This window comes from Crassostrea angulata, chromosome 10 (assembly GCF_025612915.1).
Source record: "Crassostrea angulata isolate pt1a10 chromosome 10, ASM2561291v2, whole genome shotgun sequence".
Classification (NCBI taxonomy): domain Eukaryota; kingdom Metazoa; phylum Mollusca; class Bivalvia; order Ostreida; family Ostreidae; genus Magallana; species Magallana angulata.
Window position 1 is genome coordinate 34,217,647 of NC_069120.1, and position 144,179 is coordinate 34,361,825.

General features: G+C 31.8%; 5 protein-coding genes and 2 long non-coding RNA genes across 16 annotated transcripts in view; 3 read left to right on the forward strand and 4 right to left on the reverse strand.

Annotated features, from left to right (window-relative positions):
* Positions 1-418: 418 nt before the first annotated feature.
* Positions 419-16,162, reverse strand: LOC128165392 (cytosolic endo-beta-N-acetylglucosaminidase-like). 3 transcript variants are annotated; one of them, XM_052829892.1, is made up of 12 exons: positions 16,013-16,162; positions 15,432-15,615; positions 14,242-14,390; positions 13,729-13,883; positions 10,927-11,075; positions 10,514-10,685; positions 8,950-9,053; positions 8,025-8,133; positions 6,593-6,783; positions 5,183-5,437; positions 4,935-5,049; positions 419-4,363 (listed from the first exon to the last, which is right to left on the reverse strand). In XM_052829892.1, exons 2-12 carry the CDS (start codon positions 15,599-15,601, stop codon positions 4,079-4,081), a joined length of 1,854 nt encoding a protein of 617 aa, XP_052685852.1. In that variant the 5' UTR covers positions 15,602-15,615; positions 16,013-16,162; the 3' UTR covers positions 419-4,078. The 3 variants fall into 3 exon arrangements, with proteins under 3 accessions (XP_052685852.1, XP_052685854.1, XP_052685853.1); XM_052829894.1 differs by having other exon boundaries at positions 16,084-16,101; XM_052829893.1 differs by having other exon boundaries at positions 15,432-15,626; positions 16,013-16,096.
* Positions 16,163-29,367: 13,205 nt separating this feature from the next.
* On the reverse strand, positions 29,368-38,025 carry LOC128164650 (uncharacterized). Its single transcript, XR_008240978.1, has 3 exons — positions 37,926-38,025; positions 31,868-31,994; positions 29,368-30,714 (listed from the first exon to the last, which is right to left on the reverse strand). It is a non-coding gene; the product is annotated as an uncharacterized LOC128164650 (long non-coding RNA).
* Positions 38,026-40,168: 2,143 nt separating this feature from the next.
* LOC128166742 (uncharacterized) lies at positions 40,169-55,745 on the forward strand. Its single transcript, XM_052832075.1, has 12 exons — positions 40,169-40,309; positions 40,472-40,549; positions 40,981-41,061; positions 44,267-44,461; positions 45,018-46,067; positions 46,187-46,334; positions 46,494-46,576; positions 47,457-47,627; positions 47,982-48,125; positions 48,451-48,528; positions 53,558-53,630; positions 54,029-55,745. Exons 1-12 carry the CDS (start codon positions 40,273-40,275, stop codon positions 54,261-54,263), a joined length of 2,373 nt encoding a protein of 790 aa, XP_052688035.1. The 5' UTR covers positions 40,169-40,272; the 3' UTR covers positions 54,264-55,745.
* A 116-nt stretch (positions 55,746-55,861) lies between these two features.
* Positions 55,862-66,320, reverse strand: LOC128164606 (uncharacterized). Of its 3 annotated transcripts, XR_008240973.1 has the most exons (6): positions 65,883-66,320; positions 61,529-61,719; positions 60,325-60,560; positions 59,747-59,897; positions 57,810-57,892; positions 55,862-56,930 (listed from the first exon to the last, which is right to left on the reverse strand). It is a non-coding gene; the product is annotated as an uncharacterized LOC128164606 (long non-coding RNA). The 3 variants fall into 3 exon arrangements; XR_008240971.1 differs by having other exon boundaries at positions 55,862-57,892; positions 65,883-66,317; XR_008240972.1 differs by lacking the exon at positions 57,810-57,892 and having other exon boundaries at positions 65,883-66,314.
* Positions 66,321-74,388: 8,068 nt separating this feature from the next.
* On the reverse strand, positions 74,389-82,414 carry LOC128167924 (poly(A)-specific ribonuclease PARN-like). Of its 2 annotated transcripts, XM_052833916.1 has the most exons (22): positions 82,348-82,414; positions 82,182-82,259; positions 81,896-81,969; positions 81,083-81,150; positions 80,898-80,979; positions 80,459-80,519; positions 79,943-80,126; positions 79,223-79,327; positions 78,805-78,931; positions 78,541-78,597; positions 78,301-78,378; positions 78,022-78,065; positions 77,796-77,838; positions 77,460-77,535; positions 77,130-77,240; positions 76,952-77,021; positions 76,750-76,805; positions 76,548-76,634; positions 76,374-76,448; positions 75,847-76,000; positions 75,432-75,523; positions 74,389-74,835 (listed from the first exon to the last, which is right to left on the reverse strand). In XM_052833916.1, exons 1-22 carry the CDS (start codon positions 82,364-82,366, stop codon positions 74,792-74,794), a joined length of 1,785 nt encoding a protein of 594 aa, XP_052689876.1. In that variant the 5' UTR covers positions 82,367-82,414; the 3' UTR covers positions 74,389-74,791. The 2 variants fall into 2 exon arrangements, with proteins under 2 accessions (XP_052689876.1, XP_052689877.1); XM_052833917.1 differs by lacking the exon at positions 74,389-74,835 and having other exon boundaries at positions 75,831-76,000.
* A 162-nt stretch (positions 82,415-82,576) lies between these two features.
* On the forward strand, positions 82,577-94,260 carry LOC128167612 (bifunctional apoptosis regulator-like). Of its 4 annotated transcripts, none has more exons than XM_052833419.1 (8): positions 82,577-82,666; positions 83,942-84,187; positions 85,284-85,509; positions 85,815-85,971; positions 87,791-87,939; positions 88,924-89,082; positions 91,617-91,813; positions 92,910-94,260. In XM_052833419.1, exons 2-8 carry the CDS (start codon positions 83,949-83,951, stop codon positions 93,076-93,078), a joined length of 1,296 nt encoding a protein of 431 aa, XP_052689379.1. In that variant the 5' UTR covers positions 82,577-82,666; positions 83,942-83,948; the 3' UTR covers positions 93,079-94,260. The 4 variants fall into 4 exon arrangements, with proteins under 4 accessions (XP_052689379.1, XP_052689381.1, XP_052689382.1 ...); XM_052833421.1 differs by having other exon boundaries at positions 82,588-82,697; XM_052833422.1 differs by having other exon boundaries at positions 82,605-82,666; positions 83,948-84,187.
* Positions 94,261-125,004: 30,744 nt separating this feature from the next.
* The window catches only part of LOC128167715 (neuronal acetylcholine receptor subunit alpha-10-like), a 21,425-nt gene continuing 2,250 nt past the window's right edge, over positions 125,005-144,179 (forward strand). The window contains exons 1-7 of one of the 2 annotated variants that reach the window (XM_052833590.1): positions 125,005-125,160; positions 130,595-130,824; positions 133,610-133,699; positions 136,849-137,042; positions 139,228-139,337; positions 139,602-140,062; positions 140,284-140,370. In XM_052833590.1, the coding sequence (XP_052689550.1) occupies positions 133,633-133,699; positions 136,849-137,042; positions 139,228-139,337; positions 139,602-140,062; positions 140,284-140,370 (919 nt within the window). In that variant the 5' untranslated portion in view covers positions 125,005-125,160; positions 130,595-130,824; positions 133,610-133,632. The remainder of the gene's footprint in view (positions 125,161-130,594; positions 130,825-133,609; positions 133,700-136,848; positions 137,043-139,227; positions 139,338-139,601; positions 140,063-140,283; positions 140,371-144,179) is intronic. The other variant, XM_052833591.1, reaches the window with a different exon arrangement.

A 144,179-nucleotide genomic window follows, 5' to 3' on the forward strand; every position in this document is an offset into this window, starting at 1 on the left:
GTCTATTTGTTTGCATGTCTTTTTATTCATTTGGAAGATTTAAAAAAAACTTCAATTTTTGTTCTGTTTGCAGGAGATTTTGCAATGGTTTTATTTGCTAGCTTTAATAGAACAAATATGATGCAACATGGTTTATTTAACCAAAGCATGTAGTTTTTTTCATGTTTTATTTACTTGTATAGAAATGGGCTTATGAGTCATGTATCAAGTGTCGTAAGTTTCTCCTCGATAGGTAATTTCCAATGGATAAGAGATTTTGCTGGAAGAAATCTCTTATCAAAAGGGATCTCTCTCTCTCTCTCTTTCATGGAAAATTATTATTTTTTTCTTTTTGCAAACAATATGTTTATCAGAAGTGCCATCATTTGATATATTTTAAATGATGTTGCTGTTAGTGAATGAAACAAAAAAAAAAAGCTTCCCAAATTAGTATGATGTGTAAATTAAGTTGTGTCATGGTATAGCCCAAGCAAATCAAGATGTCTCTCGATACATTGAGACTTTTCGATTCATGATACATTGATATCAAGATTTACAATGCAAATCCTTTCATAATTTTTCTTCACAAATTGAAATTGTACTAAAATAGAAAACAATCACATAAGGTCTTCTAATCATATAAATACATCCAATTCCCCCCCCCCCCCCCAGTATATTTTTTAAATACATCTACCACAATTTGCGAGGTATTTTATTAAAATCCATCAGAAATGGATATATTGGTCTAATGGATGTAATAATAATTATATGTTTAGTGCAGTATACAAGTAATTCACTGGTTGGATTATTGTTACACATATTAAACTATCGCAAATTCTTTATTTTTTACAGACACTGCTGAAACAACAATCAGAAATACATTTTAAATGTGTTAATATATAGTCTTCAAACATATATATATTGCTTAGCTGTTTATACAAGTAATTGATTTTATAAGGCACATTCATGTGAAAGAATCTTGCTGGTCAGGATCTGAACAATTTTTTTTTTCTTTAATTTTTTTTTCTCTTAGCTAGACTAATAAACTTTAAGAATCTTTGTTCACATTTATAATTGAATTTCTACTTCAAGATGGTCATTAATATGCTGTCCTTCTGTGTAAAAGAAACTTGCTAATAGGTATGTTCCAACACTTTACTTTACGTTGCCATTCAAAATCAAAATATCAAAGGCCAAAATTTAAATATCAACTAATAAATCAGGATTCTTATTGGGAAAGTATAAATTCACCAGATATTTGCAACACCTGCTTTATGAAAAAAACATCTTGAAGTGGCATGATTGGGCTGAGAAAAGACTGGGAGATAGAACAAGTGGTTGGAACCTCTAACTTGCTTTCATATAATTATACATTCATGGTATTTGAGATAAGAATGATCAAGATATTGTAGTTCCTGAAACTGTAAAAAAGCTACTGCTATAACTAGACCAACCTCTAGGTCAATTATACACTAACACCCTAAAAAGTCTTATTTTCAATTGGTTTCTTGCTTTTTCTTCTTCTTCTTTTTTTATCTATGAAGGAGAAAAATTACGCAAAATTATGTTGTTTTTGTAATTACAGTGCCTATTACATGTTTCATTTAGAGTTGTACGCATGAGTTTTTATTGGTCCATGGAAAAATTTTTGTGTTTGGTAGTTGTTTGTGATATTGATTTAATGAAAATATTGTTGAATGTATGATTTATCCATTGCTTTTTCTTCTTTCTTTTTTTTCATGAAAAAAATAAAAGTAAAAGAGATATTCATGTACCAGTAATATAATTTCCACATCCTAAAAAACAAAGATTTACTAGTATTTTTCAATGAAAAAAAATTTATTTGCGGATATAAATGACATGTATCATTGCAGCTTGCACCACTGGGGTACTGTAAATTCCTTATATATTACGCGAGTACTTAATTCGGCTGTTTTGTATCAAATCGCGAGAATATATAATAGCGAACGCAGAACATTTATCAATATTTCTTATAGTTCTCAACTCTCAGATTTTCAAATCTGCGAGGCATGCTTCTCGCGATTTTATGCGGATATAAATTCCTCACGTTTAATTAGGAATTTACAGTATCTTATCTGCTCTGCTCTCTATGATGTATATAAATAATACACTGCATCATTTATGTATATGTCATAGACAGCAGAGAGGACAAGATGCCCCTGTGCTTGCACATACTATAAACATAGTGATTTTTTTGGGGTAAAGTTTTCCTATTTCTATGTTTCATAAACCAGCCTAATATGTTTGGAGGCTATTTTTACTCAAATAAAGACATTAAAAATGTAAATCATACTGCATTAGAATGCATCTTTTTCAAATCTGTACAAAATTAAAGTGAAGCCAACTTTTGTTGTAATAGAATTTGCACATATTTTCCCGATGCAGACATATCAATGTTTGTGATAATCCTTAAGAAAAAAAATTGAGACAAGAAATTCTGATAAAAAAATCTTCAAAGAATTTTGGTTTAATATTAAATTTAACTTCAGTGCAGTTTCATACTTATATGATAAATTGTCTGGGAAATATAACTTCAGAAATACATGGTAACCGTTATGAATATTATACATGTACATCAGCTGTTGGTTTTTGAGACCAGGATGTGTTTACAAATTTGATAATTAATTAAAATTAACTAAATCCACTTGAAATGAAATCAATATTCAAAGTTGAAAGAATAAATAGCTGTTACTGAATGTGACCTCCATATGATATGTAGAAAGGCAATCTCAATTTCAGATACATTTTGTATTTTACTTGATAATTAGTTATGTAATGCAAAGAATAAATTATGTATTACAAATTACACTTCAGATACATGAAATGCACTTTTATATATGTATTTATATATGGTCCATCGATTGCACTGTAAAATGGGCCAGTTATTAAATGTTAAAATTTTAACGCATATTAGTGTGGCTTTTTTCCCCCTTAATTGCCGAGATTTTTTTGCCTGATATATATGTACAGAGTCAGGTTGCTTGATACTAAAAAGTATGATAAATGTTTGACAATATTTTTCATTAAAATGGTCGCAAAGTCATTCACAACTAAATAAATATTCAGGATTTGATTATTCAAATGCAATGTAATTATTTTTTGGTGAGTATAGGTGGTCAAAAACAAAATGTATACCCACACATATAAAAATGTTTAAATCTTTATTAAGTATTTTGTACATTTTTATGTCATGAACAATATAGGTAATAAATTGTTTTAAATACAAAAAACATATCAGTTTTCACTTCATCCATTATTTAGGATGCTTAAATGTACAACAAAAAGGTTGATTTTAACAAAAAAATAAACATCACATCGAAGTAGTCACAGAATAATAATGAGTTGTTTTAACTAAAAAAAATATACATATCCAATATAAAGGATATTGTTAAATGTACGAACAATAAAAAGTTGATTTTAATCAATTAAATATCACAATTCAAAAGTTAAAAAGTGCTACAAAACAGGTAAAGCGCTACACATCATTCAATTCATTCATATAAATACATGTATATTTATACTCAATAAGCATTTTCTCCACTACTTCATAAATCCATAAAGAAAATCGTGATCAAAAGTCTGTGGACTAGAATATGCATTCCTCCAACTTATCGTTATCAATTAAACTACTGTAAACTTATTAGGTACATTTGGCTGTGTATTTTAAATTCTTTTTAGAGTTTGAAGTAGAAAGCCACATCCTCTAATTCGAGCAGATGGCTGAATGCCATTCATATTACAGTAGAATGAGCACACTCAGAAAAATGCCAATTCAAGTTCACGCTAGCTTGCTGAAAAATCAAATGCTGCCAAATATTGTACCTGCTAAATATACCAGTAGTACGATTACAGCACTTTGGCTTATTAGATCATTGTTTATGTGAAAACCTATGATAAATAATGGTAATAAATAATGTTCATTGGTATCTACTGCACCCTAATGTATTATCACAATGAATAAATTATGCATCAGAAAGTTTTTGCTGCTAGAATTATTTGCAGCAGATGACGCTGCCTGAGTGCGAGGTAGCAGTATAAAGATAAACTGCTACAAATAGTTCTCTCTGTGACCAGAATGTCATTTAACAACTGTTGTCTTTCCTGGTATGGTGGAATAGAATACCGGCTGGATAGACACACTGCCCTTATACCTGGTCTCGGTGTAAAAGCAGTTTGTTTTGCTCCGCCCCAGCAGAGTTTTGCTCCCATTAGCTGTCGAGTACACGTTGTAGTATGAGACGGCCGCCTCTGAGGGGCACTGCCAGGTGATCCTGCACCTTCCCTCCTCGGACAACTCCTCTATCTTTACTTCCTCCACGTAATCTCTTGTAGCAAGAGACTCGAGATCTTTCTTTGGTATCATCTGTAATATGAAAATTTTTTATCAGCAGGTTGAGAATTCACAAGATAACTCTGATAAGAAATTTGATAAAAGATGTTCTTTTATACACTAACGCAAAGTACTTTTTTCTTACTGTATTGTAAAAAATTTAAATGGGTCAAAAAACTCTACATTCAGTTGTAAAACAAAGATTAGATAACTCTGAATGAATAAAGATTCCTTGGAATATGGAAGTGATAAGAATGCCTTTAATCATGCTATATGGAATTTTGATCAGAAATGTGTAATGCCCACTTGATATTGACATGCAATAGCTACATGTATAGTTAAATAAAAAAATCTGTTTCTATAGAAAAAACACCCAATTAATATGTACTGTAATAGTTTTGGCCAAGTAAGCGTTTTCTCTAGTCAAACAATACCCATGGGTATTAAATATGTGAATGCGTGATATACCACACTAAAGTTCTGATTTTTTTATTATACATGTGGGAGTATTTTAAGTGATTTAAAGCATAAGGCATATCTAGTGAAAATATCCCCCATGCGTAAATAACTACTTTTACAATACACGTGTAAGAGATATTCCCACCTGTAATTGCCCAATCTTGACTGACTGCCTGCCTTTGGCATTGGTGGATTCTAACCCAAAGCTAATGGACTTCACATGAACATCTACTTCTGCCGTACAATTGATACAGTAGTTCCTGAAATCAAATACATTAATTCATCAAAGAACAAATTACGTAATTTGCTTAACATAAAAAACGCATGCTGGTGATTCCATGTAAATTAATAATTCAAACTCTTTGTATATGTAGATAAAAATAAAAGGCATACCAGGTAGCCCAACCGTTGTTGGTAGATACAGTAGCATTTGGAAGGTCTTTCACCATTTCTGTGGGAGTGTATACAGTCATGTTTGGTTGCGGTTTGGATATTTCCTTCTCCCGTAGAATCCATACTTGATTTGATCCATCCTCTGCCTGGACCTCTAGCTTTAAGAACAAATCACAGTTTGTGTTGTCCGCCATTTTGCATGTGTAGGACACAATGACGTCTTCATGAGGTAGGGTAATGGATGTATCAAATAATCTGAAAATATACACAGATTCTTTGCCCTTAATAATACCATATACCGTATATATATTTTAAAATTTTTTAATGGTTTCAATTTGAAGGTACACAAAAATACACTTTAGTTTCAACAAGGCATTCTTTAAGAAAATCAGCAGGACCTTTGATTTCACAGACACTAAAATCATAAATATATAAGAAATAAGAAGAATTAATTATGAAATATAGTAACACATTTAAAATCCAAAGTTGACAGATTTCTAAATTAAGACACGAATGGGTTTTTTTTTTCAATTTTAAATATCAAACAGTATGTTCAAGAGAGAAAATTGATCAGAAAAATACATTGATAAAATCTTAGCTAGAAAATATTCCGACATAAAAAGTTCACACCTGAGGCCTATTCTGCACATCGAGCATTTGCAAGAATTCTCTATATTCTTAACACAGATTTTGGCAAGTGCTATCATGAATGCTGCTCTTTTAAGAAAAGATTTGGACAAAAAATGTATCTTAAAAAAAGGTTTAAGAGTCATTTTTACGAAATTCAGAACATGTAATCACTAACTACCGATTGAAACTTGATGGTGGAATAACATACTAGAAAGATGTGTTCTAATTAGTTCATTGTGTAATAAAAGTACATGGGTATGAATACCTGTAAGTTATGGATTTTAAGGCATTTTCTCATGTCTGCAACAAATCATTTGATGAAAAATATTCAACCAATGTTAAAGTTATACTAAAAATATTAAATTTGGGAATCTTATATAAATACCATAGATAGCTATTTATTGGAAAAGTTATCCATATTTGTTTGCTAAAAAATTTATTAGTTTAATTTATTTAATTCCTCTTATTTACTCTTCCTAACACGATCTTGCATTTGTTCATTAATTTGAAAATATTCTTGTTTTGTACCTCATGTACTATCAAATATGGCTTGAGAGAAAGAAAAATATATTATCCCATCAGACCATACATCAACTGTGCTGAACAGGCCTTGATAAAAATTCCAAGATCAATTAGTGTCTGTACAAATCTTTGAAACACAACATGTAATTTTGGGCGTAGCTATAGTGGTAAGAAACAAAAAAATTGTTTTTGTAATTAAAGATTTTCTCAGATGGGAACTGTTTTATGAGTACATGTATGGTTCCGAATTCTGCCTACCTAAACAGCAGAGGCTGGTCGACCCTAGGGAAGTTTCCACTGAGTTCTAAACATGCACCCCCACTGAATGGATCCTCTGTACAGGGCATAATGGAAGGCTGGTCCTCTGGTACTACGGGGAACTGTGCATTTGTACAGATGGGCTGTCTCTCCTGGAGGGACAAATTGTACCAGGACCCCTCATGGACCACCTATGGAGGTAGAAAAGAAGTGCAGGTGTGCTTTTGTCAAGATAGACTAAATCTCTTAAAGGGAGAGATTATAAAGTTGGCCTTCAGTGACTTTCTAGGGTAGTAGAGAAGAAGCTGTTTACATTTGTACAGAAAGACTTTTACTCATTTCTGGGAGGTTTACTAGTACCTGCATGTAAGAGAGAAGAAAAGGTGAGTTTTAGTTATGGACAGACTGGAAGGAGAAGTTATACCAAGGGCAGGGCAGGCTCTCAATGGCTACATGAACCTAGGAGAGTAGAACAAAAGGCCAACAGGCCTTAACAGTCACCTGAGTATCATAGCCTTATCTTAGTACACATGTTTTACCCACCCACCCCAAGGCCCAGACAGAAATTATTCTCCAAGAGCTATTTAAATGAAAAAGAAAAAAATTGGTCGACTGCCTTATTAACTCTTTAAAACTTTTAAGAATCTAAATCTTCCTTCAATGTCAGCATATTTATAGAACAGAATTCAGCCCTTGTTCACACCGTTTATTCTCTCCTCTAAATGTGTATTCATCTTTCATTCAAATAGTACACAGTTTCAGCACAAGTGACGAAGAATGTTTCATACATAATATGCATTAACACTATTATATATGACCATTTTGGCCCGCCCTGGAGTCAAATCCCCTCGCTACATGTACCTTGGGGGACATGTACATGGAATTTACAGTTCTAGTAAAGGGCTTCCTGTTCTACATGACTATGAATTCAGTTTTACTTTCAGATGTGCAGAAGTAGAGGAAATTTTAGAAAAAATTGTCAAATTTTGGCATTTTTGGCCCTGGCCCTTGGGTCTCTGTAAATCTGACAAGAGTCATGAAATTTACAATTACCCTAAGAATGCATCATACCGCATTGTGAAAACAATTGGCCATGTATTTTTTCAGAGGAAGTTAAAAATGTTAAATTGTTACGGTAACTCACGACGCACATCGACGGACTGATAGCAATTGCAATAGATCAGCCGAGTGACTCAGGTGACCTAAAAAGAGGTTTACTTTTGTACAGAATAATAACTTCCCTTGAAGGAAGAGATAATTGTGAGCTTATTTGTTTATATGGTACCTTTCTTTGGACAGCTGGTCAACAATCATTAGTACATAAAATATACTTTTGATTTAAATAAAATTAGTTTTGTTTTATGCTGTTGACAAAGAAATATCAATATCATGGTATTATCAAAACAACATTTAGCTTTTAATCATTCCTCACATCACCAAGTAAGTTATATTTCTTTCCGAATCCTTGGCAAAATGTGGTGGATAGTGGCAAGCTGATGATTTCGGTCGAAGGCAGATAACTATCAAGTAAACGCCAGAATCTACAATCAACCAACACAATGATTTTAAGGAGGGGACAACAAATTACATATAAAATTTATCTTTAAATTTTGATTATGATATTTTGTTTTGGCCATACACTATTATACAGTATGAAAGAAAAAACTTAAATTTTAAGCTGTGAATTTGAATGTTTTTTCTCTTTTTCTTCATCTAGCTCTTTATTTCAAGTAGATTAATGTAGTCTAAAGATGGCTTGAGCTGTCCAGTTCTCTTAACACTGATGCCACAAGTAAATGATTCCAGACTACCCTACAATCTGCCTAAAATCTTTCGATGCACATCTCGCGATTAAAATCTCGCTCTTATTTTTTGAATTTATCTATACAGCAAAATGTGCCAAATACGTATCACATACGTTAAACATGTGTGATACGTATGGGACCTCACGTACGTTTAACGTGATTTAAGTACCACGTGTGTTTAACGTACATTTTAAACCGTACGTGGTACATACGTTACACGTATGTATATCACACGTTGTAGATACCTTACGATTAACGTACGCGGTAAATACCATACGTTTCATATACGTTTCATTCATGTACGTGGATTATAACATGCGTTTAACATATGTATATCTTATATATGTATTTAATGTGACTCGAATCTCATGTGAACTACATGAAACTATGATAAAAATTCGGCATTTGTGATTTTATGTTCTCGCAAATTGATAAAAAATGGTTGAATGGTGGAATTAAGTAGTCGCATAATATAAGGAATCTACAGTAGTACCGTATGTTGATTACACATTTACAGGTACAATATATATAGGTATGTGTACTACCTCTAACCTGTTCTCATTTTCTATGAAATTTTCTTTTCCTTGTGTCTCCCAAACCCATCCTGGAGCGAAAATTGCAGCAGACATATTAAATTTTCTAATTGCTGCTAAGGCCTACAAGAACAATGCATAAACAGTTACACTGGGAACTACCACAGTAAAAGGCATGCATTTAATATAAGTATTACTTATTATTTTAGTCATCATTTAGTATCATGGCATGCCATGAAGTTAATTGTCTTAAATTGTTGGTGAATAATTCATGCTGCCTCTCAATTTTTTTTTAATAACAACACATGTTGTTTGATCAGAAGCGATTGTTGAATATGAAAGAGTATACACATGTACTATCCATTTTTATGACTTGCAGAGCTAATTGAACAACAACAATATATAAACTTAATTATTCGAATAACATACTAGAACATTTTTATACAGTTTTAGAGAGGTTGAAATTTCAAACGTGTACGGGTACGTGTACTAGGGGAATCACCTAAATTCTTCGTGTATTATGTCATCAGTTTTTGTGACTACAAGGTTTTTGCGCCTTCTCTCAAGTTGTTGAGTGTCACCTACACGTACGTAGAAACTTGTAGCTTTCGCAGCAAAAGTAATCTTTTTAATTGATGAGTGAATACTTGTATGTTCTTGTGATACATTATATAGATTTTTAAACTACATTTGCCTACAATTAATAAGATATTTAACATTTTTTCAGTTAATTAAGTCAATTCATCTCACAAAACTGCGTCGAAATTAACACGTTTATATCCTACAAGTTATGAAATCTCAACTGATAAATTACAAATACTTGTATGTGTAAGTGTAGTTTTAACAAATGTACGCATACCCAAATACGTTTTAAATCTCAACCTCTCTATTTTTGCATGTTTCAGTACTAGTACTTACAAATCAACAAAATATACAAAGGCAAAATTAAATTAATATATTAGTTCTCAGGGGAGAAACTTTAAACTGTAATGCAGCAAGCAGGTATTTTATTTTTATTGCAAGACTTGCTAAAGGGGGTTAACTCAATTTTCATATTTTAAATAACTTTTAAAAATTTAAAATTGAGTCGTTCCCCTTTTCAATATGGCAATAAAATTAAACTAATGCAACAGCATTTGATCTATTGCAGCAGTGTCTGAGAACCAATACATTTATTTTGCCTTGCAAATCATATCTAAACCCCTGCCCTCTTTGCTCTCTCCATCTAATTCTGCACACAACATGTACAATGAAAACAACCTTGTGTTAATAAGTAATTACAATGTGATCAAACCTCCTGTTTGTGGAATTGAAAGAGGACTCATTTAATATACTGTAGAAGCACATATTTTCGTTGGGTCAAAATTTTATTGTTTTTTAGCAAGTACAATTCCGTTGGCATTTGATTTCATTTATCGTTATCTCTTGTATTCATTAATACTTGGGTTAAAAATTCGTCATGGATTTGAATTTGTTGATTTATACTGCCAACAAAAAAAAACAAAATTAAATCCTCAACGAATATTTCTGCTTCTACAGTAACCCCATGAATAAATGTTCCTACTGCTATTTGTTACTCTCACCTCTAGAGTGTTGTATCCCCCACCTCCTAGACATCCTCTACCAAACACATCAATCCCCACATATACATCCATGTCTCTTCCTTTGTTCTTGGCCAACTCCAAGGAGTTTTGGAGTTTCCCATCATTCCAGTTGTAGTTCAAGAAAATTCCATCGCAAGCATCAAAAAAAATACTGGAATTCAAAATTACCAACATTTTAAAGATGGTTGAAGACTAATGCAAATGTACTTTGGATAAATAAAAACAACATGAAGCATTAGTATTAACTGTATTTTAATTAAATTATTCCTACAGATTGAAAAATATTTTTTGGAATTTGTTAAAATCTGAATACAACTATCACAGCAATCATATTGCCTAGATGTGTTTATAGTAATATAGTTTTGTTTTTTTAAAATTTCTTATCAAATTACCAATTTTTGTCATTGAGTTCATCTTGCCACTTCAGTTGACCCGTGTTCAAGACACTGTCATACCATATCACCTCTGACCCTGGAATGGCTTGGTGGATCTGGCTGGTCAAGTATTCCACAAACTTACGTAGGTTCTCCACTTTGTCTCCCTGCAATAGCATATCATAAATTTCATTTAGAAAGAAAATTTCCAGCAAATACAAATGGATCTAAACGAATGATTATTTCATAATACAATCTGGACAATGTACATTAATACATGTAGATCCTGTATAAATAAAATCCATTTTTCCCCCTTGGAACTCGGATAGCCCTGATTGCTGAAAAAATTTACAAGAACAGACTTTAATCACCGCTCCTGCACATATATAGGGACTCAACGTTATGCAGGCAGGGATGACCGCACACCTACGCAACTCAACAGGTACCAACGTTAATGCAAGCAGAGATAACGCAAGCAGGGATGACCTCACACTTGCGCCAACAGCTCAACCTAACGCAGGGAGTGCCGCACACTTGCGCTAGAAAGGCCAGAACACCAGCAGGGAAGTGCTCCGCCGCAACCACTACCAATACAAGCAGGTATGACCGCACATTTGTAATAATGCGATACAGGGCAGAAATGACCGCACATTATGTATTGTTGGTTAGAAAAACACGAAGAACAGAAAGAGCAGGGATGTCAACACCCTCAATCTCTCCGTCCCTGTTCAAGTTTAACCCCAGACAGTCGCTCATTGCAATGCAATAGACACTGTCCCTATATATGTGCCAGCCTAAAATAATTCATAGTATCTAAAAATTGGAAATCAAAAATAAACAAACTAATCCAGCCTAACCCAAAACTACTTATGCAGAACAACTTATATACATTGAATATTTATTATTGTATAAAAATAATCATCACATTAATTGGTTAACAGTGGATGCATTAATTAAAATAATCAAGAATCAATAAATCAAGGGCAATAACCCAAAACAGTAATACAAAAAGATTCTAATGAAAAAATAGCTGCCTGCTTCGATTTTATAGTCATATCACATGTTGAGTATTGCAGTTCTCAAAAAGATCCTTTACAATTGTTTATATATGGGATATCTAGCTACATCAAACTCTGAACCTTCTTGTGAGGCCGAAGAATTGTCCTGGAGCCAAAGTCTTAACAATTATAAAGAATCATCTTGCTGATTAGTTTCTGAGAAGAAGATTTTTAAAGATTTACTCTTTATTCCTATGTTAAACTTTAACACCCCCCTCCCCCCCCCCCCCATGTGGCCTCACCCTACCCCCAGGGGTCATGATTTTCATAACTTTGAATCTACACTACCTTAGGATACTTCCCACAAGTTTCAGCTTTCCTGGCTGATTAGTTTCTGAGAAGAAGATTTTTAAAGATTTATTCTATATATTCCTATGTAAAATTTTAACACCCCCCCCCCAATGTGGCCTCACCCTACCCCCAGGGATCATGATTTTCATAACTTTGAATCTACACTACCTGAGGATGCTTCCACACAAGTTTCAGCTTTCCTGGCGGATTAGTTTCTGAGAAGAAGATTTTTAAAGATTTACTCTATATATTCCTATGTAAAACTTCGACCGCCCATTGTGGCCCCAACCTAACCCCAGGGGTCATGATTTTCACAACTTTGAATCTACACTACCTGAGGATGCTTCCACACAAGTTTCAGCTTTCCTGGCTGATTAGTTTCTGAGAAGAAGATTTTTAAAGATTTATTCTATATATTCCTATGTAAAACTTCGACCCCCCATTGTGGCCCCACCCTACCCCCGGGGGTCATGATTTTCACAACTTTGAATCTTCACTACATGAGGATGCTTCAACACAAGTGTCAGCTTTCCTGGCTGTTTAGTTTCTGAGAAGAAGATTTTTAAAGATTTACTCTATATATTCCTATGTAAAACTTCGACTCCCCATTGTGGCCCCAACCTAACCCCAGGGGTAATGATTTTCACAACTTTGAATCTACACTACCTGAGAATGCTTCCACACAAGTTTCAGCTTTCCTGGCGGATTAGTTTCTGAGAAGAAGATTTTTAAAGATTTATTCTATATATTCCTATGTAAAACTTCGACCCCCCATTGTGGCCCCACCCTACCCCCAGGGGTCATGAATTTCACAACTTTGAATCTACACTACCTGAGGATGCTTCCACACAAGTTTCAGCTTTCCTGGCTGTTTAGTTTCTGAGAAGAAGATTTTCAAAGATTTACTCTATATATTCCTATGTAAAACTTCGACCCCCCATTGTGGCCCCACCCTACCCCCGGGGGTCATGAATTTCACAACTTTGAATCTACACTACCTGAGGATGCTTCCACACAAGTTTCAGCTTTCCTGGCTGATTAGTTTCTGAGAAGAAGATTTTTAAAGATTTATTCTATATATTCCTATGTAAAACTTCGACCCCCCATTGTGGCCCCACCCTACCCCAGGGGTCATGAATTTCACAACTTTGAATCTACACTACCTGAGGATGCTTCCACACAAGTTTCAGCTTTCCTGGCTTTCTGGTTCTTGAGAAGAAGATTTTTGAAAATTTCTCATTAATTTCTAATTATCTCCCCTTGAAAACGGGTGTGGCCCTTAATTTTCACAACTTTGAATCCCCTTTGCCTAAGGATGATTTGTGCCAAGTTTGGTTGAAATTGGCTTTGTAGTTCTTGAGAAGATGTTGAAAATGTGAAAAGTTTACGGACAGACGGACGACAGACAAAATGTGATCAGAATAGCTCACTTGAGCTTTCAGCTCAGGTGAGCTAAAAATATCCAACATACATCAACAACATTCTCAATGTTGATAAGCCAGCCATCAAACTGGTAGTATTTTGTTATCTCCACCAATTTATCGGCTGCCTTCTTCAACGACTCTTCAGATTCTATCACTTTATGACATCTAACTTTCCCTTCATCCCATTCCGTAATAAACGTTCCTGAAATTGAAAAGTAAAGATAAATACATGTCTATTACTGTATAAATACAAGTTTATTTAATGCTGGTGTAATTAACTGATTTTAAGAATAACATCTTTTCTTTCTGTGAAAGAATCCAATTCAATATATGTACATTCAATCAATTTCTGAAAAACCTTTAAATATTGAATGATAAAATCCTAAATATATATTTATGTTTTGAAAAATATTTGATAAATGGAGATTTGTGTAGAAATTCAGAAGGGTTTGAAACCACAAACTTCTAGCATGAAGGAGATGTCACCCAAACTGATTAAGTTTCAAAATCATTAAATGACCAGTTATGATTTTATGAATACCATTAAGAACATTGTATACCATAACATTTAACTCCGTGTTTGTGAGCTGCATTTATCCAAGTTACAGGTGGAATAGTGACAAAATGATGGCTAAAGTAGATAAACGAGTCAATGTACTGCCAGTGGTAAAAACCGAACGGCAGGGGATCCTCAGCACCTTGTACAAATCTGAAAATAAAAATATAAACCCATATTACTTAAAATGAATTTGATTTAAATTACTATTCAATTTAATCTTACATATTTCACACTTTTATATACAAATATACCAGTTAATTCATAAAAATTGTAATGGTTTGTGTGATTTGGGGAAAAAAATTGTATATTTAATATCATTGATAAAATGTAGATATGTCTTTGATCAGATATCAGATTTAAATTTTGTTTACAAGGTGTTGCAGGAATGTAAATATGTCTCTGTGTGGTGCATATATCAATAGTTTGGTGCATGTGTATTACCATATTATCAATTATTACCTATGCACTAATTATTAATTATTACCTATGCATTTAATATACAGGTATCAATTTTTTTTAATCACAGAAATAGTTTATAATGTTGACTTTTTGGCTATTTATAAAAAACTTTTGCAATATCTTAATGCTGCTTGGTCTGATTTAATATCAAATTTTATGTATGATTTTAAATGATGTTTTTTTTTAGTACATAGGCTTAAAAATAGTTTTCCCAGTCAATTAACCCATATTTTAATTATAAATGATAATATACAATTTTTTCTGTTTTTTCGCCCCTTATTAAGGCTCATATCTGACGCCAAGGCAGGTATGCTTGTAATACAACTTTGACACTCACTATAAATAAAGGATATAAAATTTCAGATATGTTTGGCAAATCAAGTATAAGCCTGTGTACATTATTTCACTAATCCATTGTTTGTTGTGTTTACAATCGATGCATAATATGTGGGCTAAATAAACTAAATCAATGTGGGTATGAAACAAAATGGTTCCCTTTTTTTAACACGTTTCACGATGTATTTGCTGTTTTTTTGTTTTCCCATACTTTGAATGTTTCTATCATTGAAAGGAAACCAATTCTGTTGGTGTAAATAGGTGAAAGTCTATAACTTTTTTAGATATTTATGGAAAAAACATTTGATACCGTAATAGCCAAAAAAAAAAAAAAAAAAACCCAAAAAAGGACCAAGCAGCTTTCAAGAAATGTAATATACCATTATACTGTTATACCTGTCTGTCAAATATCCTCCACACATGTCATGACATACTAGCGTCTTTGGTATTCCCTTTGGTCTCCCTTTTCTGTCTGCTAATGGAACTGTGCTAACCCTGCAGTCTATTAAATCGCCAGAACTCCAAGAATCTAGCTCTTCAAAGGTTTTAAGTGGCAAACACTCCATATCAAAAATCAATCCTACAAAGGCACTTATAGGAAATAAAATTGAAATGAAATTAATAGTTTAAATATCGTTTCGTCTAGTCCTACGTTTCCGATGGTCAACTTTCGTTGCATCATACTACCGGCATTGGATAGATATTAATTAAATACGTTTATTTTCATTAGTCAAATGCGACATCCATTTTATTTATCATGTGTATAGCTAGAAATTGCACTTTCTGATTCGGTATCGACTGTCGATGTTATATCTGAGGTAAAATAGTAATTTAGTCATTAGTAGAAGCGTTTATCGGAAACCCATAGCGACAGGATATTATTGAGAAATTAGCGATATCGGTGGTTGATGTACAAATCATTATGAAAATGCAAAAACGTTAAAGTGCTTTGGTTTTTTATACAATGGAGAACTTACGATTCCAATCTTAAATTAGAACAAACCACACACTATTTCTGATTGTGAAAAAAATAAAACATTAGTGTTACTTTTTGTTCAATGTAATTTCACATCTTCATGTGAGACTTATTTTATCATTTCATAATAAACTCACTTACGATGTAGATCAGATTGGGAAACGGTTTTTTAATAAGTTGTACGTTTATTAATTCGTGTTTTCAGGTTTACAAAGTCTGTAAATTTTTCTATGATGATCATAGATATTTTCAATAAAATTGATAAAATTCTCAGAAGTTTATGACATTCTGACAGGGAATAGAGGGAAAATGTATGAGCTCAAATGAGCTATACTCGTGAGCTTTCTTGATCACTTTTTTTGTGCGTAGTCCGGCCACCAGTCCGTCCACAGGGGCTCGTCACGAAGTTTTTTCAACCTTCTATATATACCACCTCTATACTATAAAATACACAAGGTGTATTTTATAGTATAGAGGTGGTATATATAGAAGGTTGAAAAAACTTCGTGACGAGCCCCTGTGGTCCGTCTGTAAATTTTTCACCATTTTTGACTTTTCCTCCAGAACTGAACCACTAAACTTGGTTCATACTATGAAAGTATCCACTTGTGAAAATACGGAAGCGTATTAGGGCCGCAGAATTATTTTTTTAATTAATTTGTTATAACAGATTATCAATTTATTATAACAGATTACATATTTGTTATAACAAATTATCAATTTGTTTAAACAGATTATTAATTTGTTAAAACAAATTGCTAATTTGTTATAATAGATTACTAATTTGTTGTAACAAATTATCAAATTGTTATAACAAATTATTAATTTGTTATAACAGATTATCATTTTGTTGAAACAGATTAATAATTTGTGATAACAGATTATCAATTTGTTTTTACAGATTACTGATATGTTTTTACAGATTACTGATATGTTTGAACAAATTGATAATTTGTTATAACAAATTGATAATTTGTTATAACAAATTAGTAATCTGTTTTTAACAGATTACTTATCTGTAAATTGATAATGTGTTAAACAAATTAGTAATCTCAATGGCGTAGCTACCATGTATGCTTATATGCCTGAGCATGCACATCATTTTGGAAAAAAGGAAGAAACTCAGTAAAAAAATAAAGAAGAAAGAATTTACAAAAAGAATTCAAGTATTAAGGTCCATAGTTAGTTATTCCAACAACCCGTCAACGGGGCATCGACAAATTTATCAATGCTAAACAAGGACGTCTTAAGTACCAAATATAGACACGCAATGTGGTCTTAGAGTACCATATTAAGGAAACAGTACACAATGCATGTACCTAATAAAGCAAAGATTTATTTTACATTTGAACTTAGTTTTACACATCATTTTAAATTTCCCCCATAGAATATCACAGTGATATTCATTACAATAAACTAGGTGAAAATGAACTTAAGAATAAAAGCTTTGAGTGGGTCAAAAACAAACGTCAAAAGTTTTTTTTCCTCTTTTAGCTTTTAATGAAGTTTTGTGATTTTATTTTATGCCTAAACTAAACCCAAAACAATTTTAACTGCCTAAAAATATGCTTAAATAGTGAGCATTCCCTCAATTTCTGCGATGATTTTTTAGTGTTAAAAATCGTCAGAATCCACAAATTAGTAATTTGTTATAACACATAAGTAATCTGTTTTAACAAATTGATAATCTGTTATAAGAAATTGATAACTTGTTATTATATAAATAGTGCCTGTTTGGGAGGGTAACAGTTGAAATTGACACCCCGAGAAAACCATTGTCAACCGACGCGAAGCGGAGGTTGACAATGGTTTTCGAGGGGTGTCAATTTCAACTGTTATCCTCCCAAACAGGCATTATTTATTTTGTTATACTGAATGTCTTTTTTAAAATTTTTAAGAAAATTTTACTGCTTTTATATAGGAATAACGTGAATTCTACAGCGAACCGTACGCGCATAATTTTCGCGCATGTAACATTTTTTAATGTTACCCGTTGCCAAGTGCGTTGCTAACGCTGAGGGTAATAGTAAATATTATTAACTGCGTCTTAACCAATCAGATTTCAGTATTTAACATGAAAGTATAACAAAACAAATTAGTAATCTGTTATAACAATTTACTAATCTGTTTTAACAAATTGTTAATTTTTTATAACAAATTGATAATTTTTATAACAAATTCATAATTTAACCTATGTCACCAAGATAAATAAATATAGCTGCAACCATTTTAACCGTTGTAACCAAATAAAATAAGACCCTCAGCTATATACAGAAACAGCCTTGTCACCTATGTTACCTTTTGTCACCAAGATAATATAGCTGTAACCATTGTAACCAAATAAAACAATACCCCCTGCTTCACAGAAAAAGCCTTGTCTCCTATGCTGCCTTTTGTGACCAAGAGAATATAGTTGTTACCATTGTAACCAAATTAAGGACTGAGGTTGGCACCTGAAATTCCAGTAATGACATTCATCCAAAAATCACTTTGATACAAAGATGTGGACCTAAAATTTTCATTTATTTTATTTTTGACCCATGTCACATGCCATTTTTTGGAAATATAAGGCCCCAAACAGAAATGATAATTTTCCTGAAATTTTTGCTAAAATTTAACGTGGAAATTGATAATTTGAAGAAATCTAACAAATATTCATAGTTTGACCTATTTTTTAATGATGATATTAATACAGTGTGAAGTTGAATACATGAAGTGACTATAAAAGTAAAATCTAAGTCAAAGTTTAAAATTCTTCTTTTACTGGTGGCTTCAACAGGCAGTACATAATGAACACAACAACAGATGTTACAAAATGTTGGAGTAATCAAATTATAACGCAAATAAATAAAATTATAGTAAAGTCATCTTTCCAAGCTTTGCATACAAATAGAAATACATTTAATGTCTCATTTAAAAGTAAAAAAAAAGGTAGGGGTAACGTCTCAAAAACTTGAGATATAGCATGAAATAAGCTAATTTTAGGCCAAAATTGGAGTTCATTTTTCTATAACTTCTATGAAATATAAGCTAAATATGCCAAAATATATCAATAGAAATATATAAATATTGTTTAAATATGTTTTTTAGAACTTCATGAATATATCGTAATACACAAACTATCTAGAAGTTTGGTCTGCGCTGAAAATTAGGAAGTTAAATTATCAATACTTTAAAACTAGTAAGCTATGAAAATTGTTAATTTCCTTCTTGAAAACCTCCCACCACAAAATATAGTCCCTTACTAAACTCTGTAAAAATGAAAAAAATTTGACAATTTTTTTCAATAAAGTTAATTTTGCATTGTAAAATATAAATATACTACTAGAATTAATATGTGATGCAGAATTTTCAGACTACAGGGGACCCAAAATGGCTACCCAAAACCTAAGGAGCGAACCTCTTTAAATAAGACCCCCTTGCTAAAAAGTTCAGTCACTCCTGTTACCCTTTGTCATCAAGAAAATCTAGCTGTAACCATTGTTACTGGATGAAATTATACCCTCTAGTGGAAAGAAAATAAACAATTATTTTATGTATGTTACTTTTGTCACCAGAAAACATTGCCTTGTTTCTGATTACAAATGAAATGGGGTGAAAGTCAGGACTAATTTCTGGCCGTATCTAGTCCAAAATTATGTAGACTAAGCGCATTACTCAAAATCTGTTCACTTGTCTAATTTATGTTCTTTGTTGCTTGAATTCCAATTTGCAAAATGTATTCATAATCAAGTTTGTTGCTTATATTTACCGAGTACTTTAAAATCGCTGCAAAAAACTACAATGTACTTCCCTGTAACAGCTTTTCGTCTAAAGTCCGCGAGGAACGCTGAGTGATGGTTGGCTTTTTCGAACACTAGATAAATTTAATGAGGAAAATGCCACACAACAACACCCGCCGCCTAAAATATTACTTTGTAAAACTAATTTGGCATTATATTGCCAGTTTTAGATGATAAAAATAACGTTTCCAATCACTGTGATGTTTTCTAGATTTTGTCATCAATATCACATGCATTTCAAATAATTTATCTATTTGATATATAAAGTAAATACATATAATAATACTCTATTTATTGGTCATTTTCTAAATCCTGTCATCCATTTCACCTGTTTTATTATTTCACCTGTGTTTTATTTTTGAAAACCATAAAATCATATGTGTTTAGATTGAAATAAACCGTGGTTGTATTCATAAACTGTACAAGTATTCAGATACGATCGCTGCAAAACTTGTTAATGTACACAAGTATGACATTATCTTTGCATTAAATAAACAAACAAATTATCAGAATTTAATTTGGAAGATACATTGTAATGGTTTGTCGCCCAAGTATGTTGGTGTATTAATAAGGAAAAGATCAAAAATTTAAATTAAATTAATTTTTTTGGACTAATTTTCCTATGTAAATGTTTAAATTCTCTAATGGAAAATCATGTTTATATTTAAATAAATACACTTACAGAGAACTAGTATATTTTTGCCAGTGTGGCTGCATAGTAAATGTAACACCTTGGTCTTAGTATCTGGTCCCTAACATAACCATAAAATACAAATTTTAAAAATCTACATTTTATTAAATTTCTGTAGCAGTTGTCATTAAAATATGATACGAAAATTAAGTTGCATAAAAAGGCTGAAAAGTAGATGAATTAGGACGAAAAAACAAACATATGAAAATAAAAACATAGAACGAGGAGCTATGAATGAGACTAAATCTTCCGCCAAGACATGGACTGGTGGTCATACATTTATATAGCTTATTCATAAGGAATAAGGAATCATTCTTTGAGTATTATGAGGTGTTAATTTTGGTCGGGGCGTGATCAAATCCAATAAAGCCCGACGGGCTTTATGATAGATTTGATCACGCCCCGACCGAAATGATCACCTCATAATATTCAAAGAATGATTCCTTATTACTTATATTTATATAATTTTAAGCCATCGTTTGATTGAATATTTTAAAAATAAATAAGCAAACCCCGCTGGCGCCTCAATTTGGCGTCATTTGTATTATGGATTATATAGTACAAAATCGATACGTAGTGTCATCACAGGCAAAGACACTGGAAAATGTAAATATATGAAAATATTCACAGACTACAAAAAGAGAAATGCTTATTCTGTAACATTTTCGCTAGCCAAGGGTTTTCGGTCCACTCTGCTTCCCACCTCCTGGACCGAAAATCCTTGGCTAGCGAAGATGATTCTGTAAAGACACCAGAAAATTACAAAAGTTGATCCATTTCATATGTGTTCTATTGAGATTTGGGACAAGTTCCAACTATGGATTTACAAACAAAAAGGTGTAAAAAATTTTTTAGGTATGTACATACCATGTATCATATGACAATAGTTATATAAAGAACACAAAAAAGAGGAAAAAAGGGAAATGCCTTGTGTGATAACATCATATGAAAAATCACTTGTGAAGAAAGAAGAAGAAGAAGAAGAAAAAGAAGAAGAAGAGGGGAAAATGAAAATGCTAGATAGATTTCAAATTATGAATATGTCTCTCTTGTAAATGTTTTATCTAAGGAAGGGGTCTTGTCTGGTTTTCGACTTATCTGACTATCAACAGTATATTTTAACCAAATGTCCATTAAATCAAAATGTAAGGAAATTAAAAGACCATCACATAGTTATATTGTTTGACTGTGTAAAATTTCATGCATATCTGAATAAAGAGGTATGAGTTGACTCCTTCCTTAAAGAGTAAATTGTTTGTTTTGACAAACTGAAACACAAGTAACATGGAGTCTGTTCGTTTAAAAAAAAACCACCTCCCCTTAGTTAATCAAAGTGCTCCACAAACCAGCATCGAGGTTCATTGAACATGACTTGTCTCTATTCTACTCTATTGTTCGTCTTCGTGGAAAAATGATAGCGTCACCACGCAAGGTGGATTATTTTCACCTAAGCATTCAAAAATCTTGCAATCACGCTTTATTTGAATAAGAAAAAATTCATTATTTAAAGAAAAATCGTAATTAACTATTAGTCACATTAATTTTTTTTTCAAAAGTTACATAGTTAATTTTTACACAGCACTTTTGTCACATTGAAAAATTTTTGTGTTTACACATCCGCACCGCTTCTCAGAAAACCTTGGTTGGCGAAGATGGTGTTTAGAGCGCTAGCCAGCCAGTACATATTAAGCTAAAAAGCTATTGGACAAGGTTATAAAATCAAATATAGGTATCTACAGACTGTTTCAGAGCTAGTCATTTCTGTAATGCGTTCTATTATTTTCTCCTCTACCATTCATAAAATGGTATACACCAAATTAAAAAAAAGTTTTATCTGTATAACAGAATTGGCAAAGGTTAGTGATGCAAAATTGGTTTACCAGATACATGTACTTTTTGTCATGGAGTTTCATAAACACCAGCCATCAGCTGTTTTCCTCCATATGCGTAATTCTTAATGCTTACTGCTACATGTAGAATTTTATTGCTTACTTTAAGCATGTTTTTGCTTCTGCATATATATCCGCGAAAAAGGTAGTAATTAATACTGTGTATTTAAACAGCAATTGGAGTTATGTTGATATACCACTGAAACAGCTGTGTGCACAAAAAACTATATAATTCAGCTATTGATATAAAACGATGATACAGAATCCTAACTTTAATATAATCTTAAATCTTACAGACACATAAAATTGGTATTATAACTGTAGTTCAGTCTCGACATGCAAATCAAAGCGTACGAAACTGTTTATTGATGAGCAAAAGTCAAGAAGAATTGATGTTGATTTATTTGATATGGGTTAAATTGAAACAACTCAGATATTTTTCATCCAATACTGTCTCCATATTTTTGAAAGGGGTTGTGGGTTAGAGGCAGCAATTCTAATTTAGACCTTAAAAAGGATGTTCCTTCTAATACCCAAAAGATTATAGTGAATGATTATGCTAAAATTGTACATACTCTAGGAAAAATGCACTGTTGTATATGGTTATTAACTTATCACAGTACTTGATATCGTTATTACGAGAAAAGACGTTATTACGAGAAAAGATTAGATCTATATTAAATGGTGCGTTTCATTGTTCTGTTGGTTTCTTTATTGTCCTTCAGCATATTTTTTATCTTTTTTTTTTTTTTTTTTTTTAACCATTGATGGATTTTAAATGTATTGGACCATTTTAACACACCTAACCCATATTTGATATACCAACTTCAATTCTTCGTGACATTTTGCTTAACAATAAACAGTTTTCATTGATTTGTATGTGCAGACTAAGTACAGTTTTACTATAATTTTATGTGTCTGTAAGATTTAAAATTAGGGTGATGTATCATCGATCTTAATCAAAGACTGAATTACTAGCATATACTAGTAGTTATTGAGCGCACAACTTCCGTGGTATATCAATATAACGTATAATTCCAGTTTGAATACCCATCCTAACTGTCTTTTTTGCGTCTGTGCAGAAGTAAAACACGCTTGGCAGTAAGCAGTAAACTACTACATGTAGAAGTAAGTATCAAGCGTAATGCAGACAAAAGAAAACAGCTGACAGTTAACTGCCGAGTATAGAATTCCTTGACAAATGCACTCTCTTCTCTTCGCTACGAGCCAAGTTGGATCCCCGTGATCGACAGCGGTTGCATGTGACATGGTATGGTGGTCGCCCGCTAGGACATATGGCTTTTCTCCGGCACACCGGCTTCCTCCCACATCAATGAACCCCTCGCGCTAACATCCGTGCCAACGAGAGATATTAATATAAGTTGTTGAACTTGTTTATCAATCTATGTAAAATACATAAAGTTCAGGGTTTTTTTTTCCCCAGACAAATAGTATCTGATAAGAAAAAATAATTTTGTATCATTACCCTTGCCAATACTGTTATACAAATTAAATATATGTCATATATTTTTGGGAGTTGATTTTAATCAACTCTCCTATGCAGTTACTCAGAGAAACCGAAAGTGAAACAGTGTTTGGACCTCATCACAAATCATTGCTGCCGACAAGACTTAGTTCTTGAAAATAATTGATAAATTCGATGTAATGTACATGTATGCTAATCATTGTTTTTCAAGGAAACTTATTTAAAAATACCTTGAAAATAGTTAGATTTTAAATGGTACGAACAATTTAAAATTTTTTTGTAGTCCTTATATATTCCTACGCCAGAATTCAATATAGTCTCGTTCAACTCGACGCTCGGCTGTTTCCGTAAATCCTTGTCGGAAATTTACGGTGTCAGCCGAGCGTTTGGTTGAACGAGACTAGAGTTCAATATTGCTTGGGTCCATACATTTTCGAGAAATATTTCTATTACTCATACATAATTTGATTGAATTAATTTTATCTTTAAATATTATTTAGCATGATTCATATGGGAGTTTCTCGACATTCTTGTCGGTAAAGTCCAAAAATTCATATTATAAAAATGTGCGTAATTCAAATTAGAAACTACATATACTTGTCATGCAAAATAACATATCATTGATTTTAAAATAAATAAACATCGATAAAATCAACTCCCGTCAGTTCTTCAGGACTTTGATTTATTTTGTGTATACCGTTGTGTGAATGGTAAAGAAGAATAAAAGAATGGAGCTGTAAAATAATAGAACGCATTACAGATATGAATAGTTTAAAATAGTCTGTAGGTATATTTATTTGATTCTATTAACTAGTCAAATAGCTATTTAGTTTAAAATGTACTGGCTGGATAGCGCTGTTAATACACACATTTTCAATGTGACAAAAGTGCCGTGTTAAAAATCGCTGTATAATTTTTTTTAATTAATGTGACTGATAGAAAATTACTATTTATATTCAGATAATATTTTTTTTATTAAAAAAATAATTGCAAAATTTTTGGATGCCAAGATAAAAATATTCCATCCTTGCGCCATGACGTTATAATATTTCAACGAAGATTTATTTTGAATTCATACAATAGTAAAATAGAGACAAGTGTTTTTAATTAATACTATGGTAATAAATGGAGTAATGATGTCACCAAAACTTTTGTCACATTCAGTGAACCTTGAGGCTGGTTTGTAAAGCACTTTAACTATTGGGGGGGGGGGGGGGGGGTGTTAAACAGTTAATTAATACGAACATGCACCAGCTCACCTGTGTTTCAGGTCGAAACAAACACGCTGTGCTCTTTAAGGAAAGGGTCTTCTTATACTTATATTCAGATGTGCATGGAGTTTTTAACAGAGTCAAACACAAAATATAACCTAGTGATGGCATCAGTTTAATCAAATTTGAACATCTTGTTTTTGCAGCAAGGTCATGCCAAGGTTATAATCTTTTCCTCAGCTAAGGGTGACAAAAATAGATGTAGTTACTCATGTGGCACTGATGTATATTATAAGATTTTGAGTTTCTTTCCTAATGAAATGAAATACAGTGTCTATTTTTAATAACAAGCTGAAATAAATGTTTGAAACTAAAATTGATATTGCTTATACCACATTTCTTTTATTGTTCTTGAATTATTTTTTTAAAATATAGATATATATTTTAGTTCTAGATATATAGATTATTTATCTGTACTTCCAATATTGATGTATTTTGATTTTTTACATATCATAAAGATTGATATAAATTGACAGAAAAGTTAATGTATTGACAAACTTGTAAGAGAGAAAATTTGGTTATGTGATTTTCTTGTTTACACAAAAGCATATCAAATGTAATTTGTTTTGAAAAATATATTTTTAAACACGTTCTCAAAACCATAGTTCCTTATTAGTTCTTATCTTAGTTCTTAATGTTTAAAATTGTTTCTTAAGTCAAACAATCTATACTGAGTAGTAATTTTAATTTAAAAACGTGATATTTTTCTACGCCAGTATTCCGTCAAAAATATAGTCCTTGTTAGATTCTAAAATTTGATTACTATTTCCATACCAAGCCGTACAAGTGTACGAAAATATATATGATCTTTAAATATCTTAATTTTGGATCCAATTAATCTACATGTAATTGGCAATTGGTAAAATAAACTGTTGATTGTTTGGGCAGTAAAAAACCAGACAAGACTCCTTCCTTAGGAGGGATTAATGGTTGTTGCCATTTTAAGACTCTTTCAAGAACAAACGTTCGGTATAAAGATATAAGAAAATGTTCAAATTCTAAAGCTAAAATAAATGGATTTTTTTCTTTATAAATAACAGTTTATAGGTTGAAAAATCATCTCTCATTACATGTATTAAAGGTAGATTTAATGACTAATTCATTGACTACACAGTCTCCTTAGATAACGCATTAACAAGGGAAACACATTTATAATTTGGAATCTAGCTAGCATTTTCTCCTTTTTATCTTCTTCTTAGATAGCATTCTCATTTTCTCCTCTTCATCTTCTGTTTCTTCTTTGATAAAATTATTTTCATATGATGTTATGGTATTTCTCCTGCCCTTTTTTTTTCTTTTTCTTGATTAAAAGATTTAAATAAATTTTCATATGATACATTCCTGAATGTTTATAACTAGCATACCTATTCGTTAGTAAATTTATATTTAAACCTGTCCTAAATAACAATAGAACACATGAAATGGATCAAAATTTATTATTTTCTAGGGTCAACCAATTTATATCTTGACGGAAGATTTTTTCTTACCCGCAGTTCTCGCTCTATATTTATTTTATGTCTGTGGGTGTAATTTTTTCGTCCCATTTCATTCACTTTTCAGCTTTCTTTATAAAACGTACGTTTTAAACATGTATCATTTTATTGACAGATGTTGCAGACTTACAGTAAAATGTAGCGTTTTAAATTTGTATTTTATGGGTTATGTTTGCAACCAGATACTTAGCCCGGGTGTTACATTTATTATACAGCTACTATGGCAAAAATATACACTATATGTAATATACTATGTTTATTTAAGATTTATGATGTACTCGGGAAAAGTAAAAAACAATGAATTTAATTTTCTGCCTTTTCCTTATCCATTATGAAACACAATCAACCATTATCTGCCAAATTAAATTCTGACAATTTGTTTATAGATTTCAGATTAGTGTGCCTTGACAAGTTTTGCAGTGATCCACACGATTTCATCGTTTTAAAAAATAATACACTTCAGTCAAATATGATATTTTGATTTTTGGGCGGGTTGTTTGTTGTATTTATATCAAATTGTATTTTTGTCTAGAAATTTTATCTCTTGTTCACTGCAATAAATGAACAAATAAGCATAAGAATGTAATTAAATAAACAATTTAATCATTAACGTAAAAATGTTAAATAAATTATATTGATGATTTACAATGGCAGTGACTTCGGTATTGATATATGAATACATTAACTGAGTAACTACTAGGCAAATAAATATGGTAAAGGTGATTTGAGAAATTTTAGAAAAGAAAAAATAGGGGATTTTCCCAATCTTTTATTTTACATATATACCTTAATAAGGTAAACTATTTGAAATGTAATGTTAATGACAGAACTTCGAAAATATCGCAGGATGGGAAACGTTATTTATTAACAACAACTGGCAATATAATGCCAATTTAGTTTTGCAAAGTAATACAATATTATGAGGTGTTTGGTTGTGTTGCTTTCCCCTCATTAGATTTATCTAGTGTTCGAAATAGACAATCATTACTCAGGTCCTCTCGGACTAAATGCTGTTTCAGGGAAGTGAACATAAGCTGAAACAGGGAAAAACAAAGTTCCCGGAAGGAAACGTTACATACATGTAGCAATTATTCCGGGAAATATATTGTTAGAATGTGCGGAGCCGGGTTAAACCGTGACGTTTCAATTAGCGAGGTAAGGTATTGCCTTGGTACGGAACGCTTAATGATTAAATTTAAAGTGAAAATAAATTTGGGAAATTCTTGATAAATTCGAAATTGAATATACTTTTTCATATGCTCTGCCGTTGGAGGTAAAATACTCTGAAAATTATTTTTCCCCTTTTACTTGGAAAAATGTCAGGCATAAATATTGTGTAATTCATAAAATTAAATCTAAATTCATATATATATAAACAAATTACAATTTTTAAAACGATATGTCAAAGCAAGAGTGAATATATCTCATTTTCAGTTTACTTCATTGGGTTTAATATCTACTCAACGCACAGCAATATCCCTATTTTCAATTATTTTTTTCCATACATGTCTACTCTTTTTAATATATCAACGGTCCTGCAACAGTGGTCTTTTGGGCATCCATTAGCAATAGATTATAAAATGTTATACATGCATTGTAAACGTATTCTCCCTTGCTTGTAATCTAAGAAACGTTTTGCAATTTTGTATTTTTACATTTTCAGTTTTGGTTCATTTTCTTCGTTCACAAAGGCCTATAACACGATTGCAAGGAAAACCATGATTAAAATTTCAAAATCCTTACACTCTTTTCAAGGGCTAGTCATTTATTTTATTAAAATTCATTCCAAATCAACATCTATTGCATTTTCATTTTTTTTTTAATATTGAGATTAATTATGCGCGGTTTGCATTTTTTAACATTAGCATAATATGTGAGAAGTTAAAGGACTAAAAGTAAAAAAAAAAAAAGGCAATTTGATAAGTGTCACGGAATTCAAGGGTGATATTTAGCAAAATAATTGTAGGTCATACAAAACAAAATAGAACTAGATATTTTCAGGTTATGAAGGAAATATGGTCTAAATATCAAGATAACATTTTAACAGAAACTCTTACGCTTATGCAAACCATTTGTGATTTGTTTTTGTTATTTTCTTTTGTAAAAAAAAAACAAAAAACAAACCCCACAACTTTAGGTAAAAGGAATAAAATGTTGTGTCTTTAAAAACTAAAAAATGCATGTTTCAACAAATCTTGTGTATCTGTTATGAATAAAATGTAATAAAAATATGCCAAATTTGCATAATTATGTCTGATTTTTTTTCTTGTCGGTCGTCTTTATCATCAAATTATTCCGATTGAGCTGTAAATAACTGAATACTAACAACACTTGGTATAAAATTGCTTTAACAACTAGCAGTTATTTAAAATCTTCACAATTATAGAGCTGTTTGTATTTGAATAATTAAATGCCTTTAGCATGACTTTGGCAAGTTAAAGTTTGTAGATCAATAGATTTTCAGAAAACGTTGTACAATGTACGACGTAATTTGCCACCAATCCCTTTATATTATTAGCATAACCCTCTATCACATTTCTTATCGCACGCTCTATGTACCAGCCAATGAAATTTAAATAAATTGACCAATCGGCGTTGTTGTATGGAAGTGGAACGCGGAAGTTTTAGTGGCGTACGTTTAACAGTGCTTCAGCACCTCAACAATTTTGCAGATTGCATAGTATGTCGATTTTTTTTTTATATCGGAGAGTAGAGCATAAAACTTGAGAAATAATTCAAGCCAATTTTAATTTAAGAAAATTTATTTTCATTCAGTCATTTGATATGTAAAAGTACATTTTTTGAAACGAAAAAATTGAAATTATTATCAATTATTTTTTCAATACATACCTTCCTTGAAATGCATATTTTGCATCACAAATTGTAAAGAAAATCCGAAGCCAAACCGAAATGAGATTGTAACTCACCTCCATTCATTACACGTTCAGTTTACGTCATGAATCCATTATTGAGCACATCAAGAGAGAACCAATCGAGAAAAGAAATAAAACCACAAGAAACGCCCATCACAGAAATTAATTAGATGACTTGGATACACAATTTTTAGGATTTCTGGGGGCATTTTCATAAACAATAGAAAATAATGCGCCTAGAAACCCACAAACTGCATACCCGATCGTCCTAATTCCACAGCCTAACAAGACCGGACATGCTGTTACGTAATCGTCGTTTTCTCCGAAAACCATGGACAGTTCAAAGAAAAACCACACACCCGTATAGAGAGCATGAATGAGCGTTATTTCAATCTACTACGAACCCAGTGAACTAGATAATAGATAAGCCAGAACGACCTTTAACAAAAATCATACTTGAACCCTTGTTTGCTAATCAAGAAAGGTGCATTTCTAAAGCAAGCTTAAGTGTTGTTTCATTTTACTCTGCAGTTCAAACAGAAATCGTTTGTGCATGCTATGTAAATAAAAAGCCTTTGGTTAGATAAAATGAAAATCAATCGGTTCGATAGAAGCTACCGAGAGCCGTATTTTAAACATGTGAGCTATTATACATGTATGTAAAAAGTGTCGATGAGTAAAATAAAATAAAATTTTAAAAAAATACATAGTGACTAAACTCAAGATTCAAACGAGACAATTTTCTTTAAAATGAAAGTACGTGTAAAATTGAGTCACATCAGTACATTTCAATTCTTGCGTGCAGAAACAACTACACATGTACTAAAAGCAAGGATCAATGAACATCCGGATAAGACAACAGCAGACGCAACAAAAAGGTCAAAGTTCATTCAAAACAAAGCATCTTCAAGAAAATTGCCTCTGTCTCACCGGAAATCTGCATATGAATGAAACAGTTGTAAAACAATTCATAATGTAAGTAAGTAACGGTATCTATTTGAAAAAGCTATAACGAGTCAGCAATCGTCGACGAACAAAAAACAAAGGGAAGGAAAAAAAATACAGACACAAGCAAAGAACAACTTAGTCAACACGCAGGCAAAACATACCGAAAAGAAGATATTTTAACAAAGTGATCCATTAGGACTAGGCAAACCGGTACGCGTTCCATATTCCACACTTGTTGGAGAGAACCTGGGCATCTGCAAAAGTCTGCATCTGAAATATATAAAAGGGAAATGCAGGCAAACTTCAGACTAAGGGTAATATAGGGAAGTATTTTTTGGTTTGTTGTAAACCAGGAAACTGAGCTAAAACGGACGTTGGTACATCGACTCTTATATGTGTGTCTATTTTTGGTTGTATGTAGGAAGATGTCTCTAAATCATCCATGATTTTATCGAGAGATTGAATGATTAGATTTGGTCACAATTTAAATAAGCATTTCCATCCCTGGGATGTAAAATAGTTTTGCTAGATAAAAGCTACACGATCCGAACTCTTTTTAAATCCCCCTCATATTCAGAGATGAATATATATGTTCTGTGTATATAAGTAGTCGAATACACTCACATTGTGAGTAACAATCACCTACACATGTATGCATATCAAGTGTATATTCTTGTGCAATCAATCACTTTTAAAAAAAAATTCACCATCCACAAGCTTACTAGTCTCATGCAAGCACGACACAAGACCCTGTCCCTTTCACTGTTAACCAGAATGTCACAGTTAAGATATTGCTTGAAATTATGTTCACTTAAATTATTTGTTTATTTAATCAGTATTTCATTCTTTCAGAAATTATAGCCAGTTAGAGAATATTATAATGCCAGTATGTTATGTTATAACGTTTTTAACAACAACCTCTATTTGTGATAAACAGCATACTACCCCCTTTTAATGTCTTCAAATGCGACGTTGCACTGTACATGTGAGCTAAAGAAATACTTGTATTTGGTTTAGCACCATATAGATTAAAGTTCTATTAGCTGCATTTTTGGTCGGAAAATATGAAAATGTGATTTGTAAACTTATTGTAGTTTTTGTTTGAAAGACAGTTATCACTGCCATCCTGTTCATAAAGTGGTTAGGTATATTCATAGCATAATCGCCATTTAATAACGCGTCAGCAAGGAAAAATTTTCAAAAATAAGCTCATGTTGCTATATTAACTTTCATGACAATTGCAAAAATTTTAAAAGAATCAAGGGAAATTTTAAAAAATTAAAAAAAAAAACAGCAAAAAAATAAAATTATTGCTTTAGCAAATTAATATATATAATTGTATTAGATTACTTAAATATTTTAAATATAGATATGCAATTATTTTGAATTCTAATGCGTTTCAAATATCAAAATATATACTTACACTCTTTGGCGATGTCGGTCTGTCTGCAGCATGTGGAACTGTCGGATAAATGCTTGCCAATCTGGACCTTTTATTCCTCGATGCGGAATTAGTTCAACTTAATGAGGATATGGGCAATACCATTTCCCTATTACAGAGGAAATATATTCGATATATAGTTTTCAAATAATTAATAGGCACTTCTAAATATTCACATAATTTAATGAGAATTCCGAATTTAGAATTGTTGGATTAAGTATGTTCAAAGCACATCCTTTAAGTACATGAACAGAGAGCCTGCTTTGGGTAATACTTCATGAAGTACTTTTTTGAAATTAAAATCATTTTTTTATTTCCCTTTTTTCTGTAATAACAATTCTCATTTAAAAACAAATTATGATTTATTTTTGAAATTTTTTTTGAAGTGTGTGCATATGTGTTTCGAGTTTACAATATATTCGATCATTTTCAAAATTTGGATATAATAAATTTCTCAAAAATATATAATAAGAAGAGTAAATGAATGAGCTTTTAAATATGTTGTGGTAACAGACTATTTTTAAATACACGTACAAATAACACTTTATCAAGCCAATGAAGGCAACTTCAATTTCAGGCAATATCAAGTACTTTCCTCCGTTGTAAGGTCTTTTTAATATGAAGTCATATGTAAGGATGCATCATGAATGAAAGAAGTGGTTGTTAATTGTTAACAACAGTCTAGTAATCGTTCTATGAGAAGGTATTGTTGAAATAACGAAATGAAGAGTGATTTAGAGTTGAAAGGGTTAATGGCAATGATCAACATTTCCGAAGACTGAATTCCACTTAATACAGCGTATGAGGTGGCCAGCTAGGTAGAATTGGACAACAACAACAAAAATAACAGCAACAACAATATTTTGTTATATTCTGTCTATTGCCCATACATCTAGGTGTATTTTATTGATGTAATTATTGTACTTGCAATAACAAGAATAATTGTAATGGAAAAACAACATCTTGTTATATTCAGTCGATTGGCCGTACATCTAGAGGTGTATTTTATTTGATGTAATTATTGTACTTGCGTTCATTGAGGAAGTTAACAAAATTATGCAGAAATTGTATTAATATCTAATTATTTGATGTTACTAGACAGAAAAATGTTGTACAGACCTTAGACAGCGCTCAACTAGATTAAAATCAAGTGGATTTTGATATTCATATTATCGAATCAAATAGAAGAATCAAGAGATCGCACTAATCTGATTTTGCAATTCTGTGTTAAGGTTAATCCCTTTAACTTTTTATGTTTAAATCTTCCTGAGGGTTGTGTAAAAATTAATTTGTATGTTGAATTATGATTTTTTTTTTGCAATTGTTACATAATGATATTGAGTATCATTAATGATTGACAAAGCTTATTAAGGGCACTTGCATAAGTTCAAAGTGGAAAAATAGTATCAATATGTTGTTCCGGGTGAATTCAATTTTTGATAATAAATATTGGAACGGATCAAGATTTGTCAAGATATGTTAGGCATTCCTGACAACATCAATATTCTCTTTCAAGTAAATTTTGTAGCTGTTATTTTTCTCCCTTCCCAATCTAGTTAAAGGTGTATTTAAATGTTTTCATATATGAATCTTAAACCAAAAATTAAGTCTTTGTAGTATAAAAAACTGAAGTATTGTGTAAGTTAGAATATCTTCCTACGTTTCACAGTTTCCTGTTGGGAATTCGACAAAATTGTAAAGCCTTGTTTGTTCAATGACATAACAGTTACAAGGACTTTATAAAGAAAGAGTTGACGTTGAAGTAATGTTAATATCAAAGTATTCAGTTAGAATGAAAAGCGGCTCAAATATTGTTAAAATAAATCGTCATTTCTAATTATAGATGTTAGTCAGGAGTTAAATGTCTATTTGAAGGTTTGATTTTCCTTCACATTATTTTTTTCTTTTTTTGTCACAGCTCCATTTTGAATTCCGTCCAAATTATCTTTAATTTCATTCAATAAAATTTATTCAAATTATTTGTGGTATTACTTTATTACGTTAGAAAAATGTGTATGGTGTTAAATTCAATCCATTTTGATAAGTATAATATGCAAAAATTTCAATTAATGTATACATGTACCTGTTATATATTATTTGAAAGTGATTTTATATATTAATGTCGATTTATTCAAATAAATGCAAGTAATAGTTAATAGAAATGATGATGAAAAAGAAGAAAGTCATAGAATATGTACATATCGTAAATTTTTTTAATATGAAGAATAGTTAGTTTGGTAAAATAAAAAAAGGGGTACACAAATGTAATTGAGGCATTTCCCTTTACCCTCACTCAACATTGGTACCGCTTTTCCCTCAAACATATGTTAGCTTTAAAGGATTTCGTGAATATTTCCTTGTGAAACAACTATATCTGATTTGCTCCGAGTATAATTACAAAGGGGAAATGGACTGACTTATTCTGATGTATGTACATGTAACACTTTAAAGCATTACATACATACACATATGCACAAAACACTATCCACTGACATGCCTACATTGAGGATTTGCAGAAATTAATTATTCAATTATTTGGAGACATCTCAATCGGACGATTCGTACCTCATTATAATGTAAGCCGAGGTTTGCCAAATCTGAGATATATGTCAAATCAGCCAAAATGTCAGGAAGAAAATGGTACAGCATTTTTGGAGATTTTAAAAGCACAATTCCTTCCTTCTATTCTTTTCTGAACGTCAAAGCGGCAATATCGTCGATGGAAATAGCTTGAGCTGATTTTTATGTACTTCCAAGTTAAGATTTCCTAGAACACACGTTATAATTATAATATCCGTTCCAGTTTAAGAAAAGAACTTGAAGAAGATTCTTTAATGGTTTTTTTTAAATCTAGTAACACTTTTTTATATTTATCAAAGAGTTTATCATTGAATCTTGGAAATCTAAAAAAATAACAGATTACTCTTGTGAAAGTTGGTTTTCTTTTTGTAAAGTATTTTCACACGTACTTATTTTTGACAAAAAATGAAATCAAATAGAGTTATACATATAAGATTGATTTATTGCGTTATTCGTGATATTTAAATCTATTATGATAAATAACTAAAGACTACAACATCATTTTGGGCATAACTTTCATCGAAAGAATGAGTTGTGTGATTTGGAGTAACTTACTTTGTATATGGAATTGATTTGTATCGGTCGACAACTTCATGTACATAATTTTGCTTTATGCACAGACAAACAATATTTGCGTACTTAAAAACTGATAACAGAAGATTATAAATTTAAACATTTCTTTCGCTGAAATAGTAAATTAAAATCTTGACAAAAATTTTAGACTCGAAAATTGGACAAAAGTGGTATATACCTGTTTGTGTAATGATCTCACTAAACCAACCAGGCCTTTTATTTCCCAGCGCATATTTCTCAAACAAAATAGATTTTTCTAAGAAAAATATACCTTCATGGAAATTTGTCATACCTTTTTGTATGGTATAATTGGAATGGTATGTATTCTTATATCTAAGAAACGGAGGGATGGCTGTATGATATTTAACAATTGTTTTATGGCGAAGCTCTCAAAATTCATCGTAAAATAACACGGGTCATAAAGGTTAATGGGGGGAATAAAGGAAGAAATGGGAAATGGGTGCGTTAGGTAATAAATTCTAGCTCCGAACTGCAAATTTGTCGAATGAATAAAAATGGATTAAGTATCCAACTGCTACTTTTAACAGAATCATCATTAGGAAATTAAACCTAACAGATACTTAAAGGAAGTGAACATGAAAAAATTATCTAGGGCTTAAATTTGTCTGTTTGATGTGTATAATGATATCTGAAAACCGTTTAGACAGAGCTTTCCTCAGTAAAAAGATATACCACTTAGAATAACTAATTCTTGCAATCAATGAGCGCTGCCATATTGTTAAAATCATTACCTCCCTGCTGGGTTATCTCTAAACATCTAAGAGAGGGCAGCACTGATGCTGCCGTCAGTGAGACACATTGCATTTTTACACATGTTTAGTAACAGAAATAAAATGCCATCATCAAAATGTGAATGGAAACTTGAAAGGAATGTAAAGAGTTGTCATTTTAAACAGTGTTTATGGAGGAAGATTTTGGATCTCAGAATGATGCATTCCCACCAGCAGTTAATGTGACATGTAACTGGAATGGAATGTCAGTGGATCAGTGTTATTGTGACCTATTTTTTCTTGCACTCGGGAATTTCTTGTTTATGAGTTTGAACATTATGTGTGCTACATAAATGAGCACACAAGGTGCATTGCACAGCATCCTGACTTTTAAAAAGTGACTTAGTCCTGTTATTCTTCTGACAGCATAAACAGAACCGGCGTACATATCATCAAGATCTTATGTATAAAAAAAGAACAAATCAGAAAAATTTCCAGGGCATTTAAATAAAAAGTAACGGTAAGAAACCCCACAAAGAAAATGAAATTACAATTTGATAATAATTTAAATTGAAATCTAAAAACAGCATTTTATTTATGTAAACACTGACTGCCACATCTCCGTACAAACATCTGGAATGCGATGGTCTTGTAATTTCACAAATTAATTTATCTATTCATTTTATGTACAAATCATAAATAGTTATCTGAGGTTCATTTATAGAAATGTACTAAATCCCTGTCTTCTCATGACAGTACACAAAATTTTTCTTCACATCAAGGCATATTTTTTCTCCGTAACTTTTATAAACTCTGTACATAAACACTGGCCTAGTTCCAACATTGACCCAGTCATCAGCAGCAATGTGGCTTATCTACGTCAGAGAACAGATGCATGCTGGGGAATAATGGATAACCTCCATAAACCTTTCACTGAGAGTGTTAAATTGATAAAATCTCTTGATAGAAATAAACAAAAAAGTAACAGACCTCATTTTTAAGTTTCAAAAGGCTTTTAAAATTTATTAAGCAACAATTATATTTTTCATGTTCACTTCCTTTAAAGAATTGTTCATATGATTTACACACGGTTATTTTCAATGATATACGATTTCGATGTTCATAATACAAAGGGGATGTGTTTATATGAATATATATGTATTTTATATTTCTATTACACCTTCAGCAGTGATAAATCTGTTTGAATATCTTCAATTTATGTGAACAGTCTAATTTGACCCGGCCATTCATAACCAGTTTATATTACATAGTTATAAACTTATTTACTTAACAACGGATTGTAGTAATATGTCACTTGAAAAATTAACTTGTTGATTTCATTGGTTTATATAGATCCTCCTATTAAAACAAGAAATAAATAGCGACTGGATTTCATTGGTTTCATGGTTTGGCGTTCTCAATTTGAAAATAATATAATTAAAATTCATATTCTTCCTGTATATACAACGAAATTTATGATAGGATACTAAAATATATACGAGTGTCTACATTTTATAGAGTGATTGTACCATGTTAATTGGCTTTTCTTCATTTCTGCTATGAAAATAAGAAAAAAATCCTAAATATAACCTATACACGGAAGATGAAATATTGCCATTTTGAAACTAAAGAATGCCATTTCGAAGAATCTGATTAATATATGACAAAACAATTTTTAGAATGCTATCGCTCTATGCAAAATGACTGAAATATATCGATTTTTCGTCCAAGTAAATTGTTCCATATATAACTATATTTATGTAGATATTTATTACAAGCAACTTTTATTACTATATAAACTTTATTGTACATTTGTAAAAGTCACAATATTTGATTATGTTTGTCCATGTTGTCCTTCAAACAGATATTTGATCCATTTCGCGCTTAAACGTGCACGTGATGTTCTTTCACTACTTATATTATAATAGTGATACTATAAAAATTAGAATGGGGATTATTTTCCATATTTTACCAATAAAATTTATTTAAACCGTGCACTAACTAAGATGAAAAAGAAGAGAGGATAAAACCGACCCCTTTCCTCACTCCACCCATTCAATCATGGACAGAATCGAAACCAAAACTTAATTAAAACTCGTGCACTCAGAAACGAAAGTTGCCACATGAAAGAAATAAATGAGAGACTTGGTACATACCGTATATGCTTTTTGTTCTATTACTTATTGATCGATGCATCAGTCAAAATGCTTCTCAGTCTGTAGCCCCCGATGATTTTTGCAAACGGGTTGATTTTTGTGTTTAAAATTGTCCTGAAACTAGCGGGAATTCCAGGGTCTCGCGGCTATATATTAGTATTTAAAAAAACCCACAATATATTACTTCCTAAAAAAATGCCTTACTAAAGTTGTGTCTATATAATCACATTGCGGTATATTTACACGCTTAAGGCACAAGAAGGGGTAAAAGCAAGGATACGTATCGGGGTGGATTGGGGGTTGGGGTGGTGGTGGTACGTGTACATGTAGCATGAGGGTGGTTGTGTGCTCTTTCTTATAATATATACTTAATTTTTTCATTTTTATTATTTTTTTTCGGTTGTTTCTCGGGTAGTCCTCTGTTATTTTTGTCTTTTGTTTTTTTATGTCTTTTTGGGAGTTGATTTTAATCAACTCTCCTATGCAGTTACTCTGGCAAACCGAAAGTGAAACAGTGTTTGGACCTATAAGCACAAAACATCACCTCTGACAAGACTTAGTTCTTGAAAATAATAGAAATGTTCAAAGTAATGTATGATGAACCATTGTTTTTCAAGGAAACTTATCAATAAACACTTTGAAAATAGTCAGATTTTATATAATACGATCAACTAAGATATTTTTATAGTCTCATGTATTCCTACGCCAGAGTTTAATATAGCCTCGTTCAACCAAACGCTCGGCTGTCTCCGTAAATCTCCGAGAAGCAGAAAGGCTCTCTTGCTTGTCGGAGATTAACGGAGCGTCTGGTTGAACGAGACATGAGTTCGATATCAATAGTGCTTGGATCCATAACATTTTTAAAATTGCTTCGATTACTTATACATAGTTTGAAATCTATCTTTAAATATTACACAACATGATTCATATGGGGTTTCTCGAAATTCTTGTCGGAAAAGTCTAAAATTCATATAATAAAAAACTGCGTAATTCAAATACAGACTAGAAACTAATTGCCATGCAAGATAAGTTGATTTTAAAATAAATGATAATCGATAAAATCAACTCCCGTCAGTACTTCAGTACTTTGATTTTTTTAGGTCTCTTATTTTCTTACCACACTTTTTGTTAATAAATTGTGGTCCTGTCCTCCCTTTAAAGTGTGTGTCCATTCTATCGTTGACTAATTTAGGTGTGTACATCTCACTTTTAATCCCTTCTCTCTTTTATAAATAGGTATGCAATCTATAGTGCACACTATCTAATGACAGTTGCACTATAAATGGCACTGGCGTCGGAAGCAAAATGAAAGGGGGGGGGGCTAGACTAATCCTCAGAAATATTGAGAAAAAAGTAATTCCCAAAATCATGGAAATCCTAATCCGGGGGGGGGGGGGGGGGGGGCTAGTATGCTTCTGAATCCAACTTATCAATCTTTCAAGGTAAATTTAGGAACAATAATCTTTCCTGCGAGAAAAAGTTGGGGGCTGAACCCTCTACCATGCTATGTTTCTAATGGTTAGGTATAACTTTGCAAAAAAAGTGGGGGGGGGGGGGGGGGGGGGCTAAGCCCCCCGTAGCCCCCCCCCCCCCCCGGTTCCGACGCCTATGAATGGAATAAAACTAAGAATAAGAATGCATTGATGTATCTAAACAATTTGGCCTTGATAATTTTATTTTACCTAATTATCGTATATATAACTTATATTGTAATGGGGAAGAGAAAGTTTTACATAAAATATAGAATTAGAGTTATATTTTTTTTCTTAGAGGTCAAAACACCCCTTGCCTTAAAATTACGCGAGCATGTGTCTCGTAATCAATAGATTGTATCGGGTACAAATTATGTAAGATACCGTAATTTAATAAATTATACAACCTTCAATATATTCATAAGTTTTAGTAATGTCATATATGGCGTACGATGTTTTACAAAGGATTAAAAAATCTTTGATGCATATCGTTGCTTTTTCACGTGAATTTTTTTTTCAGATCAGTTCAGAGTGAATATTATTGCTACATCCAAAATTTGGGGATTCCTCATGCAGCGAACATGTTGCTATAACAAACAATTTGTAATTTTCAAAACAAACATAAATTATATGGGCAATTTATATTAAAAACCTACAGTATATATCAAAGAGAGAAAGAAAGTTATCGAAAAAAATAATGATTTATTTGGAGTCCGTCCGGAAATTTTCTGTCTCTCATGGGGTCCTTCTTTTACTATCTATGATCTGTTTCCAGTTTTGTGTCCTGGATTAATAATAATAAAACATATTTTATTGTACTGCCAAACATGCTAAATATGCAGTTATAACATAAATTATCAAGTTTATAGCAGTTTATGCAACACGCTCTATTCATCGTAGGCCAAAAAACAGGTAAAGCGATTAATTCAGAGGTGGATTTGCTGTATTATTTTACCTTACCGTATACCGACAGTAAAACCAAAGGAAAACAAACAACAAAGCGTAACGTCGATAGGCGTCGTTTATCTAGAAGCAGGTTCCCATCTTTCAATTGATTATTTTTTTTCCCTATAGCGATGAAGACACTTCTAGATATAACATCAGCATTTGTTGGAGAAAATTCGAATTTCTTCACACCAGAAATGCTCCAAGGTAAACCCATATGTGAAGTTTTTTTAAATTCCATTTTAAAATAATTGGATTTCATTCAACAAAATTTGTATTTTGTGTGTTTTGGTCATTATTTTTATATATGTATAACATTATTGCAAGTAATGTTGTGGGTGACATAGCTGAAATAACCCCAATGAAAGAAAAAATTTAGATGAAGTTTATTTTTTTTTCCATGCATGTCCAAGCTCAAAGATGTAATCCTCAAAGCTTTCTTTGATTGAACTTAAACGCAATTTGCTTAAGATTGCACATCTTCTTTTGATATTAGTTCTTACTGGACAATTTATGTGTTGATGTGTATAAAATAAGAGAGCAATAATTGTATTTTACAATTAAATGATCTTTGGACAGTAATCATTTTTACCATAAGCTTCTATTTCCTTTTAATTTTGATCATTTTAATCTTTCAGAGCTCCCAAAGAATGTGTTGATGAATATTTTGCCCTATTTGAATGCTGCATTTCTAAACAAGATGTGTATAAAAATAACAGGTACAAAGTTAGACAACTCTTCATCTAAAAATGAAATTTTTCTTTACATGCATCATAATGCAAGTTATTTACATTCATATAGTATTTTATGAACACAATGAAAAGGCTTTTAGGGACAAAACTAGATAAACGTTATCTTTTTTTCAAAAAATCAAGCAATGTACATTTGATACTTGAGCAGTACATGCTTAATCTAAATAACACAATATAAAGAGTGTACCAGTACATTGTATATAATTCAGAATAGTAATATTTAAGGAATAAGGAGTCATTCTTTGAGTATGATGAGGTGACCAAAGACATTCGGGTGTGATCAAATCCAAAAGACTTTCTGATAGATTTGATCACAACCGACCATAGTTGATCACAACATAATGATATTTAAAGAATGATTCCTTATTACTTACATTTTTATAATTTTTTGAAATTGTTCAGTTGAATGTCAAATTAGACATTGATGAAATATATTGGAATACACAATACAAAATTGATTTGTAGTGTTATCATTGACAAAGACACTGGAAAATATAAATATTGATACTTTTTTTAGCTCACCTGAGCTGAAAGCTCAAGTGAGCTTTTCTGATCACCTTTTGTCCGTCGTCCGTCTGTCCGTCTGTCCGTCTGTCCGTCCGTCCGTCTGTCCGTCCGTCTGTAAACTTTTTACATTTTGAACTTCTTCTCTAAAACCGCTTATCCAATTTCAACCAAATTTGGCACAAAGCATCCTTATGGGAGGGCGAATATAAATTGCAGAAATAAAAGTCCGATCTATATTCAAAGCGGAGAAAACCTTGAAACTGTAGAAAAAGGGGGGTGCATTTTTAAAAATCTTCTTCTCAAGAACTACTGATTCCAATTCATTGTAGTTTAGCATAAATTATCCTTATGGGAAGGAAAATATAAATTGCAAAAATTAAGGTCTAATTCTGTTTCAAATCTGAGTTATTACGAAAATAATAATAAAGGAAAGGCGTGTTTTAATCAGTTTAATAGCTTCGGGTTCGGCATCCGATAGGTTCGGTATCCGGTAAAATGGGTAGACAAGACTTGGATGGCCTGGGCGTAACAAAAGATTCGCAGTTATTGATCTGCCAATATCATTAAAATTTCAGGATATTTGATGGACCAGTATATTTGTATTTGCTGTAAATATTGCTGCAAAATAATGCGTATTTGGAATTGACGATTGCCGATCTGCCCCGGCTTTTATTTTGCCACGGCCTGGGTTTGCATACCCATTTTACCAAGACTCGTTTTCCATACTTCTAAAACGAGGTTCTTTGTTTAAAGCAGCCATGACATTATACGAAAAAGGGTCGATCTGACTATGATGAATTTGCTTGTTGTACAACAGTTCGCGAATGAAGGGAAATTTGTGAAACATGCAAAATATATAGGTGCCGATTTTGTGAAGTAAATTGAGGCTAAATATTTCAATGCGTTGACAGTTTTCACACATGACGTTGGTATTAGCTTGTTCTGATTTTCGTATTTATGCTTTGTAACCTAGCTGGGAACTATCGTCTGTATTTCGTGATTTTTACGTATCAAATCAAACAGAGACTTCGGTAAATCAAACAGTTAACTGTTTACCTGCGCAAATTAGGCAAAATCTGATGTATCAAAAAAGTACTGAAATACAATTCATTCTATCGGTAAATCGGCATTATCTTTTGCGTAATGGTAGATTAATGCAATAGGTTTTGTAGAGATGCTCGGCATTTTCTCGAGTTTATTCAGTTTAAATAGAGTTTGATATCGCTGACAGAAATATGTAGGAATAAACATGTATATATATATATGATTACAAAAAATAAATTGTGTTCTTTATTTGTTATAGTGCATGTTTCTTGTGTTTAATTGTTTACAATTTCTATTTACTTACCATATTTAAGTGTTAAGCTTCGAATTATAAGCAAGATACATAGATTTGCTCACAATTCTATGTTTGTACACAGATCTTAAAAACTAAAGATTAAAAAAGTAAAAAAAAATTGTCAATATTTATTAAGAAAATTTTCAAAGTCTGTTCTTCCAGAAACCAACTTTAACAACTTATTGTATTGTAAACTTAACCTTTCTTCGTCATTATTACTCCTACTGTACATGTGATCCTTGACTGTGTTTGTGTACATTTGTATAAACTGATTTTGAACTTCAAATACCAGTGAACTGGTCTTGAGTGAATAAAAGAATTGAAAATCTTAGGCCATTCTTTTTTTTCCATTTTAAATGCTGAATAGGAAATACCAAGTTAAAAATCTTAAGTTGAATGTAATAAACTCATGGGAACAAAATATGACTCAAACCTAGGCGAACTGTGAGCTCTGTATCTTGCTTATAATTCTACGATTGACGCTGAAATTTTGGTTGAACATTAGAAATTCTATATGAATTAGAGTATGTTAAATACTTGTACAAACAAAATAAATAATGGTCTTCTGTATATACCTACTCTCTGGGGCCCCCTCTTTATACAATAAATAATGTGAAATCTACATCAATTTTGATAGTTTTTCAGACATGGGTAAATAAAAACGACATCTTTACAACAGTTTCCATAGTTCTGACACATTTCTGTTGCGGGGATAAAGTAATTATTGCTATTCCTAAGAAGTTATCACATCGGAAAATTATCCTGGTTTGTACGCGAAGTAAATAACAGTCATTTAATTATAATGGAGAAGACAAATAAATTTTTTGAATGTTTTTAATTTGAGGATTGAGCACATTGAGGTACAATTTTCTTCTTCACATCTATACATGTAGGATTTTTAAAATAAAAAACAATAACTATTATATTTTCTTTTTAAAAATACAATAACTAGTAAGTAGTTGATGAAAAAAATGTACCTATATGCTTTCATATATTTTGATCGCCTTACAAAGTGGGGGGGGGGGGGGGCAGAACGAAAATATAGGGAATTGGAAGTTAACAACTTAACAGTGTACTCCTACCAAATGTTTAGTTTTATATCTTGCGAAGGGTTTTCTTATTTTTGTAAAAAAAATAGTATTTCATGAAGGTACAATGTCAAAGATTACGTGTATGCAAAAATAAGTGTAAAATTCGAATACTTTACAATATTTATTTTTTGTTATTCTACCGAGGGACCATACGGCACAATATCTTTTGAACGCCCATTGTTGCTCAGGTGAGCGATGTGGCCCCATGGGCCTCTTGTTGTATTGCTGATAAAAGACTTGCAATGCACTGAGCTGTGGAAGAAACATGTCCAGAAGAGGTGGAACTTTTGGAGTCGAGTCGGCCATGTCGGCAGTACATACTCCACCGTCTTCAGTGACAGCGAGAGATCGGAGGACTTCCACAAGGTGTACCTGATCAAACATTTCCTGGATTTACTGAATTACTGCTGTCTTAATGTACATGTACCAGGTAAGAGCTGTTTTGATTGCCTCTCTTGTGATGTCATTTCAGGTTTATAATTAATATAAAAGGCTTAAAAATTGACTTTGGAGCTGTTTGTATTTATTAAGACATTTCTATAGCTATAACTTTTATGTTTATATATGAGAATGTTAATTTAAGTTTGAAAAAAAAAATTTTTTTAGTTATCTACATTTAGAAATTTATAACAAGACTCCATATTATAAGTAAATTTCAAAATATATCAAATTTATATTGAATCAATTTTAAGTCACCTATTTAACATATGTTAAAAGCAGTATGTATAGACAAACTTTAAAACAAATCTGCATGTGTAGAAAGCAAAGATTTTGCAAGATTTTGTGGACAGTGAATATGAGCAACTTCAGATACATGTGACTCTATGAAAAAAATTGACAAATGTTTTTAAGGGTACATATTGCATTGGGAAGTTGAGTTTGTTCATCAAAAGCTAAAATACCATTAGTCCAAATGGTACATGTGCCATTACTTGAAAAATGTTGGTTTTTTGTCATTTTATATATAATGTTGTTATATATTCTAGATCCAATTGGATTACTTAATTGTCCCCTGCATAAGATGAAACCATGGAATATTGTCACAAATTCATCCCTTCAGTCTTCAAAGTACGTTAATGAACTGATACATTACGCTCAGTATGCCGAATCAATCAGCTTAGTGGGCTCTCAGTGCAGTTGGATATGCTGTCAAAAAGAGGTGCTAGATTGTTTGCTAGTCTCAACCAAAATAGTTAATCTACATGTAGTCAATGATTCACATTACGAGGGAGTTAGAACATTGTTGTGGAATCTCATCAACAGAGGAGTATTAGAAGAGGCCAACTTTTCCTCCATCACCCCAGCATTATCACAAACAAATCGTAATGACCTGCTAAAGATTTGTGCTGGAGTGACTGTGAATAAGAGTGCAAAATCCCAAACCCCTCCTAAAAGACCCAGGAAACGTACAAGGGGCTCCACAGAGGAACCATCGACAAGTTTCACCACCTCTGTCATTCTTGATTCTGGCTACGATTCTCCTGTCAGTAAAAAAGTGTGTGTCAGATTGGATGATCCTGACAATTCGCTGGACAACTCTGTGGTGAGCATAACCACGACGGAAGACGTTCCAAGGATTGTGGATGTCATTGACTTCACCGGAGCTCAAGGTCAAGAAGAGCAGGAGCCTTCTTCATCAAGATCAAGTGAAAACTCGGCAAACATCTCTCTAGCAATTTCTGAAGAGGACTTTTCATATGAAGAGGAAGAGTATGTGGGTTTGGAAAATGTTGGGCAGATAGAAATGGAAAACGTTTACACATTCAGTATATCTGGTAGCTACATAGCTGACAGGTCAATCGGCAGTGATAGTGACTTGTATGATGAGGCGGTTCAGCCCGTCATGACCAGGTTATGTAGCAGACGACAGTCCTACCCCCCTATTCCTTTAGTTGAGTCCTTCGTCAGCCAGGTAGATCCTGATCATCCTGTGAGGGGAGTGTCTTCATTTTCAGTTACATGTGCCAATCTAACTGGACTTCTTCAAGTTCTACCGAAATGGAACGATTTAAGAAAAATCAGTCTCTCTCATGCTAGTAAGAGTGTCTGCAGTTTATTTTAGTTGATCTTTCTGAAGCTCTTGTATTTTTGTGAAATTTTCTGGATTACTCTCTTTGAATAATGTTTGATTTTTAAATCAATTTTGTACTTCTAGCTATTGATGACGAATGCAACCAGCTGATGATGACCGCCATACTCGATAAAGTTCGAAATCACAGACTCACTCATTTAGTGTTAGATGACTGCTACCTGTCAGACCAATTCTACCAAAGGCTTCTAAGCATTCTACAAAATCATTTCAAGTATGCTAGATTTGAATGCAAATGAATATTTCATATAATCCCATCTGTCTCTGATGAACATCATCAAAACATTGAACTTGAGATTTTTTTATTTATAAATTCAAATGAAGCAGAAGGGAATGTGAGATTTTATTTTATGAATTTTATTATAATCCTTAGATCACCGGAGCAGGCCTTAGAGCTTATCGATATTCAAGCTTCATCTACACCTCTCTCTGTTCTCTCAACAGAAAAATATAAAGGTAAATCATTTAGTAAATGCAATGCATTTCCCCTTAAACATTCTGTTTATGTTAAATAATGAGTGATGTAAAGTTATTTTTGTGTTTTATTTGTGCTGTTGTTTAACATAATGTAAACTTTCGGTTATTGAGGTGGTATGGGACATTTTTTGATACTAATGTGGATAAAAGTATATTATTTTCAAAATACTTTCACCAGAATTTTCAAATTTTTACAATATTTGATAAAAAATATATTTAAAATTTATGAAATGGTAATTGTCTCAAGCCATAGTTTGAAGTCCACATAGCTCTCTCCTACTTGAATACATAAAGTATCATCTGCTATTTCACGTTTTAAACTGTTTAAATTCTACACGTAGTGTGCCGTTACTTTGTCAGCAGTTAACAACATGTTTTATGTAAACTGTGAATGGGTTATGAAAGGTCACATCAAAGGTAAATCTTAGACTATGCTATACTTGCACTGGTCAGTATTTAAATGAACTATGGGATATTCTTGTCCCATGCAACCACAATGAGATGGGAGAGGATTGTACACATTTTTCGGGATTTGCAATGATAGGAATGGTAAAAACTATAAAATCATCATTTAGACTCAACCTCATGACTTACAGATTCTTAGTTAATCCATTGCGCTATGCTGTTAGGTACTTGAAAAAAAATTGGAAAAGAAAAAATTTTAAAAAATATACCTGATTTTATTGTTTTGATAGGAAGTATGTCACAATATGGAGGTGTCCCATACCACCTTAAACATTAAATGTGCATGTAAACTTTAAATGTAATGAAGTCAAAAAATTTTTTGATTATTTCAAAAGAAATAATCAATAATATTAAAGTAAAAATCTCAAGTTATTTCTCTTGTTTTCACAAATAGAAACTCAGTATGGAGTGAAAAAGCTAAACCTGAGCATGAATACATTCCATGCTTCTGGATTAGAGGCTCTCACTACACTGATCAAGTATGACCGGTCATTAACTCATCTCAAACTGCATGGCTGCTTCCTTCAAGACAGTCAAGTTTGTCAGCTTCTGCAGGCATTATCAGGTTTGTAAAAGTGCTGCATGTGTTCCTCTTCTGAAAATCTTACAACAATCCACACAGTGATAGTGGATTGACTCTTCATTTTCATTTCTTGAATGATTTTAAATCTAAGAAACTTTGTGAATTCTTAATGGATAGTATGTATACATGTACATGTAGAATAAGAGGCAAATTATACATATTTACTTACATGCTTTTTTTGCAAGCATATTTTTGATGAATTGAAAAATCTCAATACTCTATATTTTAGTTTGAAATATGTTAATAAAAAACTTTCATGTGTAAATTGTATACATGTGCCCTAAAATTTAAAAAAGAAACCCACTCTATACCCCAATCCTAAAACATATATTACAGAGATGCAGCAAATTGAGATGTTGGGGTTGAGCGGAAACCTTGTGGCAGAACCAGATGTTGAAGCTGAACTTCTGAACTTCTTGTCAAAAGTGAAAACACTAAGGGTCCTTACCCTAAACTACTGTAGACTCAGACCACAATTTGGTAAGAGATTACAATAATGGTGGTACTTGGTGATTTATAAGTATTTGTAAGTAAATTTAATTCTTTTCCATCAATACGTAAACAAAGACTGTTTAAAAAAAATCCCAATGATAAATACATGCATCTTTATGTTTTGTTGATTTTATATTTTGTTTTAAAAAAGAGGATTTTGTTTGTAAACTAATTTTCAAGCTGATTTAAGTTTTACAACATGTATAACTTTTAGTTGGCTGTTTAATTTTTTGTGACCTTGTAAACAGCAAAACATATTTCGATGGTCATTATTAATATTGTAACATGAGTATTTTGTTTTATTATTTTGAAGTCAGCGACCAATCCTTTGTGACATCCGTGAAGAACCATCCAAACCTGACAGAGCTCTGTCTGAAGAATAACCATCTAGGTAAGGAAATAAGTATCATGGATGATTACCCACAGAAGGGAGACATAGTCATTTTATGAATTAAGAAACTATTTTAAAATACTTGTATGCAAGAAGAAATCAATTTTTCAATGCTTTATTTACTCAAGACCAGTTCACTGGTATTTGAGGTTCAACATAAGTATATACAAATGAACAGACAAAAAAAAAACCAGTCAAGGATCACATGTACATGTACAGTAGTAAAAAGAAAGATAAAAAAAGTTGAGTTTACAATACAATAGGTTGTATAGGTTTGTTTTTGGAAGAGCAGACTTTGAAAATTTTCTTTTTTTTAGTTTTTTTTTACATTATAAGTAATTTATAAGTAAATTTATAAGTAAATTTTATAATATTTGGGTTTTCATAAAATCTCTTGGACAAAAACATTTTTCTATCGTTTGCAAAATTTGTACATTTTAAAATATAATGAAATTCATCCCCAATACTATTTTTTTAATTTTTTGTCAATATTGTGCCATCTACTTGTTTCTATTGGGAATCGATGATTACATGTTCATAATTTTGTAAACGTGATCAGTAAATCTGTAGGCAAAATAAAAAAATTCTTTTCTTAATTAAAATTTGTTTTTAAAATTCTATAAATAATACATTTTGGTGAGTTATCTACAAAACTTTTGCAATCTTATACAAATTGATTTTGTGATATTATTTGAAAACCTATTGACTTAAAGGGGGGTGTTTTTGATTTTTGTCATAATTTATTTTTCCGATTTTAACGTTTACAATGCTTCAGTAAGGCATTTTTAATAGGCAACCAAAGTTTTGAGTGTCTTTTGTTGAGATATAATCGGGTTACATAGCCTACTAAATGAAGCATTTGTTTACATTTTAAATGTTAAACTGAAAAATCTAGTTTAAGACCTAAAATGAATGTGTTAAACGTTAGGAACTGTTTATTTAGGCTTAAAATTGATAAGATGATGGACAAATTAGGTTGAAAAAGACTCTTTACTGGTATATTGAACCTACGATAACAAAAACAGGGCACAAGCAAATATTTGCATGACAAAGAAACTACAGTTCTGTATCTTGCTTATAACTCTACGACTGACTATGAAATTTCAATTGATCATTAGATATGCATTCCTAAAGCATTTTGATAATAAAAACAGAAAAATAGAATTTGACCAAAATTTAAGCCAGTTATAACTACATATTGTTTGATTTTCCCATATTTAAAGGGGCATGGTCACGATTTTGGTCAAATTTTATTTTCCTGTTTTTATAATTTACAATGCTTTATGAATGCATTTGTAATGATCAAATGAAATTTGGATGGCCGTCGATGAGTTTTAAGAGAGATACAGCGCTCACAATTATTCGTCATGTAAACAAGGCTCGTGCCCTATTTTTGTTTATGTAGGTTCAATATACCAGTAAAAAATCCTTTTCAAGATGATTTGTCGAAATTCTTATTCATTTTAAGCATAAATAATCAGTTCCTAACAATTAACACATTCATTTTAAGTCTAAAACTGGAATTTTCACTTCAGCATTTAAAATGTAAACAAAAGCTTTATTTACATAGCGAGGAATTGTAAGTTCTGTAACTCGCTTATAACTCAACAAATGTCACTCAAATTTTGATTGCCTAGTAAAAATGCCTTACTAAAGCATTATAAACATTAAAATCGAAAAAATGATTTTTGACCAAAATCGTGACCATGCCCCTTTAAGACAACCAGCATGAGTTGAGTATATTGTGTACACATTTTATCCATGGATGTATAAAAGATACATTTTTGTAACATCTATAAGAATAACGGTAGAGTTTACATTCTTGGGTTGTCAAAACTTTCGCCCTGTACATTATCATAGAGTGACAATGGATACATACCAGTTTCTCCATACCCTATACAATTTGGAGTACTAGATTTAAGATTAAGGATGAATTTCAAATTTTATATATACTTTTTCAATAATGTACAAGTTTTCATAACCCCCTCACTTCACATGATTAAAGTAAAATTTGGTTAATGACTTTGTCAAATGTGCATAATTGACAATTAATTGGTAGGTTACAATAACATATATGTAAAACACTGTATAACGCCTTTGACGCTTGTTCTACCAAATGCTTTTTAGCATTTTTAAATTTTCATCTTCTTGATAAAACAATACTGAAATAGCAAAATGAGTTTATGTTTTCAACAGTTACTCAATTACACATAAAATTATGCTTGGACAATAGACCTTTTAAAAAAAAAATGATGACATTTGTTTTGGCTATATTGACATTAAGTTTCCATAAATCACAGTAATTTGCAAACACATTAAATGATTTTTGCAAATCCGACGCAGATTCAGATATCAAGACAGTGTCATCAGCATAGAAAAGTAGACAGGTTTTTAACGTAGCAAATAAGCCATCTTGCCATCATTTCATGATGAAAATGTGTAAAAGATTAGTGAGGTATTACTTTTATTTAATACATTTTAATTGATAACAAATTTGGGGGAAAATATTTTATGATGAAGTGTGAAAAGATTCAAAGACGGATGAGATATTAATTTTTAAAACATTTTGATTGCTCACAAATAAAATGATACAAAATGTTAAAATATTGAATGAATGAAGAATAAGCACACTTCAGATTATAAGTGAAATAGGGAAGATAACAATTTTTTGTTCTAAAGAAAATTATTTTAATAAATTCTTTGAGTTATGAAAAATAACAGATTAAAGAATAAAAAAAACCCATTGCATTTTTAAAAAATAAGTATTACAATCAAGAATGAGCAACTACCTTAGGAAATATAGGAAAGTTAACATAACTACGTAGTATGTAAGTATGGAAAAATATCATTGAATTAAGGTCTAAGAATATGTTTGTAAAATAGCAAAGCAAAAACATTCCATGTCTGTTAGATGTTAATATGTTTGATGTTAGATGTTTATAAGATAAAACAAGTAAATAATCATCATTTATCAGAAAAATATATATTCAGGATAACAAATTATAGAAATGTTGGTCAGAAGAATAGCTATAAACATAAAAAATTCAACATTTCACCTTGTATTAACCAGTTAAGCAAGAAACTAATAATATGTTGCAGGTCTTAATTAACAATAACCTTCTAAATTAATAGAGAAAACAATTACCTCAGAATCTGAGATATTGAGATTATGGTTTGAAAGAACAAAGATTATCTTTAGTAAATGCAATCATGTTTAATATACTGGTATTAAAGACGACAATGGCCTATTTTTCGCTATGTTTTATCATCTCCATTTTAATAGGTTTCGAATTTTTTATATGGTCAATTTTCATAAAGATTGTTATTTATGTGAACAAATTGTTAAAGAAATTACATGTAGCCAAAAATTGTATGTTTTAAGAAAAGTACAGATTTAATAAAAAGCATTCGATGTTTGAGCCAGAATCAAAGACAAAAGCATATCAGTTTTTTATTTCTTCTGTATAATATTAAGAAAAAAATTTAACATCGATGTAAAGATATAGTTTTTGCAAGTCTCAAGAATAATCAAACCATGGATGTTCTTAAACATGCTTCATAAACATGCTTCTTTACAAAACAAAAAGTTTTTTTTACAACACAAAAAAGTTATTTTTAATTTGACTGTTCAATACAAGTAAAAAGCCATTGATCAGTAATACCAATGTCTTCACACAGTCTGTTTTACTTTATACTACAATTTAATGTAGAGACAAGGCTTTTAATATTATTTAAAGTTACACATCTTAATGTACATCATACTTCTATTTGACAACATCAATTTTTAAATTGCCATGCATTTGACAATTGAACGAAACCCAATGTCATTAAAGACTTGTGTATTGTTGCTCATTTTGTTTAGCTGAATTTTTGGTATTCATTATGCAAATCATTTCATAGAAACATACGTGATTGATCTCTCATGTTTTTAGTTTGTAATGCCAAGAACATTGCTGGAAACTATTAAACGTTGAGTTGGTAAAAATCGCACTTAATTTTAAATATTAGGTCTTGGTCCTTTATTGCAGTGACTTACATCCAGCAGTGAGCATGTTAAGGCATGTTATTAATCAAATTTTTGTGTGGTTTGCAATTGAAGCTGTATAATCATTAAAATATAGCACACGCAGTTGTATTATATAAGTTTGTGTATGATGGTCTGTTAGTTATATTAAATTTTTATTTAATGTCAGTTTCAATTATAATACTAGTATGCCTGAAGTACTCGCTGAACATTGAGAATATTATATGCTTTTGTATATGAAATATTCAAACATACAAATAAAAAAAACCATTCCACAATTAGTTTCCACACATATTTTAAGCTGATGTTAAACTAGTCTGTTTTTATTACCAAAATGTGTTTAATAGATCACAAATATACAATAAAACTTGAAAGTAGGTTATTTACCGCTAACTGGTATCAAAGGAATTGATTAATGGACAGCAAGAAAATGTAATGTAAAAGTTTGTATTTACTTTAGAGGTTAACAATAAATCAAACTGTTTTGTACACAATTGAAAATATGTATACAAGCTATCAAATGTGAAATATACAATAATAAAACACAATATACAATAAACAATATGATACTATACAGACAATTTTATTCTTAACACTGGTTAAACTTAAGAAAACAGAGATGAACAAAAACTATACATGTGTTTCTATTGTTAGGTTATGTAAGGTATTCAAAGTATTCTCATTATTGAGACATTTATGATGAATGAAGAAAAGTAAGGAATCAAGGCATTTGGAGTTGTAAGACGTACATAAGCAGTCAAATATAAAGCATTCTTAACTCATACGAAAAGGTGCTGATTGCAACCATGACTTCATGTAAATAAAAGTTTGTAGTTCTAAATATATAAAAGATCCAACGTAGAGAGAAAAATTATTGTGAGAGAAATTGCTGGATTTGTATGAAGGAGACAGCGGAACCAATACAATTGTAAAATGTAATGCAGTTTTATTTGGTTTGACCATGAAAAGAGTACGTATATTAATGTACTGGTTTTTTCTTTGCAGGTGAAAGTGCATGTCAGTTTATGCAATCATTATGCAGTGGAGGTCAATTTTCATTACAGCATCTAAATATTGGGTTTGTAATTTTTTTACTTTTTCTTTGTGTAATAAAAAGAATATTGTTAATAATTTTGGAAGGTGATTGTAGAAACAAGAAAGTTTTTTTTTGGAAAGTTTATACTATGTTACTTAGCATGCATGAATAAAACTTTCTTACCAATAGAATTTATGTCCATGATATGTTATAAGATAGATAAATGGAACGGATGCTTTAAGTGAAAACTGGAAATCCATGCACCAAGAAATATAAAGAAATATTCTAGAAGATCCATCTCTTTACCAGTGTTCTAGAGATATCAATATAAAAGTACAGATTAAGAAAAAATGTAGAACATCTTATAATAAAGTCTCATTTGCTGATAACTTATCATACTATAATTGAATAGTCTGTAATTTTATTATATTTTCTCATAGGTATAATTGGATAAAAATCGATGATATGATTAAATGCGCCAAAGAAATTCAAACCAGTAGAGAGAAGATTGGAACCTGTTGTCAACCGATGCTGCAGAGTTTGATTTTGAGTGGAAACAGGTTAAAACCGATGCACTTTGAAACTATAAGAAATCTGTTTGTGTCCTTAGTGGTGGAATTGGAGATCAACAGCATTGATATTTCTGCACCATCTGACCACGTGGCCCAGATGTAAACATGCAAGTGAAGAAGGAATATTCTAAGAATCAGAAAGGGTAAAATTACAACATCTCTAGCTCTCCTAGGAAGCCATTGTTATGTTGTTTATAAACAAATGCTAATAAAATATATTCTAAACAATAGGTTTTTTGTTAAATAGCAAGAGAGAGAGAGAGAGAGAGAGAGAGAGATTTTAAATAATAGAGTAACGTTAATTGGTATAACTGGAGGCCTGGGGCGGCTTTTGACATGAAAAATAAGTATATCCTTTAGAAATTCATGACGTGAATATGCTTCTTAAAATGTCTAAACCTAGACTAGAACATGCGGATGATTTTATTTCATGCTGTCAATATAATCCTAAAATAGCTAAAACTACTTTGCCTATTTGTAGTGGACTTTATCTTGGAAATAAGTTATACTGAAAGTTCCATTGATTTCTTTACAATGATTAAAACCGTTCAATAAGGTGGAAATTTTATCGATAATAAACAAAGGTCTAATTAAAATTGAAATTTGATGTAATCAATTTGCATCTGTCTGAAGTGTTAAATGTGTCTTCAATCAGAAACTGCATTGACTTAATTGAACACAACCAGGTATGTTTAAACTTACCTGAGCTGTAAGATACTTACGATTCACCTGTCTGTCTAACAATTTTTTGTAAGCTTTCATATTATTTACTTTTTATTTAGAACCATATGCACGAGGCCTATTTCAAATAAACTTCGCAAAAGCATTGTTAATGAAGGCGGATGTTAAAACCGTGATCTCTGGACAGAAGAAAGTCCAAAGATGACTCCAAACATCAAGTTAGGAAAAAAGTTATTAATCTACGATATATGTGTTATTTTAATACAAAGAACCGGAGATAATGTTTGAACCATGTCTGCTAATCAGTTGTAAGGTATAAGTTCTTTAAGATCTACTATAAATAAATAAGAAAACTTAAGTCTTTAAAATTTCTTCAAAATATGTCATCTACAATTTGAGGTTTAACTTTACTAGCATCTACATAGGATGCAATTTCAAATTTGTTTAAATCATGCCATATATTGGGGTTACAAGGGCAATAAAAGATTAACACTATAATAAATTAAGAACAATCTTCAAATAAAAAGTTCTCAAGATTTACATGTGTAATACCACAACTTGTATAATTGTAATTCAGACATCCTGATGTAAAGATAAATCAGTTTTTCTAAGTTTAAAACAGTTACCGGTACTATTAAATTCCCTTGTCCTTTTAAACAGGATTGTTTAGACAAGAAAATCATATCTAAGCAAGAGATACCAAGAAAAACCACTTGGAATATATAACTCATGAGAGCGATGAGACCCATTAGAGTCTTATTTAGTTGTGTATCGTTTTCTTCCGCAGTCTTATATAATATCCCTCCTCCAGTGTCGAAGTCTCATGTAATATCTCTTTTTCCGGTGTGTTTATATTTTAAATAAAAAAACTGTTTAAAAAAATTGAATAAGCAGCTTATGAAGAAAAAACCCCGTTCTTCATAAAATTACTAAAAAATATCAAAAATATTAAGTAATTGCTTATTTTATAAAAAAAAAACAAAAAAAAAAAAACAAAAAAAAAAAAACAAACAAAAAAACTCAGCTTGATTTGAAATTTTGACTTTTTTTCTAATGCGATATTAAGATTTATAAAATTCATTTTATAAACATGTATTATCATTCATTTCCATTTACTGTTTGATTTATTTAATGTGTATGATATTATAAAGAAATCAGCATAAACTTTTTCTACATAGATACATGTAAATGCAAATTAGAATGAATAAATGTAGTGTTCAGAATACAGTAAAATGAGAAATAAAAGTTGGTGGTTTCGATTACAAGCAGCAGTCGGGCACATGGTTGCGAACATCATGTGAAAAGCATACTTTGGATTGCACGTGATTTCATCGTATGATTTTCATATCATTCTCATAAAATTCACGTGATATTAGAAACCAAAACAAGAATCTTGTGTCAATTCATAGCGTCAGTTTTTCACATCGGCTATTTAAGAAAATCTTTTTACATGAAATAAAGTTACAAATGTGTTGCTTAACCTGATTAATCAATAACACCAATGTATAATATGTTATGCCAATGTTAGAAATACACTAGTAATTATGATTTAAGAAGTAAAAAATAAAAGTCAATCTCAAAACAATTATGTTTTTCCTGCAAACGTAAACATTTTCGCTGTTCTTGCTTTTCAGGCAGTTATGAACAAATATGAATATCTAAATAACTCCTCAAATTACATAAAATACAAATGACATCAAGTACTATCTCTTTATAAGAGTTACCCCTCTTTTTGTTTTATGATTAAACCAGTTATTATTCACGATATACAGAAGTGAAAATGAAAACTATTTTTAACGTAAACCCAATTGTGCAATTTTTAGCAAATACAGACACCACAAACTTAATAGTAGGGGTTTAAAGGACAAACAACAAGTAAAAAAAATAAAACTACATTGTTGGACCAAAGGGTGGGTCCTTCCTTGAAAAGCATCTGACTCATGACTGCTGCATTTCTTTCGATATCAGCTCACCAGTATCTCAGGTGTCATGGCTTCCTAAATATTCTCCGCAGCATACGATGGCTCAGACTAATTGATCACTTGTTTCCCACATGTATGATTAATTAAACAATGAGACCAGTCTTATCCTTTAATGAAGAACGCAGAAATAAAAAATATAGTTAATCAAAGTGTACAAAGAAAATCTGATAGAAATAAACAGTTTTAGGTCTGAAATTTACATGAATATTATTGGAATGCTGTAATTTCGATGACAATTTAATATCCATCCAATTAACATTCAGCCAGGTAAAACATGACACGAGAATAAAACCCATTTTCGATGCACTAGGAAGTATCAAACGTGAATATACAAAATACCGAGAAAGAATAAAATGGTAATGGATTCGTTCCAACATGTAAACATTAAAAAGTAAATTCTGACGTAAACGAGAGGGAATCACAATGAGTCTTCTTATCACTAGAACGGAAAGTAAGATTTACGACGGGATTTAGTCAATCTTATTGTACTAAGACGTATTTGTTCAACGATAGCTTTTAAAGGTCAAGATTGTTATATATAGTTAATTTTATTTTAGACCTGAAGCAACGCAATCTGTATATACATGTATATTATAGAAAAACCTAAGCTAATCGTTAAATCGCTAAAAAAAATCAAAGTTCTTTCAAAGTAAAAAATTGTTAAGATTTAATGACTTTAATTAGACTTAAACTTAAATCGATAATGTCTACAAAAACTTAATTTTTTGATTGCAAAAAATTAATAAATAAATATATAAAATAAAAACGAATGAATAAATAAATAAAAATAAGTTCATCTTTTACACACGCATAAGGAAAATATTATTATGTATATGTATCATTAGCATTTGTTCAGCGCTTTACATGTAAACAAATACTTTGAAATGATTAAGGTGGATTAACACATCATCACAAAATGGCTGACCGTGATCGAAACGACATTTTGTTTTATTAAAAGGATTTTATGGACTAAAAATGTAACTTACTCCATAGCCGAGTGGATAAAGTGTCGGACTTGTGATCCGTACATCCCGAGTTCGAATACCACAGGGTCTTTTGTTGTTACTTACTGGAATAATTATTTTAGATATTCATTTTTTATCCCCAAACTGCAAAATTTTCGCTTATTTGACATTTGTACAGTTAATTTATCGTTATATCTTTCAGTATCAAAAATGTCCTGTTAATTTGAGTGACTTTTTCCAGGTGTGTTATTCCACCTTAACAGCGTTAATAAATATAAATAAATAAATGTAACAGAATGCAAAAAAAAAATTAAAGCACATAACACTAGATCAACAGGAGATGGTAGAAAAATTACAGGATTATGTTTAAATCAAAATATAGATTTGAAATTAGTGATATCTATTTATTTACTAGATTAACGTTACGTAAAGTGAATGAATTATTTTTTCTGAGATCGAATGAGGTTATACTCCCTTGAATCTAACTATGGAAAACCCCATTCAATCGAGTAACACGTAAGGTGCTATACACTTGAAATTTGTGACGAAGTTCCGTAGGAAAAATCTAAATGAATCTTATTTTACCAAGGGTTTTCCATACATCCCAGTTCATGTTGGGTCAGTTTCTAGGGCAATGCAAGTTTTCGTGACATCAGTGTTCACGAATTTGCACGCAGATAGCATTTTAATTTATTTTGTAAATAATTTCATTTCAAACGTGACTTTTATAACAGATTTTGATTGACGGTACACTCTTACCCAAGGTCCAATTAATATATTTCATTGTACAGATATAGAGTCAATTTTCAGGACGTACAAAATACCGGGTACGATTGAGATATCAGGTGTATTTCAAATACCTAATTCGTTTTTCAATATCACGTTCATTGGTAGTGTTGCCATAAAAACCACACTGACACCTTTTCTTAACTTAAGACGGTATGTACACAAATCTTTAGTAATTTTACGTTAGAAAATTTGATACATAAAATTCCTTAAAGTTTTGATACAACAAATTTAATCATCCAATGGAATATACGCGATCTTGCATATTGCAAGATATGGGTAGTTATACTGTTCATATTTATTTTTATACATGACGTATGCATTAACAAACATTCGCACATTATTAAGATGAATAAAAAAGTTGTTGAAAAGGTTTAACCTTAACTTTAGACGAGACTTGAATAGGTGTTTAAATAACAACTGTTTTAAATGGCTTAAATCTTCTGTGGTAAGGTGTTCAAGGGTAATAAATATTTATTCTAGAACAAGTAATCTAAATAGAAGTAATGACTCATGAAACCTCCTGATCATTAACCACACAATGTGCATGCATGGTTTTTTTTCTATCTGAGGGATTTGAAATTGAAGCGATTATGACATAGAGCATATTTGATCTTGACGTCAAATTGAGCTATGTTGTCACGATCATGCATAAATAAAAGCACAACTTACTCGTGGCCATAACACTGTATGGTGATGCAAGCAAAATAAACACGGGTCACTATGGTCTCTATGTTTAGAACGACAAATACATAATAACCATGACCCAGGTCCTCCTTTCATAAATTCCTATTCACAATGAATGAAAAAATCCTAGCATTTTGTGACCATATAAAACGTTTATACAGCGACTTTTAAATGTTACCCAAACAACCGTAAAAACACGAGGTAAAATCGATTTTCGGTAGAATTGATTCTCGAGCGTGTACGAGTTAGTACTGAAATATTAATGATCCCCATTTCGTTTATCGGGAAAACAAAACGATTGCTGAAGATTCTACAAACGAAATATATCTACCATGCTGCGGAGGACATTTTATATCAATCTCCTTTCCTTCATTAAAAAAAAATAAAATATAAATGATAATCAAATCATGTTTACACGTGGCATGGCAGTACTAATTTTTCTCATGTTGAAGAGTATTTAAATAGTTTTTAAAAAGTTTACTTACGAATACGTTTGTATTATATTGTTCCATTACACTGCTGAGAACGTTTCCACTCCATTTGGGATTTTGCAGGCCAGTACGATTAAATCTTGTACACACTGTCGCGCAAACTCCCCAACGAGTGAATGAAGTCTTTATTTGTCTCTTCTTCACCCTGTCAATGTTGAAAATTATTCTCAAATTGACGGATAATAATTTTTCCTAAATCCGGTTTTCAAAAATTGAAAAACTCAGTAAGGCAGGATACTATATAAAAAGCATGACAATTTCATATATATCAACACAAATTAAAAATCTGTTGCACTTGGTGAAATCAAACTTTTGCTAACTGCCAGAGTTTAAATGCTAAAGATTTCATTTTAATTTCTTGAAAGAAATTTTAAGCGCCAGATCTTACAGGAATGTTAAGCGAAATGCGTTTACTCCCACGCTCGGGATTTCACAATTCATAAATAGAAAAACTACCTAGATACTATGGTGCAGTTACAAAGTTGAAAGTGATAGACTAAAGAAAATGAAGGTGGAACAAGAAATTAATCCTCTGAAAGAAAAATCATGACGCGAAAAAAGTTGTTTCTTACCTTGTCCCAAGTTTCATGTACTCGTAAGTACAATCGATATGCCCTACGTACTATTTCCCGCCTCGGCTTAGAAGTCATTGATAGATTCCATGAGTAGGTGTGTCTAAGTGACGTCAGAGATAAAATTTCTACCAGGTCACAATTACTATTGACACGTTTTATGAATGAAACCGAATTTTGAGCCATTCACTGGGATATATTTTCTTAGCATGCTGGGGACTGCAAAGAAACTTCATCTGTGGATAAAATAGTTTTATCAAGACGAATTGAGATTTGTTTAAAAATAGATATTCGTCACGGAAAATCCCTCTGCATTCTTTTGAGCTGTGTGTGTTTCATTGGTTAATGGTTTACAAGTAAACGACGCAGTACCTATTTGTAATGAATATGCAATATGGAACGGTCGTTAAGGATCTTTATCTCTCACATAAAGAAAGTATTTATGATAAATTAAAAAAAGAATAATAAATGTTTCCATAAGTAGGCTAATAATACTTTTAAATTGTTAAAAAAAATATATTGATTTAAGGTTAATCGAATTCAATCATTGATTTGATATTCTTGATTCAATAATACAATATTTTTGTTTAATATTTTGAAATTTTATTTTAAGATTGGGAAATATGTATAAATCTCGAGCTCATAGCAACACGAATGAAGTACTACCAGAGCAGACTTATTATTATGTTATTTATTCATCCTCATTTTTAGAAAATACCTAAGGAATATTGCCAGAAAACAAACTTGTAACATGTTTTTATTAATTGATAAAAAAAAAAAACCACCATTAAAAAAAAACCTATAACATTACCCCCCCCCCCCTATAGAAATCAGTATAGAAATAAATGATTAGCATACATTATCCATTCAGGTGAGAGGAATTATGTTTTTATATATCTACAGTTATTGCATCTGATGTATAAAAATATAGCAATATCAGTTTACCAATGTCATTGGAGATAAAAAAGATAAAAATATGCATAAATGACACTAGAGATCCCTTTTCATATAATATCTTTTTTATACCTACAACATACATGTAATGAAATTCATGAATGAAGAGTTTTGAATTTAAAAAAAACCAAAACTTATAAACATATGCATATTGTATTCAATGTATGTAAATGTGTAATATGCCATTCTTAAAAATGAAAGCAGACAGAACAATTATCAACAAGTTTAACAACATATGTATTTTACTTACCACTGGAAGGCTCATTCTATTTAGAAAGGTCTTGTTCCCATGCACATGGCATACAAATCGCTGAGCCATTTCCGGCGTTCTTATAGCTGGTTTTCCCGCGTTTTCCATTGACATTATTTAGGAGAGACCTTTCAACTTTAATCTAAGTACTTGTTGAATATTCATATTACCATTGGCGGTAGAACCAGTTTCTAAATGAAAAATAACATTAATTTTTTTTTTAAAAATCTGATTAACAAGCATTTTCAAAGAATCATCCTCGCCTAAATTTGTTTCAGAGGCAATCCTTGTTATGTTAATTGACATGGTATTATTTCAAAAGCGAGTCTCATCACTTCATCCCGACATATTGAAATATATATAACTAAATTTTCGAAACAAAAATGCTGTACTCTACCAAATCCTTTTCATCATACAACATGCTCACATTCAGAATTCTGTTTGTACATTTAATAAGATAATAGATATGAAACTGAACAAACACACGGCGACCTTGAATTGTCTCTAATATTTGACCCTTGTTTTGAGAGGACGATGTTGCGCAATTTATAGTCTGTCTTGTAAGTTACGTAACTGCTTGGTCTGCAGGTTTTGAACAATCTTCGATCGTTAATCTTTTGTAATACGGTTTGTTAGGTCATTTGTTTTAAATACACAGTTACGATACTAAAATGAGCAAACCTGCAATCTTTATTATGAATTAAACCCTTGTGGAATGTGTGCCGACACAAAAGAGAACATTTTTTAATACTGATTTGAAACTTGAGTTTGTACATTGAGAAAGACATATATACATTTATTTTTAATTCTCATGACTCAACAATGAAATTTCTATTACATGTATGCTAACTTTGTCGATAAGCGAAAAAGTCACAATTTATAAAAAGAAGAAGCTATGTTACTTCTGATAAAAATATCTTATGTAAAATTAACATTTATATTAATTACTAATTATGTTGTTTGTTATGAAAAATTCTTTTGTTTTCAACAGGTTAATTCTCGTATAAATTGATGTAGTTTACTTAATTAAGCAAATGAAAATATGCTGTTTTAAAAAAGAGGGTGCAAAACTTGCAACTTTGACATTGTGCGCTTTTTTATCATAAATTAAATTGCAGCATTATCCGCCTTCAAACCTGATATGAGAAAAAATATTCAAACATGTTAATGTCAGAACCGCCATGTCTTTTTACTCATGTCAACATGCCACTCGCATTGTCATACTCTATGTGCCGATCTTACCACTTGTTACGTTTTGGCAGCATAGCATTCACAAAATATCCATTCAACAAACTGTATCAGAGCTGGGGGACCTGGAGACAACATTATTCCTCAGCAAACGGTTGTATATCAAAATTTAAGGGATTTCGCTCATGGGTTATAAATTCTAGATCTTTATAATCACAACAAACTTTTTTCTGAAATGTTTATCTATTATTACAGCCTTTATATCATAATTTTGTAAGTAATTATTGAAATATTTGAGGGATAGTGTAAAACCAGGTTTTGCATAATTATATTTTTGTATTTTTTGAATATACTTTATGTACTAAAATACATTTTACAGATATTAATTTTTTGTTAAGAATTCGTTTATTACATGCTATTTTATCAGTTCTTGAAGTTTCGATTTGATGTTTTCAGCATCAGTTTAAATCAACATTCCTTGATATCATCTTTCAACATACCTTTCCTACACAAAAATACATGATACACACCCACAGACTACATATAACAGCAGGATACAGGTACGATACGAAAAGTCCGCTCTTGTTCAAGCCAGATATGTTGAAGCTCATTCAGTCTTAATTCTTACTTTGCCTACTTAAAGGAATAAATAAAGATATGACGTGAAGATCAGAAGTGTCAACTAGAACTACAAAAATCATAAAATTAAATTTTTCTTTTAGCACCCAAAATGTTTTTTTGATAATCAATTGAAGTCCTATATTGTTCACTATGGTAACATATTTATTTTTAATTATCTTCAAAGCTGACAATTTTGTTTGAAAATTTGTAGAATATGATATATTTGTGTATTGAATTTATGTAACTTCAACTGAACTTGATTCAATCCATCTCACTAAATATTGCATGTTTATATTACATTGTCTTATTATATATACAGAAAAAAATCTTGGCCATTTTTCTAGCTTGCTTAATTTGATTTTTTAAAACAATTTTTTGATTTTTAAAAACATTTCTATGTAAGAATCTCTGTAGAATTTCCATTACAAAGCAAAGAAAAGAAGAAAAGAAAAAGTATCAGGTAAATTTGTGTTCTAATAAAGCAATAAATGGTTCATCAAAATAGATTGAAGTTCTATGAAATGTTTCAAATCTTTTACTTTAAGTTATCTTCCAGTGTCAAAAGTACTCTATGGTTTAAAATATTAAATTGTGTTTGAATTGGTTTAAGTATAATTATTTTTATTGAATAAATTGAATGAGGATTGGGAAATGAACCACTGTACCTTTATATTTATACACCATCTTCATTTATTAGCAGATCAAGATAAAGATATTTAATATGTGATCATTTTTTTATTCTTAGTACTTGATAATAAAATAAGTATTTTCGTGAATGTTAAAAATGATAACAACAATTATGGTTCAGTTTCAAGGTAAGACGCATATATATACAAATATTGATAATTAAGTGATTATTTGACCTAAATGATATAAATTTGTTACAGTAAAATACAATTTACTCAAATTGCCCATGACACAGTTACTCCAAGGGGTTGGTTATTTTTATGGAATTGTTCCTATATAGTATGACTCAAAAAGAAAAGTATGCAAGGTGTACTGTTTTTATTAATTTAATATGATTGTTAAGATAGTCAATAAATGTTGTGGCTTACAATGGTACTATGGTACTGTTTTAATCAAAATGTAAATTTTAAGCTAAAATTTGTTTTGACCGTATTTGATTTTGCAAAACAGAACAAAAGATGAAGGCCAAAATAAGGGTAAGTCAAAACAGATGTTTGGTAATAATTCCAGGCATACCTGTTCGTTTTGAAGATGTACCTTTACAGAAACAAGTTTTAGATACAAAACATCGTTACTTAAAAAAATTGTATAATACCTATTTTGAAGACTTAACCAGATATCATTACCAAAGATAATATTTGTGTCCAGTTTTTGCAGGGTAGTGGCTTCAATTTATAATTCTCTAATGAACATTTCCTGTTTTATTTTACTTCTAATCAACAAAGACAGGTTTTCGCATTTTGTTGTTTTTTTACTTCCATTTTGGTTTCAATTTAGTATGTTGATATCATATTTTTGATAAAACTTGAAAAAAAGACTTCTGTATATATTTATTGGCGTGTCCATTGTTACATGAAGATCAGCCAGTTGACGAAGTGTATTATTTCATTCTAAAAGGAGAATCTATATTTAACAAAACAGAAAGATTAATTTTGTATTTTATAAAACTAGATATATTTTACATTACTTTCGACGAATGAATATATTTGGTAATTTTGTAACCTATTTAAAAATGCAAATAACCTAAAATTAATTTATAAACCTCATCATTTGTTCAATGATTCGCGTCCTGAAGGAAGAAACTATCAAAATAGGGGTTATGCGTATCACACAGAAACTATTGTAAAAGGTTAAGAGTAAAGAGTTACATTTTCAAATAATAATTATAAATACATTTTTAAAAAAATCATCGGTCTTAAATGAAATGTGCGTTACATGTTTGGGTTTTTTCCCTATGATTTAAAACTAAACAATTTCGTTTAATGAATTAATACATTGCTTTCCAGAACTCTTGGTACACTTACTAGTTTTTAATCTCAGCAATAATTGGTTTTACGCTAAAAATTAAATTGCAGTAAACATGGAAAATACATATGCGGTTATTTTTTCCTGAATCGTGATACATGTATATATGTCAGGATTCTTCAGATACACTGAAAATGAATCAAAAGATACATTCAGTAAATTGGAATAGTGATATACAAGCAGTAAATCAGAACACCTTTGGTGCCTGCAGTGAGTGTAGAAATTATATGTATACTCAATGAATAAACCAGGATTTGCATGAAATATGTAGCGGAATACAGCCAGGCAGTATAATTACATAAACGTTAAACTTGTAATACATCATGTTACAATAGCAATCATATAATTATCCATAAATTACAAAAACCTGTCGAAGACAGAACTTGTTTATTATTTCTAAAAATGCAACTGCTTAATTCTTACATTAATCAATTAAAAAGAATCTACAATATTTGCAAGAAGAAAAACAGTTATTGATAGGTCTATTTCTGCATGAAAACATGACAATTTATATATTATATCATGCAGTCTATCAAAAACAGGCTTTACTTACGGTATGCTGGATGAAGGAATCTTGGATAGAAGCAGAATATGAAAAATGTGGAGGGAACCTCAGTCCCACGCGGTTGTATAAAAAACCGACCACAGTTTTATGGGTCAATATACGAATGAATATTTCGAAATTTCAAGGGATGGGTTTTGTTCATTTCATTTATGGGCAATGTTTGTTCTTAAAAAGTTGAGGGTTGTCGTGACAATCGTTCGCATTCTGAGGCCAGTACAAATGTCTATATATACTCGACTGTATCAAAGATATAATTAGCAATATGACGACTCTTAGGCGTTACGCAATTTCTCTCAATGAGTCATCGAATAAACATCTTTTTCTCGATGGATCTCAGTAAACATGTAAACTATCACCGGATATGCCCATAATGAAACTTATGGTTTGTTTGTTTGTTTGTTAACCATGCTTGTTTGGTCCAAAGTTCAAAAGTTTTGGACGGCAAAGGGAAAGAATTTACTATTGGCTGTACTTGTTTCAGTTGGGATTGGAGTTTTTCGGTTTTTGTCATTTTCGAGTTCATTTTTATAACTTGTCAAATTCTTATTACACATGGATAGATACTGAAAGAAGAACGAGAATAATAATGTATATATTAAGTTTCATTTACTTGATTAAACTACTTGTATATCTTTAAGTTCATTGAAAGTGTTTCCCCATATGACATCATGAAGATTTTTTACCCTCTCTCAATTAAATAAGTACACATACACTCCCCTATTTCCCCTTTTCGTTATTCTGTCCAATATGCGAAGATGCGGACCTGAATGATGATCCTATTTTCAGTAAAAAACAAATGTTGAAAGCACTGGAAGAAACAGAAACATGATTACAAACATTTCTTTACTTTTTTATTTTTTTGTCTCTTCTTTATGAGTGCAAAATGCCGAAAAATCTAACTTTTCTGATTTATCACTTTTAAGACCCTATCAGTAGACCCCCCACCACGTCCTCAAACTATACTTGACGACGATTTTTTTCAACAGTAGTCAACTTTTGCCATGGTCATTTAAACCTAAAGTGGATTTGTATTCGTAGAGGTGAAAATATAGTTCGGTCAGGGGATTAAAAAAAATTCCTAAATTCTAAAATTTAACCCGCATCACTTTCAGAAAAGAACATCCAAGACCTATATACGGGTGCATTGATTGAGTATAGGCAAACCAAATTCACTTAAACTGTAAAAATGGGCAAATGAAGCAATTTTATCAAACAGAGAAATTTATACCTGCTTGTTGGTTTTGAGGATGGGTTCGAATAAACATTTTTTGACGGATTATATCGTTTATCAAAGGATCCTGGTTTAGGTTTATTACAACTGGCCTTGGTTTCATGTGAACATTTGTTCACAGCTGCTATTTTTTCTTCCTCTTAGCTTCCACGTCATGGTTCAATTATTTGCAGTTAAGGACGTTTTCAAATTTGCATTTTTAAGGTATTGTGTAATTGAAAGAAAAAATTAATCCCCTCCTTAAGATGACTTAAAATATCATTTTAAAATTTTTTTGATTGCTAATTGTTTGGTGTATTGGCATGTAAATATACGTGCACTTACATACATGTATGCAGGTAATATCCAGATCAGAGGAGGAAAATATTTAAAGCCACCCAAACCATGTTGTGACTTGGCAATAAAATATGTGAAAAAGAACTGGGTTTTCCCCATAAAAATACATATAACATTTGTCATTTTATGTAAAGATACAAATGCAACAGTTGGATATCGCAACTGATAAACACGAACTTCCAGATGTGACGTACCTGTCTACTACCTATATCGGGTTAAAATCGAGAGAGAAAAAGCTTCTATTAGAGATCTCTTGACTAATTCAAGTTCATATACTAGAGACAGTTTCTAGGAAAAAAGGCAAAAATAAAAAAAATGATCTTCCACGTCATGTGGTTATGTGTTCTTAATGGTTAGGGACAGTAACCTTTCAAAAATAAATAGGATTGGTTTACGGGGGAGTACAATGCAAGCTGACAACATAGACTGAACAGATGGAACAAAGATTCGTATTGCGGCAGTTGAAGGCCGTAATAAAAAAAATAAATGAAAATAAAAGGGTAACTTGTAAAAGTTGTACACCTAGTTACATGGTATATGGTGAAACTGGACGATTTCCTCTTTACACTGGCGTCGGAAGCAAATTGAAAGTGGGGGGGCTAGACTAATCCTCTGAAATATTGAGAAAAAAGTAATTCCCAAAATCATGGAAATCCTAATCCGTGGGGGGGGGGGGGGGGGGGGGGGGGGTATACCTATACTACCCGTAAAAAAAAAAATTACTTACCCAAATTTTTTTTCCCCAAAAATCATGAAATTCCTAATCCGTCGGGGGGGGGGGGGGGGAGGGGGGGGGGGGGGAGTAGTATGCTTGTGAATCCAACTTTTCAATCTTTCCAGGTAAATTTAGAAACAATATTCTTCCTGCGAGAAAAAGTGGGGGGCTGAATCCTCTATTATGCTATGTTTCTAATGGTAAGGTATAAATTTGCAAAAAAAAGTGGGGGGGGCTGAGCCCCCCCCCCCCCCTAGCCCCCCCGGTTCCGACGCCTATGCTTTATATAACCATTTTGACTAGAATGATTTCATTCTGGGCCAACATAATCAATAGCAGTGAAAACAAGTTAAGTAAAATCATATATATGTATGTACGTATTCTTTTTGATAAGGGACAAATATTTGTTCTTCTTATGTACCTCTTGTACCATTATATGGTGTTGAGTGAAATAAACTGAAACTGAACTAATATCTTGTAGTTCGTCAATTAAGAGGTTCCAGAGCCACTGCAATTCAAACAGGCTCACTTTTTACCTAAGTCTGATTGTAATATTGAGACTGAGGGGACAGAACTAAGCACTGTGTATGTTATTAAAATGTTCTCATAAAGCTCATTAAAAGTTAAGGTGCCGTGTTGATGCTGGAATGTCATAAATTGTCCTCCCAGACAGAAGAGACCCGGATGATACGTTCTTTTCGTTTCACGGGTTAATGTAATGTCCACCATATTTAGATGGTATAACACATCACAACAAAATGGCTGACCTCGAAAGGACATTATGTTTTATCATAATGGTTTTATAGACGGCAACATGTAACATACTCCATAGCTGAGTGGATAGAGTGTCGACCTTGTGATCTCTGAAAATGAGTTTTGAGTTTGAATCCCTCATGGGTATTTGTTGTTACTTATTGAATTCAATTTTTTTGGGAAGATTTTCATGTAATAAAAGTGTTCTCTCGGGCCAGCAAACGTAGTTTACTATCTAAATTAAATAAAGCAAATCAATTTTGTTATTCCCGTTTTGTACAGATCTTAATTTGAGCAACACAATATTATGTCTGGTCAAAAACATTTCATGTTTGCAAGTTTAAAGTATAAGTTAGTCTCCGTCTAAAAACTATCAAATCAAAAAAATTCAATTTTTTTATTATTTAAAAAAAAAACAACCCTCATCTCAAAATGGGTGAAAATTGGTTTTATTTTATTAATCCTTTTAAAAATTACAGATATATAGGCATAATGGTTTTAATAAAAATTCCTGTGTAGAGTGAGCATTTGATATTTTGTTGACAAAAACAAAGGAGGTAAATTGTGTGTAAATTGTAAACCCCTAAAATATCCCCTTTTCATGCTTGAAATGCACATGGCTTCCGCATGCATCTGGTCTACTTTGGCTCACCTATACAGTAATTCTCAAATTGTACTAGGCGTCATGCACTCGATTTTAGTGTTATATTTGCATGTATATAGAGATGTACCAATGAAAGAGTATGCACGTGAGAACTCGTCAATTGAATTTTATTTCATCTAGGAAATGAAATAACTTAGTAACCTGTAAATGATTTTAAAAATAGCATAAATACACCTTGAAAGCAACCGTATTGAAATTCAGTTTAAAAGTTTGAACTGATCAGTAAGGGATACATTGGTACACGATTTTTATCCTGAAATACGTAAAGTTATGCCAATGTTTACGCACAAAAGTAAATGGCAAAACTTTTACTTGTTATTTCATGCGAATTTAGCTCCAGAGATCGACATCACGTCGACCTAAGATAATCAATCAATTTATGCCATATATAGAGTCTTACTTCTTACTAAGTTCCATTTTTCAAATCAAAAAGAAAAATGCAATTTAGTGTGACGGATATTTTATTGGCATGGGATTTCTTCAGTGAACTTGCTGTGCGTGACTATTTGGTCGTTGTTTAACCGATTTTAAATTACATCTAAAGTATGATGTGATTAAATGCTTTTAAAACTAAATCTGATAAAAAAAAAAACCATGAGGCCCAGTGCCAACATCGCTCACCTAAGCAACACTAGCCATAACTCTGATCAAATCGGCATCACAGTTTCAAAATCAAAATATCTTATCAACTGGGCAAACAAAAAGCTTAAAAATCTGCCAATTTTTATCCACATATATTGATGGTAAATACCATTTGTTATTTTGTTTTGTGAAAAGATTTTTCTCGATTCGTATATAACCAACCCCTTTTTGTGGCTCCAATTTTCTCCAGGGAGTCATGGTTTGATCAAACGTTAATTTGCACAACCTGCGCTTTCACACAAGTTTTGGGCTAAATGCTTTTCCAGAAGATTTTCAAAGATTTGATGAATAAGAAGTATATATGTCTAATAGGCGAAAAAATGTGCAATTTAAGTAAAAAAATGATATGTTAAAAAATTTCATTCAGTAAACATAAACAAAAGCCCCAGGTGGATTCGAACTCATGACCTGCGGTTCACAATACTGGTACTTTAACCACTGAGCTATGAAGATATACATCTGAATCGACTGATACAAACAGTTTAACAAAACATTTAAATCGCCATCTTGTGACGTAGTGTCTTAAAAAGTATAAGTCTCGGTGTAGTGAAGTACCTTAAACAAACTTGACTCTACACTAACTGAAGCTGCTTCCACACAAGTTCCAGCTTTTCTGACCTAATAGTTTTTGAGAAGATTTTTAAAGATTGTCTCTACCTATTCCCTGCACTACCTGGGGATGCTTCCACACGAGTTCTAGCTTTTCTGGCAATATTGTTTTTGAAAAGAAGATTTTTTAAAAATACCAACAAATTTTCGATTATTCTAAATTATTTTCCCTTTTCAGAGGGCTTGGCCCTTCATTTGAACAAACTTGAATCCCTTTCACCACCAGTGATGCTTTTTGTCAAAAGTTGAAATCGGTCCAGTGATTCTGGAGAAGATCGATGACAGTGTGAAAAAGTTTACGACAACGCCGCCGACGACAGACAACAGGCAAATCTTGATCAGAAAAGCTTAAGTGAACCTTCAGCTCAGGTGAGCTAAAAATATTTGATTCAAATTGATGTTTAATACTCCGCCACCCAGCCACTAAGATTGCGAATTTTATACTTTACATATGTTTGCAATGCATTTTGTCTAAGGATTAAGCATCCGTAAAAGTATAAACACCATATTCATTATTTTTCCATTTATTTGTATTATGTGCATATTTATCGTTAAAATAATTTTTAATATCTCGGTTTAGTCGACGTCTCTATAAAACATCACGAAGAGATAACTGTGTAGTCTATTCACCAAAACTGGCAAAGAGCTTTTGAAACTCCATCAATGACACTATAGACTTTCGGCAAAAGACCTATCATAAATCAATTTTAAAAATATATAATAACTTATCCCATCTCCGTAGAAATGCACTATACTTCATTTTTATCAATGAACTTCAAAACATGTCGAGTAAGGATTTTTAAGTCGTACGGAATGCAATTAATTGGCATAGCACAAAGTCCAAGACTAGTCTCCACAACACAACCGAGATACCTTATTGTTTCGAATACCTTGCAATTGCTGCATTTCCAATAACGCTTTTGTTCTAAGTGTTACGAGATATCTTTCATTGATCGCTACCGGCCACCCTGCTCAAGGCACAGGTTCCCTAATGTATTTTCGGCAAATAAAAGGGTTTTCCCCAGCAAAATAATACAGCCTGGGTCCAAGGCTAGCGGCGCAAGATTTTATCTATAACGTTCAAGAGCGCAGCCAATAGAAATAAAGGCATCAGCCCTGTTTTTACGCGCGATTATCTTTAAACAATGCGTAGAAAAAAATATTGATTAGAATCTGTTAAAATTGCAAACACCTTACAGAGGAATAAATACCTTTTATGTGCATTTCTCGTTGATTGGTTACAAAGAGTACTCGTAAAAAAATGTGTCACTACCAAATACATATTTTTTTTTTAATCTAAAGAAGTTTAGAATTTGTGTTGTACAAAACACAAATACCTTCGTAAATAATGAAATCCAAATGTTGAACTAAAATAAGATGAGTATACCTTTTGTTAATAGGTTGATGTGCCAGAATCATTAGGGTCTTTAAATACAAGCTTAGCTATAATTATTTTGTGTACTTGCTTGTCTATCAACACAAATTCATGTATGAAAAGTAATATAGAGGCTAATGGACCACATCGCTCACCTGAACATGAAAAACTGCTTCTACGAGAAAAACAAACTTCTTAGAGACGCAAGTGTATCCGACCTTCTCTTGACACAATATATTTTTCGATGGTCGAGATCTCTATATATCATTTATAAGACATGAGGTTGTATCTAGAAGGGCTTACGGTGGCTCACTATACAAATACATTTAAATAGTTTCTCAGATAAGCAGAAAACTTGATTGATGCATAAACAGTATACAAGTCAAAATGGCCAAAATAAGCAATTTTGGGAAAAGTATGAGTATCAATATATTTTTGTTTAGAAAAAGCCTCAGGGGGATTTTCACTCAGGATCTACAGTTCACAAGCTCGATATTTAAACACTTAGCCATGATGATACTAGTATTTGATCAAGGCCATCGATACAAACATTTCTGAGAACATTTTAACCCCAATCTTTTAACGCTGTTTCATAAAAAGTAAAAGCAAGATGTAGTTGGCTAGCTTAGGATTTAGTACTAAACATATTCGAACCTCTATTAGTTTCCATGCTGGCCCCAGATTCAATAATTTGCACACCCAGATCTTTACAATTTTAAAAAGAAGACATTGTCTTCATATTTTTTGTTATATGGACAAGAATATAATTAAAGACCTATCACTTTCATTAAAACGTAAGTGTTGCAGCCCCCTAATTTTGAATAATTTTTACTTAGCTTCGGTTAACCTAAAGACACATTTTGTGCCAAATTTAGGAGTCCACTAGTTACAGGTTTACAGGCGGACTAATAGACAGACAGATAGACGGATGATCTGAAAAGTATATAAAATGATATGAGCTAAAAAGGGAGAGCAAATGTTTCATCGAGATCATTCTTCGTTATAATGTCATGGTTTTTCAGCCACTTAAAGGCGTGGGAAAGTTTTCATTTTCAAGAGAGCATTTTTAAATATTTCAAGTAAACGTACGCCCCTGAACCATTTATAACATGATCTAACAAAAATTAACATTTCCGATTTTTCGTCGCTACCAAATTGTAGTGATTTCATAAACGCACTGGTACCAACAAAGATCAGTTTCACGACGTATTAAAATCTAGAGAACATTTTGCGGATCAATCTTAGCTAATTAAGTTTGCCAACCGTTTCTTGGCTACTCTTTGGAATTAAAAAGTCCGTATCGATTCCCATCAATTGACCTAAAAACAATCTTTGACCATAGTCCTACCTCTCACTGTCAATCTTACAAATGAAAACACTACCTAATAACCTACAAACTTAATCTTGAATGGTATTAAAACAGTAAGCATGTAGCATTATTATCTAAAGTGGATGGGAATAGGGAGACTTATCCTAAAATTCGTATTTTAAAAAAGGTTGGGTGGTTTAGGATAGAAAGAAAGGAGAGTACAAAGAGAAATATACCTGCACTTTTAGGAGGGGCTAATATTACAATATAAAAAGATCCATTTGAAAAAAAAAATATATCTCTACTTGCCTTTTATACAGAGAAGTTTTTACAATATCAATATTGATGTTTGATCTATTATAATACATGTACAAAAATATCTCCACCTGAAATCCATCCAGGAAGAAATGCTTGAACTTGCACCTCTAAACATACTTCACCTGCTGTAAGCAATAAAGGAAGCAGTTGACCTCTGATTGAAACTCACCCCAGAAGTATCCCTGTAATGAACGTGATAAAAACTAAACTACTCGAATACACAGTATGTACAAGTACATCGCTGGTGTTATCTACAGAATCCCCAAAATGCCTTCTACACAAGCTTACCTGAAAATACTTGAGAGTTTTGATGTATATCAACCTCACAAAAATGTAAATTACCTGCAAATTGTTAAAGTGCATGATTTTCCATACACTGCATTTCTTTATGTAAATGGGATATGGCTATATACACAGGTATTCTACCCCGAGGCACACACTGGTATGCACACTTCAATTTTCACTAATTTGGGGCAATAAATATTTTCCCAGTCTTACATGTACCTATGATTATAAATGTACGCAAAAGCTGAAAGAAAACATTCAGTCAGAGTTAAATTTATTTGATAAATGTTTTCTATCAAATGTGCATGTTCTTCTTTTATCTGTTACAAAGATACAAATTACAAAATTTCTCATATTATTGAAAGACTTAATTTACTGTTCCTTTCTATTGAACTTTAATGTTTATATAATTGTATTAAATGTCTAAACTATTCACAGCACTTTTTTTAAAACAACCACATGTATAAGCATTTTCATCACAGTTTTATCTCAACCAAAGTATAACTTTTTCCTGGTTGATGACGATCTGTATATTCTTTTTATTTCTGCAAGCAGTTGGTGACAACTTGCATGAGTGAGCAGCTAAGTGCAGCTTTATATAAGTGGGATTTTCAATGAGATCCTGTCAAAATTAACACTTAATCACATCTCCATCATGTGTCACCATGCTGGCACTTCAAACAGTTTCTGTTCACTTGATTGTTCTGCAAATGAAATAAAAAAATTAACATTAAATATGTGTAGTTTGAACCCCAAGACACAAAATGTTGCTGCATGATTTTAAACCCTTATTATTTTCTGGAACTTTCATAAAATTATTAAAAATAATGTAAATGTATTATATTTGACGTGTACGATAATTGAAGTTTTTGAACAAGTTGGCGTATTCCTGAATGTGACATTCTTATACATATATGCAATGCATTTAGCTATGTACTTGATTTAGCGAAATAGAATACACAGCCAAATGTAATATGTTAACAGTATATGCTGCACCCAATGATATTCATTCATTTTTAAATTATTAAATGCCTAATATGAAATTAGTATTTAATACTATTTTTTTTCTCAGCAGTAGATTACTTTCAATTGTTGAAATGCCTGAAGCAACTAACACAACAATATCATTCAATACTTCTGTTCAATATAATACCTATCTTCCCCATAATTTACTGTTAATTTTAACAATTTTTAGCTAACTTTTGTATTTCATATCTAAGTACATGTACATTCCATATCAAATTTTAAGACAAGGGGGATAGCCCCCCCCCCCCCCCCCCCCAACCAAAAATAGACTTACCACTTGTGCTGTCTGGTTCCTCTTCTTTGTTTTCACTCTCTTCAGGCATTGGTGGTGTAATTGACCTTGACCGAGAGACAAAAACTGGAGCACTGGAAAGAAATTTTAAATTGTGTCTAACTATGTATTTATGTGAAAAATCTGGTTAGTAAAATACAGACATATATTATTCAATATTAATGTAGAATCAGTACCTTGGGTAATGCATCACAATTAATCAACAGAGAAATTTAATCTTTTAAAATTGTGTTTCTTATAGATGATGATTCACTGCCAGAAGGCAAGACTTCATTTCATTTTTTTCTTATACAGAAACATTTTGGAAAAGCAAAAAAAATTGTTTAAAAAGAAGAAAAAAAGAAAAGGAAAAAACCCCCCCAAAAGACAATTTCATCTTACTGCATCAGACACTCACTCCACATTTAGGGGCTTTTTCTTCTTTGGCTCCTCTTCCATGGATTCTGCCGAATGTGGGCGTTTCCTCGATTCTTTGTCTGGTAGTCCATTTTTGAACAATTCATATGTCATGATTTTGTAGCGAGTATCTCTCTTGCACAGAGTGGACATGACTGGAAAACAGAGCATTGTAGAAAAACATCACTCCTGGTATTTCTAAGCGTAAAGGTATTTATCATACCCACTTAAAAAGACTTCCAGGTTGGGGGAGGGGTTAAATTTTTAAAATAAGAATATCTAGAGAAAACTTTAAAAAGCTTCTTCTCAAAAACCAGTTTGCCTAGAAAAGCTGTTAATTGCACAATTACAATACAGAATTATAATTCAATGCAACAATTAGGTTAACAGAGATCAACTTCCTTTTGATGTCTGATCTTTGACATTTGAATGAGCAATGAGAAGAAAACAAAATATAAGATAGTTAGTCCCCCCCCCCTTTTTCAAAATTATTTACAAGTACATGCGTGTATATATATATATATATACCTGTAGCTGATTGGTCTTTCTTATACAGTGACACAAAAGCAGATACATCATCTAACCATGTGATATATACATTCCCTGTCAACAAAATATATAAACAAATCATTAAAAAAAAACCCCACTCAAAATGATTTACAAGAAAAAGAACTTTGCAAATACAGCAAGCTTTCAGCTTACCAAAGGGAGAGAAGAGCTGATAAAGATCTGGTGCTTTCCATTCCTTTGGAAATGTGACATGAAATACATGATCCCTGCTCGGAAGAACTGCACAGAAGAAAAAAAAAATAAAGGTAAAAGTCTAACAATGTACATGTCAAAAGATATTAAAATATACAGATGTAAATTTCAACTGTGATGTATTTTTTTTTTCTTGACATACCATCATCTCCTGCCAGATCTAAATAAGGAATATCTGATATCCTCATTAGGAATAGCCTGAAAAAAATATAATTGCCAGTTCTAAAAAAATGAAAAAATAAAAACAAACACAACAATATTAATACTGATTTTAAATAAAACAACCAAACAAGTTTAACAAAAAACACTACTAGTTTCAATGATCATCTACTATGATAACTTACTTATTTGTGAAGGGTTTTATAATCGTAGCATCAGGTAACACATTAGGTAAAGGTGGATTCTGAAGACCTCCTATAGTGGTAAGCAAACAACAAATGAAATTCATCAAATATACTAAAAGGATTGCAATTTTCAAAATAAAACTTTGAAGAAAAAAAGATCAACAAGGACCATAACTACCTAGAAAATTAGACATTGCTGTGAAACATATTCCTGTGATGTAAGCGTCGTATGCTGCTTCATGTAGATTGCTGTCGTCTAATTTGTACTGAGGGAAGTTCTCAGGAATTACTACAGAATAAATATAGAGACATAGAAATCCATATATAAAAATAATTACACAGAGTTTAAAAAAATTGATTTGTGATACTTTTATAAAATTACCAAAGCTGAAATCTAATATTAATGGCCTAAGGAAAAGGTCATTTTTATATAAATAACAATTAAGAATTATGGATACCCTAAAAATTCAACTGCAATATCATTGTTAACAAACTGAACATTACTTACCAATCTCTGGAGGTTTAAATGGTTTACAATTTATGTGGTTTAAGAGATCTCCCAAAACTGAGCTAGGCAGCAAGTCCTACAATGCAAAAGTAAAACAAGATATCATTGGCATACAAATTGCTCTTAAATGTAGACATTTTGGAATGGAAACAAATCTTAACATTACCATACTGTTGAGTTTAATAAATTACCTTGAAAGTTATCAATTATTTAACCATAACCCTCTTCTTTCAGGTCATTATGTATACATGTATATATCAGAAGTCTTTTTTTTTTAAAAGTAAGCAAGTAGGTTCATGTGATTGTATATTGTTTACTTAATTGTATTAACGTTACCTTACATGGTGCTGTATTTGCCATAAGCTTTGTATCTAGAATTCTGGAAAATATACCATCAAATTTAAATTCAAAGTATTCTCTTGCATGCATGTAAATAAATGTACTGACTATTAAATAAACACCAGTATTGACTAAAGAAAATACCACTTTTAAAAGTATAAGTGCTGTGTGTAAGCCAATCATTAGAAAATTAAATAATATGTAATTCTTTATTTAAACTTACTTGGGAAAAACACATTTTGCCATTGCCTTGAATTCTTGGTAATTCTAAAATAATAACAATATTATAGATATAGACAGACTCAAGATTAGTTCTGGACAAATGAATTACAGGTATATGTATCAACAGATTATCTTTTTAATAAACAAGCATATAAAGATCTCCATGCATTCATAACAAATTGTGATAATAATGCTGAAATTGCTGGGGGAAATACAAGTACACTGTATAAGGCTGGCACATATTTTCAGTGGCAGCAAACGGTGGGGGCACACAACTCACCTCCGGGAGCTGGGAACAGAACCTATTCAGCAGGTGCACCAGATCCATAAACATGTTATGGCCCACCATCAACTTTCCCTACAGAAATACAAACCACACAATAATATATTGCTACAGAAAGACAAACACCACAATAATATATATACATAGTGATGTTTGGAGTAGATTAAAGATGACTTGGGTACAGTACCCTGTTTAGCATAAGCTATGGTGATATCGTAATGAAAAGTTTTTACTTACACTTTGAGATATCAACCTAATGACTTTAGTGAATCCTACAGCTTCTTCCAGCTCAGCCTACAAAAAAAAAAGACATTATAAATATGATAACAAATAAAGGCAATCAGAAATACAGGAAATCATTTACGCAGCTAGTTCATTACAATGTTTGAAAATGTAAAAAGTTTACAAAGCAATTGACTGATGGCAGACACAAGATGATCAGAAAAGTTCTTTCCAAATTAAATATAGCTCAGGTGAGCTAAATTTTTTTTACACACTAACCAGTTCTGCAGACTGTTTTTCCTGTTCTTTCATTTTCATTTCGTCCTCTGTTTTGATGCGGGTGACCTGGATATACCTCTGTTTCTTCTCATCTGTCTTGGCGCCCAGGTGAACCCCCGACTGAAACCTTAACAAAGAACACCCTATAAATAATGCAAAATTTCAGCTTACTGATCTCTGATTTTTTTTTTTCAATTTTTCTTATCATGTACATTAAATACAGTTGTTTTTAATATTTAACCATTTCACACCTGTTTGATTAAACTCTATACTCATTTAATGCATCAGTAATTTTTCCAAAACTACATACAAAACCCATAAATTTTAAGTTTGATAAATAAAAATGTTCATGAATTCGGGAAACACATTAAGGGATGCTACATTACACTTTGATTTCATTCAATCCACCAGATTATACCTTTGCCTGACTGTCTGGTATATGAGCTTTCTTACAAATCCATTACATGGTGGTAGTGACAGATTTTCTTCTCCATCCTTTTCCAAAAACTCTTCAACACTCTTGCTGTAAAGAGAATTTATATATCAGTTTAGATTTAGTGAAAATTTAAGCTAAATATCTACCGCACATTTGGCTGTGCATTTTTGTATCATCATTACATGCCTTGCATATATATACACACACACATGTAATAACAAATACATGTAATAAAAATAAATTGATCGCGATATCTATGAGCCAGTGGTTACTAGTGATACACCCGCTCTGATGTTATAATACAATATAAAATAGTTGACATTTAACAGGAAGTTGAAATTGAGTTTGTTAAAAAATGAATGGCATTATACGGCATGCCTAAACAAATAGTATGAAAAAACGTTTCAGCCATCTGTGATAATAACTTTGATGAGAATTAGTTTGAAAATTTACAAAGTACTCATCAACGGGAAGTTGACATCTGATTGGAAAAATAATGAATCCCACCTTTTAACATACTTAAACAGAAAGTGTGTTAACATTTCAAGCATCTAGCTGCGATTAATAGTTGCTGAGAAAAATGTGACAAAAATTTGTTAAAGACAGACATACATGGGTAAAATAGAATACCCTCCTTTCCTTTGGGATATTATAAAATTACTGATGTACTAGAATTAAGATTTATAAAGTTCAAATACAAACCAAATGCCTTCGATGAAATCCTTGTGTTCCTCTGGTACATTTATGGGTCCTTTTGTTGTGACCGCTTCTGCCCCACTGTCAGGGGTCACAAAGGCCGGCGAGGAAAACTGCTTGTACTGTTTATGTCTCTCCTCCATCAAATCTCTCAACTCACTCTCTTGTGTAGAAGTTATAAAGGGTATACCTGAAATAACATTGCACACGTGGCTGATAAGCATTATAATCAGACGAAGATTATTGCAGTTTACTTATAAACATTAATCTGTGGGTCTTTGATATTCTTCTAAACAACATTTATATGCAACAATATATGAATGAACAAGATAAAACATATAATACACATTATACACCGATCTGGTCATATGACTGCTAGAAACAGAGAAGTTTATTTCGATCATTTCAGCTCAAAAAAACTTATCTCTATTCCTCCCATGTGTTATTGTTTCAATTTTACATACATGTGAAAGTGTTGTTATATATATATAGTACATGTAACAATAAGAACAACATTTTTACCTTCTTTAAAAACTTTGTTAAAGTCAAAACCCTGAGATGCAAGGAAATCAATGCTTGAACTCTGCAATACATATACATTACATGTAGCTGAATAATACAATAAAACAAATATTCATCAAGTAGAATCATACACTGTTAACAGCTTAATAATTTAATTTTCAATTATATCATTTCCACTTATTTATATGTTTACACTGCTTATTATTCAAAACATTTATTTATTTAATTCAATACCATATAAATGACAAGCTGTTGAAAAGATTGAAACTAAAGAATGTTTTTAAAAGAATACAATACAAAGAGATTATCTAATTAAATAGCACAAAAAATGAAGTTTTATAACTAATCCATATCACACTTTTTAAGGTCATAAGGTGTGACTGCTGCCTCTCCATTAATCTTTTCTGTCACACACTGGATCTGAAGAACATGTACATACCTGACACAAAAATCTGCAATCTGGTGCTGCCCTTGAATATGGCTTTGGGAAAACATAAAAGTTGAATGGTTTTGCTTCATATCTAAAAGATATTAGATTTTTAAAAAAATTAGATGACAAAATGTTTAGGAAATATATGATTTCATGTGAAAAAGAAAGTTGATAGCTTTAATTATCATACATACTTTTTATCTTCTTCATTATAACAAAATGTACAAAGCCCCACTTGAAACACCAAAAAATCAGAGGATCCCTGAAAAAATTGCAATATATATAATACAAGACTGAAGCAGTGAAGGAATTAATAGTCCTTTGCAAATATACATCAAAATGATAATCAAAAACAATACACAAAACATTCAAAGAAGATTTTATGTATGAAGGCTTACACAATCATGTTTTGAGGAAATTCAAGAAAAGGACACAACATGATTTAGGCATCTTGTTACCAATGGCAAACAGATAGCAACGTACAGCATACATGTATATGGATTTTCTTTGAATCATTTCTCTTCAATATTTGAAGTAAAATACATGTACATCTATTGCATGCATTGTATTCCATAATTAAATGTCTGATAGAACAAAAGGAAAGACCACAATTCAATACGAGACCCTTTAGTTTAAAAGCCAACGTTCTACCAACTGAGCTAAAGGATTAACCCACTAGCTAGTGGTAGTAGAAGTATGGCAGTTCTGAACCAAACACCTGTTATCTGGGACATAAACATGTTTATATGTTTCATGTCTATTTTCACTCTATCATTCATGTATTAATAAAATACCAAATAAAAAGAAAGCAATAACAGCACTTAAAAGGTAAAATGTTTCAATTTAATGAATGTCTTGGATAAATGATAAAGTTCATAACTTAAATTCATTAATGAATAAAATTGAGACATGCGTTATAATTGTCTCAGTGACACCTAGACCTACATTACAATTTTCAAAAATATCCAGTTTAACACATGTTTAAAATAAGTAATTGAGATAATTACTTTTCTCAGTTTGTGGTATCTTTCCTCTGGTGTATCAAGTGATGAAATGTGAAAAGAACTGGATGCATGAAGACCTAATTAAATAAAAGAACAAGAGATGACAAAAAATAATTTATAGTTAAATATCAATAATCTATTAAAAATCCTACAGTGGATGTACAGTGTCGTCAAATCGCAATGAAAAGGAGTGAAGCTTATTTTTTCTATTTCATTGTTTCTTTTAAACTTGAATAATTAAAATTTGCATAATGTATATTTTTAATATTTTGTGAACAAATATTTATACCTGAAAATTCTGTGTCAACACAGAGAAAATCAGCTTCGTTGATAGCCTTCTCCACTTCAGGAAGGACAGATGAAAAATCTAAAAAATCAAATATAAGTAAAATACTTTTATAAATTCTTTAGATCGAATATAACTTAATTATTTTATCATTCAGTTTATCACGCACTCTTTCTTGTGACTTCCATGACCAGACGAAAGTGCGGCAAATTCTGAGGCCGCTCAAAGCAATCATTTTAGGGACCATCTTTATTCATTCATGAAACTCTTAATAATTTTCCAAACCGTGGCGTAAATATGGCATACAGAAAAAAAATAATGAAGTTCAGACTATGATAAAGGCGTTCGATTACAGGCATAATTGTATAAATAGAATTTTAAACAGGACTTAAGCGGTATACATCTTTAAAATGAAAGTAGAAACCCAAACAAAATAAAAGTGACGCAGTAGTAACGAGCAGAAACAGGATTTTTAGATGAGTTGCAATGTAAGCATTTGGCTTTGATTGTTTTCATTAGGTACATTTTCTAGATAACTGTGCGTTTCACATTGTTCTTTGTTAAGAACGGGCGAAAATTATAGCTCTTTATAGAAAACAAGATCAATACTGTACATTTACAGGAAAAAGGAAGATGCGTCTTTAACCGACAAAATCCGTTGTGCCAATAAATGCTAATGCGGTGGTATAAGTGATATACTTAACGAGCTAGTTGATTTCACTATGTAATGCGGACCTGGGTTAATATCCAAACCAGCATCAGGGGCTATATCTACAGATAGTGGCCGGTTACATAGCTGCACCAATACATTTCAATTGCTCCTCGGTAAACATTATAAGTGTATAAGGTCCCTCATTAAAAAGGGACTTCTATGTACACCGAACAAAATTATTGGTAATGTCAGGTCTGTTTTGTCAGCAAATTGAAAATTTTAATATGAAAGTTAAAGCAGCGATATTCCCAAATAAGTCCAGAGTGTGCATCAAACAGTGTCTTATTTCTTCTCTCCAAAACTGCTTATTGGGTTCTAAAAATTGCATTTGAAAAGGCCATTACTGTTTAATTTATTTTGACAAATCAAACAGGTTGGTGTCAATTAAGTAAAGATGTCATGAATTTGTAAACATTTTACAAGTTCAGAAACTATCTACATGCTCTAATAAATTAAAAATAGTTAAGAGATATGTCAACCTGTGTATTCTATGGTGGATGTGAGAAAATAAACATTAATATGTTTATCTCTTTTTTGATACACACCTTTACTTCTTTCTAATGATAGTTATCTTTTTTATCATAAAAATATTTGTACATGTACAATGTCCATGTAAAATTTGTTGTTTATCTACTGTGTCTATTGGACACATTATGGAGTTATCTGGTCCATATTATGTACAATGTAACAATGAAAATTTGAATGAAAGGACCAATTTTTCAGTTTGAGAGCCTTGGTGAGTTAATATTGTATGGTTTAAGTAAAATTTAAACTTTTTTGAATCATGCTTGAATGATAAAGAAAAGACAATCGAGATTGGATGCATCGAAAAGTGTTAAACTGTTACAAAATTCTAGTAATTATGAGATTGTAAATGCATGAAAAGACAATTTTTTTAGTTTGTAAAAGGTTCTAGAGACCTTGTTTTGAGGTTCTAAAGAAGACAGTGCATGTATATATATACATGTTGTAAGAATGAGCAAAGCTTTTAAAATTAAATTACAAGCCACATGCATGCAGTTTCTAGTAAAATTATGTATATTTTCTCTAGAAACAGAATGGATTATGAGGACAATGAAGAAGGACAGTTGAATGTATTTCAACGCCAAGGATCCATGGAGTCTGAGTTTATTTGTGGCTGTTGTTCAGACCTTTTAATTCAGCCGACCACCCTGACCTGTGGCCATAGCTTCTGTAGACTGTGCCTTGCTCAGTGGTTCACTCAGTCCCGAAAGAGAACATGTCCATTTTGTCAGCAGGCTTATCTAGGATGCCCAGGAGTCAATATCACCATCAAGTGTGTATTAAAATGTTTTTAATTTTTTTTTATTATTTATAAAAATAAGATTAAAAATACAGAAGCTAGTAGCAGCAAGCTAGTGCTTGATAATTAACCCAAAAATCATTTTCAATATAGCTGTATTATATAATATATCCTAAGATAAAGATCGTCAAACAGTATTTTCCAGTCCAAGCTTTGACTGTTCCTGCAAAACATTTATTTAGTATAGCCCGGAAGATGGATGCATTTAAAAGATGAACCCTTTGAAACTTCGATCATAAAGTGCAACAGCAATCTTCAGTCTTAAAGTGTTCTCCGTAAAAAAGAAATACGATTAAAATATACTAAGAAATATAACTGGGAAAATCATCTGTTTATAAATTAATAAAATTAAGTGTCCAAAATTATAAAGATTTGTGTAATCTGGGGATATATCTATATTTAGCTTTTAAAAACCGCAACATTATTTCATAAATTGTTTTTTGTTACGCATGTTATCCTGTGTCTCTATTTCATATCTGATATTGTATCATGCCAAATGTCTATTAATATCATTTTACTTATGTAATATGTTGTTCATATTGCCACAGTATGATTATATATTGAGCAAATAAAGAATGACTCTTGTTTATTCATTGAATTTGAACCTGATACTGAGCATGAAGCTGTAGATATGTTAAAGAGTGTTGTATATTTGAAACATTTGCAAAAACTCTTTATTAGCTTTACTTAAAAAAAAAAGTAATGGTAATGGTAATGCATTACTTTACTCATGTAATGGTAATGTAATGCATTACTTCAAGAAAATCAAGTAATGGTAATGGTAATTTAATGCCCAAATTCATGAAGTAATGGTAATGTAATGCATTACTTTACAATGTAATTCGCCCAAGCCTGGACTATGTAATGCAATTAATTTGATTGTTATTGGCTTGAATTGACATGATGAGTATAGACTAGTATTTTGTATTATATTGTAATAATATTCTTTTACATTTCCCTAGAAGAAAAATGTATAAGTAAAAGCTATTTCAAAAAAAAAATTTGGCATCTTTTGCATCACAAATTATAAATGTGAATTTTTAATTAATGTAAATTTTTGTTTATACAGAAATCTCATTGAGAAATCCTATTCACGTAAACTATCTGAGAGGGAGGTGGAAGTTCGCAGTTCAGAAAATGAAGAATTGATAAGAAAATTTGAACAGTCCCTACAAGGAGTAGCTCAGACAACTGGCTCCCAGAATAGACTTCAAGGAAATGTCTTCCAAAATGTTGGCAACTTACGGTTTCAAGGCTTCTGCTCAGGGATTTGTGTCATGGGCGGCATTATACTTGTAAGTGTACTGTATATCTGGGTTTTCTTTGTTAACTTTTATGCTGCATATTTTGGAAAATGAGTAAATTTGTTAAATTTTTAATTTGCACAAGTTAACGGTAATTTTTGCAGTAACAAAAGTTGTACAGAATTAATGAGATTTATTGTTTTATAGAAAATAATGGTTGAATACTTAGAAAATAACGAGTTTGCTTCTTTTTTTTTAGCGTATAATTACCGGTACTATTGATAATGATGTAAAATATCTTTTTGGAATGAAGCTTTGTTCGTTGCTGAAACACTTCTTTTTATATATTGACACAGTTGCTGTATCTTGTGATGTTTTGGAGAAATTCAGGATCAGATCTGCTCATTCACAAACCCCCGATACGATGGAGCACCAATGATGTAGTGCAATGGTTAACTGATTTAGGTTCATGGACAGTTGATTATAGAATGGAAGCAATGAGAAATGAAATAGGTAAGTGTATTGTGATGTACATATCACGCAAAACTGACCCCAACATGCTTAACTCGTGATGTCACAAATTTGCGAAAAAATTTAGTAATCTAACAGCCTTAATTCACAAAAATGTAGTTCCATGCAACTTAAAAGAGAACGTAGAATGTAATATATAGCATGTCATTTGGTTATTTTAAGTTTACACCTGATCAGGCTTGGGGTAATGTTTATTGTAATGGTATTGCATTGCAATGCAATATATTACATGTTTTCAAAGTAATGCTAGTAATGTGTAATGCCACAAATTTAGCATTGCAAGGAATGATAATGTAATGCATTACTTTTCAAAATCTAGTGAAATGCTGGCATTACATGGCATTACATGGCATTACTGTGCTCTTTTATGCATGTTCATTTTCTTAAAATGGTGATGAATTGAATAACTGAAATTGTATTTGATTAAAAAAAATTTTAAAGAAGGAAAAAAAATTCTTGAGTTAAAAATATTTAGTTGTATGATTAAAATAAAAATTAAAAATTCATTCTTAAATTGTCAATATAACTAGCTATAACAACACAATTTTGTAACATTTTAAGAGTGTTGTCATTAAGAATTATATATCATTTGAAAAATTTATTTATACAATTAGTTGTTAAGCATTTAAAGAATTCTTTACTGTGAAGAATGTGTCAACAACACGCAATGCCCCAAGGTTAATCTAAGTATCAAAACAATCTTTTGTTTTAAGAGGTGCTAAACACCCCAATCCCCACCCTTCTCTTGGACGTGTTTCATTAGAATAGAGAACATACACCCTTAAAAGCAAAAAGGAAGTTCATTTATATTTGATGCTTATGTACATCAGGTGACCTGATGTATATACAGATGAAATAATGCTCTTCGTGTCTGTAATATTTACTTGGAGTTGGCAACAAAAAGTTGCTGAGCTGTTTATAGCTGAGCAGTGTAATAAATTGTTTATACACTTGTAGCCTTCATCATCTTGTATTTTTGCAGGAGTTGTTTTAAGAACGTAACTATGCAACATTTAAAGGGGCATGGTCACGATTTTGGTTAAATTTTATTTTTCTATTTTTATTATTTGCAATGCTTTAGGAATGCATTTCTAATGATCAAATGAAATTTGGGTGTCAGTCATTGAGTTTTAAGCAAGATACAGGGCTTACAATTCTTCGTCATGTAAACAGGGCCCGTGCCCTGTTTTTGTTTACATATGTTCAATATACCAGGAAAAAATCTTTTTAAAGCTGGTTTGTCTATCTTATAATTCATTTAAAGTATAAATAAACAGTCCCTAATGATTAACACATTTATTTTAGGTCTTAAACTGGAACTTTCACGTCAACATTCGAAATGTAAACAAACGCTTTGTTTACAAAGCGAAGAACTGTAAGCTCTGTAACTCGCTCATAACTCATCAAATGTTACTCAAATATTGGTTACCTATTAAAAATGCCTTACTAAAGCATTGTAAACATTAATATCGAAAAAATAATTTTTGACCAAAATCGTGACCATGCCCCTTTAATCTAGTGTTAAATATCTTACCCTCCTATAATATTAATATAAATATACATTAACATGCTTATAAACTCAGTTAAATCATTAATAATGACTCAATGTGTTTATTTAGTCTGTGATAATGCCATATCTTGAAAACATTCTCAATACACATCAAATGAACCTGGATAACAGTACTTTGAGTATTTTGTTTTCCAGTTGTATTTTCTAATCCCGAAGTCTGTACAAGGATTGATGATGTCCCATCACAAAGAAAAAGCATCACTTTTCATGTTCTCTCTTGTTTTTTTGCAGATGGAAGACTTCTTGTTGCTGCAGACAATGCAAGTCTTGAGACCATTTTAAATGTGACCAATGTTCTTCATAAAAAAGCCATTTCCAATGCTATTTGGCAGCTGAAGGAGTTTAATATGAAGCTCCCGGGTTCTCTCTGGGAGTACAAGGTGATTGAGAGCCTCAATAATACAAAACCATCAGCCTTGTCGTAAACTGTTATAGGGCAATAAATTGCAATTACATATTTATGAAGAGTGAGAAAACTATATGTTTTATTGTTATTGATTCAAATTTTTATCATTTTGTCAAATTTGTTCTGTATGGTAGACTAAATAATTTATAAATCAAGGTAGTTCTAATTTTCATTGATACAGTAAAACATCATTTTGATGAATACCAATACATATATATTATCATAACAGTAACTTGATAAAAAAAATATCAGATTACGTTGAGTTGACAGGTGCGGATCATCAGATCAAACGAGATGCGAAGCGTCAAGTTTGATCTGACGATCCGCGCCTGGCATTGAGGCATTTGGCAATGAGATGTTTGTAGACGTGATCTGGTTCTTTGGGTCAGGTTACTGTTACATGTACAATGATAAATTTATTATATACCCTTGTCCATTTAAAAGTTTTAATTACAAAACTATACATATTTGTTAATTCAATTCAACATTTGTAGAATATTTCCTCTCCAAGAAGATTTATTTTAGAAAATTAAAATCCCCTTTTTTTTCATTGAGCGTCCTTGTATCGTCTAATGTCCGTTTTTGTTCTGTTGTCGTTTAACCGTCAAATGGCTGTCCTTGTGCTTGTCAGTCCTTTCTAGCTAGTGCTGTTCACATGATTTTCAAGGTTGAAGCTACAATACTGTGGTTTCATTAATTTTCGTGGGTATCAATTTTCGTGGATTTTCTGAAAACCACAATTTCAAAGATACGTAATTTCGTGGCCAATGATCCTATCGATACAAAATGTTAGTTGAAATCGAACTTCAATGAACATTTAATTTCATGGATCAACTTAACAACGAAATCCACGAAAATTGGTATTTAACGAATATTGATGAAACCACAGTTGATTGTTATTATAAGCTTATATAATTTTTAAGTTTAAAGTATTGTATATCTTATTTTTATTTTACAGGCGTTGCATCCTGGCCGATCTCTGTTCCTTGTGTATGGCATGAAAGATTTTCCAAGAACTACTCTCCTGTATGTGTATTTCTTTGAATATGATGAGATATTTTTGCCATTCCTACATTCCACATATCCAGAGAACACAGACATCCCCAGTATTCATTTGGTATGTTATGAATTGTAGTGTAGTCATGTTTATTACAGATATTGCAAACTTTCAGCTGGAGACAATTGGACAAGCTGTATAGGAAGCTAGGTCACTTCATTTTGTTACTATAGTCTGTCCCAAGATTTTTACGCAGCACATTTGGACAATTTTTAATAAAATATCTTGGAACAGACTATAGGTCTTTCCACCTTTTAGATATATTGAAATGAATTTTTCTTTACCTAAATGGTGGCACCAAACGATCCTTTGCCTGATATAATTAACTTCAAGAACTTACTAAGTTATTGCCCTTTGTGAGGGAAATGTTTGTTATCGCTACTCCTTTGAAACCACAACAGATAGAGACTTGGAACTTATACCAATTTAATGTCTTTAGTTACATGTACATAGAGGCTCCTTCGATCTATTCATACCAAAAGGATCTGGGCTGCGTTTTACAAAAGAACTTACGATAAAGTCGTAAATATTTTCAGTCTCATGGAATGCTATATGAGTAAAAAAATTAAAATAAAACTATTAATTTACCCTTATTTCAATTTCTGTAATCATATTCTACAGCCAGTAAATTAAAACATCTATTAGATTTTGAAAAATAAGCATTCATTAATTTGGTCGTAAGTCATAAGTCCTGTTGTAAAACGCAACCCTGATGTCTCTTTTAAGCAGTATACGCGTTATTGCCCCTTAAAGGTTCTGAATTTCATTGAAAACACAACTTTTAAACCATTCATAATAGAGACATCAGATCACTTAAAAAAGAAGAGTTGACCATGACCGATCAAAATGACATAAAGGTCAAGGTCAAATAAAAAAAGTATACTAAATCTTTAAATTAATGTATGGAAAGCATTTCATCGAATCTAATGAAAAAATTTGAAACAGAAATGTTTTGAATATAAAAAATGAAAAGGTGGAAAGACCTCTAACTGTTCAAGAACAATTTTAATATCTACTAGTTTCATAACTTTTCTTTGTAATATTGATTTAAAGAAGTCTAGACTGGAGTAAAAGACTAAAGGACCACAGCAGCTGAACAAATTTATATCATCACATTCTTAGGAAACATCTGATGAGAAAATGATTTTTAATTAGCAATTTTTAATCGTTAAGACCCAACTGTAGGAATGAAATAAGAAAACAAAACACTCATTGACAAGTTGTTAAGATTGACCAGTGTGAAATAAGACTGAAATATATGTAATAAAGGAAATCACACAATTCAACAAAAGTTATAATTTTTCATTGCTTCGTGATGTCTGGCAATGTCATCAGATTTAGTGGATTTTAATGAGGTAGCTAGTCTGTCTTAATTTGTTCAGCAAAATAGTTTACTCCATCATAATTAGGTACATAGAATGGCAGTACTAAATTTAAGGTTTCAGTATTATTTGGTTTCTTTGAAACATTATTTCGACATTATATGGTTAATAATAATGTTCACATAACACAAAATGGGGCCGTGCACCGTTACCTCATTTTTGCAGTTTTGAATTTTAAATAATTCTTAGATATACAGGAATATATTTAATTTTTTTAGTTTAGATTAATTGAAATTATTGATAAATTATGTCCACCACATTTGGGGATAAAATGACGTTATATGTAAGTAAAAAAAGCTATGTAAAAATTTTTCCTATTTTTTTATTGGACCTACTAAATTCATTAAAATTTATTTTTTTGGGGGGGAAAATTTTACATTTAAAGAATCCTTAAAAGTGTCTCAATATTTATTATTAATATATTTAAAAATATGGAGAACAATAGAAAATATTTTTAAACAAGATCTACTCTACTAAATTATCAAATTATTTAGTGATTGATTCCATAAAGCTGATTTGATAAGAGTTATGGCTATTGTTGCTCAGGCGAGTTCCTACTTAAGCCTATTGTTTTTTCCAAAATGATCAGATACAATCATGTACTATCGAATTTTATATCTTGCTGACTGTCCCTTTGGAGTAAAGAATTGCCCAACATGGAATAAAGTCGTAAAGGTGTAATCTTTTAAGACTGCATGTAAGACCACAATCGTTCTTGCAACAACAATTGAAAACGGTGCATTGAATTCAGAGACATAAATAACTAACATTTATTTATGTTTGTTATTTATGTCTCGGATTGAAACCATTATGGAAGCAAACGGTATAAACACATCACCGTTTTGAAAAAAAAAATCTTAGAATTTTTTTTTAAAAATTAGTATTATAAGGTATATTGGAATTACTGCATTTATTTTTCATTTTGGACGTTCTTTAATTGACTGATGACTTTTAACACAACATGATGCAAATGGTCAAAGCGACCTAGCTAGGCTTGTGTAAATTATTTGTCAATGACTAAAGTTTAAGAGCTGTGCAAATATAAAAGTTTATTGCGTAAGTTTGAACCAGTTATCAAAATTAAATGTGTTACAATGTTCTTTCAATCGAGCATGAAGGTTTTATTTGCCGATTTTAATAGTAGTTATGAGGGAACCTTGATTTTCATTTTGAATGTTATGTTAATTAGCTGATATCAATATCTATTTTCAGTATGATGACCCCAGTCTCAGACAAGAAATCGAGTTTTTGACCTACTTCACCATACTGCCCTATTGGGTGGTGTCCAAATTCTGTTGGGCGTGGTTTGACGTCCACTTTTATATCTGCTCTATGATGTTCGTTAATTGTGCAACTTTGACATTCCTCGAAGCTATGGCCTTTAAAAAGCTCTTCCCAATGAATAAAGAGTAAGTATGCATAGATATGTACAGGTTTGAATCTTCAGGTTTTTTTTTTTAGTTTTTAGGAGAAAATTGTAGGTAAAATTAGAAAGAAAATAACGTTTGTTATCAAACACCATTTTCATGATCAAACGTCTGTTATTAAGATATACAAGATAGTTCAACGAAAAACAAAAGTTGTTTTAAACAGATACTATTGGGTCCAAACTATATGCAAGCGTCAGAAGGATGTCAGTAGCTTCCATGTTGAATAGCACACTTGTTGCTGATCTGCTTGCACGTCGAATTTCTATCAATAAAGAGTTTGATGGAAAATTCTTTGCCGAATTTACTGAATATATCATATAAACGAAGCTTAGAAGCATTGAAGTTACATGTACCATCTACTATATAGTATTCTCTGGTGGCTCTAAAAATAAATTTAGACTATCTTGGATTTATCCCTTTGCCCACAGTTATCGGGAAATGGTTTTGCAACGATGTGTGCATCACATATTTTCTGGTGTCTGAAGTTTTTCGTAAATGAAAATGTCAAAATCCATCAAAAAGGTGTGAATTCTGCATGGGATTTATGTTTAGTTATTGATCAAAGTGTCTTGTTGCGAACTTATCTTTTCTCTCAGTTTTACAAAAGCAAGGAAGAAAGCAATCTCGATTTATGTGAAAATATAATTTTAATAGATGCGTAATAAAGATAAATTCGAAAGCTACATACCAAGTAATCGACATCTTCGCTAGCCAAGGTTTTCTGATCCGCACCGCTTCTCACAAACCCTTGGCATATCGTGATATCAAAAGTCGATATTTTTCCCCTGGGTTTTGATTGGGGTTTACTGAATTTATTTATTGATAGTACCATATGCCAAGGGTTTGTGAGAAGCGGTGCGGATCAGAAAACCTCGACAGTCCTGTACGAGTAAAGAACCAGTTTCTTTATTTTGAATGCAAAACCCATATAAAAACAAGTGGATACTTTTGGCTCATGAGAATGTATTTCTGCAAATACTTACATAATCACTCGTAGATGCAAATGCATGATTTTTGTTAGATAGGAACATTTAACATAATATTATTTTTTGATATATCTCTCCTTTTTTTCCAGATATTGCATAGCGGGTCTACGAAGTTATGGCAAGGGTCTAATGTCTACTTTCTTCTTTTTAATGATTTGGCCAATCGTGCCGTCCCTTATCTGTGACTTTTTCTTTTATTCTGTCTTGTTCTTCACCCCTTTTTACAATGTGGATAAAATTTGGAAAGAAAGAATTTAGGGTGTTTTTTTTTAAATGTGAAGTATTTGTATATTGTTATCTTCTATTCATGTTGAGCTTGTCGAGGTACGTATAGTTTTTTTTGAAAATTATTTTTAGCTGTTCTATTTCTTGATAAAATGAATCAAATCGTGATGATAGTTTAATTTTTAATTTTGTTCTTCACCCCCTTTTTACAACGTTGATAAAAATGTATAAGTTGTTTTTCAAACGTCGATTATTTCTACATTGTTTTTTGTTTTAATAATGTGCTTGTCGGAAGTGTGTTACAGTGTAGTCTTTCATTATTTTTTTGCTTTTTTTTTAAATTCTGGATAGAATAAATCGAAATGTTCTGATTGTTTCATTTTTTAAACTCTAAGATATGTGTAAATAGATTATTTGTTGCGCGTTTGTTTATTAACCATATAACTGACATATACAGGGTCCAGTAACACCCTCTTTGTTTTCCTCTTTTAAAATTTGATTTTACTACAGATATAAAGTTATACTGCAACAGAAAAGAATTAAACAACTGAGACATGTTTATATGGTTTTTATTGGAACATGCATGATTCAGATTATTATTTTGATTTTGCCAAAAAAAAAAAATCTAAAATTGTCCATATTATTTAAATGAGTAATACCTTGTTACAATTTGATATGAAAATTGAAATATCGATACTCAGAATACTTTAAGGGTCTTTGATTTAAAATTGTAAACAAAACAAAGAGAACATAAAAATAGCATTCACTTGTTTTAAAAATTAAAATTTTAATTCCACTTATTTTGATTTTGATTTTTTTAAATTTGTCTTTTACGTTTATCCGAGTGTTTTTTGTCCATTATTACTTGAAGATTTTTTATGGCAATGGTATTAAAATATTATTTTTAGGAGATTTTATTTTATTACTTTTTCTTGATTCGACAGCAACGCGTGTAAAGTTAATTTTTCAGAATGTACATTTTTTTAACCTGATATGGTCAAATTAAATGACTAATTTTAATTTAGGATGAAATATGATAAACCTGGAGTGTGTTCAAAGAAAATCATTTTTATGAGATGAGAGCCTTTAAACATGCCATTGTGTACTATAAACCAACAGTTCAAAGATCTTTGGTAAAGTTAAAAAATTCAAAAACACATATTTATTTATATAATGTTAAATTCTTTGCTAATAAATGCTTTCTTAAAATTAAAATGTTCTTCATCTTTTGGTATGCTTGATTATGCATGTTATTGAGACTTGTGTGTTTAAACTTAAACATAAAATTATACTTTGTCGTGACGTTAGCTTGTGCACACATTGATCTGACAAACGCCCAAGTTAGAAGTTGGTACCGCCTTACGGCATAAAGACGGTTAAGTACACAGTGAATGAAAGAAATCTCATATATTTATACATTAAATAGTGATACATGTAGTTATGAAACATAAATTGCGTCATTGTTTTGTTTATCTCACTATTCCATATTTTCCTTTACCGTCCAATAATGAACAATGAAAAATAATACTGGCAATAATGAATACTAGTAGGTGTTTATAAATGTTACTTTTTTTGCCTCAGAGAATAATAATTTAAGGACAAAATAAATGGGTTCGTTTGTGTTCAAGTTCAAAATGTACCGTACCCCTTTTAAAGGGGCAAGGTCACGATTTTTGTCAAATTCCATTTTCTATTTTTATTATTTACAATGCTTTAGAAATGCATTTCTAATGATCGAATGAAATTTGAGAGTCAATCTGGGTCATGTAAACAAGGCTTGTGCCCTGTTTTTGTTTACATAGGTTCAATAAACCAATTAAAAACTTTTTTCAAGCTTATTTTTCTATCTTCTTCATTTTAAGCATAGATAAACAGTTCCTAACGTTTAACACATTCTGTTTAGGTCTAAATTTGAAATTTTCACTTCAACATACAAAATGTAAACAAAAGCTTTGTTTACATGTCAAAGAACTGTAAGCTCTGTAACTCGCTTATAACTCAACAACTGACACTCAAATTTTGTTTGCCTATTTAGAATGTCTCACTTAAGCATTGTAATTATTCAAATCGGAAAAATAATTTTGACCAAAATCGTGACCATGCCCCTTTAATATAACTATCGGGTACACATGAAAAGCAGTCTGTCGACCGAGTATTTTAGCAATTGAAAACCCCAAATAATATTCGTCATCGTTTAATATTCACAATGATATTCAAATTAAATATCCCCCACACACATGTAGCAAAACTTTGAGACATTACTGTGCAAAAGTGTTTTATGTAACTCAGGACTAGTTCTCTGCGCGAGCTGAAAGCTCAAGTAAGCTATTCTGATCACATAATGTCCGTTGTCCGTCTGTCGGTCTGTAAACTTTTTTCATTTTGAACTTCTTCTCTAAAACCGCTTGGCCAATTTCAACCAAAATTTGGCACAAAGCATCCTTATGGGAAGGCAAATATAAATTGCAGAAATGAAAGACCGATCTTTATTCAAAGCGGAGAAAACCTCGAAACTGTAGAAAAAGAGGGTGCATTTTTAAAAATCTTCTTCTCAAGAACTACTGAGTCAAATTCAACGTAGTTTAGCATAAATCATCCTTATCGGAAGGAAAATATAAATTGCAAAAATTAAGGGCTAATTCTGTTTCAAATTTGAGTAATTTACGAAAACAGTAATAAGACAGAGAGAATGGGGGTCAATCAGTTTAACTTCGGGCTCGATATTTAACCATGATATAGAAGCAGCCATCTTGAAGTTGAACGGAGATGTATTTGGTTGTTGTGCAACAGTTTACATGCGAAAGGAATATTTGAAGCATCCAAAATATATATTTATGTGCAGTAAATTGAGGTTAAATATTTCAATGCGTTGACATTTTCATTTGTGACGGTGGTTTTAGCTTGCTTTGATTTTCGTTTAGCATGTTTAGTTTAACTTGAGAGGAACCGTCGTCTTCATTTTCGAATTTAACATTTTTACGCGTAGACCGGTTAATCGGACAGCTGATTGTTTACATGTAACTGCGCAAAATCTGATGCACTAACAACATATTACAGAATACTATTCATTATGTTGGTACATGTAATTCGGTACGATCTCTACGTAATGGTTAATTATTGCACCATGTTTTATTAAGATGCTCAGCAATTTCAATCTAAACGGAGATTATTCTCGCTGCTAGAAATATATAAGTATATATGATGAAAAATAAATTGTGTTTTTTCTTTGTTTTAGTGCATTTTTCTCTTGTTTTAATTGTTTACAAATTTCTATTTACTAACCTGAGAGTCAAGCTTCGAGTTATAAGCAAGATACAGAGCTTTGGGCACAATGCTACTGTATGTTTGTACACAAAGCTGAGGTCATGCTTTAGTTCGTTTATATTTCAAATGCAGCTATGCTGAATAGGAAAATACCAAGTTTAAAAATTTTAAAGTTGAATGTAATAAACTCATGTGAACAAAAACATGACTCGAACCAATTGCAAGCTATGTATCTTTCTTATAATTCTACGACTGACGCTGAAATTTTGGTTGATCAATAGAAATGTCTTGCTAAAAGGATGATATGCTGTAACTACTTATTGGCTCCCCTTCTTCAACGATGAATTGCATAAAATCTACACAAATTTTTGATAGTTTTTCGAACACAAGTAAATAAAAACGACGTCTTTTAAACAGTTTCCATAGTCCTGACACATTATTATTATTATGAGGATTAAAGCATTATCGGTGTTCTTAGAAAAATATTGCAACGGAAAATCATCTTTGTTTGTAGACATTTGATGTTTTTTCAGCAATAAAATGAAAATAATGGGTGGGCCTTGGTACAATAGACCGACATGCCTGCCAATACATAAATTTGAATTATAACTCTTTAACATATGTGACAACATTTTAAGTTAAGTTTTCAGTTAAGTTTATTCATCAATCGAGTAAGGATATGAAACGTCAAATGAAATGAATTCATGCCTGGTAAACGACAATCGTTTATAATAGAGAAGGCCTATTAAATTTTTCAATGTTTTTAATTTGAGGAATTGAGCGCATTCATTCTGGTGCATTGAGGTACACTTTTCTTCTTTCACATATAGGATTTTTAAAAATAAAATTCAATATCTATAGTCTGTCCCAAGTTATAGTCTGTCCCAAGTTATTGCTTCCATCACTCGTTGATGATTTTTAATGAAAATACACATACATGTGAAAGAAGTGCAGTTGTAATTGATGGAATGGAAAATATCGAATGAATATCTTCAATGACAAATTATCCCTTTTCTCTCATAAAAGTTTACAGGGTCGAAAACAAATTTTACAAAGATTTATAATGGAGAATGTTTACATCTTTTCTCCATTCGGAAGTACTCGGGACACCTTGCTCAATTTTTCAATCATCCGGGCTAATTAATGGCTAATGCAATGAAAAATCCCCGTAGACTTTTTATTTTGCGATGTGTATTGAAACCTAAAGCGGTAGAGGGGGCGTTTCAAAACAGATAATCTGGACATTTTTCATATTAGTGGATGAACATAGTTTGAGCACAAAGGTATTTATTATTATCGAAATATCAAGCGAAAAGTGGTGGAAGCAAAAAATCGGGACAGAGTATAGTGAGTAGTGGATGTAGAAAATGTACCTTTGTGCTCTCACGTATTGTAATCGTTTTATTAAGTGATGGGGGGGGGGGGGGCTAAAATAAAGGGAACTTGAAGTTAACCGTGAACACCAACTGAAAATTTAGTTATTTATATTGCATATGATCTTATTTTGTAAAAATGGTATTCTATAAAGGTAAATATGTCAAAGATTAAGTATGTGCAAAAATAAGTGTAAAATTCGGATATTCATTTTTGGTTAGCCTACCGAGGGGCCACATTTCACTATATATTTTTCCTTATATGAACCTATAATAAAAGCGAAAACGTTCAATTCGGTAAATTTACATTTGCAAATAAGTTTCCTTATGTGAACCTATACTGCAGTAGAATAGCGAAAACGTTCAAGTCTGTATGAACTTTTTCATGACGTCAAAATTATCAAAGTTCACCCTTCAGGCTTCACAGGATTTGATCACGTGACCAACCAACTTCATATCACGGTGAACTTTTTTAATTGCCGTTTGTTTCTTATAAAGCCAGTGTTGCTCTGGTGAGCAATGTGGCCCATTGGGCCTCTTGTTTAAAGATTTTGATATTTTACCTACCAGGAAACGTCAGAACCGGTGCCATTACTTCCAGTTGGAAGTGGTGAATTTCCAGTTTTCTTAATGGCGCCGGTTCTGATCATAATCACTATACTCACATAGTATTCTGGCCTCAGTGAATGGAGGTTCATAATTGCTTGTACGTGAAAAAATGATGCTTTAGATGACGGAAGTTTTAAAAAAGCTCATATATTTTACAGTGATCATTTAAAAGAACGTGCATTTTAAGATGCTTATTACTTGTAGAATGAGAATCTGGGAAGGGAACTGTCATCATGCAGTTTCATAATAAATGACCCTAAAGATTTTTTAGTTCTTTTATCAACACGTACTTCTGGCATGCAGCTATCTATATTTCCAAGGTAATAGATTCTTGCAGTAGTGTGTCCTGCTTCCTTTTATGCTTAATAAATTGCCGTCCGTGTGGATATATTACTAGGTCAACCCGGTTTTATAACTTTTCATGATATAATCTTTATTTCACAAGTCTTGACGATTTTTTCGCTGAGAAGGATAAGAGTTTCTTAACCTCTTCAAATGAAAAAACGTAAAGTGTAACTAGAGCCGAGCTCGTTGCAAAGCAACGAGGAGGTCTTCCGTCACAACTTCGTGTCGCAAAAAGATTGTCCATCAGTCTGATTAAAACCACCTCCTTCTCCTCACACTTGTCAGAGCTTGACAGATCCTGTAATGATAAAAGGTCATTTTTACATGATTATTTTTTGTTACCAATTAGAGCTTTAGAAAATTGATTGGAACTCTTCAAATGGAGACCAAAAAGTAATCCATGCCTGTTTCCTATGTAACCTCTAGACTGAGTATTGAAAAGTTGCACTACTCATTAAACAGAGAAAGGAATATCTTTGGTATGTAGCAGTATATTTAGATCGTATGCAAATGTGGAGGTCAAGTGAAGATGATCTGTTATTGATACAATACAGGTCTATCAGACCCTGACGAGTGTAAGGAGAAGGGAAATAGTTTTAATGAGACTGGATTATCAATATGATAATAGTAAGATAAAAAAATCGAGACTCAATTTCACAGTATTATTTTCATACCTGGCAAGTTCTTCGTTTAAATAACATCATGTTTAGGATCACTTTATAAAGCACATCATATATGTACATGTATATATGTATATAATTAATTTAATCATAATAAAAGTGTGTGTGTGATGGTGGGGGGAATGCCCCAAAAATTAATTTTCTAAACGTTAATTAAAGGGGGTTCGAGAAAGGGGGGGGGGCATTGCTCCCACTAGACCATCTAAAAGGTACTGTTAGCAAGCTCACAGATGATACCCCCGCTAAGAAAAGAATTATAACTCAAGTATTTCTCTATTAGAGAAAAATGGATGCTTTTTTTCTTATAGTGAGTCAGACAAGGCAGGGTATATTTACAGATTACAAGCGGGTTCGAAAAAGGGGGGGGGGGGCAGTGCTCCCACTAGACCATCTAAAAGGTACTGTTAGTAAGCTCACAGATGATACCCCCGCTAAGAAAAGAATTATAACTCAAGCATTTCTCTATTAGAGAAAAATGGATGTTTTTTTTCTTATAGTGAGTCAGACAAGACAGGGTATATTTACAGGTTACAAGCAATCTTTATATCAAACTTTAGCTTTTACTCATTTCCATTTATACAAGATATGACACAGACAGGAATAAAGCATTTTTTAATATGACTTTAAACTTGCGCAACTGACCCTGGGTCAAGTTCATGACACATAATCGGTCTTAAGGAATCGTTATATGAAATAGAAACTCCCAATGTATCTCTTTTATTGACTAGGGACAAATCATTACACACTCTCAGGTCATAAGCAATCTTTGTGTGAAGTAAGAAATTCCAAAGTGGACCGGAAACAAATTTTGCACTTTTCCTGCCAGTGACCTTTACTCTGTCCAAATGATTTGTATGCATTAAGAACTTCCAATTTTCTCCATCAGAAAGATATAGACCGGACACGAATTTTGCACAGATAGACGGAAGGACGGAAAAAGTGATTCCTATTTAACCCAACCCCCCCCATTTATTTTCATGGGGTATAAAAATCCTTTTCGCCCGTTTACTGCGGCACAAAAAACGACCTATATTTTTTAATAATATTTATCATATCACATATAAATATCCATGTAAATGTATGATTTGTATGCACATTTGAATTCTCTTCATCATCGTCGGAAAGCAAGGAACCCTTGGGTTCCAATGATGTCATTTCATTGGCATCTGTCAATTTGCATCACTAAATGATTTCCAAGTGGTAAGGTATCAAAGCTTTTGAGAAGTTACATATGTAGATACTGAATTTCTGTAGATCTAAATTTTAGGTTAAGAAAAACAACACTGTTTGATATAGTGAAACAAAATTTAAGGTACATGTAGCTTTATGTACTCGTATGCATAAAAAGAAAGATGTAGCGAAAGCCATTAATACTTTATTTCTTCTGTTCTACACTTTTTCAGAGTTAACAAGCTACAAGTTAACAATCTCCCATTATGACAAGCCAGATTTAATGGGGTTGCAATACAACCACATACTACACAACTTCAATGAATTTTTTTAATCAATGTGCATATATAGCAATAAATAAAATCCCCAAAAACATATATCTATCGCAATTATGTGGAACTTTAATAGGTGCATACATTTTTGAGAGACAAAAAAGTCGCTATATTATAGTCTGCAAGTCAATTAAACTATGGTAAAAAAAAAACTGTCGACACTTGCAGTACTCTAATAATTTCTATGACGACCGACTTCATTGCATAATGTAGTCGTCTTCATTACTTCTAATCCTGAGAACAAATTTTATTTAAGATCTTTGACATAAAACTTTTAACTTATAATATCAGAGACAAAAATAACTTATTATTTATTTATGTCTCTGATAATATATATTTTATTCTTTTCATTACTATAGAAGTTTAGCATGTTCAGCGAGTCAATTTTTAGCCACATACTCAGATTACGATTTCGCACTTATAATGCATGCATGCATCTATAAAGGGAGGCTAGAGTTCCCCCTCCCTGCAAAATTCAAATTTCTTTGAATTACATTATAAAATTACATTGTACCAAAAATAGGCCTCCGACCCCCTGGAAAACTCAAATAACCATCGGACCACCCCTGAAATTTATATATAATATATATATATATATATATATATATATATATATATATATATATATATATATATATATATATATATATATATATATATATATATATATATATATTGTAACGAACCGAGACTACGGGTAAACGCTTAAACTTAATTATGGGCCGCTGTTTAATTATTATCTTGCGTCAAGGTTCAAAAAGAATTAACTTTGGTCACAGTTTATAGAAATCGTTGGTTCACTTATTATATTCAACTTGCCGAAACTAATATAAATACTCCGTATAAAGTTTTACCATTTATTGCAACGAACGAATGGTTCCATATAAAAACACGTATAATTATTACTATTATACAGTACGGTTGGTACAACGTTATTATCTCCTATAAGTATAGCGACGAACCAATCCAGGACGCCCTAATACAAAAGTTATATTACTTTACCGTAATAGCTAAAAGACTTGGTAATGTCAATACATACCACTGTCAAGCGAGTTGCTCTTCACCGTCAACTGGACTTTGCTTTCAAAACACCGTCTTTTTATGCCCTAACTTGTTATGTTTATGCTGAGACGTTGACAACGTCAACGTCATAAGCGTCAACTTACTTGGCGCATTTTATCTCATAATAATTATATGATAACGTTGTACCGACATAAAATACATGACATTTAACATTTTTACATTATAATACAAAATTACCATTCATAAAGTTAAATAACATCAATTATTATCGTTCATTTCGATTGTCATTATTTTGTTATAAAGAGTTTAAATAGTTTTAAACATCGGGCTCAAAGTCCGTAATATACCGCAGGCATGGCGGTTAGTCCGAACGAAAGTAAACAAGTCTGTATTCCAATGGAATAGAAGGATTTATATAACAATGTAAATAAAACAAGTAAGTCGCAACAACACACAAATAATTAACACAAATGATGATATAGTCTCAACCCAGGAATCATAACAATATATATATATATATATATATATATATATATATATATATATATATATATATATATATATATATATATATATATATATATATATATATATATATATATATATATATATATATATATATATATATATATATATATATATATATATTCCTTCAGACCCAACCCCAACCCCCAACCCCCATTTTGAAATGTCTCAATACTTGTACATACAACAGATCAACAAAAAATGTATAACTTCCCTTTGATTACATGTTCTAAAATCATTGGACCTGTTTAACATTAATTAATAATTTGAAGTTACTTTACTTAAACTATCTTAACGTTAATGCTCCACTCACTCACAGTTTAACTGGAGTTTATTTTATCAAATTATATTTATTCAAGAAGATTATCCTCAGTGCAGGGTCAAGCATGTGTGGATGTTCTTATTATTTATTCTTATAAACCAAATGACACAAAATGAAATAAACCTGTTTTATAATCCTAAATATATCCTAAATAACCTAAAAGGTTAGATTTATTACAATAATACTGGTAACCACAATCATTGACTTCTTGATTGTTGGCAGACATTGAATAATTACAGTCATGATTAATTAGTGCCAACATATCCAGAGATGAATGCATTGTGATTAAGTTGATGATTTTTATGTAGTAGTAACTTTTTCTTTAAACATTTGATTTACTGAGTTTCGTGAATTTAGCATGCATATCGAACGCATGTTGCTATATATTTTGATGATTTGGTTTCAGAGTTATTGCCCTTGGTCTTTGGGAAAACAGTCAACTTTTATATACACTGCAGGCATCTATCAGATTGATAGCATAACCAAATGCACGAACTTGTAAAGAATGATAGACCTCATTTCCATCGGTAGATATCTGGTGTATACATGTACACGTTCATATTTGAAGTTTTACCCTTTGACTATTTATGTTGTACTTTAAGCTTTTTTTAAATATTTTTTTCTCTGAAATAATAACAGATTTTAAAGTACCTTTTTCAACCCCAAAAAATAATATACACACACATAAAGTACACTCCCTGCGAAAATACAAAGTCAGAATTGACATTGAATTGTGAACACCTTGTATCATTTGATATATTAATGGATATGCACACGCTCCAGTTTCTTTAGAGTAGTTTAATCAAATATTTAAAGTACTATATAGTATTGATGCATTGATGTATTGGGTTTGTATAGCATACAAGACTTGGTCAACTGAGTAAAAGGTTTGTGTTGCAGAAGCAGGAAAGACTGTATCTTACGTATATTCAATAATGTACTCGCTTTTGTGTCTGAAATCAATTAACTGAGAAATGATAATCATACCCCTGTAAGACGAGAATAAGTGTCAGATAACAATTTTATGGGAACATGGATTCCTAGCTAGATTTTGCTCATGAGTTCAATGATCAATAAAATTTAAATGATAATGTTGCAGACCCCACTGTGATAAAATCAGTTTTACATACAAACTTTACTGAAATAGGAGAACTCAAGTTCCTGTTACTGTTATTATGACAATATTTGCTTGATCAACTCTGATTAATATATGATGTATTTTATATGGTTTTTCGGCATTGTATTACTTGAGCAGAACAAATTGTCAAACGTTTTGAACAACTATATCAGATCTACTGTAAAATTTAAATAAAAAACCGGATAGAAATTGAGAACTTCATTGATTTTCAATTTTGCCTTTTGTTTTAAAAGTATTTCAACCTTAAATGGCCTGTATTTGAAAGTGTTGAATTTCTGTAATTTATAAAAGAATTTTATGCATTGTACGTCTTCTACAATATTCTATTCTATAAAGCTTTCATTTGCGTATATTGATAGCATGTATTTCCATGTCCACAATTTTAGGTGAAGGTTAATGGTAAATGGCAAATGCAGCCTCCGAATCCAGACTTTGTTCCGCCATTTTGACTGAAATTGATTTAATGTAGAGCTGTAATTGAAATATTTGCTCACCTGCTAATGACATCTTGTAATTCTTTAAGTGGCTTAATTTGTTTGTGTTGACTTTCCATTGGTTAATAACAGGCACACCAAAAACCCCTGATTTTCATCATTCACAGAAGTGTGTATCCACATCCTTCATTGTCAACAGAACACTTAAGAGGGGGCAGAGAAAAAATGTGAGCTGTGTGATTTTTATTTACAATTGTTTTCTCTATTCCAGAAGTCTGCCTGAGGATTAATTATCATAAGGGTATAAATAGCAGTATTACTGTGAAGCATTGAGGGTGTTCTGTGATCGATGTGTACCGGTTTTTTTATTTAGTTTCAAGTAGATAGTTTGGCTTGAATGCCTGCCAAAGAGCACCAATAGTGCTAATATTTATCAAAGAAAATGTAAACCTAACCAGCCACTAGAGTCAGGAACTCTGCCCAATATTTGGCTATAGAGTGCTTAAAGCATCAAGTGCTACAATATTTACTCCTGTCTTTGATTTCCAGCCTCTTTTTTTTATAAATGGCCTACCACAATGAAGGGGGCACTTAATTCAATTAAACTCTGTATGGCCATACCAAGCATCAGTGTTCAAACAAAAGGCCCGATCTTTCGTACCATTTGTTACTTCTCTAAGAGAAAATTTGAAACCAATTTGGCGACAAAGGGGAAAAAACCCAACAATTTGTATACTCTCTCTTGTTTATTGCAGATAGAAGACTCTGTTTTGCTGCAGACAATGCGAGTCTCGAGACCATTTTAAATGTGACCAAAGTTTTTCATAATAAAGCCATTTCCAAGGCTATTTGGCAGCTGAAGGAGTTTAATATGAAGCTCCCGGGTTCTCTCTGGGTGTTCAAGGTGATTGAGAGCCTCAATAATACAAAACCATCAACCATGTCGTAAACTGTTATGGAGCAATAATTAGCAATTACATATTTAAAAAGAGTGAGAGAAAACAAGACCAAACTATCAGTGTGAAATACTGTATGTTTTATTGTTATTTGTTTTCAAATATTTATCATTTTGTCAAATTTGTTCTGTATCATAGACTCAATAATGCATAAATCAAGCAAGCTTGATTTTCATCTATACAGTAAAACATTGTTTTGATGAATACCGATACAGTGAATTATGGTGCAAAAACAAGTCATTTTAATTCCCACCGGTAATCAGTATAATAGTAACTCCAGGACTTGGGTGTAAAGTGCTCAGTTTTTCTTTTCTATTGCCCTGCTTTATGACACCTAGCTATGAAATAGCATAAAGATTGGTGATTTATACATAGATTAAATTATGATTTATTTTTTTGGGAGTTGTATGTGATTTCATTAACATTCAGAAGCAAACACTTACAGATTTGTGTCGTATATATGAGCCAGTGATGAATCAGAAAAAAAGGCTTTTGATAGACCTTATGATTAACCTTTTCTGTTGATGATGCAAATAAAGCCTATTTTACTGCCCTAAAATTTGTTGTCTAAAACATTGAAGTTCTAAAACGTAGGCTCTTTGTGCACATATATATGTAGCAGCTATTTAACATTGCCATGGTAGGTATATATGTGATGTAGACCTGTATCAGAATATTGCTGAAATTTATAATAACCTCTTTTGTATAGTTGACATTATATCGTTGGACTCATATTATCAAACTTTAAGTTGAATTTTTATGTGATGTTTGTTTCTCTATACAAAATTCTTATATACAAAAAACTTAATTCATGTGACAAACAGTTGAAGTGAGGATGGGTCCTTTAATAGCTTCCAGTTGTGAAATTTTTAAAAACGTTTTCTTAGAGGATTTGGCATCCGAGTGACTTGTCTGCACCAGTTAATTAGCACGTGTCTTTAAGCATGTTCAGTTACAAGAGATACAAAGCATTCATTATGAAATATTATGTAACAGGGAAAAACTGAACCTTGGATCAGCTGTGAAGATCCAACCTGTTTTTGGGTGGTGTTCTCTTAAACCCTATATCATCTCTTACAAAACAATGCAAATTTTGTTAAAATCTCCAAAAACCACAGTCTAGCAGTTGCTGAATCCAAAATAAAGCCAACTGATGATGTTTTGAACTTACTGAAGTACATGATATGAAAAATCTAATTTAAAAGATCACAGGTTTAGCTGTATAAGCAGATAATTTTGGTATTTGAAAATATCTTTCATCTGATAATGTTGTGAATAAATGCCTTTAATTATAAAGAAGATTGTCTGAGATCTTTTGTCTTCAGGTTTCCTGGCCTGATTTTGATACAGTTTGCAACAAAGACAGGTATATTAGATAAAAGTTGGAAGATTAAAATATGAGGCAATTTAATTTCTTCTCTAAATCCAGGATTTGTTTTAAAAAATTGAATATTAAAAATAATCTTGTATTTTTCATTGAGTATCCTTGTATCGTTTAGTGTCTGTCCTTGTTCTTTTGCGCTTGTGTGTGTGTTAGTTAAATGGCTGTCCCTGTGTTTGTTAGTCCTTTCTAGCTAGTGCTGTTCATATGATATTCAAGCTGAGTTTACGATATATTGTCATTTTACCAGCTTACTCTATAATGTAAATCTTGCTTTTATTTTACAGGCGTTGCATCTTGGCCGATCTCTGTTCCTTGTGTAGGGCATGAACGATTTTCCAAGAACTACTCTCCTGTATGTGTATTTCTTTGAATATGATGAGATATTTTTACCATTCCTTCGTACCACATATTCAGAGAACACAGACATCCCCAGAATTCATTTGGCATGTTATTTTAACAAAGTCATGTAATATAACCTTCGAAAATTTTTATTTAAAGACCTTTGTACATTAGATAAGTTAAAATAATTGTATGGTCACTTTATTTTATTTGAAAGCTCTTTTCACTCACTGGACTAAACGGTTTCTCAGAAAAAGAAGAACACAGTAGCTTTTTATGTGATGCTAAAAAACTTATTCAAAGTATGTGGTGTGGGCTGAGAACTATAAAAGAAGTTTGTATAAAGCCCTTGTAAGAATTCCAAATGACCACGAACCGCCTGTACGTGAATAATATAGAGTTAGAACTGGATGCCAAAAAAAAAAAAAATTCATCACATTTTTGGGAAACACCTGTAAGAAGGAGATGAGAAAACAATTTTTTTTTAATTAGCAGGTTGTTAAGACCCAGGGGAATGAGATAAATCCTCATTAGAAGGTTGTTTGAGAAGACCCATCAATGTGAAATAAAACTGAATTCTTTGTCAAACTACAAAACAACCATTGTAAATTATGAAATTGGGGGAAAATAAACCCTAATCAAACTAACATGAGAGAGAGAGACAGAGAGAGAGAGAGAGAGAAAATATTTATCTAAAAAGCCTTGTGGATATCTTAAGTTTATACAGTGTGATATATCCCAACACAGTGTGAACCCTGTCTGCTAACGTTAAAATTTCACATTTGTCAGTGCTGACTAATTTTATTATCGAACTGTTGTCATATAAAAACTGACACTGAATCATTAGCTTTAAAGTACATCTGTAGACTTAGTCTTAAAAATCAGATAAATTTGTTTCTCCTTCTCTTTCTAAAATCAGTATTTTAATGTTCAAAGCCCAGAAGATAATTATATTCCTTAGAGTCGCTTTTGCGAAAACAATCTTGTTTTTTCGTTGTTTTTGGAGATCCAACAGTCAATAAGAGTGGCAGTTAGACCTGTTAAAACTGTCAAGACAACATTTCTTCCGAACTTCTTTACTTAAAAAAAAAGCCTGCATGTGCATCCCTTGGATATTCCAGTGTGAACTTTTATTACGGTATTTTTAGAGGTTTTTACATTTCAGATTGGGGAAGAAACTGTCTAATCGTTAGTGTTATTCCAAAACTTCAGTAAATATTTTGCAGAAGTCAATTACTGCAGGGAAATTGGAGAGCATGGATTAACACAGACAGATCAATTACTTACATCATATGCTTACGCAAACAATTAATGCTGCTAAATCTACAATTTAAACTTGCATTACATTGTGCAATTCTTTTCCAGACAATTGCTCTACCTTTAACATTTGTTTAGCATTCATATGTGTTCTTTGAAATCTCAATATGATTCTTCAAGCTCAGGAAGAGATAGTTATCCCCCACGAATCTACTTCATCAAAAACCCATGATTTACATAATCAAACATGCTAACACAAGTTTCCCAGTATATATAAACATTTTTTACATACGAGTTTTAATTAGGAAATATTACAAACGTTTGCAATTACTAGATTTTTTAAAATTAATTGGTCAGGATTGGAACTGCTATAACCTTCTTTTCTTTAATTTTGCAGATATGGTGATTTTGGCATCATATTTGTGTATTTTGTATCTTCCACGAATTAGTTGCCATCTTTCATTAAGTAACTAGAGGGCTATTTTGCTGGTAACTAGAAGGCTTTTATGCAAATCAAATTTCTGTCTAAAGACGAATAATAGGGACTGAGTTAGTGTTCTAATGCTTTAAAATTTAGATGGTAAAGACCATTAAATATGTCGTTTTGTTCAGAAGAGAAACAATGCGTTCAATTTATGTGCTGAAAAACAATTGAACCAAATCATGATTTTTTTTGCATTCTGTCTGCCTATAACACCGTGTGTTATATCTAATACATGTTCATCTTTGTCCTTGCCATGTGGTAATAATGCACAGTGTTACGTTCATCTTATTTAATGAGAGACGAGTCTTTTAGTATTAGGATGAAAAGTACACTGTTAATGAAGAACTCTGCATGTAAGTGTTGCCGTTGCTGTTAATTTAATAAAGGAAATAGCTTGTTTACAGCGAACTTGCTGCCGATGATACTAAGAAGAAGCCTGGCAGGTGCTTGGAGATCCCTGTGTTGTGTCTGTTGTTTTGTGGGTTATACCTTTATTGATAACGTGTGCTAAGTTGCCAGTAAAATGTCGGATATATTGCATGATATTTAGCTTTTTCTTTTCTCGTGTACGAACACATAAGTATGTAAATCAAAATGGCAAACCATATATGTTATTATTCTGTGCAATAAAGCAATATGGCAACTTAATATTCAAAATATTCGAAACAAGTGCTTATTTATTTGCATATATATTCATTTGTTTCTTATGTGGAAATTCTAACACTTAAAGAGTTTTTTTAACTTGCTTCATGGCGGAAAAAATCACTTGCAGTTTTGTTAAAAAGTAATTGTTACTCAGTCACAAGTTCAGCTACTTCTCAATTAACAGTGCAATCATCGGCAAATGTTAGACAGGGGAAAAAGGAACTTGATTTGACTCCCGCTGTTTTATGAAAGTTCATGCCTTACAATTCGATCATAAATCGAGATTTTATATCTCTGACATACCGGTGAATCTCATTCTGGCACCATCCTCTAGGAGTTAAACGAAATGCACTGGGAACACTGCACTCTTAGCGATGTCAGACTGCCCAGATGTATTCTTGACTTACGCCTGTGTGTACATTCTTCAGTAATAAGTTTGGCTACAGCTGTGTATGCAGATCTCTATTTATACATGTAATTGGTTATTTAGCAACCTTTCCTCTAGTAGAATTACTGCAGTGATCGGTCGGTTGTCGGTCATGAGATTCGTGTGCAAAGGTCACATCGTAAACAAACATCAGTTGACAATTTTCGTTTATTTGGAATACCATGATGTACTCCACACAAATTTTTAACAGGCTGATGGCAAATTTGTGAACAGTTATAACTTGTCTCTTTTTATAAAATATAATTTATGTATTTGATAACGTAAAAACGTTCTAATAGGGAGGGAAAGCTATTATAGAACCAAATTGGTAAACTACATTTTGTTTAAAGACACAATTCCTCGACGAGCCAATGGTGTCCATTTGCCTTTAAAATGAATTGCGTACTAGTATATGAAAAAGATATCCTCGCATTGTCGAAAATTTATTCACTGATTGATTGATGTAATTGCATTGATGGATCGATTGATTAATTGAATTGAGTAAAGAGTGTAATAGTCGATATGAAATTTATGGAGGTTATATGTTATTCCTACATCAGCGTGTTTGACAGGCAAAACCGCGAGTGTTTAAAAGATTTAAATCCGTCTTTCAACTAGTCATGTTTGTCAAATATTGAGTTTTTATCACTTCCTGTTTATGCGAATTGATTTGAATCATTTATAATCATGTATAATTAATGAAACATTTAAATTAAGACGTATATATGAACAAATGCCTCTTTCAGGATTCAGACAGGCTAGTTTTAAAGGTAGTGACTATTATGGAAGAAAACCATGTTTGCACGCTACCTTCATACCCGCTTTAATTTTTAAGAGAAAGCTTTTTATTGTTTAAAAAGGTGTTTTCTTGGAAGCTTACGTATAAATTCTACTGTGTATGCATTTCTTTATCTTTTTTTAATTTTTTTTTTTAAATTCCTACTTTTTTATCATGTTTTTTTATTCCTTAGATAATGAATAGCATTTTGAAGTGGCCACATGGTGGAATACATGTTCATTTTAATTATAATCTTCGTGAAATGATCGGAACACCCAGTAATGTTGCAGAATGACGTTTAAGTTAAACTTCCAAATATGCTTATAAATTCAATATAAGGAGAGGGTCAGTGTTAAGTATTGATTGTCTCTTCCAACCAATTTTTTTTACAGATAGATATTTTACGCAATTTCATTCTTTTTACATGGAAAATTCTAACAAAAACGAATTTGGAGAAATAAAAATAGTAAATCATTTGATTAACATCGTATAAATACTAAGTGTGGACATATATTGCTCGTTCAATCTTTGAAAATGCCTGTTTAGCTTCTGAAACATGAATCATCGGTTTAAAAAAATGGAAACATTTGAAAAATGGCAATTTCCAAAAGTAATAAAAGTTACTTAATTCAGAGACAATTCAATAGATATGACGCCAGTGCATGACTATCGACTATTGAAAGTTGGAGGAGTGTTTCCATAGTGTTGTCTACTTTCAATTTTTTTCATTCAAATTCAATTAAGCAGTTAACTTATTATTATTGTATTCAATTACTTCATCAATGGAGGGAGAGATACGGTCAATTAAATTATCATTAATTGATATCTTTACGCTCGCCTTCACAGAAATAATTCCTTTTCTAATTTATTGAACAAACAGCATTAATCGCGGTTTTAATTTTTGGCTTAATTTCTTTTTTTATAATTTGGCTCTTTTCGTTACTCTAGAAATGAATGACTCGGTAATTAAATCCGAGATAAATCGACAGTTTTGCAGGAAATAAATTTGTAATGAATTTGATTTATGTTCCAAATTGCATTCCCGTGGACAACTCATTTGTTTTGCATTAGTCAAATGGAAATTCTGTTTTATGCATTTCTATTATTTTCAAAACACAAAAAGGAGTAGCAGTGTCTAGTTAACGTTTAACATACTAGTATACACAAAATTACAAAGCAGAATTAAGAGAATTGCCAACGTCTCTTATCTTTGTCTTTGAAATTGTCGAAAGATATTCTTGTAGTAAGTATAATAATTCCATTACACAAATTGCCAAACAAAGTTCGTTCCGTAATGATGTATTGGACTAGACTGTAAATTTACTAAACTGTGATTTTTCTGTCTGCTCTATAAGTGTTGTACAGTCCTATAATTTGTTCTCAGCTTTCGCCTCATTATCGACTTAGTTCCTGATCAGACATAAGACTTTCCTAGTTACCAAGATTCGTTTTGCACTGGACTCGTTTAATGTCTTATACATGTCAAGATTATTCCCAGAAACGACAACGATTCAGGCATACTGGTTATTGAAGTACTTGAACTTTAAAATTTTGAAATAGACTAAAAGGATTTTACTTGTTTTAAGGACATTAAATTAGTACTGTTAAGTGTTTTTGTTAAATAAAAATTTTGGTCAACACAAAACATTTTATCGTGAAAAATTTGAGCAATTTCAAATTTTGTATTGTTGATGCGTGAAAATTCAAAAAGCCAGCTAGTGTCTACATTACAGTTCAGCTTTACAAAGTTTATAATATTTTTATGAATATGGAGAAGAAACATTATTATAAGGAAGGTATAAAAACTTTCAAAAAGATTTGGCAAAAGGATATATGAACAACCTAAAATGTATGGTAGTTTTTCGAAAGAACTCAAGTCTGTCCTATACAAAGGGGGATATGTTGCGTCAGTAGGGATGCATGGTGTTATAAAACTGATAATACTACTACAGCAAGAATACAAATCAATTCATTTCGTGAAATGTTCTTTGTGGTCTTCTAAAGAAGTTTTGAGCATTTTCATAAAGGTAAATAATGGATTAACGCTACTATTGAAAAACAGTGATTAATGTAACGTATCAGTCAATAAAAATTATACGAAATATTTGTAAAAGATGCTATTTCAAAAGATGAAATTAATTTTCATTTGACACAGTCATCACATTTTCAGATAGTTTTCGATTAGGCATTCAATAAATGGACATCCATTTTTTGTGTAAACTGTCATGTTCTTTCATCAGCTATGCAAAAAATGAAAATTATCAAAAGCTTCAAAATTTGTTTTAATCTCTCTCCTATCTTGTTTATGTAACCTCTTTTTGTAATGTTCCATCCTGGAGGTCTGATAAAATGAACTGCATTTTTATTCATACATAATTGAGTTCTGATCGGATCAACAAGATCAATAAATCTGAAACCAATTATAAACTATTTTCACTTTGTTCTGCTTTCTTTATCTAAGTAGTTTCGTTTCGGGTTTCAATGGGATTATGTTCGTGCTTTGTGATTCAACTAAGATAAATCTTTATCGAGTTTTGTCTTTGTTTTTACTTCTACCATACGTGAGCCCATCGCTCTCCCAAAGTCTTCTATTCAAAGATGCTATCGAATTTTACATCTTGCTGGATGTCTCTATGGAATGAAGAATCGCCCAACATGCAATAAAGTCGTAAAGGTGTAATCTTGTAAGGCTTTTTGAATGATCATAATCGTTCTGCGAACATGCAGTGAAACTCCAGTGAAAGCAGTTCAGCGAAACAATTCTAGAAGCAAAACATTTAATAGAGCGGTATTCGTAAACAATTTAAGAAAAATTAAAAAGAAAATTGAATATAAGTACATTTATGAACGACTAAGTTTTTTGTCGTGGTTTTTTAATATTGGAATGACTGCAGGTTTCTTTTCATTTTTGACGTACTTTTCTTGACTGTTGACAACAGCATGCAGATCGATGAACACAGCGACCTTATCCAACTGGTTTTTTTTGTTGATAATGAAATTGTAAAAAAAAAATGTGAAAATTTAAAGTTTAATGCATGAGTTTAAATCAGCAATATTGATCAAATGAATAATTTGTAACAATTCTTTCTTTCGAGTGTTTTTTCCCCCGATTTTAATGATAGTTATGAGGGAACCACGGATTTTTATTTTGATATAGGCTAAAGTTAATAAATTGATATAATATCTATATTCAGTATGATGGCCCCAGTTTCAAATTGAGTTTTTGACTTACTCCACTGTACTGCCCTACTGGGTGGTGTCCAAATTCCGTTGGGTGTGGTTTGACGTCCACTATTTTTTCTGCTCTATGATGTTGTAAATTGTGCAATTTTGACATTCCTCGAAACAATGACTTTTAAAAAACTCTTCCCAGTGAATATGTTGTAGGTATGCATGGTGATATACAAGGTTTCAGTCTTTTAATGAGTTTTTTTCATCAGTTTTCATGGAAAAATATCACGTGTTTCTGAAACTCCAAAGAGAATGAACGTTTCCATTGAAAATTTAGCGGTAGCTTTCCAAACCATTTTAGTTTTGTTTAGACATCTGCAATCAAGATTTACAAGCTATTTCAACAAAAAAAACTGAGTTGTTTTAAACAGACGATATTAAGTCCAAACTTTGTGTAAGCGTAAGAGCGATGTCGGTATAGTATGTATTGAACAGTTTCTACCTGTTGCTATTTAGGTTTCACACTTGCTGGACGTCTGCTTGCACATCGTGTTTTCATCGATGATAAGATTGATGAAAACTTCTTTGCCGAATTCCCTGAATACATTGTATAAAGTTTGCCCTTTGAAGCTGTCGAACCTTTGAAGTTACCATGTATTCCCTCGTGGCTCTAAAAACAAACTCGACTATCTTGGATTTCTCTCTTCTCACACGGCTATCAGAAAATGGTATTGCCACAATGTGTGAATGACATACTTTCTGGTGAATCTTTCAAGTTTTTCGTAAATGAAAATGTCAAAATGGATCAAAAAAAGGTGCGAACTCTTTCCGGTTTGATATGCGTGGGATTTATGTTTAGTTATTGATCAAAGTGTCTTGCCGCCAACTTGACTTTTCTTAGAGTTTTACCAAGAGGAACAAAGTCAAACGCTATCTTACATGTAGTTCATGTTAGATTGTAATTATTACTAAATGTGCTAGGTAGATAAATTTGAAAGTTACATACCGTGTAATTAAAGTAAAGAAACAAACTTCGTATCTTGGATGCGATATTAACGATCAGTTATTAATTGTGTATATGATTAAATGTACTTAAATAAAATATTTTCAGTACATTTGATTTTTACACATATTAAGTAGATGAACAAAACCAATTCCTGCTTAAAACATTGCAAATGATAAAGTCTGTGATGTATCTTTTGTACCAGATATTGCATATCAAGTCTACAAAGTTATGCCAACCTATTTCTTTTTGATGATTTGGCCATTTATACCTTCTCTTTTCTGTGACTTTTTCTTTTACCCCGTATTGTTCCTCGCCACTTTTTTAAATGTTGATAAATTCGGAAAGAAAGAATGTAGTTTATTTTTTTTTTTAAAGTGAACTATTTGTACATTGTTATCTTCCATAAATATTGTGTTTGTCGAAGTATTTTTAGTGGGTTTTGTTTTTTTGGTAAATTATTTTTAGTTATTGTATTCTTGATAAAATGAATTAAACCGTACTGATTGTTTAATTTTTTACTCTAAAATATGCGTAACTGTATCATTTAATGCTTTTTTGTTTTCTATTCAAAATTACGGTAAACCGATATATGTATAAAGGGTTCATGTACATGTATTTTCATATCTAAAAAAAAATGAGTTTAATTTTGTCTCATTGCATTTACAACATACCGGGTTTGCTGTTACATGTACATGTACATAAGATAAATAGAATATTGTCGCAAGGAAAAGAATGACACAGCTGATATATTTGTTATTTTTTAATTATGTGTGATCTTTTCAGATTTATTAGCCATTTTACAGTTACAGTAGGAAAGTTTGGGCTTTTTTAAACTTCGTTTCAACCCGGTAACAAATAGATATCGGAATGTTTATAGAAATTTTAACCCTTTTTACTCAAAACATTCAAGGAAATTTGATATATAAAAATGCAGAACAAAGAAAACATAAGTATAGCATTGTTTTGAAGTTAATATTTTCATTTCATTGTGATTTTTGAAAAATGGAATCTTAAAGTTTTATTATTTTTTTTTTTTTTTTGTCTTTCATGCTTTACCTAGTGTTTTATTTTCTTGTCAAAGACTCTTTGAACTTTCCATGAGAATGGGCTTGAAATATTATTGAATTTTTCTAAGAGTTTAGGTTTATAACACTGCTTAATTTTAAAGCGCGTGGCAGCAAAGCGTGTGAATATATTTGCATAAAAGGAACTAGTAATTTTACTTAGTTTTATTGTCTGATAAAAAAAAATTGTGTTTTACATAGTTCATGTATAGTACTATAGCAGAGGTATCAAAATCTTGCGTATTAGAAAGAGGAACTTTTAATAAAATCTTCACCATAGATACAATTAATTTTTTTCAGGATTAATAAATATATTTTAAAAACGAGTTTGTTGAAATAAAAAAGTTCTCTTATAATACAATAAGATGAACATGCCGTGAGGAGGGGGTGATCAAGATCATTTTTAGTGAAAGATACTGGCCTTTGTACAAACCCTTTTGCAAGGTTTGGAGAAAATGTTTCCATAACGACTTTGGTTTTATGGATGATGTAAAATACTTTAGTTTACTTATCAATGTTTCCATTCAATGTATATTTCCCCTTATGTTTGCATTGGAAATCTGCGACGTTCAGTTTCTATGAATACACTTTGCTAATCCATGCGCCATGAGCACAGATACAAACGTCGTCTCGTGTGTATTTTTGTAAGATTAAATGAAATTTTCAATCTTACATAACCAATTTGATATAAACTTTGAAAAAAATCATTAATATATATAAAAAGATTTTTCTCCACAAAGTTTCTGGCACTATATTTTTTGTCGCGGAAGCTAACTAAATAACATGTTAAAATAGCTGTTCCATGTACATGTATGTTTCATATCCCTGACTAAAAACGCAAATAATGGCTTTATAGCAGCGATACACAGTATTTCATACAAATAGAAATCTGTATGAAAATAAAAATATAAGCATTCAATGCTATAAATGCATTCTTAAAATTGAAATTCTCCTGCTCTATGCTAAATAGTGCAAATAATTAGTGAGAATTTTATGAAATTTAATCAAATTTTCATTGTTTGGTTTCGAGTGTGAAATGGGTATGATGCATACATATATATGTATGATATAGTTTTTATTTCGTTTTGTTTCTATTCGATCGTGGATATGATTGATAACCAAATGAAATTGCCCAAAATGCTACACCATCCATTTTATATTTTATCATTATTACTCGTGCAGAATGATATGCTATAAATTGAGACACATTTCCAACATACTGCATTTTGGACATTTATTTATTTCTTTGGGGAATCATAAGTCACTCTGGTATTTGATGATATTTTCGATTCATTATGCACTTGGAATATTTTACGAAGTTTGATGCATTAACAAGATCAATTTGGTGTTCAAGTGGTTATTTATGAATAAATTAAAGGGAAATACGGTGACACTAATGTAATTTTCTTATGAATTTATTAATTAGTACATTAGAAAAACACTCAATCATTTAAAGAAACTTGTATACTAAATTATTTAGAAAACTTTTAAAGTTTGAATTGATTTCACATTCAATGCATATTTTCCCTTGAATCAAATAGAAAAGAAACATGCATATATGGGCCTTGTCTCCCATTTAAAGTAAAAAAAAAAATCTCTCTAACTGTGGTAACTATAGTGGCATGAAAGGGGAGAAAAGAAATTAATTAGGTGATGCATGTACCTGTAATTAAAAAGAATGTGCTAACTGACTACAGGTAAAGTGTTTAAAAATGTAATAGAAGTTTGATAATGTTGTAAGTTAATATCTCTCTAAGTTAATCTCTCTCTCTCTCTCTCTCTCTCTCTCTCTCTCTCTCTCCCTCTCTCTCTCTCTCTCTCAAACACACATCACAGTGGGTTTATAAAGGACTAATAGGGTATATCCTGAATTTGACATGATAAAGGAAAAAAAAATAGATGTATTAAAAGGATATAAGGTAACTTTAGATTCCTTAACATTCGCGTTAAAAAATTGCATTTATTTACAAGTTCAATAATCCCAATTAAGCTGTTCGAAATAACGATAGTCCAATCAGTACGATGTATTTTGCTCTTGGACCACTGGGTTTTTGAATGATTAGAATAATAAGACCAGTGTAAGTATGCAATTTAGATAATTTTACACTAAGTGGGGATGGGGAGGGGAAGTATATGCTTGTAAGAGTTTATGCAGATTATTATTTCCTTACTAATATGTTTTATTTTTAGGTTCACTTTTAAAACCTATCTTGTCTATTGAAGCTTTGTAAAACTACTATTAACACGCTTTTAAAATGCACACTTAATATCTGACATCGCATTTTTCATATTTTGTATTAAATGAGTAAATATAATAAACGTCCCGTAACAAATTTCAAAGAAATCAAACTTTTCTTGTATCAATGACATGTCTGATATTGAGACCTATTGTAATAGGATGTGTTGTATACAGTGCTAAAATTCGGCCAGAAGTCCTCTCTCTCTCAGTACGATAGGCAATCTGCAGCACATGATGAATCCCCGGCCATCGTCTGTCAATGAGTGTGGTTATCTGAGCTCGCTGTTTGCAGGGAATAATCAGTTTCTGAGCGTAAAGAGATGAAAACTTGATAATGATTCGCTTTATGGTTGGAAATAGACAAAGCAGACCTTGCCAAAACCACAAGGGATCTTAAATGTTCTCAAATGCAACAAACATGCTTTGATATAATGATTTGTCGGGTATATGGGATTAATGAGAAAAGTCAATTCCAAAAAGCATCATGAGTTCCTATTTTTTTTTTTTTTTTTTTTTTTGGCTGAACCGATTTTGAGTACAGAAAAAAATGTGAAGTCGCATTTTCAACAACAAAAAGTATAATTATCTTCAACTATGCTGAACAAATACCTAAAAAATCTGAAAACATAAAGTTCAAAGTTCAAGAGATAGAGAGTCTAGTCGACTGTAGTGCACTAAGATGATGTGTCCATGATGATTAAAATTGACAAAGTTGTGTTGTGTTTTACTAAGAACTTCCAACTTTTAAAGTGTAAATACGACTGTTGAAGGGAAAGGAGTTACATATAAGAGCCTTGAAACATCATTAAGCCATTGAAGAAAATTTCGTCTCAATAGATCCCTAGTGCGCAGAAACTAGGTTCCTTATTATACAATCTGTGAAGAAACTAGACTTCGGTGAAGAGTAATCCAAGGCCGGTGCTACATTGTTAAAATTAACATTATCTGATTCTTCGGATTCATTTTACCAGTGGGATATTGATAAATTGTCGCGTCTTCCCCCATTATTGAAGTGGACATTTCTAGGGCGAGGAGGGAGAGAATCATCTTCTACTAATTTTATAGAAAACATTAATCAATTTTACTTTGGAGAGGTTCATTAAGGTTTAAAGACGGAAGGCGATCATTCTCTTGTTATTACATTAATAAAGCGAAGCCTTCTCTTTCTGGCGGCCACAGCACAATATATGAGCGTGATAATGACGCCCGCTTCTTTGCGTATTATCATGTGGATTCTATCTCTTTAGGAGAAAATCTCTCTCAGATGAAATTCTCGGGGAGAGAGAGAGAGAGAGAGAGAGAGAGAGAGAGAGAGAGAGAGAGAGAGAGAGAGAGAGAATACCGTATTCAAATCCACCAAAATAATATGAACTGACCAAACGCCAATTTGTTATCATTGTCAAGCTTTCCTGTCACGAAAATATTATGAAAACAAATCTATGATTTTCGAATTAAATGGCGTTCATTATGAGGTCTAGAGTGGTTATTGGGAACGGTTCGATGATTTCTTTTATCCTATCAAACCATTTGCAGGTTGTCTATTCTTCTTGTAGCATGTATTCGAGTAGAAACTGATCATCTATCTGACATTTCAGTCGATTGTGTTAATTTGTCAGCAGGGAGTATGTTATAGTGGTGTATATATATATATATATACACATAGGCACCGATAATATCAACCTCTTAGGTTTGAAAAACAAGTACATTTGGCTCTCTGAAAGTTAAACTGACCTTTTGTCAACAATCGCCAGGCATCATGGCGAAAATGAAAACGGGATTTGCCAATAATGATGTTGAGAGCGTTCAAAACTATATCCTTCAAAGTTATTGAGAAATTTATTAGTATACCGGGTATCATTTTTGCAACTCGAAAGAAAATTAACCGTTAAAATCAAAATAAGTGGAAACAATCAAGTCTTTTCAAATGTTTAATTATGTTTTATTTGTAGATATCGCAACAAAACTACGAGATATTTAAAAAAAACCCTTAAAATACATTTTCATGGTAGGCAAACGCCAACTTACACGTGCAGTTAGAACAGTTTTTAATTATTCGTGAAGAAAACCAATTCTCTGTTGCTACCCAACCCCCCAACCCCCCCAAAAAAAAATCAAAGCAAACAATAGGCAATGAGAGCAAACGAATTTGTCCTACCGACTTTTTGTAGACGTTGAAAAGTACATGGATACAAGAAAAATTAATCAAAATATGTTACATTATTCATATCCCTGCAAATAGTATCAAAGCATCAACCGTGTTTTCCTTTTTATCTTTTAATTTTTTTCATTCCGAACTGTAAAAAGTGGCAAATTTAGCGGTTATATGAATGATGTCATCAAAGCACAACGGTATGACAATGTCTCGCGTATATGTTTGTTATGAAGAGTGGTTCCTTTATTGTTGATGTACACGCATCCTTCATGTACTTCGTTTGAAGAACCAGGCGTGGATACTCAGACATATTTAGCATGTTTTGCATTTACAATGCTCTTTTTTTTTTTTTTAAATTAACATAACTCGACAGAGATATCTTTAGCTTCGTTACCTTCTTTTATGAATCATCAAACGAAGTTTAAAACAAAAGATGAATTCAGCGAAAAGTGGTGTGCTTTTGGTGGGTTTATTTTTTGCACTTAGGAAGGATACTTCGCAGAATTTTCAAATTTCGTCGTAGGAGATGAAAACACCTATGGCGTTAGATACACCCCTTTACATTATGAAGAATTATGTAGCATATGCTGTCACTTAGAATTCCAAACAACGTTATAAAATTTGTAGAGTCTATCAACACCTCTAAACTTTCAAGTGAATGTTTTTAATTAACAAAATATCGTATCATTAGAAATGTACAGAAATAACCAAGATTCTAAAATAGTCACCACAAAAATATGTATGAGAAATTGGTTGTTTACTTATTAACCTTTCTTTAAAAATATTTAATAAGCATATATGTATGACAGTCGCCATTTTTACGGGGCGTGAAGATTTAAGAACGAAATCCAAGTGATGTACTTTGTATTGGTGATGTTTTTTTTAATGTTTCAGTAATCCAGAAACGTCACGTGCAATGATGTTTTAACATCAGGTTGGTAATCAATCACTGAGTCTTAATTATCATCTTGCATGGACACACGTGATATACTTGAGGGTAAGATTGCGTGCGTGGGTGTGTATAAAAATTAATAGAAACAGTTTTTCTTTCTGGGGGGGGGGTGGGGTTAGCTGTGAAAAAGCTCAATAGCTATATCATCTATAAATGACATGATAAAAGAAATCAAAACATTCCTAAAATCCCAAGTGCGAAAGTGTGAATTAAGAGAGATTTTTGATGTTTTATTTATCTCAAACAAGACCGTCCATATGGTATCCAAACCAAAATAGCCTTGATATCTTGTAAACAGTCAAATCCGATTAACATGGAAAGATTGCTCTCTCTCTCTCTCTCTCTCTTTCTGTGAATAGCAGATTAATGATTAATTTCAAAATTAAAAATATACAAAAAATACAAGCTTTCGTTGCTCACTACAATTACGTACACGAATCAGGAATACTGTTCATATAGTCTTGCATGTCTGAAATATCAGTGTCGGTTTTTAACACTTAATCTATCATTTGTAGGTGTAAAACTTCACAAAGATGGACAAAACCCATTCATCACTCTGTCAGTGCAGTAGATAATCAGTATTGCAGCCACATACCTGTAATGAGAATTCAATAGTTTTGACATCCACATAAATATTTGACTTGCGGTACATGTATTATAAAACACCCAGAAATCAAAATCTCCCCCTGATTCCAATTAAAAAAACGTGTATCTTTCCTTGTATTTCTACTGGTTCGAGTATAACACCGTTGAAATGCTATATTGGTATCTCTTGTTGACAAAACCTTTCATCGACTTTCTAGATTAGCCATCTTAAACACAAAATGATTTGTTATTGCTCAGAGAATAATAAGGGATTAATCACAAGAAACGACAATATTGTTCCTACTGCCGCTCAATTTGATTTGCTTCTTGTTGGTCCCCGAGGTCAAATTAGGTTAAAAGCAATCGACAGGTTGTGTACAGGGGTAAGCCAATAGTCTACACAACTTTGATTGTTGAGTATCAGCAAAGCTGACTTTATTGTGAGATTAAAGACCATGATAATGGAATTGGATTTCGTGCTTGAGAACCATGAGCTTGTTTCTGAGACTAGAAGCACGATACTCGAATTGCAAAGTATGTTCGCAATAAATTGTTAATGTTTGGGTTTAGCTGTGTTTAACCAAATAAATATATAATTGTTTATAGAAAATCCGGGTTTATGCGTAATTTTCCATATAATACGCAGTGTGAAAGAGTAATCAAACCATGTACCTGTTTCGTTTCTTTGTATAGTAAAGTGCCTATGTATTTAGGTTCACTAATACATCAGAACAGACTATATTCTGTCCTTATGGAAAACAGAAATGTAAACACTATATAAATATCTGTCTGAGTCTCTATTGAGAGACAATCTGATGTTCCTAAAATTGCTTGAACTGATCACCACATTTGCAGCAATGGGCCATCGTCTCATTTTTTTTCTTGGTGTGCTTCACAATCATGAATTTTTGCAAAGCTTCGTAAATTCTGACGTCTGACAAATCATTTACAAAACTGAAGCCAGCTGAAAATATCAAATTATTTCTCTTTCTGTGCTATAGCAAATCACTCACTTGAAGATTTTCTATCTAATGACTACCATTCAGAGCATTTGGGATATTTTCCAGAGAGGAAAAAAAGAACCTTAAACTTCAAATAATCATGAATTCAAACCATGGAGTATGTTAATTCCCCGTTATAATGACAGTTTGTCCTGTCCAGACGAAAAGACAGATTATTTAAAATTACCATTGATCTAACGACTGGTTGTCTGACTTCTACTGTTTTCATTATCATCATCGTCGTCGTCGTCGTCGTCTTCGTCGTTGTCATCATCATCGTCGTCATCATCGTTGCAGGAAACATAAAATGGTATTTTTTTCCTATTAAATACATCATCATCATCATCATCATCATCATCATCATCATCATCAACTTCATTATCTTCATCATCGTTGCAGGAAACATAAAATGGTATTTTTCTTTCCTATTTAATACATTTATCTATCTTGAAAGCATGTCATGCTGATTGGTCGTCGTAGGGGATTACTATATACAGACAGTTACCCAAATAAATCCAAGCAAACTCCAGAAAATACCATCAAAGTTCTTATTGAATAGGGGAAAAAACTCCGAATTCGGCTATCAGTAACACTCGTTCAATCATCATCAACGATCTTTAACGACCCGGATTCTGGCATTTATAGACTTTTATGAGGTATTTAATTCAATGGAATATACAGAAAAGCGATGTTAGAAATGGAATACTCTATAATTCTTTTGTGATCATGATGTTTTTTAGCGTTAAAAATCTCTTTGGGAGTTTCATTCAGAGTGCATCTCTTGTTACGTCACTGGTTTGTTGGAAAAAACAACATTGGACATTCTTCGTACCCATTTGCTTTCCAGCTACGAAATGTTTTATCGTCTTAATTGAGAAAAGATAAACAGTTTCTAAGTTCATCACCTGTTCAATTCTTATTATTGGAAAAATTCTATTTCGGGCTGTTAAACTTTTGTAAATCTGCACGTAGAATTCCCCATCTGCTTTTATTTGATTATTTGGATAAAGAAAATACTGGGAAATTAATATCTCTTACACCATAAAGACCTCAGACATTTGGCCCATAAAAACCGTCAAGTTATGTCCTGTATTTTGGCGGGAAAAGGTGATAATAATGTTCTCTTATTTTTATATGTAAGTTCGACCTTGTTTTGTATTCATTATAATACAGCGTCTTAATAGATGAAACCCGCAATCGCTTATTATCGCGCAACTTGTTGCGAAGGGGGTATAGCATCGCTGCTCTCTCTCTCTCTCTCTCTCTCTCTCTCTCTCTCTCTCTCTCTCTCTCTCTCTCTCTCTCTCTCTCTCTGTATGTGTGTCAATTTCAACCTTATGGAAAAGTTTCAAAGAAAACTCCCGCATGTATGTTTTTCAAACTTCGTACACTTCATAAGCATGGTCGAAGGACAACTCCTATTCATTTTTAAGTAATTCTGATCAATATTTATCAAAATACCCGGTGTCGTTGAAATTACAACACTTAAAACAGAAATGCTATGTACGATTTGACAAAAGACATTACCGGTTTGGTGTGGTACCAGAGCGTGCATGGGAGAAAGGAATAAACGAAATATTTTAATATTTGATCCCCTCAATTATATAGTCCTAAATAATGCATCCCCCCACAAAATTTCATTTGGCGAGGTGATGCTTCGCTTTGTGGCGCCCATGTAATTTTAATGCTCTCTAATTTTTAATTCATCTTTTGGCGATAATATGTGGATTTTATTTAAGAATGGGAAGCTAATATAAAACTAAAATGCACAAATGGATCAACTGCAAGTGTGTAATCATACTTTACATAACGATTATATCTGGTGTTGTCCATACCCCTCACTTGAAGGTAGATTTAAAAGCGTGTCTCAAAATAACCTCCTTCAATGTTTGACGTATCTTATTTTCATACTAATTGAGTTTATTCAGACTCTTTGCGAGTAACAGCTGTAACTGTTGACAATTCATGATCTTTGTATGTACTGTATCGGCCTTCTTTCAACAAGGATCATTGCATTTGATCTGTCTCAATTCCCTTGTGTTTGAATTTCGAATGAACCCTTTATTAATCGTGGCTTTACACAAATAAACGATTTCATCAATACGAGTGACTTTGTATACAATTGAAAAAAAAAAGTGATTTTTTTTTTGCTTTTCTTTGAAGAGTCTGACAGTGTGTTTGTTCACCTCTATTTTACTAACTAAGTTTTGTTTTTATTAGGAGAAAAGTAAACAAGATATATAGCAATGCCCCTCATTTTTTTTCTTTATCGACGAGTGCATTGGTATGCATGATGAAATCCAACAAATATCGACTCAGCCGAACTCAAACGCGTACACTTAAATATGTCTCCCAGTATCTACAAATGGAAACGGACAAATAAAAATTCCCACATCGAACATTAGCATCAGAGTCCGAGGACGGTGTAACTATAGAAAAACAATATCCTCCAGCTCATGGGTAAGTAGACAAATCTATCTTTATATAAGTAAAGTACACAATTATATGATCTGCATATCGCTTATATTTTTGGTCAACATAATTATTAAATCCGCTGACTGTGAGAAAGTTTGTGTTCCTTATACTTGTATGGACGCTACAACATACAAGTTGGTGTGATATTTGAAGTAAAAAAAGTGTTAAATTCAGATAAAGTGAAGATAGAAAAAAAAATAAGGAAAAAGGTGTATTCACTGTGCCTCGATTCGGAATAAACGAACAAAAATGTTGGTTTAGAAAAAAAAAATTATTTAAGAGCAATAATCATCAGTTTGTATGCACGTAAGTGTGTGTGTCTGTTCGATAAAGGGAAGTTTATATCAACAGAACGTGATGGGAATCGTTTAATAGCTTCTCTGAGAACGAACGATACTTCGAATTAGTTAGAAAAACCGTAGTCTCACTTAACTGAATTCTAAAAGCATTAGCTCAGTCGGAGTACATGTACCCTTATATTTCAATTATGTTCATACTTTTATGGATTTATTTTCCTTCGATCTCACTGAAAAGTTTAATTTCGATGAGGAATATTGGTCACTTACTCGGATTCTTCAATATATAATAGTTTCAAACAATACTTTTACCAACAAAATAGTCCGAGGAGCATCCGCCATTGAAGAATTGGCAAATAAGAGACTATAAAATGATACAAGAAATGATAGCCAGTGATTTATTGGAAAGACATAAATATTACATAAAATAACTTGGCGTTAATCGACGAAATGACCAAAATGTTTTCAGAATTTATCGACATGGACACTCTACCATAAACTTTTTCTTTGAAACTGTTTTTATTTTAGACAATTATTTGTGATAGATGGGCCAGCAAGCTATTACGCATTGACTACTGCATCGATAAAGTAACAAAATTTCGGGGTCTAAATCTCAGAATATATAGAACACCAAACAACCAATTACCTTATTTTGATCAGTGTCTTAAAATAAACACCTATTTTGTGTTAAGGGACGGTCTTACAGTTATTGTAGCACGTTTTGAGATAGATATTTTCTGTAGTTGGCAATTTCCCATTCAACTCGTTCCCTCGCTCTCTATGTAACCACTGTGTCAAAATCTTTTAGGGAAGTTCTTCCGTTCCTGTTATAGAGCGTTCTTGATATTTCCCATTTAATTGTCATAACACATACCGTCTATCTGCCTCATTCTGTAACTAGATTTCTCCGAGCCATTATCAGAAAATGCAGTTATCGATGACGCTGAACTGGAAAAGATTTCCAACTTTCCCTTCCTTCGGATGTAAAACTGTTGAACCGAGAGATGTTATACATTTGCAATTTGCACGACGATATTGAGTTGCAAATGCCATATTATTAAGGAAATGAGTTCTTATTGGTGCTCGAAAATTTGTCATTTACACTTAAGGGTGTTGAAGTTTGCTTTTGATTGAAATTGATTTTGGAGGAAGATATATTTGCATGACTGCGGAGAAGAATGTTTTATTTTTGCGCAAAAGACTGTCTTAAACAAAAATCGGCTTGGAAGGCTGTGAAAATATTACCCATCACAACACGTTCAAACATTTCCATTTAATAAATTCGTGCGTGTTGTCAGAAATCTAGCACCATGATTCTGATATAATTGCATGCATGTCCTTGTGCAGAAAGCCACATCGTCCAGACATCGCAGTTACTCTTCCTCTGCTTTGTTTGTCGATTAAGTCAAAAATGGTTAACCATTCGAAAGCAATGTTTTGAAATATATCAACAAGCAGTTTCTTGTTTGGTAAAATACGAATTGATAGACATTGTGAATCGGATGCAAATCTACGTGTAGATGTCAGCAAATAAAATATATGAAAAAAACTGGTACGACAAAATTTATCAAAAACACAAATTAAGTATGGTTGCATAGTTCTGCCACCACTTGACAGATGATTATGTCATCTTGTTAGATCTTGATGTCGACTTATCAGATAGTTGTGCTGACTTGTCAGATCTTTATGTCGACTTGTTTTAAAAATTCAACATCTTAAACGTTTCCACGCCCAATTTGTGCCATAAAGTAAACAAAATAGTTTCTGACATGTCGACATGATAATTTTCTTCAAACTAGTGGCCATTTTGTTTTTTCTTCTTTCTGTCAGATTATTATATCAGCTTGTCGGATCTCTATGTCGACTTGTCAGATAATTATGTTAACTTGTCATAATTATCTTAATGTCTAGTCATAATGATTATTTTCTGACAAGTCAACGTATAGATCTGACAAGCTGACATAGATATCTGACAAGTCGACATAAATATCTGACAAGTCGACATTAATATCTGACAAGTCGACATTAATATCTGACAAGTCGACATAAATATCTGACAAGTCGACATAAATATCTGACAATTGGTGGCAGACCTTTGCTACCATAATTAAGAGTCAGTCCTCCTCTTTTTCAATTTGTCAACGTTGTCGGTATAAATGACTTTTCAAAGCAATTAAAGAACGATAGTTACAGGACATAATTTTTTTTTAGCAGTGCATTTCATCAGTACGCCATTTCGGCTTTATTCATTTTGATGGACAGAAAGAAATTAAAGAGACAGCAAATCGTTGTCATGCTGCACAAAAGTAGTGTCATAGTAATATAACCGGCTCATGGGGTAGTAGTAATTGTAAAGTTCAATAAAAGGCATTACATTACTTTAATTCAATGTACTTGCATATGTTAATACACATTATCCAAAACATAAACCTTTAAAAAAAAAAGCAGGTCGTAAACATCCAACAAAACGTTGGACCCAAACCACTTTGCATTTCAAATCAAATGGTCCATGAAATCACCGATAAGGAGTGAGATCGATAGATAGCTCTTGTTTAATTAAGAAAGGGCCACAGATACATTTTGGATTATATTGTCTCTGACCGAATGAGATTAATCTGTGTTCATTCAGTCTGTTCCCGTTAGAGGAATCTGTGAATAGACTCTCACGTTTCGCAAAAGATACCAAAATCACAGGCATTCACTATTTATTTTTAAAATATTCATTTTGCAAATGCCTACTAAATCATCTTTAAAGAAATGACACCGCATCTCAAATTACTTTATATTAAACTTAATAGAAGATAAATGTGAATCAGAAAAGCCGTAAACCTGCCTTCATTTGATCATTTTCTCCCTGGAGAAAGGGGGAAAAAAGCCAGTCGAGACGAAAATCTAACGGCCTATGTGTGAAGCCCTGATTCTTCTCTCCATACTTTACTCTTAGGAATTAACAATGCACACATCAAACTTCTTGGAACGCAATGCCTGTAAGAACGAAGAGATGTGTATTTGCCAAAAGTCTACTAAGATTTTAAAAATATTATACTTTTACAACACTTCCTTGATTTTAATAGTGAAAGCAATATACAATTTTTTACGATTGCATAAAGTGCTGTGGTGGGAAAGCCTTTAAAAATGATGGCATCAGTTTGTATAGTTTGATGATACCACAGGAGAACTCCATTTTCAAGAGACTGAGAGCAAACTATGAGATTTATTAAATTGAGACAATGTACGATTCGGAAATGTTTTCATGAAATCAATTTGTATTTTTATATTCGTATATGCCCTTGTGTCGTATTACTTAATTAAAGGCGCCTGTGGCTATATCGTGTTTGATTTGTGTGGGTTTTTTTTGTAAATTGCAAAGTCTATGCAAAGAAATGGATAGAAGACATTTAATTAGGAAATGCGATTTTTGGTTAATTCGCGACAAAGGGCACACATTCCCCAAAATCAGAGTTATCCTTTGTGTTACTTTGAATAATTACAGCACTTAACCACTGTACACGAACACTCCACCAAAGTGTTTTATGTAACAGGAGTTCACTGAGCGGTAGGGCGATAACGCATCGGAGAGGGACCATATCGTAAACTTCGCACTAAGGTACAACAGATATGCACTGCGCGCATTGTAATGTATAACAGAACCGTTCTCGTACGATTTACAATTTTGTATATTCTTTTAAATGTTGTCGTTCAAACTTTGCCGGTGTATGCAAGCACCATTCGGTGACTTACGAGAACTCGAGGCACTGCAATACTCATCGCACTACACAGAAGTGGCAGCTGTTTAATGATTCAACAGCAAACTGTACATTATTTACCTGTTATATAACGAAATTGTCTGTGTCTTCAGTAATCGTATTGGGCGTACCCGAAACCTTGTTTTCGACAGGATTGCCTCATATCAATAATTCCCTTTTCTGCTTTTCAACCGCGTTCCCTCCGGAAACTTATGAAAAAAATACGGTTGCTTTGACTTTAAACCTTATGAATACGTTATATGTCGGTAGGTTAATTTCCAACCTGATGCCATGCTTATTTGATATTTTTCGTATAAATATTAAATATGTTGGTCAACTTCTAAATAAACTTTAACCTTCACTAAAGTATGAAATACCAGATGTTGAAACACAGTGCATTTCTGAGACTTTCAGGGAAGTGGGTGGAATTTTAATGGTATAGGTCTTGTTTGTCCTCATGCTACCCCAGTTTCACAATTGACTTTTGTAATTTTAATTTCAATTTGACAATAATCTGGCATTACGAACACAGTCTCGGTACTTATATATGTCAACGATTTAAATCTTTAGAAAAACTTGTATGCAACGTAGATTTCTAACCTTTTAGGTACTAAAAACTATTTAATTCTTTATGGTCGAAAACGGTAAAGTTTGAACAGGTTAATCTTTTGTATTGATAAAAAGTGTTAAATATTTGGCCAAAAACGACGATTTTGTTCCTATTAATTCTAGGATTTATGGACATGTTTAGATTGTATACGTTCATTTTGTTTTATCCGTTAAATAAGTGTTTGTTTGACTCATTAAAAAAATTGATCAATAGGTCCTACATCTAAACTTTTAACTATTCATTCCCGTGTCATGTAGAACTTTACAAATACAAGTATTTGCTTCGATGAAAATTTATTATTCATGATATAATGGAAAAATAAAAAAAGGTAAACGTTCCGGATCAACCTCTGTCTACGCCAAAGTACGTCCTTATCAGCTTATAAACTCGGAACAGAATGTAAATGTTTATAATGCACATGCTTTTAATTGGAATTTAATTAAGAGGATTCGCAGAGAAGTACGTGATGAAATGAAATGTTTATATAACATTTCCGTTTAACAGTTTACATTTTCCCGTCTGCATCTTCAATTCATTGACAGTTGCTTGGTATTTAAAAATCGAACGTAGTGACAGCGCGCTCAATCTGCCTCTTTGAACTTGGAAAGCATACTCGCAACCGTTTCTGAACAGGATCTATTCATGACAAGCTATAATGATAGAAGAGTGTATTCCTTTCGTATCCGTATTCTTCCATGGTGCATATGTATAGTATTTCCTTTCTCAATTTTTCACACATCAATCAAACACCGTTGTGCAATTTGTAGGCCTTCATCCGTGAAGCTGAAATGCCCACAGGACGTGACTGGCTTTAGAAGGATTTACCAATATTTGGATCTGTAATCCCGCGCCTCATAGGCGATGGTACGCAGCACACATTTCATTTGCAGCATTACATGTGCAAGGAGCCCTTTGGATAAGCACCGAAGTTCTTAATTTATGATGCGTTGCAGTGTCTGGACACTATTCACTTCTTTGATTGTTGCAAGCGTAATAAGTAAGTTGTTAATTTTCTTTCAAAATATGTTAATTGACATCACATGTTTGCAAATATTCTGTTTTTGATATACGCGTTTGTTGTTACATGTGAAATCTTGCATTCTTTGAACGGGAGAAAATCAATAATTTTTAACATTCAGTTTCATTTATGAATGTCGAAGGTAGGTGCTTTAAAAAAAAAAAAAACTTCCTTTGGTTTTTTTTTCATTGGAGAATCAATTAGGAAATAAAATGATAAATCTTTATTTTATTTATTCAAGATAATACATATATGTATGTCGACTCTTCGATCAGCGGTTATGCAACGCTTTAAGGAATACCTCAAAAGATATTTCGGATTGCTACGAACATAGACTAATAAAAATTCAATTAAGTATTTTTGAGGTACCATTTAAAGCCTTTTATGGAGCTGAATTTGTTAAATATTTGCATAACAGATTTAGAATTATTAATGAATTATTGTATATCGAGTTATATCAATAACTGCAAGATTATCTCGTGTCAAAAATCAAGTTCTTAAACGTAAACATATCAAAGAATACATAATCTTCACTTATGAAATAATAAGTCAACAGGTTTTACGCGCTTATAATTAATGTACACCAACAGACAAACGCCCCTTTTGCACAATTGACGCACCACTCAGAGAATGTCAATATAATGTCGATATAAGTTCAACACCTGTGCACGCATGTTGTCTATATCCGATTGGTTTATGGTTCAATCACTGATATTTACCTTTCTCCACATTTTAATTTAATCACCCAATGTGAAGTTGAATCGAAAAGACTGGGGATTTAATTATGGTGAGAATTAAACCCAATAAGTCTTGTTTGCTCTTACGTCAAGAGTGTAAGATTAACATTAACATTATTTCGATGGCTCTCGACGGCTCGAAATCGTCATTTATCGGATTCCATTGCAAATGATGGTCGTCGTAGGACAGTGTTATGTAAAATCAGTCTCGAAACCATTTAAAAGATAAGAAGAGACCATTAGTGCATTCTAACGAAGATAATTTTTTTCCCTGAATGTACTTCTTTATGCTTATTTTAACTCCTTCGTTGGCTGAGAATGGAATAACGATGATACCATTTTGATGTTCAAAAGAAATATTAGCGTGAATAGCTGAATTATTACTTCCATGTTAAAAGCAAATGTGTTGCTAGATTGTAAAACCAAATAAAGAATTGATATTCAGGATTTCAGATAAGCATTTATTTGGTACGTCCTTCGATTTTGCAAGAGTCTATTCTTCACTCACTTTGACGAATTCCTGATTTTCTCCGAGCTTTCGAAATATCTTACTTCTTTGCACTCAACTTTACAATGTTTAGCCAATATTGTTTTTACTTCTATACATAAATAAACGGATATCTTTGCTTTGCTATAAGTGTCTCTTCTACTTCCATGTATCTTATGTGTACATGTATTTTAATGTACAATCGGGATGTTTGTTTCCGAGAAGAGATGTTCTTGGTAATTAAATTAGCAACATTTTGAAAAAGTTTTACATGTTTTGAAAAATAAACCCAGATCTAAAATTTCCGTTTATAACGATTTCGTATCAAATACTTTTAGCCCAACACATGTTTGACCTTTTCAATTGACTTAGTTATCTTTTAAATAAAATATTATCATTGGTTCAAAACCTTGTTAATGCTATCCTCCTTATCTCTTCGATATTTGATCAGACATCCAAATATTGAATGTACGTCACTTTTACAATTGTTCCTTCTTTCCATCTGAAGTCTTCTCTAAAGTATATTTCAAAGCTGCTTTTTAAGAAAATAAACACTATCGACAAACGCTTATAAAAGTAATCCTTATTCAAAATTTAGATTCTTGATGATGAAAATTTGTTCACAACTTGAAAACATTTTGATTATTCGAATAACAACGAGAAAAAATTTTGATTATTAAGAATCTTGTTTTGTGAAGGTAAATAGGTGCTAATTTTTTTTCTTTATTTTATTTTCAAGTCACAGGACAACAGTTTTTGAAATATCCTTAATGTTTTACAGACGAATAATTGATTTGGAAGAGAGCAAATATCTATTTTTTCCGAATATACTCCGACGCAAAACAATAAAATCTTTTGCCAAAATATTTGATGATCTTTGTAAACTGATAAAGATATGTCTGCTTCGTACATTGCTTTATAACTACAGAACATATAATGGCTTATTTAAAAAAGAATATCCGTGCAGAACCCTCACCAAAGTAAACATTTTGTCTAGGGCAGTGATTAGAGCAGTTATAACTTAAACATCGATTCGAGGGTATGTTAATTAATTTCCATTCGACTAAAAGTGAAGGAGTAGTTATCCCAGAAAGAGATAGGTAAATAGATAAAATTGAATATTTTGAGAGGATTGAAAAAAAAACCCATTTTAAAATAGAAGCCTCCTGCAGATACGGTTCATTTCTTTCAGATGTGTTTGCCTAAAATATGTTATTTATTTTAGGAGATAGGGTTGGATCTTTATCTTTAAAATGATGGGTATAGCTAACATTAGATTAAGAGATCATCTGATATTTCATCGATACCTGTGGTTTTTAGCAGGTTCATCGAAAGTGCACCAAACGTTCAACTTCAAAATGCCTTATTATCTTAATACTCTTCGATTTAAATTCTGATGCTATTTGCAAGTACCGGCGATAATTAACTTATCCTGTGTTGAGACATGTTTTACCAATATCTAGTGAATCTATCAATGCTGGAATTCTATTAATTAGTGATGACGTATTCTAATATGATATCACTCTATATGTCAAAACAGATCGACTTTAGTCGCTCTTCAAGATGGATTGGTTGCTGATCATTTTACAATTGACGACGGTTTTCACATGGCAAAATTGTCATGCACGAGGTAGGAGGCCAAAGGACTCATAAGGTTGCATGTGTGTTGTTTATCCCTGCAGAATATACTTCAAAAGGCTTTAAAACTAGGACTCTAATATAATATAGCTTTCACTTCAATTAATGTCACTTTGATATAGTATATATACATGATTGATTGATTGATAGGACCATAGTCTTTTAGTTAATTAACCGAGCGAGAAAAAAACCAACAATTCATTTGGAGTCCTTGGTGATATCCAAAATTCACTGCACTGAAATAATATATACTACACAGTTTATAGTAAAACCTTTTTTCGTGCATGTTCTTTTATCTGTTAACCATTGATTGTAAGATATTATACAGAGCAAGCTAGACTTTCAAGTTTCTACAGAATTAATACAGAGCTGCTTCACAGGAAACACCCCTTCACAGACTTGCAAAGTGTAGATCCAAGATTAATAAGATGTTTAAGTTTTTGGTGTAGATAATATAAATTAAATGCAATTTATATCGTTTCATTGATGATACAAAGAGATCAAATTTGAATTGTTTTGTAGCCCAAAGAAGTAAATAATGGAGATAAAGATTTTATTTTAAACATTATATGTTTAAAGGTTGGATGGTTAGTTTTCATGGTTTCATATTATAATAGAAATGAAAGTGTATTACACGTTTTTTAACCTTTTACGACATTTTTATTGCAATTTTTTGCCATTTACTGAATTCTTATTTAAAGTTAATAGAGTGGAGAAAGTCTTGAAATTTCTTTCAATTAATAAAGGGTTTATATTTTATCTAGACTAATTATAACGTCATAAGAGGGTATTTTCTATATAAAAACAATCTTAGTTACGCCATAAGCGTGCGATTTTAGTCAAATAATTCATCGAGTATAAAAACTAATAATCAATATCAGAATGTAACTCTTAATGTTTGTTACACTTAATTGTCTAACTATGTTTGGATATGAGAATTGAGATAGATAGATAATAACTTTAGCTGAGCACATCTGTGACTTGGCTGCTGAAAAAGCTTTTGTTTGCAGATCACCACTTGAATAAATCTGCATAAAATTATTTAGAAACTGTATCTGTAATAGATTTGTCTTGTTTTATGATCAACTTTCAAAAGAATTCAAGCTGTTACACTTTGTAATAGATCTCGTCATTTACATAATACATTACTTATTTAGAATTATGAACGACAAGTCAACACTGAAATTGTACTTTTGACATTGTTTTCTTATTTGACACCCACGCTTAAACTCGTAGTCCTACTGCGTTTACCGTTGAAATCTTAATGAAGATGGTCTATTTATATTTCCGTTAATGTCTGTAAGTTGATATAAACATGTTATATAACAATTTTCACTTTACAGGACTCATTGATAATATACTATATTTACATTTCACTTCTTCATAAGTCAAGCCAAGTATTCAAGCAAATGTAACAAAAATTGAATTAACTACAATTTGTGACAACGTATTAATTTTGATATGAACAATTTCAATAATTACAAATAGATAAAAATGTCCGAGTATATCGATTTCGAATTAGCAAAATTAGTAAGTAATTTGTCCTTAACATTAACGTAATTAACGCATAGGGCGTTTATTGTCATGGGTTTTGTTAATAACTGACTAGTCATCCAGTGTTTTCTATTTGTCTTATACCATACAATATTGATATGTTGTTGTTATTAAGTCTGAAATCATATCACAGAATTTTACTACTCCTGGAATTAATTATTTGTTGTTTCCTTTCGACACAAAGCTCTTGTAAACACGTAGTTATTTTAATTTTTGCTGATATTATGTTTTAATGAAGACCCAAAAACCACTCCATGATTAGGTTTATTGTCTCTGCGTTTGAATATGTGTGATGAATATTGCGTAGTTTGTGCTATCTGCTAATGTTCATTTGGTTTTCTTATACAAAAAGAAGAGGGTTATGTGCCAGATGAGTTATTTTTCCATATAAAAGTTGCAAGTATTTTAATAATGTACAGTGAAGCTTTCCTTTCAATATTTCTATCAACCGTTTGCTGAAAATGAGGATGTGCAACTTTTAAGGTCTGCATTGTCTTAATTCAACTCATGCAGCAACCTTAAACTGAAATACAAAACCATTTTTCTGTCAGTGTATTTCTTATATGCGTATTGACGTCAGTTAGACAGTATCTATTATAACCATTCTTTTATTTCGCTTTCCTATTTTAAAAATTTAAGCATGCATTTAAAATTTACCTTCCTCTTTCCTTTCATTATATCTTTTAAAATTCTGTTTTAAGTGCATTCCTTTTTCCATGCACACCTCTGTTGTGAGTTTATTCAAAGAATTAGTCATTTTAGAAATTTATTTTTGATAAAAAAAAACCCAAATTTTATCATTCAAATTTCTGCCGAGTTGAAAAAAATGAATATACACTCACTGATGGGATATTGTTTGTATATTTACTGATAGAGTTTGTTTGTTTGTTTTTTGGTTTTTTTTTTTTTACAAAAGTATAAAGGTTTTAAAAATATGAGATGTCAGTTAAGAACATATGTGGCTATATACCATTAGATTGATTTTATTGATTGATTGAAGCTCGCAAAGGTACATCGGTTATCAATTAGTCGTAAGAAAATGGTAGCGATAGAGATCGTAAAAGACCATGTTTAAATCATGACACACCTGTTAATGAATATTATTGGCTGTTTCATTGCGCAACAAAAATCTAGTACAATAGAGAAGATAAGATGTTATCCGGCTTCCATTGTGAAATTAATAGCAACTGCAATCTGTTATTTGGAAGAAGCACCTGTAGACTCTGCATGTAGACTTAATTACTGGGTGTTATAAGTAACATGTACAGAAGATATTAAGACGTGCTTCAGAATTCGTTAAGATATAGAGCAAGAAAAATTCAGTTAAAATTTTTTATCATCACAGCGAAAGTAGATTCGTTGCGTATTTAATATTTATAACACGAAATCCTCTACCAAATATAACTATAGCGTATGTCTCTTACCAATAAACAGTCAAATACAAAACGACGTTTTAAGAATAGATTCTCTGATTGTTTTTAGCCGGCTACTGTAAATATTCATGAATTCTTCGGCTCAGTAGGTCTGAGCATTTCGTTCATATTTAAATAATGTGTTTTACGCTAATTTTATTTTCTACTTCCCAAGACGTGGTACAGACATCCACGGAGAAAGTTCTGATAAAAAAGTTACTCTCAGAGTACCAGGAGCGAGGCATCATGGGAAGGCCCGTCGAACGCCATCAGGAGATTCTTACGGTGAAGTTTGGGCTTAGCCTGATTCAGATCCTGGACTTGGACGAAAGGAACCAAGTACTGACCACGAACGTGTGGGTCACATATGTAAGTGTCTGGATTGATTGTGTGGTTGTGTTATAGACATTACGTCATTGCTTCATCGATTGTCTCCAGGAATATATGGCCCTATACATATAATTGTCACCGACAAAGTCGTGTACATGATTGTCATTTGGAATTTTAAATTGCATACATAAGTACGCTATAAGCTGTATGCGACGTATGATTATCGTTAATTTCTTGCAATTTTTATAGGACGGGTTTAGATATCGGAATCTTTTTCAGAAGAAAATCAATTTGATTTGCCTTTACCAATTGCAATTTAATTGAAAACAAGAAAATTATTGCTTTGCAAAATGTATTAAAAGCACATTTTTTCCTTAAAAGAGAAGATGAATGTCATTGTGGTTCTTAATAACAATTTCGCATGGCCTTGTCTGTTGATTTTGTCAATAAATTTGGCCACAATTTCTATATTTATAATCTTAATGCATTAGTCAGCTGCAAAGGCGCTGAAATTGTAAAACGTTGCTCTGTTTAATTTTATTACAAAATTTCAATGTTCTCCCCAACTGGTTGCATTCATTGGCCGAATGGAAAGATGGTAAAATCGTGTTATATATGGCGCAAATTCTCCAAACACTCCAAGTCCCCCGCTGAAATTTAACTTCAGCAATATCACACATATTGGAACATCTCGCTGGTTTCCTTCTTGTTCCTGACCATTTACTTGATTATTGCGGTAACAACAGCCCCAGCTGTAACAGCAGATATTAAATAAACACCATCCCCCTTAAACACCAGTCTCCCACTTAACTTCACCGGGTGAGAAGAGGTGGACACAATATACTTGTATGTATGAATGATACGAGTGTTATTTCACCGACTCGACTACGGATATAGACAATGAAATGTTTAAAGTACACGACATCAATAAAAACTTCAAACGGAATTTGTCCTAAATAAAAGGGTAAAAAAAAATATTTTAAAATATTATTTAATGAATCTTTAAAAAAATAATTACTAGAAGTGGAACCCTATAATTTTGGGTTTGTTTTGTTATTGCTACATGTGGTTCTTTTAGATTTTATGTTGCCATTTCCTTACTTTTTTTATTTAATGTTTTGTTTATAGATATTCTGAGAACTTTCTAGCATTAAAAGGTTTTAAAAAGTTCGAATCTTAAAGTATTAAAAAAATATTTTTTAACAGCAGATGCTTTTAATTTAAGTAGCAACTATAAGCTAAGTTAACTAGCAGACAGCACATTAATCAACAATCAATTTTGAATGGGGTCCATCGTTGTTTAGTTGAAGTTCCGATTTATACCTTCCAAATATTGAGATTTATGATGCAGGTTTGCAATATACTATACGGGTTGACAGGAAATCAACAATGCAGACTAATTAAAAAACCAAACTCTTTTTTCATAAAGCAGCGGTAAGATGGGCTGTCACTGTATTATTTCATGACACTTCATTAATATTTTATGCAAACTTGTTTCTGAGGGGGTGTCACGTATATTGTTCTAGTAACAAAACAATTGAAGATGCATGCTGAATGCTTCCAACTCCTATGAAAAGCGAGTACTAAGGGGGTCGATATGAGAATTGGTCAAAAAATTGAAAAAATAAATTAATATTTAATTTTTGTTGGTTCCATTTGTTCGTCAGATACTAGCTATCAAGAGTGAAGTTGACTTTTTTTGGATTTTCAGCTCTTAGCAGAATCATATCAAACTTTGAAAACTAACTGATATAAATTGTGTACATTAGAAAGCAAAAAAGTATCAAGGAGACTGTTTTTTTTTCAACTTCTGTTTTTATTTATTCAATATTAAACGTCCCTTGCAAAATGTCACGTAACCTAAGACTTAACCTGTTTTTAGTTTTGATGTTTACATTCTGAAGGCAGCAATGGCTGGTTCCTTAAATCTTGGTATTCCACAGACGGTTTGAATTGAATGCTATAACTTTACATTATCGTCCAAAATACCTTTGACATTTACTTCTTTTGCTCAGTAATAAACAGAGAAACGGTTAATCTATACTATAGACTACGGTGTATGACAATGAAATTTAAGGATAGGAATAATTATCGTTCTAAAGAAATCATTTTGCGAGAAACTAATCAATCACGTGTTGCTAATTGACAATATTATTTGTACCATTAATTTGGTTTTATTCCGCAATATCACAATGGTTTTTTTTTTTGCATCCATATGAAACAGGAGTGGAAGGACATTTACATGCGATGGAATGAATCCGAATATGACAATATCACAAAGATACGAGTTCCAAAGGGAACAATATGGGAGCCGGACATCAAACTCTACAACTAGTAAGTGTTCCTAGAAAACCATACAACTACAGTTATAATAATTCATATTATCTCTTCTGAGATTGGTAAACTTGTAAGAATTTCATGGAAAGTTGTGCGATCGCTTTACCATTCACAGCATAACGTGACATTGCTCTATAGAAATTGACAAATGCAGATGAAGTGGAGATAGTCCAATTTTCAAAGCGGTTACAGATTGGTAAAAGATGACGAAGTCATTTACATGGAAATAATTTAATTTCCATTTATTTATTTTTTTGTCAGTGCCGACGAGCGTATGGAAGAAAGAAGAGACGCCAACATGGTTATTAATAGCGACGGGACGGTATTATGGATTCCGCAAGCAATATTTAAAAGTGTGTGCAAGATAGACATTATGTACTTCCCTTTTGATATTCAAACTTGCCGTATGAAATTTAGCACTTGGAGTTACGACGGGGGACAGATCGACTTGATGGATCTATACGGTTCCAAAACGGGATTTGAGTTGTCAGACTATGTCAAAAGCAACGAATGGGATGTGATGAGTTCCGGTGTTGATAGAAACGTCATTACTTACGCTTGTTGTCCAGATGCCCCGTATGTTGACATCACGTTTAATATCACGATCAAAAGAAAACCAGCATTTTATAATTACATATTGATTCTACCTTGTATTTTGTTGTCATCGCTGACCTTGGTTCTTTTTTGGCTTCCACCGGAGTCCCCTGCGAAAATGCAATTGGGTATGTTCAAGGGACTTTGTAATTTACGCTTAATAATTGAAATTTCAACCACAGAACTTCGGTGTTACCCATCAAAGTAAGATAATATTAATGTTCGATCTATTCATACAACCCTTAGTGTTAATATGCTTGATTCAGTTAATCTATTACCTTTCTTACCTTTCATATGAATCGATGTGAAATATCTGAATAACCATCATTGGTTATTTTTTTTTTTTTAGGTATGAACATATTTGTGGCATTTTTTGTGTTACTTTTGCTCCTCAACGAATCCACACCGCCTGCATCTGCTTCTATTCCTCTTATTGGTAAGAATTAGGCACTCTTCAGATGTGAAAGATGGCACAATTAAAGATAACCAATAAATTTTAAAATTCTGTAAACGTATCTTAGAATGCTTTAAATCCACAGAAATGCCTCTCTGACAAGAAAAATAACTCATTATCACAAATATCTTAACTTTAAAGAGATAACAATTTCCTTGAAGCTTGTTCCCAAAAGTAATTCAAAAATATTGTAACGGTTATTTATATTTACGGGCATTTCAATACAAGTGAAGACTGTAAATATCATTAATTAAGGTCTTCCGTTTCCAACGGAAGACCTTATTGTTTTCGTACTGTTTCTTATTAAGGTCTTCCGTTTCCAACGGAAGACCTTATTGTTTTCGTACTGTTTCTTATTATTATTATTATTATTTTTTTCCAAATTTTGTGCACGCGATTTCTCGCAAACCAGTCAACCGATTTCAATCATTTTTTCACAAATGATGGAACGTGACTTGAATTTTATATGTTTTTGAAATTTTTGACGTCGTCACTTCCGGTACCGATTTACGGCCGATTTTGTAATTTTTACGACCTATTTTGTGCAGAGATGATCTCAGAAACTTTCAGAGATATGAGTTTGAAACTTTCAGGATATGTAGAGTATAGCTTGAAGTTAGGCCCTATTAAATTTAATGCCAGTGGCTGTATTCTTTGGAGCTCACTGAGGCACGAAATTTGGGTACGAATTTTCATTCAAAATTTCCATACGTTTTGATCTGTATCTTTTTATCAGTTGGTATTTTGTTATGACATATATAACAAAAGTATTAGATAATGAAATGTTCTTTCCACCAAAATCAAGAAAAAGGGGCTGGCCCCTTTATTTAGGGGCTAAGACACTCGTAAACTCTATTACAAATAACTTCAAAACGATAAAGATTTGTAATGCATAATAGAAGCAAAGTTGTTGATCGTACCAATATCTATTAGAAAAAACCATTGCCACGCCCATTTATTACGTAATTAGGGATTTTTAGGGGCCAAAGTACTTAAACTTTGACGCAATATAACTAAAGAAGTAGACATATTTTGTAAGACATCATAGAAGAAAAAATGTTTGAATTAATGATTTAAATTGATTCCACTTATCAAAACACGAATTTCTGTCCCCATTAAGGATCAAGAGGGCTGGCCCCTAAAATATTCAATCATTTGTATCTCAAAAATGATCAACAATTTTAGATTGGTGTAAGAACTAAAAATGTTGGTATTCTTAAGACCTTTTCAAAGAAATCAAGAAAAAGGGGCTGGCCCCTTAAATAAGGGACCAACGCACTCATAAACTCTATTACAAATGACTTAAAAACGATAAAGAATTTGAAATGCATTACAGAAACAAAGTTGTTGATCGTACCAATATTTATTAGAAAAAATCATTGCCACGCCCATTTATTTTGTAATTAGGGATTTTTAAGGGCCAAAGTACTTAAACTTTGACGCAATATGTCTAGAGAAGGAAACATATTTTGTTAGGCATTGTAGAAGAGAAAATGTTTGCATTGATGATTCAAATCGATTCCATTAACCAATACACTAATGTTTGTCCCCATGAAGGATCTAGAGGGCTGGCCCCTAAAATATTCAATCATTTGTATCTAAAACATGAACAACAATTTTAGATAAGTGTAAGAGCAAAAAATGTAAGTATTCTTCAGAACTTTTGAATAAACTTAAAAAATAGGGGCTGGCCCCTTAAATTAGGGGCCAAGACTCTCGTAAACTCTATTACATATAACTTAAAAACGATAAGGTTTTTGTAATGCACTATAGATGAAAAGATGTTGATCGTAACAATATCAGTTTGTAAAACACATTGCCAAACCATTTGATGACATAATTAGAGATTTTAAAGAACCAAAATCTTAAATCTTTAATGTGCTGTAGGTGAAAAAGCAAAACACTTTGTTAAACATTGTAAAGGATATTGACAATCGTATCCATTATCTGAAAGAAAAGGGTTGAGGGTGAATTTTGAAATTTCATTAATATTTTAATCGAATCGTTTAACAAATTGAACGGAAGACCTACTCGTTACTCGTAACGAGATCGTATCTAGTTATTATTATTATTATTTTTTTCCAAATTTTGTGCACGCGATTTCTCGCAAACCAGTCAACCGATTTCAATCATTTTTTCACAGATGATGGAACGTGACTTGAATTTTATATGTTTTTGAAATTTTTGACGTCGTCACTTCCGGTACCGATTTACGGCCGATTTTGTAATTTTTACGACCTATTTTGTGCAGAGATGATCTCAGAAACTTTCAGAGATATGAGTTTGAAACTTTCAGGATATGTAGAGTATAGCTTGAAGTTAGGCCCTATTAAATTTAATGCCAGTGGCTGTATTCTTTGGAGCTCACTGAGGCACGAAATTTGGGTACGAATTTTCATTCAAAATTTCCATACGTTTTGATCTGTATCTTTTTATCAGTTGGTATTTTGTTATGACATATATAACAAAAGTATTAGATAATGAAATGTTCTTTCCACCAAAATCAAGAAAAAGGGGATGGCCCCTTTATTTAGGGGCTAAGACACTCGTAAACTCTATTACAAATAACTTCAAAACGATAAAGATTTTGTAATGCATAATAGAAGCAAAGTTGTTGATCGTACCAATATCTATTAGAAAAAACCATTGCCACGCCCATTTATTACGTAATTAGGGATTTTTAGGGGCCAAAGTACTTAAACTTTGACGCAATATAACTAAAGAAGTAGACATATTTTGTAAGACATCATAGAAGAAAAAATGTTTGAATTAATGATTTAAATTGATTCCACTTATCAAAACACGAATTTCTGTCCCCATTAAGGATCAAGAGGGCTGGCCCCTAAAATATTCAATCATTTGTATCTCAAAAATGATCAACAATTTTAGATTGGTGTAAGAACTAAAAATGTTGGTATTCTTAAGACCTTTTCAAAGAAATCAAGAAAAAGGGGCTGGCCCCTTAAATAAGGGACCAACGCACTCATAAACTCTATTACAAATGACTTAAAAACGATAAAGAATTTGAAATGCATTACAGAAACAAAGTTGTTGATCGTACCAATATTTATTAGAAAAAATCATTGCCACGCCCATTTATTTTGTAATTAGGGATTTTTAAGGGCCAAAGTACTTAAACTTTGACGCAATATGTCTAGAGAAGGAAACATATTTTGTTAGGCATTGTAGAAGAGAAAATGTTTGCATTGATGATTCAAATCGATTCCATTAACCAATACACTAATGTTTGTCCCCATGAAGGATCTAGAGGGCTGGCCCCTAAAATATTCAATCATTTGTATCTAAAACATGAACAACAATTTTAGATAAGTGTAAGAGCAAAAAATGTAAGTATTCTTCAGAACTTTTGAATAAACTTAAAAAATAGGGGCTGGCCCCTTAAATTAGGGGCCAAGACTCTCGTAAACTCTATTACATATAACTTAAAAACGATAAGGTTTTTGTAATGCACTATAGATGAAAAGATGTTGATCGTAACAATATCAGTTTGTAAAACACATTGCCAAACCATTTGATGACATAATTAGAGATTTTAAAGAACCAAAATCTTAAATCTTTAATGTGCTGTAGGTGAAAAAGCAAAACACTTTGTTAAACATTGTAAAGGATATTGACAATCGTATCCATTATCTGAAAGAAAAGGGTTGAGGGTGAATTTTGAAATTTCATTAATATTTTAATCGAATCGTTTAACAAATTGAACGGAAGACCTACTCGTTACTCGTAACGAGATCGTATCTAGTATTATTATTATTATTTAAACGTAATAT

Bases quoted from the DNA above. Each gene is read 5' to 3' on its own strand.
- LOC128165392 (XM_052829892.1), bottom strand. From the start codon at position 15,601: ATGGAGTGTTTGCCACTTAAAACCTTTGAAGAGCTAGATTCTTGGAGT. The intron at 11,076-13,728 runs GTATGTTGGATA...ATGCTATTGCAG, and splicing joins ACATTGAGAATGTTGTTGAT to GGAGACAAAGTGGAGAACCT. The intron at 4,364-4,934 runs GTGGGAATATCT...TTCATATTACAG, and splicing joins TCAAGATTGGGCAATTACAG to ATGATACCAAAGAAAGATCT.
- LOC128166742 (XM_052832075.1), top strand. From the start codon at position 40,273: ATGCAACACGCTCTATTCATCGTAGGCCAAAAAACAG. The intron at 40,550-40,980 runs GTAAACCCATAT...TTAATCTTTCAG, and splicing joins CACACCAGAAATGCTCCAAG to AGCTCCCAAAGAATGTGTTG. The intron at 46,335-46,493 runs GTATGCTAGATT...TATAATCCTTAG, and splicing joins ATTCTACAAAATCATTTCAA to ATCACCGGAGCAGGCCTTAG.
- LOC128167924 (XM_052833916.1), bottom strand. The intron at 80,127-80,458 runs GTAAAAATGTTG...ATGTTATTTCAG, and splicing joins TAACAAAGTTTTTAAAGAAG to GTATACCCTTTATAACTTCT. The intron at 78,932-79,222 runs GTATAATCTGGT...TTCTTTGTTAAG, and splicing joins TACCAGACAGTCAGGCAAAG to GTTTCAGTCGGGGGTTCACC.
- LOC128167612 (XM_052833419.1), top strand. From the start codon at position 83,949: ATGGATTATGAGGACAATGAAGAAGGACAGTTGAATGTATTTCAACGC. The intron at 85,510-85,814 runs GTAAGTGTACTG...ATATTGACACAG, and splicing joins TCATGGGCGGCATTATACTT to TTGCTGTATCTTGTGATGTT. The intron at 85,972-87,790 runs GTAAGTGTATTG...GTTTTTTTGCAG, and splicing joins AGCAATGAGAAATGAAATAG to ATGGAAGACTTCTTGTTGCT.